General features: G+C 37.0%; 4 protein-coding genes and 1 pseudogene across 7 annotated transcripts in view; 3 read left to right on the top strand and 2 right to left on the bottom strand.

Annotated features, from left to right (window-relative positions):
- Positions 1-6,562: 6,562 nt before the first annotated feature.
- Positions 6,563-21,669, top strand: DEPDC1 (DEP domain containing 1). The gene is made up of 12 exons (XM_014065974.2): positions 6,563-6,656; positions 7,358-7,623; positions 8,073-8,223; positions 10,597-10,706; positions 11,703-11,833; positions 12,341-12,388; positions 13,194-13,334; positions 13,710-14,570; positions 15,220-15,392; positions 16,678-16,854; positions 18,162-18,347; positions 20,511-21,669. The coding sequence occupies exons 1-12, from the start codon at positions 6,609-6,611 to the stop codon at positions 20,649-20,651; spliced, it is 2,433 nt and encodes an 810-aa protein (XP_013921449.2). The 5' UTR covers positions 6,563-6,608; the 3' UTR covers positions 20,652-21,669.
- Positions 21,670-26,643: 4,974 nt separating this feature from the next.
- Positions 26,644-40,480, top strand: RPE65 (retinoid isomerohydrolase RPE65). The gene is made up of 14 exons (XM_014061340.2): positions 26,644-26,775; positions 27,556-27,638; positions 29,979-30,129; positions 31,151-31,258; positions 31,363-31,504; positions 32,547-32,694; positions 32,986-33,067; positions 34,365-34,497; positions 35,030-35,169; positions 36,239-36,368; positions 36,758-36,872; positions 36,957-37,051; positions 39,989-40,100; positions 40,329-40,480. The coding sequence occupies exons 1-14, from the start codon at positions 26,765-26,767 to the stop codon at positions 40,478-40,480; spliced, it is 1,602 nt and encodes a 533-aa protein (XP_013916815.2). The 5' UTR covers positions 26,644-26,764.
- Positions 37,988-73,058, bottom strand: LOC106544933 (methylcrotonoyl-CoA carboxylase beta chain, mitochondrial). Of its 3 annotated transcripts, none has more exons than XM_087719487.1 (14): positions 72,984-73,058; positions 70,096-70,355; positions 65,457-65,653; positions 63,835-64,013; positions 57,214-57,294; positions 56,415-56,593; positions 54,158-54,350; positions 53,329-53,420; positions 48,385-48,541; positions 46,483-46,605; positions 45,560-45,708; positions 44,852-44,933; positions 42,741-42,834; positions 37,988-42,564 (listed from the first exon to the last, which is right to left on the bottom strand). In XM_087719487.1, the coding sequence occupies exons 2-13, from the start codon at positions 70,314-70,316 to the stop codon at positions 42,745-42,747; spliced, it is 1,743 nt and encodes a 580-aa protein (XP_087575613.1). In that variant the 5' UTR covers positions 70,317-70,355; positions 72,984-73,058; the 3' UTR covers positions 37,988-42,564; positions 42,741-42,744. The 3 variants fall into 3 exon arrangements, with proteins under 3 accessions (XP_087575613.1, XP_087575612.1, XP_087575611.1); XM_087719486.1 differs by having other exon boundaries at positions 42,749-42,834; positions 72,860-73,002; XM_087719485.1 differs by having other exon boundaries at positions 72,860-73,002.
- A 28,518-nt stretch (positions 73,059-101,576) lies between these two features.
- WLS (Wnt ligand secretion mediator) overlaps positions 101,577-144,179 on the top strand; it is a 42,966-nt gene continuing 363 nt past the window's right edge. Inside the window, exons 1-12 of one of the 2 annotated variants that reach the window (XM_087719489.1) lie at positions 101,577-101,886; positions 112,948-113,220; positions 129,969-130,093; positions 131,048-131,209; positions 133,723-133,859; positions 134,897-135,065; positions 135,717-135,814; positions 136,542-136,605; positions 139,201-139,344; positions 142,032-142,115; positions 142,496-142,649; positions 143,539-144,179. The exon at positions 143,539-144,179 is cut by the window's right edge and continues 363 nt beyond it. In XM_087719489.1, the coding sequence (XP_087575615.1) occupies positions 101,781-101,886; positions 112,948-113,220; positions 129,969-130,093; positions 131,048-131,209; positions 133,723-133,859; positions 134,897-135,065; positions 135,717-135,814; positions 136,542-136,605; positions 139,201-139,344; positions 142,032-142,115; positions 142,496-142,649; positions 143,539-143,648 (1,626 nt within the window). In that variant the 5' untranslated portion in view covers positions 101,577-101,780 and the 3' untranslated portion in view covers positions 143,649-144,179. Of the gene's footprint in view, positions 101,887-102,068; positions 102,187-112,947; positions 113,221-129,968; positions 130,094-131,047; positions 131,210-133,722; positions 133,860-134,896; positions 135,066-135,716; positions 135,815-136,541; positions 136,606-139,200; positions 139,345-142,031; positions 142,116-142,495; positions 142,650-143,538 lie in introns of those variants that run through there. The other variant, XM_087719490.1, reaches the window with a different exon arrangement.
- On the bottom strand, positions 123,323-124,410 carry LOC148044567 (uncharacterized; annotated as a pseudogene).

Consider the following 144,179-nt stretch of genomic DNA (forward strand, 5'->3'; position numbering starts at 1 on the left):
ATTGAGCTTCCTTCTAGAAATGAAAATGAAAATTACAGTATTGCTGTATTTTTCGGAGTATAAGGCACTCCGAAGTATAAAGCGCACCTAGCTTTTGGGTTCCACCACAAAAGCGCGTAGGACAAAATCGCGCTCGACAAAAGCGCGCTGTGACGTCATCACAGCGCGACGAAAAAGATCGAAAAAATGTAAAAATAAAGCTAAAACCTTCCCCTAACCCCCCCAAACCTAACCCTAAACCTAACCCTAACCCTAACTCTTAACCTAACCCTAAACCTAACCCTAAACCTAACCGTTAAAGTAACGAAAAACGTAACGCTAACCCTTATCCTAACCCTAACGCTAACGCTAACGCTCTAAAGCTAACCCTAACCCTTACCCTTACCCTAACCCTAACCCTAACCCTAACCCTTACCTTTATGTGAATCGGCTTGCTTTAATTTAATTTTTATTAATTTTTATTTGAATTTTTCGATCTTTTTCGTCGCGCTGTGATGACGTCAAAGGCGCGATTTTGTCGATCGCGCTTTTGTCGTCCGCGCTTTTGACGGGTCACGAGCTTTTGGGGAGGAAAACAAGGGGAAACAAATCTATCTCTGCCTCCCAGCAATTTTCCTCCTTGCAGCAAACAGCAAACAGTACAGACAATATATAGTTTGTGGTGGTGCATTTCAGACTATACTTGTACAGATGCTGTTAAAATTGATCTGGCTTCTGGAAGTATACGTTATCCTCTGCTATTTAAAAGAAGATACAATAGCACGGGGCCGCTTCAGATCAAGCATTTATTTTAAAAAGCTTCATTTTGTTAAGTTGTCTAGAAAAATAATAAAGCAATCTTTAAAAAATAAGTCTAATGATTTGAACATTCTATAGGCATTTATAGTTATTGTATTACCTCCTTGCAGCTAACAGCTTGTTTCAGTTTAATCTGATTAGAAGGGGGGGGGATCTGCCTCTGTCTCCCAACAATTTGACTCCTTGCAGCAAACAGCCTGTTTCACTTTCAATTTCAGTTTCAGCACAGGCCTCCCAATGATCAGCTGCTTCAGGCTGCAGGGATTGCCTAGCCTATTGCCGCCTCCATAAGCCCCATTTTGCTGTTTGCTGGTAAATTGCTGGGAGGCAGAGGCCAAAGGAGGGGGGCAGTTGGTGGGCGGAATTACATTCAGTGTATAAGATGCACCCAAATGTTCACCTCTTTTAGGGGGGGAAGTGCATCTTATACTCTGAAAAATATGGTAATTAACCCCAGGCTTTGTCTATTCATTTTACTGAGTTTTTTTATGTTAATGGACAAGATAAAACCTTGTGACACTCCATAAGCTACTTATCATGAGGTGCAGCACAAGTCCTCAAACATCAACTTCTGAAAAAATATTCATCCAGGAAAACTATCCAAAGGATTATGTAGTTAATGCTCTTTAAAGCCTCTGAGCAGCAAAATCAAGGACATACTCCATAAACTAATCCCATCTACCAGAGTTATTAAAATTGCTACTTTCACAAAGCCAAGCGTGACGCTGGACTGAAATGGATCCAGGTAATCAGCACTATCACATTCAGTATACTGTATACCAGCAAAAATCTCAAGCAAGATCTTACTCTTCCAATGTAAATATTACATTGTCAGCTATTGCTGAGTATAAAGTATAAAAAATAATGCCTGAAAACTTGTGAATTATTTTAGGATCTGCCCTCCCCAAAACTGCTTCTGCAATAAAAGATATAATGAATTTTATGTATTTTTTTTTTTAAAAAACTGTTCAATTATTTGCAAACAGGACTCACTGACCAAAGTAGAAAATGTCTCTGCTCAATTGTCTGCATAATAAACAGGGGTATTATAAAACCATAAAATCTACATGCACAGAATTTCATGGGCTCATTTCTCTGCCTATATATGGACCCTTCATATGTCTAAGAAAGAAAAGAAATTTTACAACAATTTAGATACATATACATATAGTTTAAGTCAATGTTGATTCCTGGAAACTGCCTAGGTAATTTCCTGCAGCTTTCTTGGTCACATTTTAAAACATTGCCATTGCCTGCTTCCTGGGGCTGAGAGAGAGGGACTGGCCCAAGATCACCAGCTGACTTTGTGCCTAAGATAGGACTAGAATTCAGTCTCTCAGTTACTAGTCTAGTGACTTCACTGCTACACCAAACTGGCTCTCTTTATCTACAATAGGCTCACATAATTGGGTGCACTTAAAATCAACATACAAAGTTTATAAATATTAATTTTATTCAATGCATTCTTAAAATTTAAATACCCATTGAAATATTTATAGAAATCCCAGAGAAAGGTCAATAGCTACCAAGATTATCCAGCAATGAATGATCACTAGAAGATACTGCCTTCGGAAACTGAGGAAGGAAGCATTACTATTCTGGATAAGCAGGAAAAGACATTTGCATTCAGACCACAACTCGCAAAGTCATTCCTATTTAAAATTGGGGCAATGTGTTAAGAGAACTGCTCTTTTGTAATTGCACAGTGAAAGCAACACCATCTGGCTACCAGAAAGGTAAAATATTTTTTATTTCCCTTTTCTTGAAAAGGGAAATAAAAGCTTTTTTTTTTCATTTGAAAAATTGAAACATCCAGTTAAGGGATGGCTCAGAATATAGTATACTAAACTTTTCTTTATTGCAGAGCTTGAAGAACACTTTGTTTTATTTAGCTAGTTGTGATAACAATATTTTAAACATTTATAGCATACAGTACACAAAGTTATGTACATGTACATATTGTTTTATATACTTATATATTTTATGAACTTAGAGAGAGTTGATCACACTGTATAACTTAAACGAGTCGTCTACTCCAAAGCCCAAGCACATCCTGTGATCTTTTCTGAAGTTCTTGCTGCTGTCAGAAATGAGTATAAACTCACCTACTTTCAGGATTTCTAATTTTGTGTGTATAATTATGTTACTTCTCTTTCTCGCCAAACCAATTTGGAAATATATAATCTATATTGTTGGATGGATACATGCAGGGGTGGGTTTCAAAAATTGTTCGAACCTACTCTGTGGGCGTGGCCTCCTTTGTGGGAGTGGCTTGCTGCCCATGTGACCGGATGGGAGTGGCTTGCCACCCATGTGACCGGGTGGGAGTGGCCTGCCACCCATGTGACCTGGTGGGAGTGGCCAAGACGATGTTATTACTAGATATTACTAATTACTAGATATTATTAATATTACTAGATCATTATTAATGCATAGATAACTGTGGGACATTACACACCCACCCACACCCACAAACTATGACAGTGCTAGGAAAACAGCCAAAAAATAAAAATCCCCCCCCCCCCAAAAAAAGACTGCCAATGAAACCAGGTTTTTTTCCCTAAGCCTAAGAACAGGAAAGACAAAGTCACTGGAATAAAAACCATCAAGGTAATGTGGAAAATTATAAAGGACAGGCACTCACAGAACCATCAACCACCTCAGAATTACCTAAACGAGGGTGAAACACACTGCCTTGCAACAAACCTGGCCTGCCCATAGAAAAGCAGCCACTTTGAGACACATAAACCTGGTCTAAACACTTAAAAGCAACATATTGCATCACAAATAAAACATTTGCAAAAAGGAATAACATTTCTTGTAATAAACATTCTATAAACAATAAATAAATAAAAATTCCCTAAACTAATTAAAAACCACCACGTTCAGAGAACACCAAAGGACCCCACAGTCCTCTCCCTCCTTATCTTTTTCTTTTTTGTCCTAACTTTCTCCTCCTCCCCACTCCCTTCTAGCACTGATGATGTTACCAAAGAGGAGCTCTCACAGGGCAAAGAGCTTCCCGCTACAGGCACAATCTATCTGCAGCAATAAATGACTGCAAGCAGCAGCTTCAGTCACCTGCTCGCATCTGACAGTTGCGTTTGGGAGCGGAGGTGGTGGCAGCAGAAGTGAGCACAGATGGGATGTCCCCGCTTGCTGAGTAGAACGAGGCGGCGGGGATGCGTTGTTTCAGGGTGCCCCAAGCGCCGGCTCCTCTGAGTGTAGCCCATTCCCCCTCCCAAGAAGACCATTTTCTTTTTAAAAACTCCTCTGCAGACGATCTTGAAAACCTGCGAGGGATTCCCCCCCCCCATTCCTGATTGCCTGTAGCCTTGGAAGCTTCCGAAACTTAACAGTAAAAGCAATTAAGAACTTCTCTCGCGCGTGAGATTTTCTTTATTATGCAAACGCTTGCTTTAAGGCTGCAGGCACCCAGGGAGGGGGGCAGGGGGAATCTGCCTATCTGTCCCCTTCTAAAGCAACCTTGCAGGATTTCAAGATCATCCGGAGAGGCTTTTTTTAAAAAGAAAATCCTGAAAAGCCACAAGATTTGGAGAGATGGGAAGCTGGTCTTTTGGGGGGGGAATACCAGAACCAGGAGCGCAGCCCATTCCCCCTCCCAAGAAGACCCTTTTCTTTTTAAAAATGCCTCTGCAGACGATCTTGAAAACCTGCGAGGGATTCCCCCCCCCCATTCCTGATTGCCTGTAGCCTTGGAAGCTTCCGAAACTTAACAGTAAAAGCAATTAAGAACTTCTCTCGCGCGTGAGATTTTCTTTATTGTGCAAACGCTTGCTTTAAGGCTGCAGGCACCCAGGGAGGGGGGCAGGGGGAATCTGCCTATCTGTCCCCTTCCAAAGCAACCTTGCAGGATTTCAAGATCATCCAGAGAGGCGTTTTTTAAAAAGAAAAACCCCGCAGGCACCCAGCGACAGGGGCTAGGAGTTAGGAACCCGGAAGTTAATTACTTCCGGGTTCACTGACGAACAGGTTCGCAAGAACCGGTGCGAACCGGGAGGAACCCACCCCTGGATACATGTCAAGATATAGCAATCAGCTGGTGTTGATCTCCTGCTCCACATGCACTCTTTGTTTATCCAGACACTATCACAGGATTGTTACTGTAAAGATAAAATTGGAGAAGATACTTATGAGCTTTTGCAACAAAAGCAGGAAATAGACCTAACAAATACATTTCTTTCCAAATGTATTCTAGAGTTTCAAAGGTTTTTTTTTAACCTTTCTAATTCAACACTCAAATGGCCAAATTAATTCTCAATTGAGGGTTTTTATAAGGGGAAACAAAACATACACAAGCACACCCCTTCAGAGTATTTTACAGAAAAGAATGAATAGCTCCATAAAAATAGATTGTGCCAAATGTGAGTGCTCATTCTTACATGTCTGTTACCAAGAGACAGAAGGAAACCAGGCCTTGTGCCCCAAAGAGAGTCAGCCAGTTCCCTGCTAAAAAACAGTGATGTAGTCTGTTTATAATCTAGGTTTTGACAGGCAGAGAGAAGTTCAGTATGAGACAGGGCTGGCTGTTCTTGGAGAAGATGCATTTGATGCCATATACTGTTTTCCTCTTTGAGCCCTCTGGGATCACCCTAATGTTGGTCATGTGACCCTCTATGGCTATATATATATGTGTGTGTGTGTGTGTATTCAATTATATATTAATTACATATATATTATATATATATTAGATTTTTATCTATACTAGTCTCCCTTTATTTATTTATCAGCACAAATAAAAAATAAACACACACACACACACATATATTCAAAAACATCAGCTCAGTGCCCCCTACACACACACACACGAACACACACCCCACTATTAGCTAATTGGTGTGCAGATTTCCAGGGTCTATGAAGATTCTCAGCCATTCAGGTCACAGTTATATCAAAAGTGGTTTTTATTTCTGAAAAAGCAACTGGACTGATTTTTTTGAGGAAGACGTTTGGTTTCCTATCCTGGAGGCTTCATCAGTTGTATTGGATGGTGTGGGAGATGGAAGGACAGTTATTGACAGTTGAGCTTAGTTGGGAGAGGGGAGAAAGAGAACCACTTTTGATAGCTTTGAGAGCACTTTTGAGGGCATTCACCTCTTTCGACCAGAGAGGAAAAACTTGTAATAAACCTTCCGAAAATTCAAGTTGTAAGTATTTCACAAAATACTAAATACACACGACATACGCAGCATTGGCTGCACTGTGTTGTCTGTCTATAGCCATCCCGTAGGGCTAGTTCAGGCTTCAAACACTTCTTCTCTGATTAGTTGCTACTCAGCCCTGCTCTTCAACTATTTAATTTAATTTAATTTTGTCAAGCATGTATAAGATAACAGATATAAGTATAAACATGATTATGAATATAGGAAATGTATTCTATCCTGAGATTATTATATTATTATAAATGTATTATATCCTGAGAATATTATTATCCTGAGATTCTACACCCACTACACTCGATCTTAGCCAAAAGGCCGAGAATTGGTCAGCAAACGGCCGCAGGTTCCCACCCCGTTTCCCATGACGCGAGAATGTGAAGAAACCACCACTTTTCCTCCGCTTTCATAACCGCTCCCCATTTCCACGGGTCACGGAGAAAGACCCGTAGCTCGGGACACCTCCGAGCACGCGCACCTGGCTTCCGGTTTCTGTGTCACGCGGTCCCGCAACTCCACCAATCAGAAACTGCGGGGGGCAGTTCAAACTTCTAGGCAGCGGTTGCTCGCGTGGACGTTTTCGCAGCTACCGTTGTCCGTTGTGTTCGTTGGCTGCGCTATGTTGTAGCCGCGATGGAGAATCGGGTGGTCTCTCCCGGACCTTATCGCGCCACCAAGCTGGTAAAAAAAAAGCGGGGAGGGGGCTTTCTGGAGGGCCATTTTTTAATGGGAATTCATTGACTTCCCTTTCTTAGTTATTTCTCCCCAAGCAATGTCTATGTTGTATTGGGCGCATCTGCGCCTGTCTTTACGTGCGAGCCGAACATTAAGGTGTTTTCATGTAGTAGAGCGCAGTCCGCGAAAATTTGCAAATTTAATCCTAATCCTAATCCACGGGCCAATCTGGAGAGATGCTCCGAATATGTGGTTTGTTCATGTTTTAATTCACGTTGGCCTCAGTGACACGAGTGTCACTGGATGATGATCAGTCAAATATCTATTTAAGATTCAGATTCAGCCGAATTTCTTTTGCTCTACTTGAGAATCCACGTTTCAGAGTACCTCTAAATGGTCTTGTGGATGAACCTTCAGGTGTCTTTTCATGCTCTGTAGCTTGGCCCGATGTCATCAGGTTTGACAGCTGAAGTGAAGATGTTACTCTATATTAGTAGTCTTTGTTGCAGCACAAGAGTGTCAAATATAATAAACTCTTTTGTAAAAAAAAAATTAACAAGATAAAGACCACTGTATGTACTTTTTGCACTATATAACTTGAAAACATAAAGTGGCTTATCATAAATTTGATATATAAATAAATACCAGTATGTACTTTATTTCTCTGTGTCATCTCCATTTGCAATTTCATTTTTCTTGACTTACAGTGGAATGAAGTTACTAAATGCTTTCGTGCACAAATGCCACAAAAGAAACACAGACAACACTTTAGAAAATATGGAAATTGTTTTACTGGAGCTGAAGCAGTCGACTGGCTTCATGAATTACTCAGAAATAATATTAATTTTGGTCCAGAAGTTACTAGGCAGCAAACGATTCAACTCCTAAGGAAATTTCTTAAAAATCATGTGATTGAGGACATAAAAGGAAGATGGGGTTCAGAAAATCTGGATGACAATCATAACTTGTACAGGTAATTTATAGAATTATTGACAGAATCTGTAAAAAAAAAATATATATTGAATGTAAATGTTTGACTGGTTTCCTTATTTTGTAGCTTACTGGAACAGAGATACTTGGACATTTTACCCATACATAGAATATGGAATTTTAAAAAGTCTGTTTCAAAAGATCAAATTTAGAAACCCAATATAATAAATTCTTTGTTTGTACCAAGAGTGCTGTATCTTGTAACATGCCACAATCTATATTGTAGTACCAAAAAGTGATGGACATACCTATTTTTCTAATGAAAATTATTTATTTGGCGTATTGAAAATGTTTGTTCTTTTCCATATATTTTTTATATTCAAATAGGGATATTAGATCTAGCTTGCAAAAAGACAAATTCTCTCTGAGGAGTTTTGTTACAAAACTCTTAAATTAAATTGCTACATTGATATTTTCTGTGTCAAATTATAGATTTCCTTCAGCTTCCCCTGTTAAAATTTTGCCACGACGATATCCATTGAAAGAAACCCTGCATAATGTATCCAAAAAACCAGAAAGCATATTTAAATTACCTCAGTACTCCAAGAGAACTCCTAAAAAACATGACCGTCAGGAATGTCAGGTAATCTATTATTGATTAATTGTGTTTACAGTTTAATGTCTAAACAGCTGGAACTGAACCTTATCAAGGTGAAGTATTTATATGGAATATCATTCCTTTCATGTTTGGATGGTCCTGAAGATGTAGAGGTTCTTCTGGGTAGACCTTGTAATCTTTTAAAAAATAATTATTATTGAACTTAACAAGTATGGATCATTTTTAAAAGGTCTATGTAATAATTGATCTTGATTAGGCTCTTGTTTCTGTTTTGGCCAACCAAAAGTAAGCTTTATTTGCCAATTTTATTTGCAAGTATGTCCAATTGTTGTGCACAAAGAATGAATTTGAGTCATTTAGGGTCCAGTGACGTGCAGTCAGGAGAGGCAGGGCCTCACCACTGTCATCATGAAAAGAAAAAAAAATTAAAAGGAAAAAGGCTGAGGTAGTTGCTACCAGAGTCACAGTGGATGACTCTGCTTAGTGCTTAACTGTTTAAAAAAGACTCTTAAAAAAGTGCCCTCTGCAGGAGGAGGCGAGAGAACCACGTGCCTCATTTAGTCTATCTTTATGATCACTTGAGCAGAAAAATTCCTTATGTAAATGAGGCATGTGGTTCTCTTGCCTCCTCCTGTAGAGGACAATTTTTTTAGAGGCTTTTTTTAAACAGTTAAGCAGAGTCATCCATTGGGGACTCTGGCAGCAGCTAACCCAGCCTGATGTCAGCAGCTCTTGCCTTTTTCTTTTTACATTTTTTACATTTTCATCATGGCAGACAAGAGCAGAGTTGAAATCCTCTGTGACACAGCTGGAAAAGGTATGTGGGTCGGAGGGAGGGGGTAGGAATTCAAAATTATTGTAATTTGTCAGTAATTTTTTATTGTAAGTAAGTGTCCGTGTGTTTGTTTCTTCACTTCACTCAAACAAACTCAATTTGAGAGAGTTTGTTTGAGAAGAGGGGAGCAGCCTTGTTTGAGAAGAGAGGGGCAGCCTGCCAGCAGAGGCGGGTCTTTTACCCACCTCTGCTGGCGGGCTGGCGCTTTCTTTTGCCTGCTGTGCCCCCTTCCCTTTCTTCTCTCCCCCCACCGGGAGCCCCATCCTGCTACCCCCCTTTCCTCCTCCTTCTCCTCTCCCCTTTCTTCATCGGCTGCAAATGAGCGAAGAGGCACCGTGGGGCCAGGCCCCTTGCACTCGCATCCAGCCCGCTGGAGCTCGCCACGCCGGGGGAGGAATGAGACCCCGTTGTCCCACGGAATCCACCGCCGCTTGAGCGGGGAGGAGGAGAAGAGCAGTGAGGCCTTGTGCAGCCAGCCAGGCAGGGAGTCGGGCGGGAGGGGGCTGGCTGGCTGGGGGGGTTAATGGCCGCTCAGGTGGCCGCCGCCGCCGCCAGCAGCTTGGGTGTCCCGCAGAGTCCAAGCTGAAGAAAGCGGAGGCGCAGCAGTGGGATTGTTCGTCGGCGGAGGTGGCGGAGCGCAGAAACAGTCGGAAAGTGGAGGTCCGAATGGACGCCCTGACACCGTGTCCGTCATACAGCGGGATGCGTCCCGCTCTATGGCGGACATGGCACCGGGACTTTAAAGCCCTACCGCCGTGTCCACCATACAGCGGGATGTGTCCCGCTCTGGGGCCCTGCCACCGTGTCTACCATAGAGCGGGACACATCCCGCCTGTATAGCGGACACAGCCCTGGCGCTGGCAGACATAGGGCAGCTTTTGCCCGCTTGCCTCACTGGCCATAAACTTCACCGCACATCACTGTTAGGGTCATATAAGGTTTCTATTTGTTTTACATAAATTACATATTACAGATAATCCTCGACTAACAACAGTTCATTTAGTGACCATTCGAGGTTACAACAGCACTGAAAAAAGTGACTTGCAACCATTTTTCACACAACTTAGCATGCTTTTATGACAATTGCAGAGCCCCAGGAATCACGATCAGCTTTTGCAGCCTTCTGACAAGCAAAGTCAATGGGGAAACCAGATTAACTTAACAGCTATACTACTAACTTAACAACTACAACTATTCACTTAAGAACTGTGGCAAGAAAGGTCATAAAATGAGGCAAAACTCACTTGTCTTACTTAGCAATGGAAATTTTGGGCTCAATTGTGGTAGTTAATCGAGAGCTATCTATACCTTTCTGCTAAAAACGATGGCAAGTAATGGTTTCTACTTTCCAAAGTTTACTGCTGTGTTTTGAAATAAATATTGTAAAGGTCATCTGATCAATAAGCAAGTGTCAGTGTGACTGCTGGCAGTTTCCTGCTAGTTTCCAAATTAGTTGAGTCAAGAAAAAATGGGTTATAACTAGGTAGCTAAAATTATTCTCTGCTGAATTTTGAATAAAAGTCTCATGCTTTTACAACATGCTTGTAATTCTGTATTTTCAGAACAACAAAGAAAATGTGCAATGTGAAGACGATAAAGAATGGGAAGCAACTGGCAGACAAATAACTCAAGCAGATATAGAAGAAGTTTGGCGAAACATTATTATGATACAGTAAGTAACAAATGTATTTCTTTTCTCCCAGAGATTTTAGAAATAAGAATAACAATTTCTGTGAAAACAATTATTCTAGTGTCCCAGTCATCTTTTTAAAGAAGTACTCTTCAAGGCAATTTCTTGATATATAAACTTACATTATATGTACTTGCTCTCCCACAATATTTTGAAAATCAAAATTATGACAACGTACATACCAAACTGATGAAAAAAGCTTGTGTTCCTACTGTATTATAAAAAAATCTTTATTTAGGATTTTATCTTTATCTTAAATAAGGAGGTAAAGGAAATCATTTTATCAATTGAGGAAGTTGTAGAGTTGATATCAAATTGCTATTGGACTTAAAATGGCAGTTTGTTAGCTTTCAGTCTTTTTTATGTGATCTTACTAATGCTCTTATTCATTATCCCTAGGGTGCTTTAAGTAATACAGGGAATTCTATAATTGTGTACAAAACTTTTCAAAAATGCGACATTCTATGCAACACAGGAATATCCTTTTTTTCTCAAACCACATCAATCCAGCCTTTCTACATTATCAGTTTTAGATCTTCCAGAATAGAAAGTAGTTTGTAGTATTTCAGATTTACAAACAACTGCCTCTCCAAAAACATTTACTTTGAGAAAACTATTCACTTATGTCCAAAACAGATGGATCAGCATTATTTGTTATTCCCCAGAATATTTCATATTTAGAGTAATAAATTTTGCACATTTCTAGAATTTAGACTAGTCCTTTTAATGAAAGCTAAGGAAGAACAAGATAATAATTCTTCTGCTATATTAAATGTTTATCTCTTATGGTCACCCCATGATTAAGTCAACATCTTATATATGGCATATAATTTGGCTTGACTATGTAAAATGTAATTCTTAACCACTTTTGGGTTACCTGAATCCAGATATATTGAATTTTTACAAGCCTATTTCCTTGAGAATTGCTGAAAAAGTTTCATTAGGTTTCTGAATTGATTGCATTTTTCCTCTTCATAGTTTGCAAACTATTTTAGGTATACCATCTTTAGAACACATCTTGAATCCAGCACAAATTATTCCTCGTTACATAATATATAACATGACTAATACAACTAAACATGGAGTTGTTCTTCCACAAGATAAATCAGGCAAGTGCTCTATTGTAATTTTTAAAGTTCTTTCCAACTTAAACATGAGCAAAAGTGTGATGTATGAGGAGATGTAGGCGGCTGTATTAAACATAAAAGCTTGATCTGCATTCATTTACAGGAAAACTATGTCATAAATTGCTCTAGGTAAATAGCTTATAGCATTTTGGTCTAATAGATATTTTAATTTTAAATGCAGTTTCAGATTATGAGTAAAATTTTAAAAAGTTGACCTATTAAGTGTGTTCCAGTTCTCAATTTGCTATTTGTATCTATATCATTAAAAATCAGTGTTGGGACTGGGTAAGTTAAATTCAGATTCCCATTCAGTCACAAAAAGAGTAGCCATGAGTGAATTGTGGTGTAGTAAATATGAAGTTTATGCTTTTTAAGTTTTTTTCTATATGTGCTGATGTAGTCCTTGGAATATATACAAATATAACAAACATGTTTCAGTAGTTTGGGTATAAAAGCTGGTAAATCTTTTTTTCTCCCTTTTTCTTGCAGAAGACTTCCCTCACTGGGTATTGTCAGCTATGAAGTGTTTGGCAAACTGTAAGTTAGAAGTATATAAGGAAAACACAATGCAAAAAGAAGGAATGTGAACAGAATGTGAACACTATACTTACTTGTAGCAGGGTCCAATCTGGATTGGTCACTGGGACTGGAGCTTTAGTCTTCAGAGCTTTTGGGCTATTGTATGTGTAATACTTATGTGATGCCTAGTTGTATGTGGGCTTTTTAGTTGTTGATTAGGATGTTAAGGGCTGATTACTAAGTCATGGGCTGTTGTTTCCTTGTGCTGCCAAGTCCTTGACTCCTAAGTACCTGATAAACTAGTGATAAACCAGGGCCCAATTCCCAGACTTCAATCATTTCCCTGGGTATCTTTGTACCTGCTCAGCCAGCAATCTTAGTAGCTGTGAAATTGAATGCATAACCTTGTTCGCTACCAATGAATTGAGGTCTCCTCATCTGACCTGACTATACTTGTAGATTCTATTAAATTATTTTGCTCTAAATGCTACATTATCTGAATTTAGAAGTTGAATGTGAAATAAAGTGCCAATAAAAAGAATATAATATATAGAATAATGAAAAGCATGCATCAGAAATGATGCATGTATCAATTAACCTGTTCTTTATAACAGGTTCATTATAAGAAACAGGTTTTAGTGATTTTGCTATATCATGTATACATAGATAAGATCTTATATTCAGTAGTATCCGATTTAGTTTCATAATTATTTCATCTGATGAATTATTAATATAGGATGTTAAAAAAGCAGTGCTCTGCTATTCCTAGGACTTGAAATATCATGGAGATCAGTATTGAGATTTATTTCCTCTTGCATTTCAGGGCCTAGATGTAATGACCCGAGTCAGCCAACATACACGGGTTTTGAGCGAGATGTATTCAAAACAGTTGCTGATTATTTTCTTAGTCTGTCTGAACCTTTGCTTACTTTTCAGTATTATGAATTATTTGTGAAGATCTTAGGTATGTACCCATTCATATCAGGGTGGTATAGAATCCTAGTATATAGTTGAGAAGATCTAAGATGCCACAACCGTATACTAGTTTTGGAAAGAAGTATGTCTAGTTTCACAGAATAAGTTATCAAGTATAGATTGTAATTACTGCATATAATATAAACTTAGCTTTTGTGCAGACTGCTAATCATAATATGATTTGTTATGTATACTTGCATATGTGAGCTATCCTTTGCATGTGTGTTTCTGAATACCTTCTGACTGAACATAGTCTTTCAGCACCACTAACCTTTAAACATTAATCTCTATTTTAATTTTTCTGATTATGTTACTTGTGCTTCTAAATTGCCTGCATTTGAATTTATATTTCATTTTCTGATAGTTTTGTGTGGCTACATCACAATCCCAAACAGATCCAGTGGAAATGTTGATATCCAGAATAATTTGGTATGTTCAAAACCTTGTCATTTAAACTCGTTCAAGTCAACCGAATGTCTTCTGCTAAGTTTGCTTCCGCGTGACACTGACAAAGAAGATGAATCTGAGACTTCTGATAACGGTTGTAAAAGGCTTACAAATGAAGTAGGATGCAGTTTGAATTTTCAGCACCGTAACATGACTTGTAAAGGTGGTACTGTTCATGTACAAAAAGGTGGCAGTTGTCAGAATCTTTCACAACTGAAAAATGAACAAGCTCTGCCTCTGAGGCTTAAGGCAAGATGTCACTCTTTGGAGGGAATTGCAGAGACAACCTCAAGCAATTGTAGTAAGGATGAATTTAAACAATTTTCTCGATTTGGAATTCCTATTGTGCCATTGACAAGTAATGAGAACACACTATTGCACTCTGAGAATAAACCAATCTCTTCATTGGATCTATGTTTGGATAACATTAGTGAAAAACAGACTCATGGCTTCAAGGAAGTTCCTGCATCAAGTGTTCCTGACCAAGAGAAATCTACTGGTAACCTGGAATCAAAACAACTTTGCCAGTCTCAAAATCTATGTGGAATTAAAACCTCCAGTTGGTGTGGCATACACGCTCCAGTTGCAGAGATCACTGTAAAACCACATCCAGTAAATCTTGGTCTCAAAACTCAAAGCACTAGCCAACTGGCTCTTAAAACAGGAAGCAAATATGTGGGTTCTGGTATGGCCATCAATAAAAGATTCCACAAAAGTGCAACACAGCTTTCAGAATACATGTTTTCTCCCAGCTTCTTTATGCTGACTGGCAGATCACGTAAGATTGCTTTGTGGAGCATGTCTGTATGCATTTGTACTAACTAGCTTGCTTGTGTGCTTTTTTTTAAAGGGGGGTGATTGCCAATCCCAATATTTTAACTGTTTCAACAAAATTTGTTAAGAAATTCATTCACCCGTGAAGTTAAATAATTTTTAAGCTAATACTATCTGTTCTGCAAGCATCAGTTTTTTCTAGAACGCATGTTAATGCAAAATGTATGTTCTTTTGCCCATGCTAGAATTTCTATGACTCAAATTATATTAAGTAACTTGAATCTTTTGCATTGTGATTTTAAATGACTAATCATTTAGCGCCTAAAAAGATGGAAAACAATAGGAGAGGCTGTGTGCAGTAGTGGTTAAAGTGTTGGACCTATGGAGACCTAACTTCAATTCCTGCGCAGCCATGGAAAATAATTTTGGGCTACTAGTTTTCTCAACCCAATTTACCTCACAGAATTAATGTGGGTATAAAATTAAGATTCCCCATGTAAGTTACCTTATGCTTCTAGAGAAAAGTTTAGAATACCAACAGATAAATAAATAACATGCAGATTAATCAGACTTTATTTGCATTAATGATATAAAAGTGAATATTTCTAGGAAAGTTGTAAAAGTAATGTCTCTCTGATTTAATAATTTTCTAGATTTGTTGCAACCTCATTCAGAAAGAGTTGCAATTGAAGCTTTGCAAATTTGCTGCCTATTGCTTCCACCACCAAATCGCAGAAAACTCCAACTTTTGATGCGCATGATCTCTCGGATGAGTGAAAATGTTGATATGCCACGACTTCATGATTCAATAGGCACCAGATCTTTGGTATGATTATTTCCCATAATGGTTTTTAAGCAGGTATTCTAGTTGCCTCGTTGACAAATGTATTCAAGCCTTCCTGCCTTGTCTTGCATGCCTGATCAACGTTTTGATGACCTTCTATAGACTAGCAAGGAAGGGCCCAAGCATTTAATTGTTAAATTTAAGGCAAAAAAATAAATTCTGTTGTCGTACCTTGCTTGGCTTTCTCATTTCAAAAGTGGCTTTAGGAGGCCTGAAAGAAGATGCAGCAGCAGAAGGCTTCTCTTACTATTCTCCTCCAGCAGCTGGCTCTGATTCTGAAGACTAAAGGTAGCCATCGTGATTAGTTGTCATGATGCAATCTTCCATGCTCAGAATCTGTTGAACCAATCTAAGTTAGTGTCTTTATAGCTTGTAATAAAAAGATTCATAGGTAAACTATTTCTATGTTGAGGACAAAACATCTTGGAGAGTGCAGAGTTAAGCAACAGAATGATTTGCCAAGTGAAATGGGCAGCATATAAATTTAATAAATAAATCTCTATAATAGGTAATGACCCAAAGAAGTGAGATTTCCTTTAGCACAGTTCACTTTCAGAAGAGAGGAAATATTTCACCTGACTTCCCCCAGTCTGTTTATTAGGTAAAGGTTCCCCTCACACATATGTGCTAGTCGTTACTGACTTTAGGGGGCAGTGCTCATTTCCGTTTCAAAGCCAAAGAACCAGCGCTGTCTAAAGAAGTCTCCGTGGTCATGTGGCACTGAAGGCGCATGGAATGCTGTTACCTTCCCACCAAAGTGGTCCCTATTTTAATACTTGCATTTTTTACATGCTTTCAAACAGCTAGGTTGACAGAAACTGGAACAAATAACAGGGCTCACTCCATTACGCGGCGCTAGGGATTCGAACTGCCGACCATTCTGATTGACAAGCTCAGTGTCTTGTTCCTTGTTGTTTGTAACATCCAAATAAGCACTAAAAATGCAAAGTTGGATGTGATGCAGCCCGCCCCCCAAACAAAAAATACTTGAATGAAGTTTTAGAGACACTTCCAAGTTTGCCATCTAATGTATATGTATAATAGAAAGAGATATTAAACATATGGGGATTAATTAAGTAAACAATATTGAACATAATTTATTAACTGGTGTTGCCCTATTCTGTCCTATTTGCTTTTTTTTTTTTTTTTTTTTTGGCATACTAAAAATCAGATATGGTCTTTAGTCTCCAAACTGTTGGAAACATTATCTAGAAAAAAGTTATTTTAATACTTGGTGTTTTAAAACTGCACATTTAAATGCTTCCAGATGATACAGACATTTTCTCGTTGTATACTGTGCTGTGAGGAAGAAACGGATCTAGATGAGTGGCTTGCCATAAAATTAGTTTCCTTTCTAATGGATCACCAACAGGAAATTTTAGAAGTCCCTATACATTTACAAGTTGCAGTTCAAGATCACATTGAAACATTAAAAACTACTCAGGTGAGGAAAACAGTTAAATTATATCTATTAACTTCTTTTGAATTAGATTTACATAAATGATTTGCTTTAAAAGCCATGGTCTTGGAATTGTTTCTTCCCACTTATCTGACCATTACTGTTACTTTTCAAATTTAAATAACATGCTTTACATTAAAAACTGACATTTTATAGTCCATGTTACTGGTATATATTTCTTCATATTGAGGCTTTGTTCTGAATAGATTATTGTATGCCCACCAGATATGATTTATATGGTCTGGCATTTCTATTACTTTCCCTAGCCAGTTTGCAATGTAATACATGAGTAAACTTCTGTTCATTACTATCTTGAACTTTTGAAGAATTTTAAGAAAAAAATTAATAATTGCAGTAATTTACATCATGACCACCAAGATTCAAATAAACCATAAGACACTATTCACACTTAGCAGGCATTGATAAAATGTTTATGTGAGTATATAAACCATTATTAAATGTATAGTAATACTATAGATTGCTAGAGTTCACTTATAAGTTAGTTCCTAATGAAGGTTTTGTGGAAATAACATATTCATCATTCAGTTTGGTTTTCAATAAATTTGGAATCTAACTGATTATGAGCAGAATCAGTACCAGGGGTTTTAATTTTCTGTAATTTTAACCAAACTACACTCAGATGCACACAGCAGTTCAGTAACTCATAATTGGGCCCATTGAATTGTTCAGATGCTATCTCAAAAGCAGAGGAGTTTTTGAAAATTTTCTTAGCTTATTCTCTGAAGCTGCGGTGGCATCTGTATATATAAGAATATGCTTCAGATAATATCTTAAGTTTTATGTTTTTTCCCTTTAAAAATATGTAGCAATCAAGGTTTAAAGAACCTTACTTGTGAAGTGTGATCTTGGAATGAAGTCATCTGAAGTGCTTTTTGTCCAGTTGATATTGACTTTCCAGTTTTTTTTAATGTCATCAGGGGAATTTAATGAAGTTGTATTTCTGCATACTAATGAATTGAAGGCTAAGAATTGCAACTACAGGTTCCTATATTAAAATAAAATTATTCTAGTTGTGGAAATCATTTCATATCATTTTCTTAGTTATCGTATTCTCCTGAGATGTTTCAGTTGCTATAAGCATGTTCATTTTAATCTTGTATTAAATTGTGTGAGAGAATTCTGGCTTATCAGAGATCTTCTCACTGACCACTGTTTTAAATCAGATTGGTGCTTCAGAATTGAAGCTCCTGCTCTTAGCCAGAATTGGTGGTGTCATCCATTTGATAAAATGTCTGTCCTAGTTCTTTTTGTTTGCTTTTGCTTGCTTGCAGATGGAATGTCTTGAAGAAGAACTAAGCACCATATTTCCAAGTTATTCCTATTGCATGAGGATTACATCTCAGGAATTTGACGAACAGAAGATTTCTGTTTCTCAGGCAGCAGTAGCTGAACTTTTGGAAAATATTATTAAGGATAGAAAATTATCTCTGAAAGAGAAGAAGAAAAAACTTAAACAGGTAATGAGATTGGTGAACTGTTTAGACATCATTACTTGGCAAGAAAGCCTCAAGTAATTTTGGGAGATTGATTTATTTTTGAAAGATCTTGATAACAAAACTATTTTTTCTGGAAATAAATGTGTTCTGTGGAAAACATGGGGCTGCATCCCTTTAGCTAGACTATTTTTGAAAGCTTTCTACAGTCCCATTTTATATCACCACTCTAACTATTGTGGTGCAGAAAGGACTTAGATTGCAATAGCAAAAGTGGTGTTTTAAGAATCTTTACCTTTTGTCAAGAATAACAATTTTGACCTAAAGCGTTGCTTTAGATTTGTCATTATAGCAGATGTGAAGGATTTCCACTATCTACTAGAACCTTTAACAAGCTATTATACTGGATCAGGCTTATATTTCTGTTAAAGATATGAAGTGATATCAGCACATTTTACGATGATGAAATAATTATTAGTGCTGTCTTTTTATATCCTTGGATGAGGACAACATGGAGGGATTTTCTAGAATGGCAGGATGATAGTTCCTATCCCTAGCCCAAACAGTTGTGTTAAAACCCATAATGGCTAAACACAACATCCTTGTTTCCAGAGCTGCAATCTGGAAAACAACACATAGGGTCAGACTAAATGACAAAGCATTTTGAAAACTAGCTTTGCTGCCACATTGTGTGTTACATTAGGAACAGACAATCATTGGCATTTCAGATATCTTACCACAGGCAATGCTTCCTCAAGGATGATTTATAATTGAGCAGTTACTTGAAGTGCCACAGATTGCCTGTTATTACTCTTAAAAGCAAATTAGAGATTAGAAATATTAGAGATTACCACTGGAGATTGGAGAAATGTTCTTTAGTTTCGGGATTACACGTTCCCTTAATCCAGTTTGTGTGTTGGATTGTTACATTGTGTTTTGCACTTAGCCTCATCTCTGACATTATTAATACTCTTAAAATAAATATATTATGAAAACTTGCATATGATACTAAAGAATTGTTTTCTAAATATTTACTTGATTTATTCAAGTTCACCTGATACAGTTTATTGTAATCTGCTTTGTGGCAAAGTAGAACATCTATGGCAGAGCTTAATACGGAGGGATTTTTTTTCTGAACAAATTGCTTCATAGAATTATACTTGTCCTAGAATGTATTAAACAAGTCTCATGACTGAAGTCGGGCTTTAAATTACCAGAGTTTAAGCCATTGCATTGAAGTTACTGTTCTTTATTTTTCCCTCTTACGTTCTTTGTGAAGATTGAAAAAATTTGGGGAAAAAAAGTTGAAAAAACTTGAAATTATTTTCTTTAAAAGTCCATGATAGTGTTTTATAAGATAGCTAGACTTTAAAGTTGACATCTGTTATAGTAGCAGCATGTCTTTTAAATGTATTGGATTACAATTCACAAGATTCCGAATTAGTATGACTGTAGGAATTTCACTCCAGTATATTTAAAGGGCAGCTTTAGATATGTACACATTCCATTTAAGAGGAACAACAATGAGTCCTGATTCTCATATGAAAATGTTGGTACTCACAATCATGAAATGCATCTGCTGTTATGCAATTTTAAGTGTAAAGATACATAAGTGAACAAAATGTATCCCTTATTAGACAAGCAATCATTGTTTCTGTTCCAAATTCTGGCAGAACACACAACATATCCATACACATACACCATCGCTTTCTGATCTTTGACTACTTTTAAATTTAGAGTTGCTTGAATAAGAATTTATTGGTTGCTGATAAAAGACCCAACAATTTTCTGATTCCAGTTTTCTAGCTGTGTTTAGTTTCTCAACTAGAAAACCACTGCAAATGACTGCCCAAATCTTTTATAAAACCTATCTTTGTTTTGACACAGAAGGTTAGGGGTTAGGAGTTATATATAAACAATGAACTTTTAAATAAGTTATTCTTTAACCTTTGAAACAGGTTGTAGGCCCATAGAATATCAGACACTTCCTACAATGTGATTTTTTTATGTAAGTGTATGACGAGAAGTAGGAATTTACATTGTATATTTAAGGGTACTTGTGACTTAGGAATAAATATTTGCAAGAATTGTTAGTTGATTTGGCTAAAAATATTGTAAAGTGCATGTGGTAACCCGGTTTTTGGAAAATATATACATATATTGATGATTTACTGTTTTAATTTACAGTTCCAGAAGGAATATCCAGAGATTTATCGGAGCAGATTTCCAACTTCAGAAAGTGAAGCCATCTTGTTTGATCACAAGCCTACAATTAAGCAGCCAATGCTTAGCTTGCGAAAATCCAAACTTGTTAGCATGAAACGTTAATCTGTACCTCAGTTATATATTTATAAAGAAACTTTTTGAAAGTGAACATTAGAAATCTTTCAGTAAGCACATTCATGCAAGTATGCATTTTCTGAACATTTCTTCATGAATCCTGAAGTGTATTTTATGAATGCCATTGTTTACAAAATAATTCCAAAATTGTAAATAGTTCCATTTTTTTCATGCTTAATGATATACAGATGAAGAACATATTAAATATATCAATAGCAAACAAATATAGTAGTAACAATTATAAATACAAACAACATGTGTTGTAACTCTTTGCACTGTTTTTAAAAGAAGCATACTGTGTTCTGAATACCACAATACTGTGTTAATGTTGAACTGTTATGTAATCTATTTATATATTGTATGTGTTAATGCTGAGTTAAATAACATAGCTGAGAACAGTGAGCATGGAAATCAGGTAATGATTGCCTCCTTCACTTTTATTGCAGAAATTGAACTCTTGGTTAGAAAAAGTGAACAATATTGCTTATACAGCCATAAAGCAATAATTCATTCTAATGGTGTGAAATGGTAATTAATGGTCCTCTATTGTCTATATGTTCTCACATCTTTGTTATGCTTAAGTTCGTTGTGGCTCATTTTTTTATGTTGCTTTAGTAGAATTAGATTGCTCAGACTATTTTCCCCATCTTACTCTTGTTTGTGTTTTCCTTCTAAGTATTTTCTATTTATGATATATATTTGCAAATATCAGATTGTTAAGAATCGCTGAAGAGATTGTTTAATGAAACCTATCTAAATGCTGATAACTCAGCTATGTGTATAAAAAATGTTTTAGAAAACACATTACTGTACATAGGCAGACCTGAACTTTTAATGGAAGAATTTAAAGGACATTGTTTCATTCCCTTTCTATGTTCCACTATGTGAACCATTTCTAATGTAAACAAGTTTTTCCAGTAAACCTTGAGTCTTCTGAAAGGAGCAGAAATTTTATATTCTGTTATCTAACTATGAGAATAAAAAAAGGAGCTTGTATAATGGGGAATTTTTATTTTCTTATGTGTTTTATTCATTTTTTATGGCTGCCCATCTCACAGGAGATGGATCTGAATGCATATTATAAAAATCAAGAGTTTACAAAAACTAGTTAATACAAATATAAATTAAAAAGATAAAAGCAGACATATTAGAATAAAATTCAGGATGCAGCCAACGCATTTTAATTAGCAAATTAAAATGTTTTAACCATTATCTATGTTAGTTTAACAGGCTAAGTAAATAGAAACACTTAGTAGATATTGGTTAAGTAGCTGAATTGTTGCTGAATTTTATATAATTGTCATATACATTAATAAATGTCATATAAATCAAATTACATTTAAATGAGTTAAATATGAATTCTATCTTTATAGACTAAATAAAACCTGATGCCTGTAACAATCTTACTGCCTGGCTAGTCAAAGCAATATATATGCATTTAACTGTGCCATTTGTGACTAAGATTTTGTTGATTTTAAGTCATGCTGCAGTAGCAACAAGGAAACGAAATATTTTTGTTCCTTTGACTTATTTAAGCGCAATTTTTACATCAGATTTTTATTCAAATGCTGACTGTAAATATATACATAAGTCCCCTAATTTCAGTTGAAAAGTGATTCAATAACATCTTTAAGAACATCTATTTGTAAGCCAGCCTTCCAGATCCTAGCCAAAGCCAGCTGATAACTTTTTGACTTGATGCTGACATAGCATTTTTCTCAAAGCAAGTCTGTTTAACATTTGTGTTGCTTCAGCAGCAATGGTAGCAGGGATGTAGTTGAGCTGGATCTGTCCTCCTACTGACTGATGGCAGTTCTTGTGTACATATGCAGTTTTCTCTATTACCACTGACTTTCCATAACTATTGTGGTTTGTGTTGCCGAATTGACATGACACTAACTGCAGAACCCAGATTAAACCAGATTGCTAAAGCAGCTTGCCTCTCTGAAACCTGTGTACAGATAGTCTTTAGCAACTGTCTTGTTAAGTGACCATTTGCAAATACAACTAGTAAATGGTAATAAGAAAAAACATTTCTGACCAATGTCCGCAGTTATACCCACAATTCTGGGCATGGCAATAACATGCTGGAGTGTAACACTGGTTTTTCTGCATGAGAGAACTTTTAAGTGAAACAGCTGCAACTAGCAATCTGCAGCATGTCACTCATGTGGTTTACTTAGCGACCATTTTGCTGGAACTATTTGTGGTTGCTAAACAAAGATTATCTGCATACACTAAAGCCCAAGCAATGGCCTCTAGGGCCTTCAATGCCTTTTGTGGTAGCTGTTGTCGGGCTTCCCTCCTTGAGTTCTGGACAAAAAAGTTAATTGAAGGAATAAGAATTCAGGTGACTATTAGAAGACAAGTTTTTAAAACAATACCAGCAACTATCTTACTTTCAAAGGAAGCAACTTAGGCAATTTATGGTAGCAAAACACGTCTCTGTTTCTTCCTGCTTTTTTGATACTAAAGATTGGAATCTTGTCTTTTTAGCAAAAGCAGATTTTTCTGTGTCTTCACTGTTAAATAGCTATATTTTTAGGTTTGGCACTCTGCAGCAACAGAGCATATTATGCCAGAAATCTTTGTCTCCAGACCTGGAGAAATATATCGCCTTTTTCCCTCAAAAAAGAGGGTGAAAATCTGGGTGCATCTTTTACATGGATACAGCATTTTTGGCCTCCTGAAATCCCACTCCCATTTGCAAAATGACCGTGTAGAGCCTTTAGGAGGCTTCTAGAGTGCTCCAGGGGGCTGGGGTGGGCAGAAATGAGCGAAAAATGAGCCGGTTTTTGCTCATCTCCCCCCCCCACCGCCTCCAGGAGCACTTTACAAGCCTAAAGGCTATGCATGCCCTTTTTTTGACAAAAAATGGGCCCGTTTTCATGAAAAACTGGCGATTTTTGGGAGGTCTGCAGAGTGCAAAAACTTTTTTTTTTAATTTGCCTCTTCAAAATCTTGTTGCGTTTTATACTCCGGTGTGTCATATACTCCAAAAATTATGGTATATCAAATCAGTTGTTTGGATATGCCCTCACTCTCATTCTCTTTGGGTAGTCAAGGTCTTGAATGGCCTTGCCAACATTCTACCTGAGAGGCCGCCTCCTGCCAATTACCTCCCTAAGACCGATTAGATCGCACAGACTAGGCCTTCTCCGGATTCCATCTGCCAGCCAATGTCGGCTGGCGACACCCCGGGGGAGGTCCTTCTCTATTGCAGCTCCGGCCCTTTGGAACGAGCTCCCCGTCGAGATCCAGACCCTTACTATCCTTCCGGCCTTCCGCAAAGCGACTAAGACCTGGCTGTTCTGGCAGGCCTGGGGCTGTTGAGTTGTCCAGCCCCACTTTAGGTTTGTGACTGTTGTGCAATTTTTAAACTATTTATTTATTTTTTTATATCCCCCTCCCCTTCTACTGTAAGCCGCCCTGAGTCTCTTTGAGAGTGGGCGGCATACAAAATTTAATAAATAATAATAAAATAATAATTCCTCTCATCATTCATAATTTCTTACTCAATTTGTATTTGCCTTTGCTGTTCTTTGAAATTTCTTTGAACCTCTTTTTTAATATGATATCCTTTTTTGCTCTTAGTTTTTTTCTTTAAGTTTCTATCTGCCTTTTCCTTTTTTTTAGGCTCTTCATGTTTCTTCTACTAAACTAACGTTGATCCAGCCTTCTAGCCCATTGGTTTCTAATTATGTCTTTCTGATACAATCTGGGTTTCCTTTGTGGAAAATCAGTATTCTAGCCAAACCAAAAATATTCCCCTTCCAACAGAAACTGGACTGCTGTTACTCAGACAACAAAGAAGTTAATATACAAGTCATCCAATAGAGATGTTTCATTGCCATATGTACAATAACAATTAATTTAGTATTCCTGGCCTCAAATGGTTTGCTATGACGCAGAATTAAAAGTAAAATTGAAATAAAGAAGGGGATTATAAATTCTAATTTATTCACTTCCTCTATAATTTCCAGTCATAACTTTGTATGTTTATATATCATATAAAAATATATACTGGTATTTGAATTAGTATGTATACTTGAATCATCAAACTTTCTTTGTTGGGCTTGTATGCTATTTAATTGCTGGCAACTCTGAGCACCCATAAATTAGGTTGAAAAATAAAGATATAATATGTTCAAATCCATCCATCCATAGACAAACTGACTGGGTTTATCCATAAGGTCCCTGAGAAAATCAACGAATGCTGCTGTGCAATTCCAAAGAAAAACTACATATTTATGTATCCTAAAATAAATAAGCAAAAGTTTCATACTAGACTTGAGAAAAGAAACCAAGAAATATTAAGAGGGCACAAAATCACAAAAAAATACCTTACTACTAAAACCAATATAGCTAGTCCTTGGCTTATGACCACAACCAAGTCAAAAATTTCCACTGCTATAAGCAAGACAGTTACCGTATATACTCGAGTATAGGCCGACCCGAATATAAGCCAAGGCACCTAATTTTACCACAAAAAACTGGAAAAGTTATTGACTCGAGTATAAGCCTAGGGTGGGAAATGCAGCAGCTACCAGTAATGATGTCCCGTGCAGCCGCGGGAGCGATGTCCCGCCTCCTATGACACATGGCACAGTGATTCCTATCATTGGATCACTGTACCAGAGGAGGTGGGACATCGCTATGTGGCTGCTTGCCATAACAAGGAGGAGGTGGGACATTGTTGCAGAGCGGCAGGAGGGGGAGGAAGGGGAATCGTAAGACAGCCCTGCATTACATTAGAACGTGAGGAGGGGGGATGGTGCGGTGCGCGCTGCGCGGCAAACTGACACAGAGGGAGGGGAAACTCACAGGGGCGCCGGGCCATTCACGAGCGTCACCCAGCGGCATGGCCCCGCCCCTTTTTCTCCTCCATTTCGGGCAAATTTTTCACTGACTCGAGTATAAGCCGAGGCGGCTTTTTTCAGCCCAAAAAGTGGGCTGAAAAACTCGGCTTATACTTGAGTATATACGGTAAATAAGTTTTGCCCCATAGTCTTGCCACAGTTGTTTAGTGAATCAGTCATAAAGCAAATGTGGCTATCCCCATTGCTTGTTGAAAGCTGACTAGGAAGGTGATCACATGATCCCAGGACAGTGCAGCTATCCTAAATACATGCCAATTTCCAAGCATCCAAATACTGATCATGTGGCCATGGGGATGCTGCAATGATCGTAAGTATGAAAACCAGTCATAAGCGTAACTTTGAAAGGTCAATAAATGAATTATTGAAAGACCTATCTGTATGGCTCTACATTAGAAGGGTGAAGCTTCCATCAGTATGAAAGCATTATTAGGCTTTGCACAACGTGTCAAAACCACACCACAAATGACCAGGACCACGATGCATTTGGACAATACTTGAAGATCTTAAGTGGAGGTTAAAATATTTCATTTAACTTAACCCATTCTTCTTTTATCCTTTGTGCATTCTTTTAATATAAAAACAAGAAGTTCAGGAAACAACAAAAGGAATGTTGGCAGGTCATATTTTAGTGCTGTGTCCTTAATAGATGAGGATGATGAGGATGAGTGGAAGGTTGCTCTTTTAAAATATATTGAAAAGTCTGTACAGGTTACCTGATTCAAAGTAATTCTGTATTCACTGCTGTAATCTTTTGTTTGTTATGCTTATCTGAGACCTCCTACTGAATAGGGTAACCACTGAATCTGTGGTGCATTAGAAGACTACTTTTTCCCCCCTTGAAATTGGAGTTAGCAGTATGCCAGTGTCTCTAAGCTGGAAGTTTGGAAATAGGGCAAAGTGCTGGTGCCAAGAAGAGCATGTTACAGACTGTGTGACTATAGCTTTCTTTGTTTCCTCTTGTTGTTTCTTCCTAATCCATTTCTGCTATGGGGATTTAGGTCCCTGGAAAATATGCAAACCACAGCAGGACAAAATCTCCAGCAGAATTTGAGCTCTGAAAGATGCTTCTGTTTCTTGGGGCCAAGCTGATTGGCTCATAGGTTTCCTTAGGTAATTGCTTCCATCAGTAAGACAATGTTCATATAAATATCCAGCACAAATCTCTTACTTCGGTGCTCCGTCTTTGGCTCAGGAAAATCTCTATTCTTTCCTGAGGAAAAAATGTCCAGTCAGTAAGTATCGTCTAGGATTTTCTATGAATAGAAATTTAATGTTGACCAAATAAGTGTAGTCCTGATACTAGATAGCCTATTTCTAAAAGCAGGAGGGACAATCTTGAGTGCTGTCAAATATTGTGCTAAAAATGTGAGGGACTTTATGGAAGAAAACAAGTAAAAATCCTATTGATGGTGAGAAAACTGAACATTTAGAAGCAGTTATTTCTGTACTTTTAACTATTGAAATTGAACTTACTGTATAAAACTCTATTGAATTAAACTTCCATTTAATAATAAAATCATACTTTGGTTATTTTTAGATGTAATAATTTATTTTTCTCCTTTGAAGAGCCAAGATGCATACCACATTTCATTTATTAATCTTTCAGGTTTTCTGACTTATGGAGAACTGTTGCTATTCAAAATTATATATATCCAGAGTTTCACTAGGCAAGCATAACTGAAAACCTGATTTTCTGGGATGCAGCAAAAAGGCTTAGGATGAGATTACAGAAAATAATGCTACTGAAGGGTTAAGGTGTATGCAAGATTGCAGGAATAGGAAAATAGTTGGCACATGGAAGTATATAATTTCATCTACTGAAGGAATTTCATATTGTTAAGACTATTATACCAGCTGCTGAAAATATCCATTTATTTCAGAGTAGGTATCTAGAAACACAACAAATATGCAATAAAAAGATGTTTTCAAATTACTTTTTTCATCCAATTATTGGGAAAACTATTAAAGAAAATGCTGAATCAATCACCTTTGACTTTCTTAACATCTTGCAGATTTGAGCATCCAGCTGGTGGATACAAGAAGCTTTTTGAGACTGCAGAAGAACTGTCTTCACCAATAACTACTCATGTTACAGGTTTGTGTCTTGCAAGCAAAGCACAGTCAATCCCAATTAGCACATAGATAGGAGTCCGGTGTTACAGCCTGGGAAAAAGAAATGGGAAATCATTTTTGTACAATTGTCAAGAAAGCTATGGAAGTAGTCCTCATGAGCTGAGCATACATTGGTGGCGTCTTTACCTTTCTACAGCTTCTGCAGCTTTCTTTTGCCTTCATGAAAATGAAACCATTTCAAGTTGTAGATAACTAAAATGAATAGGTAGAATTTATTATAGAAAGCCAAGCCCAGTTCACATAATTAAAGACCAGATAGATTTGTATTTTCTAGGTATTTAGAATTGCCATTGCTATAGTACTTGGACATGCTGGTTGGGGTTGATGGGATTTGAAGTACAAAATTTCAGATTGACATCCGATTGAGCGCACAACACTAAACTGTAATGTGGGGGTTTTTTTCTCTTTTTGCTGATATCTCAATAGGATATTACAGAACATAAGGACCTATTTGAAAACAATGGTTTCACACTATAGTTTGTGCTAATGCAACTTTGTTAAAGTGGGAATCGTTTTAAGGAATGAAAGTAGATAATCCTAAACTACATTTTATTTGCAATATTAATTTAATTACAGTAGATGTAAAATTGAATTTTTGAATCTCTTATTTCTACAAATGAAGAACTTGGTGTATACCTTGTTCTAACTATAAATTCTGCAGCAATTCAAGCTGAAATCATTGTGTATCAGTCGGCTACAGTCATACAGTAGTTAAACTAGCAAAGGGACTAATGTTAAAAAGCAATGAATTCCAGATGGTATCAAAGTTTCTGTTTTACCCAAGATCAGAAATTAACCATCTTTGTACCTACCCCCCATAAATGAATATTTAGATCTAGGGCTTTTCTAAACACTTACTTTGTGAGGGTATGGTATAAAGTTGTATGCTAAAAAGAATCTTATTTGTTTCAGAGATCCCAGCTGTTCTCACAGGTGGCCATAGGTCTATAATTGTTAATCTTGCTAGTGTTGAAAGACCACACAAGCATTCTGGAATATGAGCTGCTCATGTCCAAGATATTTACATCTTAAGAGAAAGTTTAGAGGTGAAGGAATGGTTTGACAGTTATAGAGGAAGTCCTTGACTTATGACCACAATTAAGGCCAAAACGTCTGTTGCTAAGCAAGACAGTTATTAAGGGAGTTGAACCCCATTTTACAATCTTTTTGCCACATTTGTTATGCGAGTCACTGCAGTGGTTAAATGAACTATGGTGTTGTTTAGTGAAACTGGCTTCTCCCATTGACTTTGTTTGTTGGAAACCAGCTGGGAAGGTTACCAATGGTAATCACATGGCCCTGGGACAATGCAACTGTGATAAATCCATGCTGCTTGCCAAGGGCTTGAATTTTGATCATGTGATTGTGGGGATACTGCAACAGTCATAAGTGTGAAAAACAGTCATAACTTAATTTTTTCAGTGCTGTTGTAACTTCAAACAGTCACTAAATGGATGGTTATAAGTCAAGGACTACCTCTATATTCTATTTAAGATTGCTCAAATTTTTTCTTGGTGTAATCTTCCTTTCATTAGTTGTGTGCAACCAGAGGCTGAGCAGCAATTTGTTGGCAGTACTTAAATTAAATTTAATGTATTAAGTAGGATTTTGACCTAAATTATCCCTTCTCATTCTCTGATACTATAAAATAGGGGTGTCAAACTCGCCGTCTTTGAGCCAGATGTGTCACATGCTGGCCATGCCCAACCCTGTTTTAGCAAAGGGGGGAAAGTCACAATATGTCACGTGATGATGCGACGACGCAAGTTTGACACCCCAGCTATAAAAGCAGCTTCGTACAGAATATAGTATAGCGGTCCTGTCTGGAAGCTTATAGTCTAGATAACCAAAGCAAGATAACAATCTCTCACAAGCCATTTAACACTGAATCCAAGAGAACTCCTAATTGTGCTTTGAAAAAGTTTATACCTATCTCAGACCTGCTATAACCTTCTATTCTTACTATAAGTAACTCTCCATTGTCTAAAATATGTTGCAGAAAGATGTGGAATGGAGGTTTGTGGGGTAGGCAGATAATTAGGGAAATACCCACCCTTGCAATCCCAGAGGTGGTCAATCCTGCATTTCCAGCCACCATAACCAATTCTGAGTGAGAGATTCTGGAAATTCAGTATTGTACAGCTTTAGTTATTTCACTAAGAAGAAAGCTGAACCCAACACTACTCTGGAGTCTCAAATCTGTAATAATATATATAATAGGTATCTTTACTCCAGACAGTGAAATCACAATAGGACCTTAATTTCTCAACCTTTTTAGTATTTTTTTGCTTGTTTGCAACAGGTAAGGTTCCAGTTTGGCTTAAAGGCAGTCTGCTCAGATGTGGGCCTGGTTTATTTGAAGTTGGATCAGAACCGTTTTATCATTTGTTTGATGGCCAAGCACTTCTTCACAAGTTTGACTTCAAGGAAGGCCACGTGACTTATTACAGGAGGTAAGTTTCACTTCCTGCCTGCTTTCTCCATCCTACAGTCCAGCAACTCATCCACTCTTACCAATTCATTAAAATCCAATTTACATTAAAAGGTGATTCTGTTCCAAAAACAGAATATGAATTTTTGACTGTAAAATGAAAATCTGTTTCAGAAATATATGGAGGAAATATGAGCACATAAACAATGAATCTTACTACTCCAATAGTCCATGGCTTATGACCAATTGCTTAGTAAACATCTGGCAATCGGTCACCCCTGGGAACCCTATGACAATAGTTTGCATACTTGGCAACCTGTCCACATTGGACTACTGGTCCAACATGGCCATTTGTTGTATTCCATCATCACATGACAGCCTTTTACGCCATTTTTACCAAAAACCATGCTGATAGCAAGCCAAATATTAACAACTGTAGATTCACTTAAGGACCATGGTGATTTGTTTCACAACCATCATATAAAAGGTGATGAAATAGGTTTGCTCACATGTCCAACCTGCTTTACGATTTTCACAAGTTATGACCGTGATGGGCAGTCTCCATTACAGTCATAACTTGAGGACTACCTGTACAATTCTATTTATATATCTTTATCCAACTCAATGTTTCCTTTCAGAGTATCTCTGTTCAGACAACATTTAAACCAGTATTTCTTTAAAGAGCTCTCTATTGCCATATTAAGTCCGAAGAAAGTAGGGCAGCTGTGTCATGAATGAATCCAGTGTCTTTATACAGATTATGTTTCTATTTGTTTGTCTTCATCAATTCCAAAAGTCTTTCCTGGAACATTGCAACACTTTCTCCAAGATTATTGGGTGGAAATAAAAGCGGAAAAAATTCTACTCATCCACTTTCTGCTTCTTAGATGTTAGAATGGAATATTTAATAGTCTTGTTTACAAACCTAGGATTGGTTTCATCCCAGAGATGGCTCTGGAATACATTAATAGTAGTGAGAAGTGACCTGGTGAGATGTAAGTGGAATGGAACATAATACATAATCTTGCCTTATTTCTTCATAGGTTTGTTCGAAGTGATGCCTATGTTAGAGCAATGACTGAGAAGAGAATAGTAATCACAGAATTTGGAACTTATGCTTACCCAGATCCATGCAAAAATATATTTTCCAGGTGAAAAAAAAAATAAAGGTATAATTATGTAAAGTCTGAAACACATTGTTGTATTATGCAGCAATCTAGAAATAATCTACTTTCTTTGTGGTTGTGTCCGGCAGATTTTTTTCATACTTCCAAGGTGTGGAGATCACTGACAATGCCCTGGTGAATGTGTATCCTGTAGGAGACGATTTTTATGCCTGTACTGAGACAAACTTCATAACAAAAATCAACACAGAAAATCTGGAAACAATTAAAAAGGTCTTTTTTATATAGATTAAAGATAGAGATGAGTTAAAATTGGAAATGAGTGTTGATGGCATACATAATGCATCACTTACAGAACACCTAAAATGGGGAAAGTAATTGAAGAAGTATTTATAGAACGTTTTATTGAAATGTAGTCTTCTACAGAGCTGTATATTCTATCTGCTGATTAGAATCTTATTCAATCCTATTCTCATTTAGTACAAGAAGAAATTACCAGAAAGCACTATTAGAAATAAAAATAAGACTGTTTAGAATTAGTGCTAGATCCACATAAGATTTTGTAATTTAACAATGGATGCAGAAGTGATGTTGTAACTAAGGGTTTTTTTTCCCCTTAGTAACCATAGCTCAGCAATTGAATTGTACATCCTATTTGTGGCCAGTAAGTGAAAGGGATTTCACTTTCAACTGAATGCTATGAGCTAAATACAGATGAATGCAATTGGACCCCTGTAATAATATTCTATGATCCCTTATATCCATCCCATCAAACCCAAAGAAAGTTTGGAATGGTATAGGATCTCCTGCTATGGCAAAAGAGTTGGACTAGAAGACCTGCAAGGTCCCTTTCAATCCTATTAGTCTATGTTGTATGAATCTTGTTTGTTTACATTCTGAAAGAATATAGTTCTTCTGAGCTAGATAGAGAATTATGGCCTTCTCTAAATTCACAAAAGTTGCACCTGTAGTTGTTCAAAAACTCATTTCCATTGCTATTCCACAAAGCATTTACAGATACTGTATTTTTGAGCACAACAAGGGCTCAGTTTTGTAACAACATAAGATTAAGAATTCTGTTAAACTGCCTTCTAGGATACACTTTCTATTCCTAACTAATTGATCAATCTACTGTAGTATGCTTTATTTAAAAATCACAAAATACTAATTTTTAAGGATAAGCAAATTACTATGTCTACTTTATTTAAAATCATAAAATGTATTCACCACAATGTAATGTACTTATAATGAATGCATTTTGTTGGTGACCAATGCATGGATTTCCCCAAAATTACCTTTCTGTTATATTCTTCAGGTGGATATCAGCAAATATGTTACAGTCAACGGGGTCACAGCACACCCTCATATTGAAAATGATGGAACAGTTTATAATATTGGGAACTGCTTTGGAAAAAATTTATCCTTTGCCTATAATATCGTAAGGATACCTCCTCTTCAAGCAGGTCTGTCCGCTTTCAAGCAGCAGCTGCTAAAATCAGAGTATTTCTCCCTTCCAGTGCAAATTAAACCAACTTGATATAGATTTTTATAGCTAAACCTTTAGAATATTTTTACTTCTGGAAAAAAAGGCTTTTCTTAATATTCAGAGAATCAAGACTTGTATTTAAATTCTGAATGCCTATTTATTCACTAGAATTTTCTTTTTTTTGTAAGAATTTTTATTAATTAGCCTTTGCAACTAAGCACAGATAAATGCATTGATCCTTGTATTGCCACCTCCTTGTCTTTCTCAGATAAGAAAGATCCAATGACAAAATGTGAAGTGGTGGTTCAGTTTCCCTGCAGTGACAGATTCAAGCCATCTTATGTGCACAGGTAAAAGGCAACTCCTCAAAAAGATGTATTTAAATACTTAGACATAGCTTTATGAAATATTTATTTCTTTTATTTATCATTTTACTTATTTCAGTTTTAAAACCATCTAATAGCCAAATTATTATAATAAACACCCTAAAGAATACAATCCAAGTTAAAACATATACAATCAAATCAAATACAAATAAAATATTCCTCTAAGTGGGCAGGAGCAAGACAATCATTGAAAAACAAATAATACGCATTAAAACACTATTGTGTATCTGTAAGATTCTTAACTAAAATCTTTGTCTCATCCCTATTTATTTTCAGTCCTGCTACTTCCCCATATTCTTCTATTTTTCTAATTAGCTTCTAAAGGGTCTTCTAGTATAAAGACCAAGTCATCTGCAAATGCCTGTAGTTTCTATTTCTTTTTTTTTATTTCCATTCCTTTTATTTCTTCATCTTGCCGAATGTTCGTGGTTAACACTTTCAAAGTCAATATAAATAACATAGGGACAGTGGACATCCCTGCCTAGTGCCTTTTTGATATCAAAGTTCTCTGTCATGTCCCCATTTATTATCACTTTGGCTGATTGTTTACAGTACGTTGCTTTAGTCATATTGATAAATATCTCCCCAAAGTCCATATATTTTAGTTGTGCTAACATGAATTGCCAATTAACATTATTAAATGTTTTCTGTGCATCTAAAAAACATCAATGCCATTTGTTTTCCAGAGTGTATTTCATAATACTCCAATATATTTAAGATCATTCTCATGTTATTTTGGATCTGTCTCTGTGGCAGAAGTCCATTCTGATCTAAATGTACAAATTCATTTAAATATTTTTTAATCTCTCTGCTATTATTGGAGCATATATTTTATAGTCCATGTTCAATAAGGATATTGCCCTATAATCTTCCGGTATAAGAGTAATATTTGCTTCCATCCATGTATTTGGTATTTGGTATTTTTGCTTCTAGTAATACTTCATTATAAACTTCCAACATCACTAGACTTGATATTTGGTATTTGGTATTTTTGCTTCTAGTAATACTTCATTATAAACTTCCAACATCACTAGACTTCCAACATCACTAGACATCACTAGTTCTTCATCATCCAGCATTCATGTCATATGTATATAACAGTGTTTATTGAGGTCAAATTTGACACTGATACATTTAGCCTAACGAAGCAAAAAAGAAACTATTGGCATTTGAATAATGAATAGCTACATTTTGAATCTCATGTACATATGCAAAATGCTATGCCATCTCATATACAATTGTTGACTGTCTTTCCTAACAGTTTTGGGCTAACTCCGAATTACATCGTGTTTGTGGAAACTCCAGTGAAAATTAATTTGTTCAAGTTTCTTTCTTCCTGGAGTCTTTGGGGAACCAACTACATGGACTGTTTTGAGTCAAATGAAAAGATGGGGGTAAGTTTTTTTTTTAATTCATTAGTCCCTTTGCCATGCTCTCTATGTGTATGTGTGTGTGTGTGTGCATATGTAATTGTGTGAATGCATGCATGTGTAATTTCTGTGTGTATGTATATATATCAGCTGAAACTGATGAAAAGGTACTCTCCATCATTAAAGCTATTTACACATACACACAATTACACATGTATACCAGAGGTGATATTCAGCCAGTTCTGACAGGTTCTGGAGAACCACTAGTGGAAATTTTGAGTAGTTCGGAGAACTGGCAAATAGGCTGGCCCTGCTCCCGCTGCCTCCCAGTCTATCTTCTTTTGTTGCCCTGAACAGGAGAACGGAGCTGGAAAGCAGGTTAATGGGGAGGGAATGAGGATTTTGCAATAACCTTCCCCCAGGAGTGGGGGTGGGTGGGAATTTTGCAGTATGCTTCCCCTGCCACGCCCACAGAACCAGTATACTCATACACACAATGACACAAGAATATAGTTTTATTATTTAACTAAGTTTTAATCTTATTTAATTTTTAAAGGTATGGATGCATGTTGCTGACAAGAAAAAAGGGGAGTACCTCAACATCAAATACAGAACTTCACCTTTTAATCTTTTCCATCATATTAATACTTACGAGGATAATGGATTTCTTGTTGTGGATTTATGTACATGGAAAGGGTAGGTACTGAAAAACCTATGTGTACAGAGAATGATACAACTTTAATTAAAAGCAATCTTCCTAGCCCAGTTAATGGACTCCAGGTGCCATATTCTTTTAGCGGAGGTTATTTTTGAAGAACGTCAGTTCAAAGCCACTGGCTTTGGAATGACTTCTATATATTAATTTGTTTTCAATTATCCTTTCTTCAAATATTTGCAGTATAACAGATTGCTTTCAGGGATTATTACATTAGTTTATTATTCTGTTCAAATGAGTAAACAATAACACAATAAAATCAAGAGGTAGTTAATTTAGTGGCATACATAAAAATAGAAGAAAAAACAAGGAAGCACACGGAATACAGGACTACCATCAATCTGCCTTTGGCAACCACTGTAAGGAACTGATTGAATAGAAGGTAAAATTTATTCTTAACAGTACAAGTGACATTTGTTAAAGGTCAGTTTTTCTTTTTAAGGGTAATAAACAAAGTAGACTGTTTGTCAGCATATAGAGAATAATGCTGTGATGACAAAGAATTTAACAAAATATATGTTACTTTTCATAAGATACTTCAGGGTATTGAAAAGGTCCTGATTTGGCTAGTACTAATAGTTTTATTAATTTTCTTGTGGTTACTTTCTGTTTTATTTATATGCCACCTTTCTTATTTTTAATAATATCCATATCCAACACACATATCCAAAACATTTTTCCCCTATTTCCCCCACAAGAACAACCCAGTGAGGTTGGTTGGACTGAGAGTGAGTGCCTGACCCAAAGTCACCCATTTGGCTTGGATAGCTAAGGAGGGATGTGGACTCATGATCTCCTGCTTTCTAGCCTGGTGCCTTAACCACTAGATCAAACTCTTTCTATATTTTGTTTGTAGCTCTACTTGATTTGGGTGCCATTAACTAGAAAAATATAAATACAGTGATAAATATAATATATATGCAGTGATATTTTTGACATATACATTTCAGTGACCCAGAAATTATTATTCTGCCATGGTCAAATAGGTAGCTGTTAGGCTAGAGTCCATGACCTGTTCATTGAGAGCTGGTGCCTTTTATTCCTGTATAGGTATGAATTCATTTACAATTACTTATACTTAGCCAATTTACGAGAAAATTGGGAAGAAGTAAAGAAAAATGCACAAAAAGCTCCTCAACCTGAAGTTCGACGGTATGTCCTTCCCTTAAATATTGAGAAGGTAAGAATTAAATATTATATATCAGAAAGAAAACCAATATTTTGCACATGTAATGTGTACAGATATATTTGCCAGCAAGGACTTCATAGAGAATGCAATGTACATTTGGCTGGTTGGGTGTGTGATAACGTTCAGACGTTCTTTGCATTATTTTCAAGCGTAATATTTTGTATTTTCCCAAAGAACAAGAGGCATTTACATAGAGGAACAAAAAAGGATATTTTGAGAGAACATGATTGAATTAGTGTTTCAGTTTTCTCTCCTAAAACCAAGACTTAAAAGTGTTTATGAGACCTTTTACTTATATTGTTGGAAAAATAGGTGGAATGTTGAAAAATGGGGCACAGTACAGAATGCTTCTTACTTTATTTCTGTGGGGGATGTTCTAGGCTGATACAGGAAAAAATCTAATCACATTACCTAATACAACAGCAACAGCAATTCTGAACAGTGATGATACCATATGGCTGGATCCAGAAGTTATTTTTTCAGGACCACGACAAGGTAAGACTAAGCTCAGCAAAAAGCAAAAAAGACCATCCTAGCAAATACAAGAAACTAATTAAATGTGTTTGTTTTGCTTTATAGCTTTTGAATTTCCACAAATAAACTATGCAAAATATTCTGGGAAACCTTATACATATGCATATGGTCTTGGACTGAATCATTTTGTTCCAGACAGAGTAAGTATTACATAATAATAGACTATACTTCTTATTGCAAAAAGGCAAAGAAAAGTCCAAGTCCAAACTATTTTATGTGGCTCATAGGAATATACAAGATAGGTGCATCATTTTGAACTTCTTTTGCTGTTCAGGTTATTACTACATTTACTTTTAAGTCTATTTCCAATTTAACAGGAAAAAATATCATTGTTGAAAAGAGGGAATGCTCCATTTTGTTTTCTGGGACAAATCTGACTTGTATTTGAACAAAATACAAAATGTATTCTTTTTAAGCACTAAAATAATATATATTTTGTTATGCTGTTCTACAAAAGATTAATTATGTACAGGGCGGGGCATAACCTTTTCCTAGGGGGTCACAGCAACACTTGTAATAACAACACAAATAATTCATACACCATTCGAAAGCCCATCAAAAACTGAGTTTATTGACACGATTTAATAGTCAGTATGACCACCATTAGCCCTTCGAACAGCATTCAAACGAGGTGGATAAGAACACAACAAATCTTCAAACAGTTCCGTTCGATTTTCCAGATTTTCCAGAGGGCGGGGCATAACCTTTTCCTAGGGGGTCACAGCAAGATCGACAGCAGTTTACAACTTCCGCGACACCTCATTTTAAAGCCCATTAAAAACTGAATTGAATGAGCTATTAAATGTTAAATTTGTTTCGGTTGAAACTTTGAGAATGAATTTGGAAACTGTGTTGAAAAATCTGGAAAATCGAACGGAACTGTTTGAAGATTTGTTGTGTTCTTATCCACCTCGTTTGAATGCTGTTCGAAGGGCTAATGGTGGTCATACTGACTATTAAATCGTGTCAATAAACTCAGTTTTTGATGGGCTTTCGAATGGTGTATGAATTATTTGTGTTGTTATTACAAGTGTTGCTGTGACCCCCTAGGAAAAGGTTATGCCCCGCCCTGTAAGACTGAATTTTCACTTTCAATATAGGGTGATCAAATCGAAGTGACAGCTCCCTATCTCTTGATTATATTGTTGTGGTTTCATCCTATACCTCATTTTATTCCATTTATAAGTTGTTCAAGTCCATTGTGGCTCAGAGTCACATACAATATACAAAAGTTAAATCTTAAAATTTGCAATAAAACAATACTTTGTTTTACTTACAAAAATATTGTCCAAAGAAATTGACCATCATTTCAGATCAGACAACCCACAAAGGACTAGCTGTTGTCTCTAGCCCAAAGTCTGTGGAAAAAGCCAGTCTGAGGGACTCATCTAAATATGGCTGGGGTGAGATCCATAAGAATATTGGGGGAAAGTTATTGCAGTAGGCAGACACTGCAATACAAAAGATGACATTACTTCATTGATGGGACTGAGAACTCGTCAATTCTGCTAGACTATATAAGGCACAGGTATCAAGCTCACAGCATCACATTGCTGCCATGTGGCATTTCGTGACATTTTTCCCATTCACAGAGCTGAGGTCGGCGTGGCCTGCATGTGATGCATCTGGCCTGTGGCCTGTTTGACACCCATAATATAATGTGAGCAGCAATTATGGACCATAGGTGGCCCCTCAAATAACCAAGTGCTATGCCATGAAGGGTTTTATAGATGACATCACCATGAATTGCACCTGGAAGCCTGCTAGTAAGCAGTGCAAACCCTATGTTGCCTGACATAATTAAACAGTCATACCAAGAACCTGAAATAATTATATGGGCATGCCAGAGCCTGAGGTATCACATGGGCCTACTAAGGCATCATCATCTGTAGCTTGCAGATGATCTTCAAGGGCAGCCCCAGGTATAGTGCATTGCAATAATCCAAACATAAGATAACTAATGCACAAACTATTGTCTTAGCTTGTAAGTCCAGCTATGGGCACAACTGGTACATCAATTGAATCTGTGCAAAGGCCAACATGGCCCCGGCTGCCATCTCTTCAAGCAGGAATTGTGAGTCCAAAAGATCCCTAGGTGAAGCCCCAACCTCAGCGGGCATAGTTAGTACAATCCCATTCAGAACTAAAGATGAGCTATCTCTAGATCAGGGTGTTCCAAATAAAATCTTAACCAAAAGAGTTTCATTTTAATCTTCACTTTTTAAAATGCAGTTCATTTAAATTCACTATAGCAGCAAGACGCAACAAAATGCAGAGCAGACCAAAGCTTAAACAACCAACCTTAGCAGGATTATCAATACAAATGTGAAGTACAATGTAGTCTCAAGTTACATCCTTTCATTGAATGATCATTTGAAGTTACAAAGGCACTGAAAAAAGTGACTTATGACCATTTTTGACATGACCATTGCAACATCCCTGTGGTCACGTGATGAAAATTCGGACAATTGGCATATATTTATGAGTTGCAGTCTTCGGAGGTCACCTTTTATGACCTTCTGACAAGCAAAGTCAATGGGGAAGCCAGATTCACTTAACAACCATGTTACTAGCTTAATAGTTGCAGTGAGTCACTTAACAACTGTGGCAAGGACATAAAATGGGGCAAAAATCACTTAACAACTATCTTGTTTAGCAACAATTTTGTGGCTCAATTGTGGTTGTAAGTTGAGGGCTATCTAAATGTGCACTGACAGAATGAAACAACTTGCAGCGACCATGGCTATCTCGCTGTAGATGGCCAACTCGCTGCAGCCATCTCACTGTGGCTAATTCACTGCAGCCATCTTGCTATGGCCAACTTGCCACAAGAAAACTCACCCCAGGACAATCCACATGGGGTAACTCCATGCAATAAATATTATCTGTCACTATTTCTTTAACATTATCTCCATTGACAAAAATGGAATTGATGTGCAAAACATTCAAAATTGCCATTTTAAGACTGGAAGGATTAGAAACCAGATGATTTTGCACATCTTAGTAATGTATTAACTGCTTTACCAGCCTTTTTTGAAAAATGCATTTTTTAAAAATGAAAATCTTTTTTTTTTCAGCTTTGCAAAATGAATGTTAAAACTAAAGAGACTTGGGTATGGCAAGAACCAGATACATATCCCTCTGAACCAATCTTTGTTCCTCACCCAGAAGCTATAGAAGAGGATGATGGTAATGTTATGACATTTTGATTAAAGTTTAGAAAAAGGCTTTATCCAAATTTGGCTCTATACATATGAAAAGGACTTAATAAATATACTTAATTTATACCCACTAAATATTCCCTTAGGGGAATAATGCAAAAATTAGTATGTTTCTGAATTACTATATTTTTAAATATTATCTGTACTAAAGTTTTTATGCTTTTTGTTTAAGTAATTTGCATTTATTTTAATACAGGTATTATCCTGAGCATAGTCATCAGCCCTGGCTGTGGACCAAAGCCTGCCTACCTCTTGATCCTGAGTGCAAAGAATCTGAGTGAGGTTGCCAGGGCACAAGTGGACATAAATATCCCAGTTACTTTCCATGGACTCTTCAAAAAAGCATGATATCTGTCTTGAATATATCTCAATCTTTCTTTTTAATACAATGTGCAGAACAACATAAAGCATTCTTCTAATTATCTGCCAGTGATTTGCAAAATTAGTTTAACATTAACCATTTCCTGTGCTGAGGCCCAATTTTAATATTTTAATACTTAAGGAAATATCCATTTTTAAGAATGCTTTCCTAACTGTAATGTACCACAAATAAGGATAATTAAATGTTGTTAGTACTGTACATTCTGATGAACAGCATCAGCATTATAATCTCAGTAAACTTTAGATAAACATAAACAATTTAAAATTGTTAAAATTGTTTGGTAATAGAACCTGGGTGAAACACAACAAATACTGTATTTTTTGGAGTACAAGACACACCTTTTTCTCTCAAAAAAAGGGCTGAAAATCTGGGTGCGTCATATACACTGAATACAGTATTTTTTTGCCTCCCGAAACCACGCCTCATTCACCAAAATGTCCGTGCATAGCTTTTAGAAGGCTTTCAGAGAGCTCCTGGGGGCTGGGAGGGCAGAAATGAGCAAAAGAGAGGAGCACTCTATAAGCCTCCTAATGGCTGTCCATGCCCTTTTTTTTTGACAAAAAAAACATTTTTGGGAGGTTTGCAGAGTGCAAAAACTTTTTTTTAAAAATGCTTTAAAACCTTGGTGCATCTTATACTCCTGTGTGTCTTATACTCTGAAAAATACGGTAACCTTGAACTGTGGCACATTAAGTAGTGAATAATTATAAATAAATATCTAGCAAATTATTAGTTTGGAAACAACATTAGATTTCTGCTTGTAGTTTTAATATTTGAACATACACATTTTTAAAAATTAAAATGAAGTATTTCATCTTTGTCACTTATCAGAGAAAATGATATTTTGAATTTGATCTCTCTGATACCTTAAACATCTTTATTTTACAAATGATGATTTGTCTAATAAAAATATGTAAAATGTGAATTTTTTTTAAAAAATAATCATAGCTTCTCATCTTCAACTGTACGATGGGTAATCCTCAACAGTTCATTTAATGATAGTTCAAAGTTACAACAGCATTGAAAAAAGTGACATAACCATTTTTCACACTTATAACCATTGTAGCATCCCCATCGTTACATGATCAAAACTCAGATGCTTGGCAATTGACTCAAATTTATGATGGTTGCAGTCTCCTGTGGTCATGTGATCACCTTCTGTGACTTTCCAACAATCAAAGTCAATGGGAAAGCCATATTCATTTACAACCTTTTTCTAACTTGATAACTGCAGTGATTTACTTAATAACCATATTAAAAGTCATAAAATGGGCAAAATTCACTAAACAAATGTTTCATTTAGTAACAGATATGTTGGGCTGTATTGTGGTCATAGGTTGAGAGCTACCTGTATTTATATCTTCAGATTTGAACACCTATATATTCACATTCTCTCTGGGGAGAGAAAACCTGTATAGCTAGAAAAACGGTTTTGATATAGAAGGTGGTGCAGTGGTTAAAGTGTACTACTGCAGGCTACTTCTGCTGATCACCAGATGCCAGCAGTTTGGCAGTTTGAATCTCACCAGGCTCAAGGTCGACTCAGCCTTCCATCCTTCCGAGGTCAATAAAATGAGGACCCAGATTGTTGGGAATAATATGCTGACTCTGTAAACCGCTTAGAGAGGGCTGTAAAGCACTGTGAAGTGGTATATAAGTCTAAATGCTATATGTTGGTGAAAAGATATGAGAAGATCCCTTAAAAAGTATATTCCTTTACTTCTGGCACATATATACATTTTGAACTTCAGGATTAATCTCTTATAAGGATTGAGGTGCTGGTTGCTAGTCTTTGGCATTTTTGAAGTGTTTTCCAAAGTTGAAAAATTTAGTGTCATTTGCTTTAAATTTTTGAGACTTTAAAAATAATTTTCTGATTATATAAATTCTACATAATAGTATTCTAACATTGGAGTTACATTGGGAAGTAAAAAGTACATTTTGGAAGAAAGTCAGTAGCTTTTCTTTTATATTGTTGCCAAGATCATAGATGGATGTGTCATAGTGGGTAGAGGAGTCAAGGTTGACTTGAGAGTGTCTGTACTTTTACCTATATCATATAGATAAGAAAAACACATGATTAAATGGCAACATAAATATTTTTTACATCTAGGTACTTTTTATATAGTGATGCCATAATGGTATTTTACTGACAACTTTAATATATTATTATTTGGAATCAGTCCAATCTGATACACAAACTCAGTTATTTATATGCCAACTTACTTGCTTACATTCTCATGATAGGAAAAGAAGATTGTTGCATGGACACTATCCGGTTTCTTTGTTGCTTCATAATTCTTAAACATAGTCCAATAACCTGTCAAAAGATAAAAATTAGTATCAGTGATAATAAGTTGAATTCAGATCAGGAGAGAAAAAGTAGGATAATATACACATTTCCATGTGCATTATCAAAGCTACGTGCCAGTGAGAAAGAATGGATATCTCAGGAAAGAAACAATATAGGACATGTTGAAATTAGTGAAAAAATGCTGCATTTTATTCACAGATTAACATATATATTTAATACATATTAATATGAAAAGATCATATACATTTCTCTGTGGTCAATACCAGTAGCACAAACATTAGAAATATGAAATCGGATGCATGATAATTATTTGGATGATAACATAAGTACGGTATACATTTGCTATTATTTATAGAGGAAAACACATTTTTTCAATTTTTTAATAGGAACCAAATCAATATTCAATTTTAACAGAGAATTTTAGGATCATATGAAGTTAAGATAATCCTATAATTCTGTATTACAGAATATACTATTAATGTCTTAAAGAACCTTTTCCCAAAATTCAGATATTTGGAACAACTTTTGGTTTGTACAAATAGAACAGTCCTAGACAATTTTTGTCTAGGGTTTTCACATTACTGATTATTACATTCTCTGAAACACTAATGTTTCTCACCATGACACCAACATGAGCCATATTTTTTCACAGAAAAATATCCATTACATTTTAATATTGCATAAACAAATGGCACTATCTTCTGATATTCCATTATAAAAATGTACTCCATTAAATGTAGTTTTAAAACAGAAGAAAAGTCATGATGGATACACTACTGCCATACTGTTCTTTCCTTCAAGGATAACCCATCACTACCTGGATCCAATAATGGCTTATCTTTTCAAAAATCTTGATCAACTAGAAGGGATGTAGATCTAAAACCTAGTTGGCTGTGCTTACAGCTACGGGGACATTGTATACCTCTTCAGTCTATATAACCAAGTCCATATAACTAATCTCCGAGCCCAGGTACCATTGATATTGTTACTTTGACTCCAACTAAAAATGAAACCAAGTAACTTTAACTAATAGATGCTTTAAATAACCTATGCATAGCGGGATTGAGGGATTGAGTTACCTCAAACAGAATTGCTGACTTTCTGCAGACATGATAAGAAAACTATTTGTTTTGTCACTTTTATTATTATAAAGTAATTCTTAACAAAGCATTATTTACTTGTGTATGTGTTTTGATTTTTGTTTTGCTCTTTGGATACTTTGCTATCCATTTTGCCTGAGTGAACCTAAAGGATTTTATTGTTTTAAAAGAATGTTTCATTATAATCTTCATCATATGAAAGATTATTGCACAGTTATATCTTGTGATTTCAGGTTTTCACAAGATTTTCAGAATTCCTGCTTTTCTGGGTTTGGAACAAGAAAATCCAAAAAAGGACACATATTTGTCTTTCCTTAGAACAGTAGTAAAGGTACTTTGATAGAAGGGATAAATGTTCCAGCTGTACAAACTAGGAACATAAGGAGGATTAGTCTGATTACTGATAGTCTACTAATCTACTCTACAGAAGCTTTTTTTTTCAAACTGGGCAATCTTTTGAAACTTTTTATCAACAAAGTAAAATCATCATCTCTACCAAGCTTATAACATTGATTAATAATAAAATAAAGAAGGAAACATACTATAAATTAGACTTTTCAAACCACAATGCTTCCTGAAAGTATAGGTATCCATTTCCAAACCTTCTACAGACATGGCCATAGATCAGATAATAAGAATTAAGACTAACATATCCAAAGGATGTCCAAATTAAGATAGATTTCACGATCTCCATATTGTTTTTAAATCTAAGAAAGCAACTGATGGTAAGATTTGTCTGTAAAAAGAAGCATTGTGAATACTGCTCAATGTACAGCAATGGATAAGTTAGTCTGGTAAGATTAACAAACTAAAATGACACAGATGATTTTAAAAGGAAAAATAAACTGCAATTTTAAAAATGAGCTTTTGGAGATAAATTAACAAAAAGAAAGAAACGTCCTTAACACACATTTAGTGCATACCTTCCTTGAATTCTGGGGCAAGATTACTCCATCATCCCAGATCCTGGCAGAAGAGTAAAATGCATTACTTTCCTTTTGCAGCCTGGAAATATAAGAATTTTTGAAAGAGATACATAGTTATATCTTCAGATTCATATAAATAAAGGTTCTGTATGGAATTATTATGTGCTTAATGAACAAATGACAACATACAGGGTTTTTTTCAAGAATGAGAAGCAAAGATTGATCTTAAGATATGTGCAAAACCCGCTGTTGTGGAAATGTATCGTTCTGGAGAATTTTGAAATATTCTATTTCTCTTCTACACCACATTGATTCTGGTAACATATGGTGGTTTTTGAAAGTTAACTTTACGAGTTAAAAACAGTCTGTGCTATTTTAGAATATATAGACCGAACCAGATCTGTTTCTGTCTAGGTCACCATGAAATGACAAATCCACCATAAACAGTTATTTTGCACCGAGTTCTTTGGGTCATCAGTTCCTCAATCCATAAATGCTCTCCAAAATACAACTAAAAATGTGTCCTTCACTGCCGAAATCTGTCCATCTGTAATATAGTCACTTTGCCAAAGCATTTTCGGCACAAAAGATGCAGTAAAGACAGTTCAAATGATTAAAGTTTAGAAGTTTCACATTAAAATGCAAATAGAAATGTAGCATTAATAAATTTGTAATGGCAATGCTTTAATGTTTTAATACACTTACTTTTCTTTTAATACTTTTAAGTCTATTTCTGGTTCTGAATTGTTATTGTTCCATAGCTGTTTGAATGTGAAACTACGTCTTGAATCCACAAGAGCAATTCTTGCATTCGGCCAAAGAAACAGAAAGTTTGGATCAAACGATCTTCCACACTGAAAAGGTTAATAATATAAAAGCAATGAATTCAGAACAAAGCTCATTTTAAGTTAGCTGAACAAACTGATGACTTATGGATAACAAAGTCACAGAAAGACTGGGAAACATAATGGCAGCACATGGCTCAAATATTAAGTAGGATCAGGGTTGGCAGTACATGGATGGAAGATATCCAAGAATAGCAAGGATGCAAGACCTATTGGTAAATCAAAAACATTCTGAAAGAAGGAAATGGCAAACCACTTCCATATTACTGCTTAAGGATATTAAATGGATACATCCATTTCATCACCATCTTAATTTCAGAAATGTAATTTTTATCTTAATAATTGCATGAAAATACTTAACAGGTTCTACATTACAGACCTAAAATGACTGCAAAAACTATAGCATTAATTAATTGTATATTTTATGAAAAAGTATCATGAAGCTCTTAAAAAAAAAGGAGAGAGCTCATGTCAAATCTCACTTTTGTTTCTAAGTTATTAACTGTTGCAAAGCTACTGAAAACCAACATATCAGTTATTTTACATTATTTTTATTGTTTGATAGAGACTATTTGTTAATTTAGTAAAAAGTGCTGTGCTGTGACTGTTTGGAATTGGTGATTAGGACAGGCAAGCTGATTCTCACACATAATATCCTGACAACCTAAAATATCATCAGGTCTGAAGAATACTTTTAATCAAAGGACTTCTAACCAAAGGGCAAGAAACCTCAGATCAGCACCCCTTCCCCCCCAAAAAAAACCAGGATGTCCAGCATCTTACCATAGCATAACTTTCACTTCCTAAACAGCCACCAATCACAAATGTTATCTTTGGTACAGAGGCACAGGCAACTGCAGCCATCATGGAGGCCTGTGCCTTTAACCTGTTAGCTTGATCTTCTGCCTAATTGAAAATGCAAACAATTGAGAGTTATTTTATTTTTACACAGGGAGGTTCTATTTATTCCTTTTAATTATAAGTTCACTTGATTACACTGCTCAATTAGTTCTGATTTGGAATAGACTAATAAGTTGCAAACAAATAAAAATAAAATGCCAGAAAATGTCTCTCTCCTACCATCCTGTTAATATTTCCCGTTAATATCTAATCATTCATCAGTTTATTTGTTTCTAGCATGCATACATCTACATGCACAAATACAAGAAATAAAAAGGTATGACTTTTCAAAACAAATCCAAGCCATATTCCTGGTGAATAATCACTAGAGATAAATATATAATTTCTTATGTTTCCAGCTTGGCACTACAATTTTCATCTTAGAAACATAAATTGTGTTTACTATTCATGCATCCTTCTTTTTCTATAAAGTGCTGTTAAATCAATGGAAGGGAATGTCGAAGGTGCTTTTTCTAGAGCCAACTGGACTTTCTGATTTTTCTTTGAAGACCTTTTGCTTCTCATCCAAGAAGCTTCTTCAACTCATTCTTTGATGAGAAGTGAAACGTCTTCAAAGTAAAAACCAGAAAGTCCAGTTACTTCCTGAATAAGCACCTTTGGCCCAACCATGACCTGGATGACTGAGAATCTTCATAGACAATGGAATGGAAAAAAGTGAGCACCCAGGCTAAACATGGACAAAGCATTGCAAGATCAGTTGAGAAAAAGAATAAGATCACTGATGTTGGTTTCTTGGGTCATGGGCAAGAATATCCCTTGTTATTTATATATGTATGGTTATGTAAAAGAAACTTACAGTGATCAAGTGACTGAGATGCATACAAACGAAATAAATAGTTATTTTAATAGAAAATCCAGCAGTAATGAATTAGAGCTCCACAGGAGAGACATGATGTAGTATCTCAGGATAATTAAATGTGAAGCTCCTTCTGTTGTTCCCTTCATTTCTCTTAGAAATTACAACTATCAAAAGTGACAACCAGTTTGCTAAAAGTTATAAAGAAATGTATTGATTTAACACTAGTTACAAACCACTTGTCTCTCCTAGCCAAATAACATCCTGTCAAATATTTCACAATAATATCTCACCATTCCTCAGTTCGTCAAGTAAAAATAGCCTAGGTTTTCGTTTTCAGATTTAGATTTTGAGAGAAATGCCAACATACAAAGAATTCCTGCCTGTTGCAATTATATATAGCTATACTAAAAGAAAAAATAGAAACTGTGAACATGGTCTTGAAAATAAATCCATAACGTCCACCTTAACTAGATGTACCTAGGTGTACCTAATTAGGCAGTACCTAATTGACCTTAACTGACTTATACATGTAAAGAAAGATTGACCTGGTTAGTACTAGGATGGTGAGAGGTATGCTAGAGCTGTAGGACAAATTAGAAAAAGAAAAAAACATTCTCAAAGGCAGTGGAAAAACCATTTCCATACTGCTCCCAAGAAATCCATAGGAACACATGTGTGAAATCACAGTGAGAAGCTAAGCTTTACCTTTTTTATATTCTTCTTGAAGGAAACCTGATCAGTATTGAGCCAAAGTTTGCTTGGAACTTAGTTTAAAAGATCCTAGGTCTCTTTCTCTTACTCCTACTTGTCATAATAGATATTAACTTTTTCTCAACTACTTGGGGCAGTGGTGATCTAGAATGGTTGTTAAGATTGTTGCTCTTCACTATCAAGACTCTGATCTTTTGAACTAATAAAGCTTCCACGTTAGAGCCATCTGAATGCATTCTATATTAGTTACTTACCTGTATGGGATTGGTTGCCTCTGCAGTACATGGAACAGTATTCATGAGAAACAGAATAGGAATGTTTCTTTGGCTACAAAGCTGTATGAAGTGGCAACCTTTCAGAGAAGCATTGTGTGTCAGCTCACCATTGTTAGCCACTATTCCAATTAGTTCACTAAAAAAAAACCATAAAATACAGTCTGTACTGTAAGGACACTGACCATCCTGAAGTCAGAACAGCAAATGTTCTCTAAACATTTAATAAAATTACCTTTTAACAGTCATTTTAAAAGCCATTTAAAGAAAATGTTATGCATTTCTTTCATTTCACATCAACCCTACTTTTATTTATTTTTAAAAAAAATACCTTTTGTGGAGCTAAGCCAAAGGACCTTGTAATTTTTTAAAGCTAGACCTGCATTTATTTCAATGTTATAGAATTAAGCAAAATATAACAAGCAAAGGCAGCTGAAACATTAGAAAAGGCAATGACATGAAATACTAAAGGGGAAAAAACTAGATTCTTAAAAAATCCCTCAATGTGTTTTAAGATAAGACTATTTCTTGGAAGAAATTATGAAGTACAAGCAATTACAATTGTTAAATATTAAAGTAATAACATAACATGTACATTTTAATATATCCTTTAATAAAAATATAATTGTAAAATAAGGATGAAAAATATTATTTAGACTACTTGGCTAAAAGGTCTAAATAATTTAACCATTAACTAAAACTTCTGAAAATATGTCTGATCTGCCCACAAATTAGTTTGGGGGCTAACAATGCAGTGGGCTATATTTTTGCAAAGTTGTTTATTCAGTAAACACTACATAGTTCATCAAAGGATGAATACATAAAAGAAACACAAGTATCTACTGGTGTGATGTTTATACAAAAAAATACAGACAAGCCAGTTTCAAGTACCGATACAGGAAATAATTAAATGTGTTTGCTACAGGATTTCAAGCTCTTGGTGCATTTTTAGCAACAAGTATTGCCCTAACTTATTTTTATGCTGAACCATTTAAAAAATATCTTAATAATTACCGTATTTTTCAGAGTATAAGATGCAATTTTTTCCCTCCTAAAACAGGCTGAAAATTTGGATGCGTATTATACTCCATTTGGAAGCTTTTTTTCAGCCTTAATGAGGTGCTAACGATTTACTGCAGCATACTGTTGGAAAAATTTCCAGGTTCCTTCCAGCTGGAAGAATCCCATGAGGAAAGATTTGAAGACTGCCTTAAGGTACTTCTTTTGTCCAGTTTCTATTTTTGGGAAATAATCCTCTCAAGGGCAAGGCAGAGAGTTTCTGTGACTAGATTTCTATTCTTTTGGGGATAATTCCTTTAAGGGCAAGGTAGGGATTTTTCCTATCAGCTATTTGAGTTTTCTAAAGGGTTTCCTTCAGGCAAATGCTGGACTGGTTTTTTGATTCAGCTTTGTTGCATAGGTGTGAAGTGCTTTTGGCTGCATGCCCAGACTCTAGTTAAGCTTATTTAGAGTTTCTGGGCCTGCCTGGGGAAAGAAAAAAAGTGGCAAAAAGTGTTTATTATTCTATTGTGTTTGCTTGCTTTTCTGATGTTATGGGTATAAAAATGAATACTTGGTAGGCAGAATTTTTTCCATTTTCCTCCGAAAAAACTAAGGTGTGTCTTATACTCCAGTGTATCTTATACTCCGAAAAATATGGTACATTTTCACCACTGGGGAAATCAAGGAACTTAAATTTGCAGTATGCTTTATTAATCCTGATAAAATAATTTACTTTCTAGCCCTATTTCAAAATCAGGTTAATATTATCAGAAAGTATTAAGATCTAAAAAAAACTCTTTCAGAAACTAAATTAAATTTAAATATTTATTTAAAGGTTTGGAGGGCTTATGAGAATAGCCTTATTAACACTTCTAAAGAAATAAAACGTTGCTTGGGACAAGTTTAATTTTTACAATGTATTTGTACTGGGAGAATTTCTTTAGGTTGTTTTCATGTTACATTATAAATACATACTGGTCTAAACTCACCTTAAACAGCTGGTTTTATAGACTGGGTTTTCTGCACAAGAAACTGTACTTTACAGTATTACATAAGAATACAGTATCACTAAATTGCTAAAATAGGAGTAGCCCAATATCATCTACATGATTTATTTACCCGAATGGACTAAAACAGAGATGAACAAAACATCACTACACTTAGAAAAAAAATCCAGCTTTCTCCAATACTATATTTCATTCTAAAGAGGCTGTATATGTAAGAATACTGAAGAATACTGTAAGAATGAATGTTATGAAAGACTTACAAAGCTGCAATGTTATGTAGTTATAAAGAGCTGATGTGATTCCCATCTTCATAAAAGGAAAAAAAAATAGATCCAGGAAACTACAGACCTACACAGCCTGACCTCAATACCAGGAAAGATTCTGGAAAAGATAATCAAGCAGCGAATTAGCGAACACCTAGAAGTAAACAAAGTAATAACAAAAAGCCAACATGGGTTTGTCAAAAACAGATCATGCCAGACTAACCTTATTGCATTCTTTTGACAAAATGACAAAATTAGTGGACCAGAAGAATGCCATCAATATAGTTTACTTGGACTTCAGTAAGGCATTTGATAAGGTAGACCATAACCTACTACTAGATAAAGTAGAAGAATGTGGATTAGACAGCATTACTACTAGATGGATTCATAACTGGCTGACCAACCGCACTCAACGTGTAGTCCTCAATGGAACTGCATCTACATGGAGGGAAGCATGCAGTAGAGTACCCCAAGGCTCTGTTTTAAGCCCAGTACTCTTCAACATCTTCATCAATGATTTGGATGAGGGAATAAATGGGGAACTCATCAAAATTGCAGATGACACCAAGCTGGCAGGAATAGCCAACACTCCAGAAGACAGGCTTAAGATACAGAAGGATCTTGAAAAACCTGAACATTGGGCACTATCTAATAAAATAAAATTCAATGGTGAAAAGAGTAAGGTTCTATTGCACAGGTACACTATAGGTGATACTTTGCTCAACAGTAGTAACTGTGAAAGGGATCTTGGAGTCCTAGTGGACAAACATTTAAATATGAGCCAGCAGTGTGCAGCAGCTGCCAAACACAGTTCTAGGCTACATAAACAGAGGGATAGAATCAAGATCACGTGAAGTGTTAATACCACTTTATAATGCCTTGGTAAGACCACACTTGGAATACTGCATTCAGTTTTGGTCACCACAATGTAGAAAAGATGTGGAGACTCTAGAAAGAGTGCAGAGAAGAGTAACAAAGTTGATTAGGGGACTGGAGACTAAAACATATGAAGAACGGTTGCAGGAACTGGGTATGTCTAGTTTAATGAAAAGGAGGACTAGGGGAGACATGATAGCAGTGTTCCAATATTTCAGGGGTTGCCACAAAAAAGAGGGAGTCAAGCTATTCTGCAGGCACCTGAGGGTAGAACAAGAAGCAATGGATAGAAACTAATCAAGGAGAGAAGCAACTTAGAACTGAGGAGAAATTTCCTGACAGTTAGAACAATTAATCAGTGGAACAGCTTGCCTCCAGAAGTTGTGAATGCCTCAACACTTGAAGTCTTTAAGATGTTGGATAGCCATTTGTCTGAAACGGTATAGGGTTTCCTTCCTAGGCAGGGGGTTGGACTAGAAGACCTCCAAGGTCCCTTCCAACTCTGCTATTGTATTGTATTGTATTGTATTGTATTGTATGCAGAAAAAATCTTACTAGTATTTGTCAAGATCCTTCTTTACTCAGTAATTTAAGGCTAGATGAATACTCATAATCAAGCAGCACTGAAGAATACAGTGAGGAAGAATACTTTTTTCACACAAAATACTTCAAAAAACAAATTGAGCTTTTAAGGGAGAAAGAGTGGAAGAGGACTTTGTTATGCATTATTAGTACTGTGGTATCTAATGCAAACACACAGCATCCATGATAGTCTACTTAACACTCACATACCATTAAAAAAAAACTTTCCCTTTTTACAACCCTGTAATCCCTTAATTCGGGGTAGTCAGGCTGCCTGGATGGAGCTGAGCATTTTCTGGCCAGATGCCCAGAATTCACATATTATATGCAATAAACATATTGTTGTAGGGAAGATGAAAAAGCAGATTTCTCTAGGAATTAAAACAACAATAATACACAGAGGACTGCAACTACCCAATGATTTTAACCCTAACCCTAACTCTAAAACTGTGTTTTTCAATCTGTATTCAGAAGAATCCTTTAGATATATTGGAACTTGATTAAGATCCATGAAAAACTAAGGACAAAAATAAAAGGTCACTTCAGCTGAGTGAATTTTCTATCACGAGATCTTTATTCTCTCCCTGTTTTCAAACTAACGGGTTCTCCAGTTTGAAAAACTATAAACACCTCTGATCTAAGAAAGCTTATAGGGCTTCAGTTCAGAAAATATTCATTTTTGAAGATGATTTTCGGATGCTGCAAGTAATTTGCAGCACATAAGCTTCCAATTTTTTTAAAAAATAAAATATTAATTAAGAAGGTTTTAAATGTTGGAAGGGGCAAGGAGCTTAGTGTGCATCAAGAAAGGTCTTGCAGCCTAAAAAAGTATAAACGAAATAACACTTGGCAGCAATTAAAATTAAGATAATAATAAAAGTGGAATATATATGATTTTTACAGACACATGTTTTCACAAAGATAAAGTACATCTGATTCTTATTCAGTAGAATTATTTTCAGTGCAATTCTATAAACTTAATTCAGAAGTAAATCCTGCAAAGTTCAAAGATGATTACCTCAGTATAAGCATGCTTAGGATTTCAGCATCTGAAATATGCACATATTACAATACTGGGGTTATCTGAGTAAAAGGATTCAATTATGGTTAATAAAATAAAATCATTTATTTTGAACAATGCATTCATAAAAATTGTTAAAATAACCCGGCCAGCTATTTCAAATTTTTCCTCTCACCCTTCTATGTAGGCAAATCCTGTTACCAAAGTTATACCATAATTAGCTTTGAATTCTTGGAATCTGCTGCCATCTATTATCCGACTCAGAATCTGTAAAATATTGTTAAAGAAATGAAAAATCAGCATGAAGTCACTTTTCTTCAATTAAAAAAAATACTGGCTCATTTTCAATTTTTTTTGATAGGAAAATCAAATCAAATACATAATTACTTATAACTTTTTAATTTGATGCTTAGGCATCAAATGTATACTCAGAATTTTATTTTATTTTCAGTCCTGAATATCCTTCTTTTAATTAATTAAATCACCTCTCAACAGAATATCTACACTTAATGTAGAGTCATCTTTGAGGGATATGGGTGTTTTAAAAATCTTGAAAAATTAATTAACTAAAATATAATTGCCATTAATGATAATGGCACTAGTCTGTTACATCAAAATTAATAGAAATTCTAATAAGTCCCTAAACACTTTTTTTAAAGTATAACATCGCTGGAATCTTAGCCAGCTTTTTGAGATATATACTATAACCATCACTGAAAAGTAAACGTATATGTGAAAATATAGGTTTCCACTTCATATATGAAATAGACTCTGACCCACAAAAAATATACTATAATAAAACTTGTTAAGATTTTAAAATGCTCTAGCTATTGTTATTGTTTTCAGCAATAAAATACCTTCCATAAATGATCTAAGCAGGTTAAGGATCTTAAGACTTCTGTTTTAATCACTGATTTAGATGCCCAAATAGGTTGCTCAGTCTTTCTATATCAGAATGAGGTAAATCAATTTAACTGTGTTCAGACCTGCAACTGGATTCTTACCAATTTTATATGTAATGTGTAACTATAATCTTGTGGTGCAAGTCCTAGGAGGTCATCATCACCATACAAGGGATTATCAAATTCTAGAATCTCTTCTATGGGAATTACATAATTCAGTGTTGAAATAGCATTTTTAATATATTCAAATGCTTCTTTTTCAGAAGATGCAAAATGATCAACACAGCCACTGACCCTAAAAGAGAGATTTCCGTTATATATAACTAGTATAAAATACAACATTCAGGCTAAACCATTAAAATATTAGTATCAATAATGAAAGCATGAAAAATGAAGATCTGATTTAAGTAACAGCTAGAATCATAAAAATATTAAATATTACTTTTCATTATGCTACTTCAAAATGCACATTTGAAAATATTACCAGTATATAAAAGCTTATATGAAATACAGTAATTTGAATAGATATGCCTATTTTCAAGGCAACTTGCCAGTCACTCTTCCTAAGTCACATGGCTTCTCATGTATGACTCAGTTATGGGCAATACAGCATACAAATAAGGCGATGGAGCAATCTGGATTTGAAAGACAAAATGTGATTTGGCTTGCATTTAAGTAGCTATTATTTAAATGCTTATAGAACCTTAAAAGCAGCTGCATCTTTTATCCAGCTCCATCAGCGATCTTCACTGGTGATGTATTATTATGGGAAAGATGTATTTGGTTACAGGCATTCTCAACACACAAAGCGAATATGCCAATGCATCCTCCAAATCACATTTTGCATCTATATTGTTGCACAAATACTATTACCATTATTACAGCATTCACAAAAGTTAGAAATTTTTTCAAAGCAAGTAATGGGACTGAGGCCTTCATGCATTTGAATCAAATTAATTCTGTATTGGCAAAGCTTAGTTTGGACTTTAAGAAGTTCTTCATTCTCATGATGTGTTCATTCACATGAATGGAAGCAGTTAAGAAAAGGAGGGGGGAAAGGGAATGGATGATGTTGGGAATATTGGAAATAATTGGGGATGGGGTGATTTTATTATATTATACTATATTAATTTATTTGATTCTTTTTTATTAGTTTTATTGTTTTAAATATGATTTATTTTCTGTAAGCCACCTTGAGTCGACATGGGTGAATAGGTGGCAATATAAATTAAACAAACAAACAAACAAGACAGTATAATGTGCCAGGCTGGAAATCTGTTCCTTTCTATAGTACTGAGACCATCATAATAAAGTACAGAAGCTCAAAGCAGTAAATCCCTTGGAGAAGCAATGGAAGGAAGGAAGAACAAGTTGGAAAGATAGTGATAGGTTGCCCAATATTCAGGCTATATAGAGGAGTGTAAAGAAGAAAATGTGGGCTAACTTTACCTACTCCACCTGCAGAGCTGTCTATATATTATTTGTGTCAAAACTTTGAACGAGACCCACCAATATATCCTGGCTTTGTTTCTGCACTACTATGGCTGATCCAAAGTGGTTTAGCATATCACTCACTGAGGCACTTTTTTTCAGATTAGACAAAATGATGCAGGATATGTTATGTAGGGGCCATCTAATGGGACCAAGAAGGGCCCCTCTCTCTCTCTCTCCCTCCCTCCACCCCTCTCTCCCTCTCCCTCCCTCCCTCTCTCTCTCATCATCCATTTAGAGATAGCAATAGCGATAGTACTTAGATATATGCTGTTTCAGATTGCTTTACAGCCCTATCGAAACGAGTCAGCCCCCAACAATCTGGATCCTCATTTTACTGACCTCAGAAGGATGGAAGGCTGAGTCAACCTTGAGCTGGTGAGAATCAAACTGCCAAATTGCAGGCAGCCAGTAGTCAGCACAAATAGCCTGCAGTACTGCATTCTAACCACTGCACCACCACGGCTCATAAAATTGGCTCCTACCTTGATTTTATTTCAAAAAGCCCTGAAGACAGGAGGATATGGAGCCCATTGAGTGGTTTTTTTTATTGCTTTCATGGGCGGGGGTATCCACTGGGTTTTGTATCTGGGGTTTTAGTTCTGTTAAGTAGCTTAGGGTCACCAGAGTTACCAGAGTTGACCATATCATTATATTATCATTTTGTACAAACCCCTATTCATGCTATTTTGTTAATTTTTCCTCTGGACATGTTCCAGTTTGGCAATTTCTTTTTACACTGGCTTTGAAATATGCTTTTCAATACCGGTTGTTTGAGTATATTTCAGGCAAACCTTCATTATAGAAAACTACCTATGACTGAATATACAATTCAATCAGTATTAAGAGCTGAGAAACTAATGTTTACTTAGCATGCAAACTGGCTCCTCCTAATTCCTCAGGATTAGTATCTTCTCCTGTGGCTGCTTTAACTAAAGGGGGACCACCGAGAAACACTGTCCCAATTTTATCTACAATGGATGTTTCTTCTGACATCACAGGAGTATAAGCACCTCCAGCAGTACAAGAGCCACATACAACTGACACCTAGAAGACACAAGATAGCTGTGTAAGAAAAAAATAAATGAAATTTAATTTAATTTTCTAAGTAACTTCAAAAGGCATGCTGTCTTTGTAACATATTCTGGAGAAGCAGCATTTAGTGATTTCAGAAAACCCCAGAGTACAAGAATAAAGATTTTTATTTTAGGATACAGAACCAAAACTCCCTTCTAAATTTTACACTACAGCAAAAATAGCTAACATATAAGCAGTATATTAACAAAAAAAAAACACGTAACTCTGGTAATGATGGGAAATCTGTACTTGGTTTGATCTAATACCCCAAATTACACATAGACTATTAGAATTTTGAAATGACTTGTGTTTTTCTGAATTGTATATGAACCACTTACTATGCCCCAATAATTCATTACAGAGAACAAGATAAAGAAGCTAATATAAGTGTTTAATACCTTCATTAACTCATTAACCAGAGAGCTATCTACAAAACATTTTCTCAATCATAACAGAATTCCAGCACATGAAAAACAATAGCTCCTACATGTCCCTTCTGAAATTAAGTGCTATGCTCAACAGTTGTTTATTTTTCTGCTTATTTTGCTGAAAATACATTTTGAAATGTACTGTCCAGTATAATATTATACCTGAGGGATTTTCAGTGCAGACATTACAGCCTGATTATAGAACATTCGGCCGCCATGGAATTTGTCAGCAAACAGCTCAGCCTAACAATTCAGCGGCAAAAAAGTGCAAAGAAAAATAAGCGTCAGCTTATTTAAATTTCAAGTCTATACATAGCATAATTTTGCATTTTAACCAAAGTCATATTACATTTGTATATATTTCCTTCACTCAGTTTTAGAAAAGCAATATAATACAGGTATTCTTGACTTACAACCATTTGTTTAGTGACCATTCAAAGTTACAATGACTCTGAAAACATGACTTATGACTGATTTTCATATTTATGACCACTGCAGCATGTCTGTGTTCAACATGATTAAAATTTGGATGCTTGGCAACTGTCATGTATTTCTGATGGTTGCAGTGTCCCTGAGTCATGTGATCACCTTTTGCAACCTTATGACAAGCAAAATTAACAGGGAAGCCAGTTTCATTTAACAACTATGCTATTAATATGTGCAGTGATTCACTTAACAACTATGGTAAGAAAAGTTACAAAATGTGGCAGAATTCGCTTAAGAGCTGACTTGCTTAGCAGCAGAAATTTTGGGCTCAATTGTTGCCCTAAGTTAAGGACTACCTGTACAGTGTTAGCTTTCAAAGATTTTATTTGTTCTTTTTTCATGAAGTAACTGAATAAAACTAAAGTTTTCTTATGTAATGCCAACATTTACAAATCCTAGGTCTGGCTAGAGGAAAATGCCTTTAAAATGCCGAAAAAAAGTTTGTGAATATACATTATTATCTTTTATTTTATTACAGTACAGTACTTTCAATATATAGAGCCTTAGTGGGTAAAATGGTTAGAGTGAAGTACTGTAGGGTACTTTTGCTGACTGCAGGCTACCTGCAATTTGGCAATTCAAATCCCACCAGGCTCAAGGTTGACTCAGCCTTCCATCCTTCTGAGGTAGGTAAAATGAAGACCCAAATTATTGGGGGCAATATAGCAATAGCAGTTAGACTTATATACCACTTCATAGGCCCTCTCTAAGCGGTTTACAGAGTCAGCATATTGCCCCCAACAATCCGGGTCCTCATTTTACCCACCTTGGAAGGATGGAAGGCTGAGTCAACCCTGAGCCGGTGAGATTTGAACAGCCGAACTGCAGAACTGCAGTTAGCTGAAGTAGCCTGCAGTGCTGCATTTAACCACTGCGTCACCTTGGCTGACTCCGTAATGGAGTGAGCTCCTGTTACTTGTCCCAGCTTCTGCCAACCTAGCAGTTCGAAAGCAAGTAAAAATGCAAGTAGAAAAATAGGGAGCATTTTGGTAGTATGGTAACAATGTTCCGTGCGCCTTTAGCGTTTAGTCATGCCAGCGATATGACCAGGCAGACATTTTTGGACAGCGCTGGCTCTTTGACTTAGAAACAGATGAGCACCACCCCCTAGAGTCAGGAATGACTAGCACTTATGTGCGAGGGGAGCCTTTACCTTTACCTTACTTTCAATATATTTACATAGTGTTGCATTTTATCAGTGGAGTTTTGTTTGGCTGATTTTTTTTAAAGCAATTATAATCTCTTACATTAACCCTTTAGAGAACAAAAATAAAATTATGTGGTAAAAACTTCTCCATTAATTTGCTTGTTTCCAAACTAAAGCAAAAGGATCAGATGCTACCACAAAATGAATACAGAGTGTGCCTTCCTATGCAATTAAATAAAAATAATTTATAAGGCATTGTGTTGGGAGCCCAATCTATTTTATGACACTGGTAAAGATTTTGAGGGTATAACCCCTCTCTCTCAAGAAAAAAGCAATGGAAAGGGAAAAAAAACCTGTTTCCTAATTGTTGTAGAAAATCTGCATTCAATTTTCAGTTCTTATAAGACTGCACACAATATCAAAAACATTCCTGTCTGCTGTTGGCAAAAATGTAACATGTAATTTTTGAACTGAATGTTGTGACTTTCTCTGGAAAACAATATTTGCCTTACAGCAAGACATAACTCTTCTGTATATACGCATACTCACATATGCAAACAAAAGCATGCATCATGAAGCTATGAGAAATCTGCGATTACTGCAATAATAATACTGTACTTCATTTTGTATTTATAATTTGAATCATGTACAACATTTAAGCAAATTCCATTATACAATGGCAATTTCTGTGCCTAAGCAATGTGGTTGTAAAATGTGATATTCCATGACCACATTGCTTAGTGACAGCAATCTCTCTAGTCCCCACCGCCAGCTCTTTCCCAACTTTGGTGTTTAGGAACAAAAGACCTTCAACTCCATTTGTAGCAAAAGATATACTTTTACTAAAGTCAAGTGATTACAATGTAAGCATAGCCAGATCTGAATATTCCTTTGTAAACCCAGTGATTCTTTTCCCCTTCTCCCAGGCCCTCCACCCCTTGGTCATCTTAATGTCCAATGTTAATGTCCAATGGTATTCAAATTATTAATGTCTATTAGTATTCAAATTAGGTGTTTTGGTAACAGTTCTCAGATTTGGTACCTCTGGTGCATGTTTGCATTCCATTCTCATGCCTGGGTCCTTGGATCTTTCAACTGCTGTCTGGTTGGCACTTTTGCACTTCTGATTCTTGTCATCCCCTCTCCCTATATTTTCCCCATTCCCCCCCCCCTTTTATAGCAGGAGGCCATCAAAGTGAAGCAAGGGTGAAGCTGTGATTACAGATCTGACACCCTCATTGCTATTGTTAAGTAAGGATTGTGGGTCATCAAGTAAGCACCTCCTTGTAACTTCCTACCAACTTCTGACAACCAAAGTTAGTGGGGAAACCAGAAAGAAACTGGAAGTCCCAGGTGGTTTGCAAGCAGGCTGGCACACAGATAAGTGGCTTCTGCTAGGGAGTATGGGAATATGCAGGGGCTGAGAAGGTCATAGCACAAGCAGGACAGGGTGGGCATGGCTGCCAGGTGGGAGAGTGTGTGCCAGGTTGCACAAATGGTGGGGAGGTGGAGGAGTGGCAAAAGAGACACAGCGTGATTACAGTGGGGCTGTTGGGATGGTTATTGCCAGTGGGAGAGGGTGCACAAGTGGTGATGGTATGTGTGATTGCAGCAAGACTCAGAGAGACTGTATGGGTTACAGGGAGGCAAAGCACAGATGGGATGGGGATGGGGTGGCCACTGCCAGGTGGGAGGTGTGCATGAGGGAGACTTACCCAAGCACATCATCACCTTCCCTGTGAGCTTCCCCATTTATTTTGCTTGTGAGAAGCCAGTATGAAAGGTCACTAATTGTTATCCCATGATGGGGAATATAACATGCTATTTGATGACAGTTCATTATGGTCTATGTTTGCTTAATTTAGATCTATTCATTACAGATATTTTTAATGTGTAATTTGCTGACTTAATTTTTTAGTAACAAACTTAAAAGCTTAGTCATAAGGAGGCAGGCAGGCAGGCAGGCAGGCAGACAGACAGACAGATAATGTATATTTGATTGGCTCTTGTGATTTGAGTTTGTATTCTACTAATATATTCTTGGACCCAGGAAGGGAAACTAACCACACCAGAAGCTGAAAAGAATATTTTTAAAGTAGATTACAAAAACAGAATATAATGTGTACTGTATGTATTTGTGAATAAGTCAAAAAAATTAGGCGTCAAAATATATCTTTAAAATTGGGTGTGGCTTATCCACGGATAGGCTTGTTCAGAAGTACATAAGACTTTTTTTTAACTACAGGTAGTACTTGATTTAAATGACCAGTAACAGTGATTGTTCAAAATTACAATAGATTCTCCAAAAGGTAGTTGTGGCCTGGTTCTAAAATTCTCAAAGCCAGTTTCCATCACCCCTGTCTCATGGTGACCAGCCTGCGTTTACAATCATTTGTAACATCCTGCAGTCACGAGATTACAATTTACGTTTTGCCAAACCTATAATTTACTTCCAATTTTATCACATGTGCAAAATTACACCCACATGGAGAAGTTCCAGATTACTGATTTATTATTAAAGCATGTGCAAAGGAATCTTCTCAGACTAACAGTTAGCACCTGATTAAAATAAGGGTCAACATCATTCAAGGGGATTGAATTTAGTTCATTTGTAGCTATCAGTACGTAACAATTCTAAACTGATGCTTCTTTTAACTCCTTCCCCTGGTTCTGCTAGTCCTCCTATAGGTTTTTGATACAAAAATTCCATAATGAACAAAGAATTCCCTTAATGACCACAGCATTCACAATGACTGCTGCATAAAAAGACAGTAAAACTGGATGATCACATATGTGAAAACAATAAAGAAAAAAGACATCATATGAAACCAACATGGTTCCCCAAAAAACTCTCTGGCAAATTGAGGAACAAATATAAAAAAAATGAAAAGAGGGCCACATGACTAAAACAGAATACCAGCAAATAGCCTGAATCTGCAAGGAAATAGTCAGGAAAGCTAAGGCTCAATTTCAGTTAATACTGAGAATTAATGCTATACACACACACACACACACACACACACACACACACACACACATACACATACAGTATATAATGAAGAAGTTTCTTTCAATATATAAGAAACAAGAAGAAAGTCAAGGAAACAGCTTGAGATCAATACTCGGGAAAATCTTGGAAAAAATAATCAAGTAGATCTGTGAGCACTTAGAAACACACAAGATGATTTCTATAAGCTAGCATGGATTTTTTTAAAACAGATCATACCAGACAAACTTTATTGCATTCTTGATATTCGTGACTAAATTAGCGAACCAGTGAAATACTGTGAACATAGTATATTTGGACTTTAGTAAAGTATTTTGACAAAGTAGACCATAGCCTACCTATGAAGAAACATATGAAGAATGGCTGCAGGATTTGTGTTTGGCTAGTCTAAAGGAAAGAAGAATTAGGGGTGACATGATAGCAGTATTCCAGTACTTGAGGGGCAAAGTACTGGACAAAGAAGAGGGGGTCAAATTATTCACCAAAGCACCAGAGGGCAGGACAAGAAACAATAGTTGGAAACTAATCAAAGAGAGAAGCAACCTGGAATTAAGGAGAAACGTCCTAACAGTGAGGATATAATTAACCAGTGGAACAGCTTGCCTTCAGAAATCATGGGTGCTCCATCACTGGATGTTTTTAAGAAGAGTCTAGACAGTCACTTATCTGAAATAGTATAGGTTCTCCTGTTTGAGCAGGGGGCTGGACTAGTAGAACTCCACAGTCCCTTTCAGCTCATTCCATTCCATTCATAATAACACAGAACAATGTGGACAGTACCATCACCAGACGGATTCGCAATTTGCTAGCGAACCAGATCTACCATGTAATTCTCAATGGAACACTTCACCATCTTCATAAATGATTTAGACAAGAAGGGGAAATCATCAAATATGCAGATGACCCCAAGCTGGGGATAGTTGGAAAATACACTCAAGAGTCAGAAGGCTCTTGACAAACTTGACCACTGAATCCTAATCCAAGAAGAAGTAAGTCAGTGGTGAGAAAAGTAAGGTCCTGCACTTAGGCAGGAAAAATAAAATTAATAGGTACAGAATATGAGTTATCTAGATCAACAATAGTAACTATAAGAGAGATCTAAGTGGACTAGTGGACCAACACTTAATTATGAACCAGCAATGTATTGCAGTTGCCAAACAAGCCAATGCAGTCCTTGGCTGCATCAAAAGAGGGATAGCATCAAGATCATGAAAAGGGATAATATTGCTTTATATTGCATTATTGAGGTCACACTTGGAATCTTGAGGACAGTTCTGGTCACTATAATAAAAAAAAAGATGGTAAGACGCTAGAAAGTATGCAGAGAAGAACAATAAAGTTGAAAAAGGGCCCAGAGGCTAAATTGTATGACAAATGATTGAGGGAGCTAGGCATGTCTAGCCCATTGAAGAGAAAGATTAGGGGGATCTTGAAAACTGTCTTCCAGTACTTGAGGGGATGTTACAAAAGGAGACTTATTCATTCTTCAAAACACTGAAGGTCAAGACAAAAAGTAATTGGGTAGAAGCTTGTTAAAGAGAGATCCAACCTGAGAGTAAGGAGAAATTTTTTGACAGTGAGAACGATTAATCAATGGAATAGATTCCATTGTGGGTGCTCTATGACTGAAAGTTTTCAAAAATAAACTGGGTAATCATTTGGCTGGGATGGTATAAGGTCTCCTGTTTTAAGGAGGTGGTTGGACTAGAAGATCTTCTTGTCTTTTCCATATATTTGTTCTATAGTCCACTTTACAATTGGTAAGACTTATGACTGCAACTGGCAGGCTCCATTACAGTCATAAATCAAAGACTACCTGTACCTGTATATCCTGCATATACTCAACATATATGAATGAAATGCTCATATGAGATGACCTTCAAATTTTTAATCAAAATACTGTGAGAAATGGATAATCTGTGAATTACCCGGAGATAGACCAATTGTGGAAATTAAAACAAATAAAAATTGGAGAAATGGCTTATTGAAGGTGGCACATTTTTCACAGTACTTTGGTTAAAAATGTGACAGATAGGCTTATACACCTACCCATCCTATAAGCCTTATATGCCTAAGTGTATGCAGTATTATATACAATAATATAGCATTGTATTATAACTTATTTGTTATATTATTGTTTTACCTGAAGTGGCAAGAATGCTCCCCCACTGTCTACTAAGTAGACAAATGGAAGTTTATTTTTAATTGCTATTTCTTGACATCTTAGTATTTTCTTCAAGGTAACAGGATAAATGGTTCCACCTTTTATTGATGAATCATTTGCCATGAAAGAACACCAGATTCCAGATATTCTTCCAATTCCTTCAACAAGAGTGAAAAGAATTATAATGAGAGAAACATTAGCAAGTTTTCTACAAATGTAAATAATTTATAATTGTATACAACTTTAAGGCATAGTACAAAATATTCCAGATAGTTTTTGATAACTTTTGTAACTGAGCTATCAAGGAGATAGCTTGAGTTTCAATATTTGCTACATCACTGTGATGATAGGGTTGAAATATACTGAACAAAACAGAGACAAAACAAATAACACTTTTTTCAAAATCCCCAAATATATTAAAACCAAATTATCAAAGCATCTTGAAAACTCAGTTTGTACCCCAATTTTATTTTGCTTTCCTTTTAGTTATTACCTTTGTCTTAAATATAATTACTTCTATCAACTTGAACTATTTAATTCATTAATAATTTGGTTTTCAACTGCTCACTCAATAATTTATATTTATTTCTGAATTAATTGATACAATTTTGGAGTTGCTTTTCATTTTAAATTTCCAATATTTATTTATTCATTGATTTATTCCAGGTTATTCTATTTATATCTATGTTCAATCTACTTGCTGCTCGTATTGTTATAATATGACTACCAGATGTTTAGCATTTAGAGGGTTAACTTGCTGCTGTTGTTGACAGCAAGCCCAATTCCTACCATTGGTTGAGCTTTGGACATGCAGATGTTGCTGTCATTTATAGGTAAAGCTTGATTTATAACTTTTCATTTAGCGACCATTCAAAATTGCAATGGCACTAAAAAGAGTGACTTATGACCATTGTGACATCCCCACAGTCACATATTCAAAGTATGGGTGTTTGACAACCAACATGTCTTTACAATGGTTGCAATATCCAGGGTCATGTAATCACCTTCCCAGTTCACTTCTGACAAGGAAAGTCAATGGCGGAAGCTGGATTTGCTTAATGATCACATAACTCAGTTAACTACAGGGATTCAATTTTAAAAAGTAGTAAAAAAGATCATAAAATCAGGCACTACTCATTTAACAATTGCCTTGCTTTGCAACAGAAATTCTGGCCCCGGTTGTGGTTGTAAATCAAGGACTACTTCAGTGGTGGGATACAACCGGTATGCCCTGGTACGGGCATACCTGTGCCTGCTGGGAGCACCAGGTACCATTCCGGTACGGTGCTCTGGAGGGCCCGCCCACCCACCCGTTCTCCTTACTGCTATTTGAGCCAATCGGGGCTTTCACGCACGCAGACAGAGCATACAGCGTCTGCACAATGCTCCGCTGAGCAGCTGGAGCATCACGGGCAGTAAGTAGGCATGCGTTCATGTGGTGGACGCCGAGCCCTGTTGCAGCGTACCGGAACTCACCATTGGACTACTTGTACATTGAATTTCCCCTTATACTGAGAGTGGGCAACTTTGGAAACTTTACAACCTATGGACTTCAATTCCCAGAATTCCTGGGCCAGCCATGTAAGTTATACAAAACTTACCAGTGATACATCCCCCAGCAGGAACATCACCATATGGCATATTAAGCCCTGCAAGAGGAGAAAGCTCAAGAAAAGATTCATCATCAAGAAGCAATTTTAAGCGTTCGTGAACAAGCAATTTCTTTGTCCTCTGTGTATGAATCAATATTGCACTTTTTGTTCTGCTTTTGCTGATCTTCTCAGAAAGCTCTGAATATCTAATATGAAAAAAAAATAGTCACGAGATCAGAAATGTTTTCCAAATCTCCTTATCAATGTTCTCATAGATCCTAAACAGCTGTAGGTATATTATTTTGCTATCATACAAGTATGGATAGGGAAATAATGAGATTGTATATAGTTAGAAGGAAATTCCACAAAGTTGCTAGTTACAAGTATTTTTATTATTTGGAATGTAAAGAAAGATAAATTTACATGAGAGTCTTGTAGAAACAATAAAACAGCCTGCATTAGCATGCTTGATTGTTCATGGTAAGACTCAGCAAGACTGGCTGCTTCCTGAGATATAAGCATGCCATTCTTGACTTAGATGTGATTACCAGTATGTTTGATCTGTTCTATTATAAAGTCACTAAGGAATATTTTGCCATGGTAGGGAATATCCCAGATCTTAAAAGAAATTTTAAATTACTCCATCCTCTGATTCTTGGATTTTTGCTTCTTCAAAAAGATTATCTGCAAATTAAGCTGTAAGAATGTATTAAAAGTTTTGCCTTTGTCTTCATGTTACTCTTTCAGTTCTTGTTAATGATTTCTATGCTTTTATCTGTGGAACATGATTAACTAATGTAAACAGCCATTCATTTAGTGGGATTTTACAAAATATTGAGTAATTGCAATATAAATATGTTACATTCAAGTTAAAACTTGAGACAACCTTTCAATAATATAGAAGAGGTATTATTTGTATTTATTAAAAATATCTAGTTTTGATTACTTTCTTAGCTTTGTATAGCTGCTAGAAAGAGAGCTGCTGAACATTTATTTGCCTCTGAAGGAAGACATTTAAGGAGGAGAATTACCTTACATTTATAAATAGCAATAGAAGGCCCTTTCTGTAATACCTTTATAAGAATAGAATGTGTTTTAATCCTTCATAATATTGATACTTATGATCCTATACACTATTTAAAGATGTAGTGATCCTTTATATTTGCCTGTTAAGTAACTCTTCATTCCAAATACTTTTTTTAAATAAAGTTTTTTATTTTTTGCTCTCTATATATACATTCACATAATTATTCTTTTTTTTTACATTCATAATTCTAATACATTTGTCATTCTATTTATAGAATTGTAATATTCCATTCGGGTTGTTTTGTTTACCATCCCTCACCTATTTTGACACCACCTTCTTCTCTTTTCCTTTTCTCTTTCCCTCCCTTCTCTACTTCCTTCCTTCCTCCTTTCCCTTTCTTCTTCACTTACCTCTCCCCTCCTCCTCTCTTCCTCTTCCCCTTCCTACCTTCTCTCCTTCTCCCTTCCATCTTCCTCTCCTTCTCTCTATCTTCCTTCCCTCCTCTTTCTCTCATCTCCTCTCCTCTCTTCCTTTCTCTCCCTCCCTTCTCTACTTTCTTCTTTCCTACTCTCCTTTCCCTTCCTTCTTCCCTTACCTCTCCTCTCCTTCTCTATACCTCTTACCCTTCTTACCCTCTCTCCTTCTCACCTTTCTCCTTCCATCTTCCTCTCCTTACCTTCTCTCTTCCTTCCCTCCTTTTCCTCTCATTTCTTCTCTTCCTCTCTTTCTTTCTTTTTCTATTGCTGCAGGAGTCTCTTCCAGCTCTTAATTTCTATTTTCTTAGGGTGGTATTTCCGCAAACCCAAAAATCTTTGTATGTCATTTCTTGTTTAAAAAAAAAGAATATTTTTCTTTTTTAGTCAGACAAAGACAGACAATACATAAAACACAGAACCTTCTTCAATCACGTACAGCATGTCATTTGGTTGTAAAGTTTTTGTTCATCCCTTCCATCGCCCTCACTTTCAAATGTATATAAAATCACAAATTATCAACTCATTTCAAACAAATTCTCATATCATCAATCCAGAACATTATATAAAAATTATTATAATTATTAAACATTCATTTGACTATAAATTGCTTTTACATCCTTTTGTATGAAATATCCTAAGTTTGAAGTAAAACTATATAATAGCATTCCATTAAATCCTCCTAAAATGATCCAACAATATTTCATCTTTCTAACATATTCTAAATAAAAATTGATTATATTTAATAACAAATACTTTTAAATCTCCTCTCATAGTCCTCATTTGCAGTTTGTATAAAATTTCATATCCTCAAACTAGTACTTATATATGTATTATTATCATTATTACTCATTTATATGGCTATATATAAATTTAACTAAGTTTGACTTAATTTTTATTGTAAACTTTCACTACATCAACCTGTATCTTTCCATAGTAATGCAGTTTTATATCTTGTGTCATTTGTGGAATTAATATTCTGGTTGTTTTCTTAGTAGGTCTTTTATAGACTTTTTTTCGCAGCTTGTTGCTCATTGTATATCTTATGAGCACTCGAAACCCTCTATCTGTTCCTTTCATCAACTTATCTTTGGTTATCATTGCTGTTTCAGTCAAGATTTTTCTCCTTACTTCCATCAAATTTTCTCTTTTTTCTTCTTCTGTACTTTGAGGTCTGAGGTAAAGTTCTGGTCCACCTATCTTCCCTTTCCATAGTCCACTCTTATTATTTCCAACCACGCTGGGTATGCTCTCAGTATCAACAATTTTCTTATCTCTTTGTTCCTTTTTCCCTTCAATTTTTTGGAACTCTGTCCTCAACTTTCTTCCTTTGATAAATGTCTTCACTTTTTCCATCTCTTTTTGCTGCTCTTTGTTCTGCATCATCCATTCTCATCTCAATTTTTTCTGTAATTACTAATATTTTATGAATTTTAAACATAATCATTTGCAATATTAATGTTTCTTTTTCATGTTGCACCATCCTTCCAATTTATAAACACTGCCAGTATAGCATTCAAGGCTTTTATTGTATTCCAACAAATTCATTATAGTTTTCAGGTCAAAGCTTTATCTTCACTGCAGTCCAGCTACTAATAAAAACTCCAAAAGAGTACCTGTGTAAACAATCTGTGCTCTTTCCACATGCTCTTTCCACTATCGCTCTCAATAAACTAACAGAAAGGCTTTGAAGTGTAACTCCAATGATCAAAGAGAAGAAAGAAAAAACAATGTTTCCAAGCCTCCAGCCTTAAAGTGGCAGTGTTATTTTTTTCTCTCTCTGCTGTTACAGCCCTCTTTAAATAGCAGACTTACTGAGAAAAATTCTTAATAAAAAAAAATCCAATCAAACTTTGTAAAAAAAACAAAAAAGAAAATTTCAATCCACAAGTATATATAGAAAAAATAAAGAATAAAAAGTAGAAGAAGGAAAAATAAGCCTTCTAATAAGAAACATTTGCAGAACTTCCATTTGTAAAAAGAGAAATAAAAAAAAGGATAACACACTAAGTCTAATGTAGTTTAATTTCGCTGCTTGTTTTCTTTTGTCTTCAATTTTAATTGAGTTTGAATTTTCTTTGGGTAGTCTCTTTTCTAATAATAAAATTTCCTCATCAATGCGACACACTTTCTTTTCCATTTTCTTTCTGTTCCGGAGCTGACCCAACTTCAGCAGCTTCAAGGCTGGGTTTCTATCATCGGAAAAAAGAGCTTCTCCTAGATCAATAAGGGACTTTGCAGTGTCCCTAAGATCAGCAGGATGTACTCTTCTCTATCATTGTCTCTTCAAGACAGTTTAGGTCCAAAAGGACCATCCAGTGGCAGAAATATCGACTGCGATCTTGGAGCTCCAAAATAGCACAACATATCATGTCAGCTCCCCTTTCATTCCAAATACTTTGAATCAGATTATTGATTTTAAATATTACAACTTGGTACTATATTCTTGATGATGTTTTTGAGATGACAATACATCCAAAAATGATCCTAAAAATGTGCATAACCTATGGTTAAAGAATAAATACATTTGTATCTTTATCCATCTAGCTTCCATCCTTAATAAACAACGGAAACCTTTTGAATGCAGTGTATGTGAGATGCTTGTGGAGACATCTCTTCTCAATGATTTCTGCTCACCCCACCATATTGGACAGAATCAGCATGTACTGACTGGGTTTTATTGGTGAAGGAGTATCTGGGTCCAGGGTACTAATGAACTTCTGATGTATATGCAATTGTATCTCTTACATTGTTTGTTTTTCTTAAGTATTTGATTGTGATTCTGGATTTTCTTTATCTAGAGTGCCCATAGTATCTTTGATAGAGTGCTGCTATAAATAAGCCAAATAATATAAATGTTTTAAAAAATAAATTATTGATTATATTTAACTTTCATTATGTGCTGACAAGTTAAATGAATCTGCAATCTCAGCTAAAGCATACAAAATTACTTCCAATACTAATATAATGCATTTTGTTTGTTATTGTTACATTTTTTAAAGTCCTGTTTGCTGCCCAAAATTGCAGTTGTGAAATGAGCAGTATATAAAGCAATACAGTAAATAAATGCATATACAAATATATTACTTCAAACTGATGATGAAGTGAAAGATGAAAATGGTAGGAATATTGCGAACAAGAGAATTACCTTTGAATACATGTTTCACTGTTCTTCATATTTCCCTCAAATATATGTCTACAGAATGATGGGATTTCACCTTCCAATACTGGAAAATTTCTCATATCCTGACACTTATTTTTTAGGTTAAAAATCACAGGTGTAGAATGCATCATGTTCTGTGGAACTTTAATGATCGATTTTATTGTAGACTTGCAATTCAGCAAGTTCCATATTTGTTGTTTGCCCATGTCAATTTTCTGCCACTGCCTCTTGGTGTTTAGAATAATCTGAAGTAGGATATAAACAGAGAGCACTGTGAATTACTGGAGAATGGAATAAAGGAAATACAGTTCTACATCATTCTGGATTGATTAAAAAAAAACATTTATTAATGGAGGAAAACCCATAATTACAAAATCACATAATCTAACAGAAATCTTTCCCCAATTTTGTGGTCTCCAAATAGGTTGAGCTATACCACCACAATTTTCTAGGTTATTTGACCAATAACATTACAAGTTATGATTTCCTGTAATTGAGGTTTATTCTCCATTTGAAGTATATAAAGTTGGGGAACATTGTGCTTATCTATAACTACATTTGGTCAAACATTTAATTCAGTATCACATGAAATTATGTGAAACTGTTTTAATAAAGTACATACCTCTTGTCATTTTCAATCCATTTCAATAAATAAGATATCATCTTAATAGGAAGAGAAGACTCCTAAACATAGCGATCTTTACACAATATTCTATTATCCATTAAAGTCGACGGTATCCAAATCCTACCTCTTGTCATTTTCAATCCATTTCAATAAATAAGATATCATCTTAATAGGAAGAGAAGACTCCTAAACATAGTGATCTTTACGCAATATTCTATTATCTATTAAAGTTGATGGTATCCAAATCATTCCAAAAGCAAAATTGCAAAAAGCAATAAGAAAAAAGCTTCTCCAGTTATACCTACCAGTAGTAATTTTCTTATATCAAACATAATATTGCTTCTAGTGATACCTGTAAATTAATTCTAAATAACGATAAATTCAAAAATTAGCATCGTTCAATTAAATTATGCTATTCTTATATTAGGAAGGATCAAATGCTTCTCTTAATAAATCATGTATAATTCATATACAGATAGTTCTCAACTTACAACTCCAATTGAGCCCCAAATGTCTGTTGCTAAGCAAGACAGTTAAGTGATTTTTGCCCCATTGTATGACCTTTGTTACCCCAGTTGTTAAGTGAATCACTGCAGTTATTAAGGTAGCAATGTAGCTGTTAAGTGAATCTCACTTCCCCATTGACTCAGGAAGCTCAAACTGCCCAAGGAGCTGCTGATACAGCTCTATAGAGGAATTATTGAGTCTGTCATCTGCACCTCTATAACTGTCTGATTTGGTTCTGCAACCCAACAAGACAGACACAGACTTCAGAGGACAATTAGAACTGCAGAAAAAACAATTACTACCAACCTGCCTTCCATTGAAGACCTGTATACCACACGAGTCAAAAAGAGGGCTGTGAAAATATTTATAGACCCCTCACATCCTGGACATAAATTGTTTCAACTCATACCCTCAAAACAAGGCTATAGAGCACTGCACATCAGAACTAGACACAAGAACAGTTTTCCCCCGAATGTCATCACTCTATAAATAATTCCCCCAACACTGTCAAACTATTCACTAAGTCTGCATTAATCTTCTCATCATTCCTATCACCCATCTCCTCCCACTTATGACTGTAACTTGTTGCTTATATCCTTACAATTTATATTGATGGTTTCCTAGTGTGATTTGATTGCTTATTTGTACCCTATGACTATCATTAAGCGTTGTACCTTATGATTCTTGATGAATGCACCAAAGACAAATTCCTTGTGTGTCCAACCACACTTGGCCAATAAAAAATTCTATTCTATTCTATTCTATTCTTGTCAGAAGATCACAAAAGACAATCACATCACTGCAACCGGCATAAGTGCATGCCAGTTGCCAAGCATCTGAATTTTGATCACATGGAATGGGGGTACTACAATGATTGTAAGTGTTAAAAATGTTCATAAGTCACTTTTTTCACTGCAGTTGTTAACTTTGACCACTAAACTGATGGTTTTAAGTTGAGGACTATCTGTACAGTTATCTATTTGTCATATTTTTTATCCTAATTCAAGATGAGATTTTCCTTTTAGGTAAAATGTACCAGCCTATTGTCAGATTCTGAATCAGGGCAGTCACATCTGAGATGTGAAAGTAGAGAACAGTGAAGATACTGTTGGAAGAATAATAAGTAGCAACTAGTAATTGGGTATCAAAACTTCAGTATTATTTGAAAACAGTTACTAATAAGTTATTTTTAGTAACTATTTTCTAATAATACTCAAGCTTTAGTATCCAGTTCCAGGGATTTTTCAGAATTGGGCATAGCTCTTCTAGATGAAAATGAAGAATTTCCCAAACGTTTTGAAGCCTGAACAAGTTCAGAAATGAGTAGATAGTCTTGCAGATAATAAGATTGCAAATACTTGGGGGATCATAACTACCAGTTGGAATCATATGTAAAATAAAAGTAGAAATCAGCTTCTAGGGGTTTTTTTTGCCATCAGTGCAAAAGTCCACTGACCTTCCCAACCCCTTTTTGAAAACATTCTGAACTCAGAAAGTTTTGCAATAGTGACTGAGATATAGTCACAGCATAAAATGCATTTGATACATATATCCTTCCCTTAGTTGCGCAAATGCACTTCGACTGCGCCCAAAACCTGAATATCCAAATCCACTCACCTGATTTTGCAACTGTTGCATACTGACACAGTGTAGCTAGGTATTAGTCAATAAAGGTGGTCCCCGATGCCTACAACAATCCTATAATTCCGTAACCAAAAAGCAAACAATAAAAATAAAATACCCGAAGCAGGCCCAGAACCCTTCAGACTGTTGACAATTTTGGAGTGTGTGCTGCCTCAGCAGTATACAGCTAGTGTAGGAATTAAGAACTGTCTCCTTTAAGAAACTAATTCATGGGAAATGTAGGCAGAGACTGCCTTATGGGAAATGTAGTTCCATGACATGTGATCACATCGCTGTTTCTGATTGGCCACTGGGGCATTCTGCTTGCGTGCAAAGTTTATAGCCGGGCAGCTTAAATGCTTTTGTGAACCTGAGTAGTATTATCTGTATCTCTTCTCAACACGGGAATGAAATCATCATCTTTTTACACCATGTGATGGAACAGATTATGGAAAGTCAGAAGTATCTTAACATTGAACTGTAAGTTTTGCTATTAAGAATGCCTGATAATAAACTTGATTCTGAATGACATTCCTAAGCTTGGAGTTAACTGCATGCCCACCCCCCACCCCCCAGCAAGCCTACAATGAGGCAGAACAGTAAAAAGATGGTGTTATTTTGAGCTTTCCTCCAGTAATATTGAAGTTGAATCCCAACCTCTGTTTGCATTTTAACTGAGAACAGCTGCAGGGATTTCCCCCACCCCCTCTTGGAGCAAAGATAAACATCCCGTTTCAGTGAGAAAGGCTGATTAACTCTCCTGAGATGAAGGACTTTGTTGTGATTAAGAAAATGTGCTAAAAGGGGGCCAAGAGTTTCATGAGAAAAGCAGCCTCTACATCCTAGCTGGCTCAATCTGCTCTGAAAAGCCTGTTTTTGTTTGTCGAAGAATGCTTACAGGCTAGACTCTTTGTTTCTCCTCTGATATACTGAGAAAGCAGATCCTGCAGAATTAGAAAAACATGTTTCCTCTCTTTCCTTGTTTGAAAGCAAGATAGACTTTGTTTCTGTTTAATTGAGCTCCAGGGGAGGGGACCACAGGAATCACATAATAAAACAGCCCCCTTCCCAACCTATCCAGTCCAATCTGCTGCTGTTAAGGCCAAACGCATGGGGCTTGGAAGCAAGCAGCAGCTAGGAAAGAAAGAAAAACCTGTTTCAGTAAATCAAAGCAAATTTCAAGCCTTACTCCTTAAGTGGTTGTAAAAGCCTCATGGAAAGGTCTCCATGGCAACGGAATTTGAATAAGTAAGAGGTCAGCTAGCCCAGATCCTACCTCCCAAGTCCTTTGAACTTTATTGATAAGTTGTCCTGGCAACAAGGGGCAATCAAGAGGCCCAACCAACCCAGCATTAGCTTACTTTGTGTGGGCAGAGCCGTCTGAAAGTCAAGTGGCCACGAGGCAAATGCAGTCCAGCTGCAAGATATGGGCAGGCTGTTTATGAAATATTGGAAAAAGACAAATTCCTTAGGAGGTACCAAGCTAGCAGGGTCCATGATGGGTTCCGAGTCCGGGTAAAGACCCTTAGGAATTCCAAAACTAGAGAGTTAGCTTGACAGCCCTCAACAAGGAAAAAATACCATTACCAGTTACAAAAAGCATCCTCTGGTGGCTCCTCTACAAACTGCAGTCCAGTATTGCAAGCCAACATATGCAACATACCCTAGCGGTCAAAAGATGAACTGCACCTGCATCTACAGTTTTGCATTGCACCCTAGTGGCCCACAAGTGAACCCTGCCTGCATCTACAAAGTTTTGCAACGCAGCCTAGTGGTCTACAAGTGAAGTGCACCCGCATCTACAAAGTTTTGCAATGCGCCCTAGTGGCCGACAAGTGAAGTGCGCCTGCATCTACAAAGTTTTGCAATGCACCCTAGTAGCCAACAAATGAACTGCACCTGTATCTACAAAGTTTCGCAATGCACCCTAGTGAAAAAATAAAGCTAGAGGTTACACTGGAGCGCTGAATAATTTGTGAGGTGGGGGACCTGACGGTCCATAAAATGGGTCAAAACTCACTTAACAACTGTCTTGCTTAGCAGCAGAAATTTTGGACTTGGTTGTGGTTGATTGGGGACTGTGATGCTACATCCCACTCCTCATGATTGCTTGATGGGATTTTAAAAGTGTTTGTTTTTCAACAGAAGCTTTCAAACCATTTGGATTGTGCAAACTCCTGGGAGAGTCTTGGGGGGGGGTCCCTCAGTGGTCCTAGGACAACAATTGAAAAAATACCGCCTACTTCGGTTTTTTTAATATGTAGAAAGTTAGCACCCACCTCTCTCTTAGAAGAATGAAATATTTTGTGAAATATTAAAAAAGGCAGAATATTAAAGGGGAAAACATGCTCTTGGAAAGCAGTCTCTACCTTCCTTAATAGCCCAGCAAGACTAGACCAGCCTATCTACAAGACAAAATACCTTAAAGTCCAGATTGATAGGATTAAGATATGGCCCCTCAGGACATAATAGGATTAGCCTTCCACTATCTAGCGGCAAAGCTCACCACATGGCACAACAAGCCCTTTCATTGCATCACCCAGCAAGCTTCAACCAAGCCTGGGACCCAGACAGCCTACAAAATTAGCAGTGACCCCTACAGCAACCAATAGAATACATGCTCTTGCTACAGGAACAGGAAACTCAAGGTCAAGGCCCATAAATAACCCTCACTCTCTACTCCATGTGGTCAGCTGCCCAGAACCTCAAACCCATGTGGTCCTATCCATCAATAAACTATATTTCCAATCAGCCTCCATATTTCCAGTGTCTTTCTCCCCACTTGGAACTGAACCAGATGGATATTTCTTTCAACAAATATATGAACTGTCAAGGGAAGAGGATATAGGTAGTCCTCAACCTATGACCACAATTAAGCCCAAAATTTATGTTGATAAGCAAGGCAATTCTTGAGTTTTGCTTGATTTTATGACTTTTTTGCCACAGTTATTATGTAAATCATGGCAATTGTTATGTTGGTAACACTGTTGTAGCTGCTTCCCCATTGACTTTGCTGGTCAGAAGGTCACAAAAGATGATCACATGACCCCAGGGCATTGCAACTGTCATATGAATCAGTTGCAAGCACCTGAATTTTGATCACATGACCTTGGGGATGGTGCATCGATCATTAGTGTGAACAATGGTCATGTCACTTTTTTCAGTGCTGTTGTAACTTTGAACAATCACTAAATGAACTGTGGTAAATCGAGGACTAAATAATCTTAAACATGATTTGTGTCATATAGTATTTAAACAGGATTCAATTTTGTGTGCTTGTTAAGACTTCATCCTAATGTTATCTGGATTATATGGACAGGGTTTTTATGCATAGATACTTTGTTCATAGACATGGATAGTTATTTTTATTTTTCTTCCATGTAGGGCATTTACATTTGTACTCCTTCTAAGAAGTACCAATTGGTAATTTAATGTAAATGAATTTAAATTTTTTACTTTAAAATTTATATCAGCAAATATTTGATGTTATACAAACTTGTTTATTCACATGTTACACAAGACAGTGCTTCCTTTTACTATTCCACTTCCAACACCAACAGTCCCACTTCCCACTGCTTCTGGAGCTGGTTTGAATGGACAGGGGCTAAATTGCTAATAGAATTAACCACTAATTTCAACCCATTTGAAACAAAAAGGTAATTTCCCTTTTTTCCAGTTAGGGTTACTATGTAATCATGTGTACTGTACAGCGTTTTAAATTCAATTGGAGTAAAAGCCCTTTGGAGCATGTGGGATGGCTCATGTTTTTAACAGCTGCAGTTTTATTGTATTACATGGCTGCCCTTCTCAGCTGTGATGTGATCCCAGGAAAAGATATGTTTGGTTTATGGAGTTGCTTCAAATCTGAAGTGCTGCTTAGCCTCTGCTGAATAAAGGACATTTAATTAGCAGTTGCAAAAATGTTTTCACTCGGGAAGATTTTCATGTAGACTAAATCTAAAGTCCAGATATTGATATAGTTGGCAGTTCTTCCTCCTGAATATAAATTTATGGGTTGGCACCAAGTTATCTCCAGGACCACATACATTTACTACAACAGTGTAATCAATTTGAACTTGCTGGCAAAAGAGCTGGTGGATCCTCACTTTTAGGAATTTTAAGCCTGGAGGCACTGCTTTTCAGTTGTAATACTGGCCTTCTAGTCCAGGAAGTTAAAAAAACATTCTGGAATAAAGAAATGACAAATATTTTCTGAACTTTGCCAAGAAAATAATATGGCTAAGTTTATCATCAATCATCAATATTTGACCTCAATCTGAAGAAGACTTCATCAGTTTTGTCACATGAAAGAAGAAAGTAGTAGTTGCTGAATGAAAGTATAAAGAGTATTTAGTCCCATAGAACAATAATGGCAACATCTAATGTTTCAACCAGAGACAGATAAAGTGACCTGAAAGGAACATTGTGTTTCAGATTAACAGAGTTGGAAAGGTCATCTACCTCCTGCCCAAGTAGGAGACCTCTACCTAGGATCAAACTTATAACCTCCTGATTGTGAGGTGAGAGCTCCACCTCTAGGCCACAGCAGTCCATCCTTTTTCTTAATCATCCAGTAAATGAGAGATTTGAAGAAATTGGTATATTTGTATAACATAACCAGCAGATAATTTTATGTTTAGAAGAGTAATTCTCAAAAGTCTCAGGGTCATCTATGTTAAAGTCATTGCTTTTCCCCTGGATCACTAATCCTTAAAATGTTCATATATAAACTTGTTAAAGATATTAACATCTCACTTTGTCTGACATCCATCTGTTCAAGATTGGAAACATTCCTTCAGAGTTACTCACTGGCATATTTTTATTTAATTAACATGGTGTCTCAATGTTCAGCATCACTGGTAGCAAGCTGTCATAATTCTCTGAGGAAGAGGGAACATTTGCTGATGAAGTAACAGAGAAGAATGCAGAATTGGCAATTAAAATTCTATTTTCATGTGACTTTTCCCCACTGCTTGCTTCTTTATCCAGAATCTTTTCAAGGCAGGAGTGTAGAACTGTGTTTTCCAGTCAGTGATGAAATAAAATTCCCAGCAGCCTGTTAGCTTGACAAATAGCGATGTCTGCTGAGAGGTGCAATTCAGTAATATCCACAAAACTTCATTTTCTCATTTTTTGCCTAGAGATGTATATATGTTTTTTTTTAATTTCTATCCTACCTTTATTTCTCTACAAATTCAGGCAGCACACATAATGCTCCTGCTTACTTCCCCCACTGCAACAATTTCTATGAGGTGAGTTGGGCTGAGAGAGTATTATTGACCCAAAATCAACCAGATTACTTTCATATCTAAGGAAGGACTAGACCTCACCATATCTTGGTGTCTTAATTCAACATCTTTACTACTATATACCTTTTCAATATCTCTTCAATTTTTCGGATTTTTGAAAGAATTTCAGGTAAACTTAGAGCAGTGATGGAGAACCTTTTCGGCACCGAGTGCTCAAATCGGAACATGCATGCATGCACATGCATGTGGGTGCGCCAGAGCACCAGAAATCCACAGACCAGCTGGCTGGCACGCACATGCCTGTTTTTTGGGCAGTTTTGGGTGCTTTTCGAGCTGTTTTCAGGCCATTTTCAGGCTGTTTTCCGGGCTGTTTTGAGGCTGTTTTTAGGGCAATTTCCGAAAAACAGCCTGAAAATGGCCTAAAAACGATGTGAAAATGCCCCCAAAACGGCCTGTTTTCAGGCCATTTTCCAGCACCCCGGCACCTGTGAAGACTGGCCAGCCTGCACATGCGTGCTGGAAACCAGAAGAATAGCTGGCAATGACCTGCGTGCCCATGGAGAAGGCTCTGCATGTCACCTCTGGCACGTGTGCCATAGGTTTGCCATCACGGGCTGTTTTTAAGAGTGATATGCAATATAACACAGTCATGATCTTTAGTGTAATGATTGACTTTTTATTTATGAGTACATCCGTATATCAGTATAGCAAACATACTTTCTTGTACTATCAGAGCTAAGAATTGATGAAGTAAATATATTGTCAGAGTTAAATGTCTCCTAGACATTTATGGCCCATGCTATTTCTTATTTAGACATTCAACAATGAAGCCTACATGTACTAAATTATGACCATTCTGTGTTTGAATTAGAATTACAAGAGCCAGAAATTATAATAATTTGAAATGCATGTAAAGGGATCCCCTCTAGAAAAACACATGAATATTTTTGCTGATTTGAATACATATGAGTTATTATCAGGTGGTAGTGAAACACTTTTGAGCACTTATTTTAAAAATTTGATTGTTCCACAAAGAGAAAAGTAGCTGCAGATGGAACAATTTAGCCTGTAGATGGAACAGTTTAACCATATCTTGTCATTTCACTTTCAGTTTAGTATGTATTCTTAAATAGCTTCTATGCTCTTATAAGTTAACGAAGATAAATGTATTATCTGTGTATGAATGTGTGGGTGATACGTATCATATGCCTGCATTTCATGTGCTCTGGAAATGCTATGCACAATTGTGGACAAGACCAGTGGTGTTTTAATATTAGCTTTCGATATGGGTTGTCCATGATTTCAATTAGATTGTTTGGCTAAAATGAAATAAGAAAAAACAATTTGGCAGTGGTTCTGAATGTACATGAATAGCTAACTTTGCATTTGCTTCTATTGATTGAATGGCTTGGTTTTCTCTATTATGTCCCACTGCTTTCCATTATGTTTTCCATGCTGTTTAATACTTATTGAAACATCAAGATTATTCATATATTTTAAAAAAATTACATTGAAACATTTGTAATATCTAACTACATTTTCCATCTCATTCCAGAGCAATCTCAATATCTTGAATCCTTTAGTAAGAATGTGGGTTAAGAAGCTTATATCTATATCAATATATCTATAAAATCATTCAAGTGTACGATCGCTCAGGATTTTTCTTGAGATGGCAGCTTTCTTCTCTTATATGAGCCTTGTTCTTGTACATTTATTTAAAAATGCTCTCTGAATTACTGAAGCCATGCAGATCTTTTTAAGGAATAAGCAACCAACTAGCGTTACCTGGTATGAGTATCATATATGTGTCTTTCTGATTTGTTTTTTAGCCCTTTAGGTGAAGTTTCTTTGTTCATTTTTTCAGATTTATTTGATTAGTACTCCTAACTAAACTTAAATTCAGCTTCTTATGAACAGGTTTAAGTTCTAGCAAATTTTACAGCACAATGCCTGGCAATTTGATCCAAATACGTCTTGCTTTGTTTTTTACCTGTAGAGATTCTGAATAAAAAGTACCTGGGCACTGATTCCCAAAGCCTCTATGTTCATTAAGATTTCTTAAGGAATATGGAAAATGTTATGATGCAAATAAATGTGGTTTTTATTTCAGGGCTACAACATTTCTTTCCTGCTGCCTTTATAGAATTAGTAAGTTGAAACGAGCCATTTAGTCAAAGTCCAATCACTTGCAGGAGTACAGGAGTCCCAGTTCAAGCATCCCAGATGGATTCATCTCATTTGAACAAATCCAGTGAAGAGGAATCTACTATCTATGGATCGTCTATCAAATATCTCTTGCCAGAATATGTTTTTGTTTAAATTTATTTTTCTGGGTCCTACACTCTGAAACAAGGTAGATCAGATTTTAATCTTTTGTGCAATGTCCTTTCAGATACTTGATCTTTTCTCAGTGATTATTATAGTGAAATATTTTATTATAAGGCTTAGTTTGTAATCATTTGATGATTCCATTTGCCCGATTCTGAATCTGTTCTATTTTTATGAATCCTTCTGTAGGAAGAAAACTTATCCACCTTCCAACTGGATCACCCCTTTAAATAGGCAAAAACCTCTTCTAATCCACAAAGTTACAGAAGATACTTAACCTTTCATTTTATGGAAGGCTACAGATGACAAAAGGTCGTCTTCCAAGGAAGCCAGCCAGGAAGCAAAATCACTTCAAGATAAGGAAATCTCCTAAATCACAATACTATATCAGATCCCTCATAATATTCCACATCTAGGAAGATATATATCTAATGCACTCTTTACAAACAAAGCCCATTTTGGACTTCACATGTCCTCAGAGCAAGAGCATCTCATAACCTACCTTTTGACTGGTGTACTCCATATTATACTGTCTGAATAAACTTTCCTCTGTGTGTTCTATGTATTCTATGACAATCTGGCTAGATTCAAACCCAGGCATTTTTTCCAACACTTCCTAAGTTTGCATGCTCAGAACAAGATACAGTAGACTGAGGTGGGGTGTCTAATTAATGCAAAATAATGTGCAGTTATTAGTTTCTGTGATTTTGATATTATTTCTGTTGATGAAACCTATAATTTTTTGCAGCGACATCAGGTTGCTGGCTTATATTTATTCATTTTGCAATAAATTTTTATTCCAGTATTTTTCCACAAGCACCACCATCAAGACAGGTATTCTAAATCATATAGCTATGAATTAGATTTTTTTCTAAATTAAACATGTTTCTGCACTTATGAAAAAATTTTAATTCTTGAAAAACTACATTTTTCAGTAATTTAATTCTATAGTATTTTCTTCCACTTGTATCATCCGGTTTCTGCCTTATGTCTTTGGAAAAATTACAATTTCCTGAACAATAATGTAATGTACATTATCCCCAATGTAGTTCTCTCCCCCCCCCCTACAAACCATAAAAGTGTTTATTGCTTTCCCTTGGTGATGGATGAAGCTGTTTTTTTTAATGTGCATCATCAAAAGTCTCCAAGGTTATATCATTTAATCAGAAATTAAAACATTTTTCAGCCTATAAAATAAAAATAGAAAGGTTATTGTCAACTTTCTATACATCTGTTGAACAAGGAAACTAGAATCCATTCATATCAGTGGCTCAGAATTGGTACTCTGAAGATGACTTATCAGGATCACATGTACTCCTTCTCACCAGTTGATGTCAGGTATCTGCTTTTCCCCCTTCCATTCACTTGTATCTGATTCTCAGAGATTTACTGGAGAAGTCCCTACAGCTTTTTTGGAAAGGTTTTTCAGAAATGGTTGCCATTGTCTCCTTACTAGGGCTGAAAGAAAGTGACTGGCCCAAGGTCATCCAGCTTCCTTTGTGCCTAATGTGGGACTAGAACTCATGGTCTCACAGTAACCTGATCAGAGGTGGGTTGCTGCCCGTTCAGCCCAGTTCAGCTGAACTGGTAGTGGAATTCAGGCCTGGGTTGCAGAACTGGCAATGACCCAGGCCTGCCACGCCCCCCAAACCGGTTTCCTCACTACCACTTGGCCACCGCCATTTTGGATTTTAGTGACTGCACATGCACAGTTCACTGTAAATTGTTCTGCCCATGCACACAAAACAATTTGCATTGAACTATGCATGTGCACGTTGTACCTGGGTTGCAAACCGGCAATAACGCTGGCAGCAACCCATTCCTGAACTTGATACCTTAATCCAGTGTTTCTCAACCTTGGCAACTTGAAGATGTCCAGACTTCAATTCCCAAAATTCCCCAGCCAGCATTCACTGGCTGGGGAATTCTGGGAGTTGAAGTCCGGACATCTTCAAGTTGCCAAGGTTGAGAAACACTGCCTTAATCACTATACCAAATGGCACTGTTGCTTCTAGAAATCTACATATCCAGGAATTCTGTGGAAAGAACAGGAGAAAGGAGTATTAGGTACAGTATGTTTGCTGTCTTGAGTTATTAATAAAAATAAAGGTGGAATAAAAATTCTAAAATCAAACTTTCCATTTCAAACAGCGCTGATCTGTGAGCCTGTGACAATAGACAATAGCACTATTTTTTTAAAAAAAAATGGTATGTAACTGAGGGGTCCTTGGTGCTCTCCGAGGTAGCACTAATGATGTTACCTAATTTGGGTAATAAAATGTCTGAAAGAAAACAGCCAAGCTCAGAGAGCACCAAGGACTCTTCATTTCAACCTTGAACTACACATATTGTCCTTTATTGGTATGTAACTGTTGATGCATTCTCATCTAAAACGAATACCAGAAAAGATCAGACTACCATTAGTTTTCAGAACAGACATGTACTTATTTGTGTTCAGCGGTGGTATTCAGCCAGTTTGGACTGGTTCAAGTGAACTAGTAGTGGGGACCTGTGGATGGGCCCGTGCGCAACCACAGTTTTGGTATGCGGCGACCCTGTGGTAAACTTATGTGAAACCCACCTCTGTTTGTGTTATGTGTGGCATAAATACGTGTGTATCATTTGAATCATCTTCACATAAATTTCACAGTAGGAAATATAAGAGAACCATTTGTTCATTATTCATGTCAGTTAATTCTGCAGGGAGCCTGCTAATTGAAAGGAATGTTTTTTTAAAAAGAAAAGAATTGAAAACTGAGTAAGGTAGCTCTTAAAATGTTTCTATTACTAAAACTTGCCACATAGAAATGTTAAGTTTGAACTATTTTTGAATAAGGGTCACCTGTGGTTTCTTTGCAGAACTTTTGTTCAGTCACAAGGATTTTCATATTGAAGGTTCTTCCTTACTGCCTTTTTCTGTGATTTTATAATCTGACAGTGTGTCAGCCAGATCTTTAGTTTAGCGAAAGAATAATTTAAAAGTGTTAACAGTGACAGTAGTGAAACAACTGAGATCATTTGTAAAATTTAATTCTTCTACCTCATATTTATAGTTTCTGTAAGAAATTTATTCAACTTTGTATCCTGAGTATGTGTCAATATATTACATAAGGTAGTCCTTGACGTTTGACTGTTCATTTATCAATGGTTTGGAGCTATGATGGCCTCGGAAAAACTGACTTATCACCTGTCCTCAAAGTTGCAATTCTTGCACCTTCCCCATGGTGACAATCACTTTGCAACTGTCTTGCATTTACGATGATTGCAACATCCTGTGATCACATGATGGTGATTTACAACCTTCCCAGACAGCTCTCAACAGGGTAAATTGGGAAATCTAGATTTATTTAATGACTACATAATTCATTTAACTGAGATTTAATGACCATAGTGGTTCGCTTAACAACTGTGGTAAAAATGGTTGCAAAATCAGATCTGGTCATGTACTAACTCATCTAACCACATCCCTAAATGATCACTTAGCAATCGAAATTACAATTCCAACTGTCATAAGTCGAGGATTACTTGTATACTTTTGAGCTAATGTGATATTAGCAACAGAACACTGGCTTTGCAAGACACATTAGACATTTTATCTTGCATAAAATATTGTGCATATGCTTGAGTTAACTCTAGACTTGGTTTTGCTTTTTTTTAGGTTTGCTTTTCTGACATACTGATCGGAATGTTCCAAAATTGAGAAATATTATCATTGACAGACATCTTCTCTAAACATCTTCTCTATATTATTCAAAAACATTTTATAAAATCCTCAATTGATCAAAAGTTTAATGAGCAGCAGAGAACAATATGTACAAGCCCATCTGATGAAAACCATGATATATCGTTGGTAAATTGGAATGTAAAAAGAGTTATTACTCTGTACCTTACAGATAGTCCTCATTTAGTGATCATTTGCAGACGGTGACAAAATGTGAGTTTGCAAGCAATCCTCACATTTATGATCTTTGCAAGCCTGCAAAGCAAAAAAAAATGAAGTAAAATCATAAGCACAGACTCAGTTTCACTTAGTGACTGCTTTGCTTAACAATCTATTTGCCAGTGTCAACTAGAATCACCAAGCAGAATACTTGTATCATAAAAAGTAAAACACGACTGAAGCCACGTACCCAGCAGCAGTGAAGGATGAAGACGCTTGAGAAAAATATCAGGATTTAAATTGCTATTTTTTCTGATGCGTAGCTTGATTGCTGAAAGATAAATAACTATTCATTATATTACATTTTTCAATATACATTTTTAAAAGTATAATTGCCTTGTGAGTTTTGAAATTCATCAAGCCTATGTAAATATCCTTATATCTAAAACATTTTAATGCGCATATTTGCAGCAGCAATTGATATGTTTATATTGTGATAATGATGACTCAAATGAGCAGGGGATCGTGGTCCAAAATGAAGAACTTACTTCGGAAAGGCAAGATGGGAAAGCAGGTATCACACATCAGTCGCACAAGAAGAGCAAGGTCTGCAAAAAAAGAAGTCACCTTCTGGTTGGTGATTCAATCATAAGGGATGTAAATTTAGGAAAGGATATGGAGGTTTTAAAAGAGGTCAGGTGTCTGCCAGGTGCTACTTCCAGCAGAGACAAGAGGTGTATTCTTAAGATAGTCAAGAATGCAAGTAAAGACTGTGATGTTGATGCTATTATACATCTTGGCACAAATGGTCTGTCCCAAAAAGATGTACTTTCTGTGAAGAATAATTTCCAGAGCTTGGGGTATGAACTTAGTAGTATAGATTGTAGGCTTATCCTTTCAGAGGTTTTACCAGTATATAAGGAACAAAAAGGGAAGAGCCAGTGTGTAGCAGAGTTTAATATGTGGCTAAAGAAATGGTGTAAAAGGGAAGGCTTTGGTTTTATTAGTCATGATGTCTGCAGCTGGTCCAAAGAAAAACTGTACAAAAGAGATGGTTTGCACCCATTCAAGAAAGGGACTGAGTTACTTGGCATTAAATTCACAGATTTTCTGGATAAACATTTAAACTGAACAGCGGGAACAGAGAATTAATTGATACAGAACATTTCTGTCCCCAGCAATCTAAAATTCATAGGGTTATCAGTGCATGTAACACAGATGTTTGTGCGGGTAAGATTATCACTCCCGCTGTCAAGCAAAACCAAGCATTTAATAGTGAGTGCCATACCATGTGCAGGAATCATACAAGTGGCAAGAAAATAGGGGCAGTCAGGCATAACATAGGTTATGTAGATAGTAAACACAGTGTCAATTAAAATGGACTCAAGTGTCTATACACCAATGGACAGAGTATGAGGAATAAACAGGGCAAATTAGAAATTCAAGTAAAAGAGGGCAGATACGATATTTTTGCCATTACAGAAACTTGGTGGGATGAAACCGACAAATGGAACATACAGCTAGAAGGATTTAAATTATTTAAAAGAAATAGACCAAATAAAAGAGGAGGTGGAGTTGTACTATATATAAGAAATAATTACCTCTCTACAGAAATAGAGCACAACAATGATGAGAATTATCAGGCCACCCAACCAAGCAGAGGAAGTAGATGAACTTTTTGCTAGTCAACTAACTAAGGTATGTAGGAAGCACACCACAATAGTAGTGGGGGATTTTAACTACCCTGACATTAACTGGGAAACAAACTCTGCACCAAGTGGAAGATCCAACAGGTTCCTAACAAAGCTAGCAGACAACTTTGTTTCCCAAAAAGTAGAGAAGGGAACAAGGGGATCAGCCATATTGGACTTAATTCTCACTAACAGAGAGGAAATGATAGAAGGTGTTGAAGCCACAGGAACTAGGGGGGGCAAGTGACCATGCAATATTGGAATTCAACATTATGCAAACACAAGTAGTAGAACAAAGTGAAACTAGAGTCTTGGACTTTAAGAGAGCTAATTTCAATAAACTTAGAGCTTGGGAAAAATTCCATGGATGAGAATCCTCAAGGGGAAAACAACTCAAGAAGTTTTGGAAATGTTGAAAAATGAGATTACAAAAGCCCAGTCTAGCACAATACCAATGAAGAAGAAAAATAACAGCTCCCCAAAGAAACCAGCATGGCTGCATAAAGAACTATCTGACAAATTGAAAGACAAAAAAGATAAGTATAAAAAGTGGAAAGGGGGGAGAACATAACTAAGACAGAATATCAACAAATAGCCCGAGCATGTAAAGATGAAGTGAGGAAAGCTAAGGCTCACAATGAAGAAAGGCTTGCCACAAAAGTAAAAAATAACAAAAAAGCTTCTTCCAACATGTTAAAAACAAGAAAAAGGTTAAGGAAACAATTGGTCCATTGCTGGGAGAAAGTGGCAAGAAGGTGACAAGCAACAGGGAGAAAGCAGAACTATTTAACTCATGTTTTGCATCTGTCTTTACACAAAGGGATAAAACAGTCCAACCTATCAAAAACAGCACCACAAAAATCAAATTAGGAAGAAAAGTTGAAATAGGGAAGAAAATGGTAAGTGGGCACCTGTCTACCCTAGACGAGGACCAGATGGATTACACCGCAGGGTTCTGAAGAAACTGGCAGACGAGATCTCCGAACAAATGAACTATATCTTTCAGAGATCCTGGAGCACCGGGGAACTACCAAAGGATTGGAAAAGAGCTGATGTGGTTCCCATCTTCAAAAAACGGGGGGGGGGGGAAACAGATCCAAGAAACTACACACCTATCAGCCTGACCTCAATACTAGGAAAGATTCTGGAAAAGATAATCAAGCAACAACTTAGCGAACACCTAGAAGCAAACAAAGTAATAGCGAAAAGCCAACATCGGTTTGTCAAAAACAGATCATGCCAGACTAATCTTATTGCATTCTTTGATAATGTGACAAAATTAGTGGACCAGAGGAATGCCGTCGATATAGTTTACTTGGACTTCAGTAAGGCAATTGATAAGGTAGACCATAACCTACTACTAGATAAAGTAGAAGAATGTGAGTTAGACTGCATCACCACCAGTTGGATTCGTAACTGGCTGACCAACCATACTCAACGTGTAGTCCTCAATGGAACTGCATCTTCATGGAGGGAAGTATGGAGTGGAGTACCCCAAGGCTCTGTTTTGGGCCCAGTACTCTTCAACATCTTCATCAATGATTTGGATGAGGGAATAAATGGGGAACTCATCAAATTTACAGATAACACCAAGCTGGCAGGAATAGCCAACACTCCAGAAGATAAGCTAAAGATACAGGAGGATCTTGACAAACTTGAACATTGGGCACTATCTAATAAAATGAAATTCAATGGTTAAAAGAGTAAAGTTCTACATTTAGGCAACAAAAACAAAATGCACAGGTACAGTATAGGTGGTACCTTGCTCAACAGTAGTAACTGTGAAAGGGATCTTGGAATCCTAGTGGACAACCACTTAAATATGAGCCAGCAGTGTGCAGCAGCTGCCAAAAAAGCCAACACAGTTCTAGGCTGCATAAACAGAGGGATAGAATCAAGATCACGTGAAGTGTTAATATCACTTCATAATGCCTTGATAAGGCCACACTTGGAATACTGCATTCAGTTTTGGTCGCCACAATGTAGAAAAGATGTGGAGACTCTAGAAAGAGTGCAGAGAAGAGCAACAAAGATGATTAGGGGACTGGAGACTAAAATATATGAAGAACGGTTGCAGGAACTGGGTATGTCTAGTTTAATAGAAAGAAGGACTAGGGGAGACATGAAAGCAGTGTTCCAATATCTCAGGTGTTGCCACAAAGAAGAGGAAGTCAAACTATTCTCCAAAACACCTGAGTGTAGAACAAGAAGAAATGGGTGGAAACTAATCAAGGAGAGAAGCAACTTAAAACTGAGGAAAAATTTCCTGACAGAACAATTAATCAGTGGAACAGCTTGCTTCCAGAAGTTGTGAATGCCCCAATACTGGAAGTCTTTAAGAAGATGTTGGATAGCCATTTGTCTGAAATGGTATAGGGTTTCCTGCCTAGGCAGGGGGTTGGACTAGAAGACCTCCGAAGTCCCTTCCAACTCTGCTATTGTATTGTATTGTATATCACATTTCTTTTTTACTAATAGTTGTATTGTAATGACAATGGAAAACTTTTATTAATGCTTGGCCAAGATCTATCAGCCATTATTTGAATATTCTGTTTCCCATTTTTGCCTCTCTTCTGAACTGTAAAATATTGTAATTTTATTTTACTGTGAATCAATCCAAAGTTATTATGATTTGTAATCAAGTAATGGATCTGGGGTCTTCAAAACTAAATAATTCAGTTATATACAAGTGCCTAAGTACTTTAATCATTTACTTCCTGAAAGCTAGAGTTTATAACGAGACTTTTCGTTACATCTACATCATTTAATACTATAAATGTTCTATTTTCACTTTCCTTTTTTAAAACTTTAAATGCATCTATTTTATGAGAGAATGGCAGTATTCTAAAAGATCGTGGTTGAGTACCTTATAAATTGTTAAATGCCTTATGAATAATGTAATCAAATAAAGCTTTTATTGAATTTCCTGGGAGTATATTATCCTTTAAAAATGCAACTACGTGGTTAATTACATTTGTTTTGTTGCATATTTTAAAGGCAAATCTTTGAATTAACTGTTAGATGGAATGACTTGTTTGTGTAAAGTAAGTTAAATACTATATGCCACATTTTATTTATATTTAAAACAGGTATTTTTTCTTATAAAAAGCTAGAACTCTACTCAGGTAACTACTTAAAGAACAACCTATTTTAGGAGACTAGAAATATATTTTTATTAACATTATATAGGAAAAATATTGCAGCCTAAAGTAACTCCAGCAGAGTATGCCCATAAATTTAGTTTTGAAAAGCAACATAGAGTTATTCCTAAGTAATTTATGTAGAATTTTAGCCCTATATAGAAGTATCTAATTCTACTATCTGCGCTTAACTCCTTAGTGTGTGAAATGTCAGGCTTTGGTCTAGATATTTTTAATACATTTTTAGACCTATAAAAGAGGTCTAATTATATTATTATTATTACACAATTGTATCACAGCGGCCAGTTGTTTCGCCGGATTTGGCATTGGTTACTAGTCGGGCCCCACCCAGGGGCCTAGGACGTCGTAACGTATTTTCGTAATATGCGTGCAGATCCAAGCAGTGCGGCTTTTTGCATTTGACTGATGGTGATTTTGTCAATTTTTAACTGTTTTAAATGTAGTTCCAGTGCTTTTGGAATAGCACCCAGTGTGCCAATTACCACTGGAATTACCACTGCTGGTTTGTGCCATAGTCGTTGAATTTCGATAATAATTATATTATTATTATTATATTATTATTATAGTATTATTATCAGGATGAAGGGACAGAATTATAAATATATGTTTAAAATACCAGCATAAAACTTTATTAAAGTGCAGATTTTTCTGCAACCAATCGGTTCTTTCCTTGCCCTGTTGGCCTTGGGTTTAGCTTGTTCTGCTGGGTCTTCACTTCCCAACATCCAGGATTGTTCTCCTCTCCACAAATAGGAACTGATAGTGGCCCTGTATGCTACATCCTCAAATACCTCTCCAGCCTTTTCTGTCTAGCTTCTCCAGATTCCCTCCGGCTACAAACTTAGTCTGCTTGCTTTCTCTCTAGTGTACATTTTCTCTCTAAATTTTAGACTCGCAACATGTTCCACAGTGTCTGAGGAAGTTGGGTTTTAGTCTCCAATACCTATAAACCTCACTAGCACCAGTGGAACTGCTGATTCAAAATCTCTTCACACCAGCCCCAACTAGAAGACAAGTCAGATCATGACGGACCAGCTACTCTTCAAGGCTGTTTTTTCTCCTTTTCCTCCCTCCATAGCTGGTTCATGCCAGCAGAAAAGCAATTGGGCCAAGATACAAAATTCATAGGCCACACTTAAATAGCAAGAAATATGGAGAAGGGGTGGGGGGCTAATATGATTCAAGATTGCTGATATGTTGCAAAGCTTTTCGAGACTCCTTGTGAAATTAAAAGTGAAAAAGTATAGTTTCTCATCCTCTCAATGTTTCTCCATGAACCCGATAGAACTGTGGACAATGAAATGTATCTCATTACTGTCAGTTTAATTATTCACTGAATATATGTTTCTCTATTATAGAGGGAATATGGAATATAGATTACTAAATGTGTTTGTAAGAAAAAAAAGGCTCTTTATTTTGCAAAATAATTAAGATGATTATTTGGCTCTACTCTCTAAAGCAGGAGTATCAAACCCACCTCCGTTTTAGCAAAGGAAAAAGTGATAATATGTCACGTGATGACAACATGACAATGCGAGTTTGACACTCCTGCTCTAAAGCTTTTTTGGACTAAAGATGTTCAAAAGACATTTATGGCATTTAATTAAATAGTAATTTCTTTATGTAATCATGTCTAGCCTAACAAAAAACACAGTTTCTGGCTTCAGGCATAAGATTGTCTTTATTATTAGGCACAATTTCATTTGTTACTCTTTCCATCTGTTGATTACAGAGACAGAACTTGATCTTCAGTTTAAATATCCCAGATGTGGGAATTTCAGAGATGAAGCAAAAGAGAATAAAACTGCTGAGAAATATTAATTGCCACAATGAAAACTGAATGCAAAATAGGCCAAATTCACTATCTTGAGTTGACCAAAATATATATTAAAAAGGCAGGATAAAAATATAACATAAATTGCTAACATAATTCACACCATTTTCCACTATTGGTGAGAAGGGCAGAATAGTCAGCATTTCATATAAGAATTAATGTTCATTAGCGATTGGAACTTTATAATAGTTAACACAAGGAAGTATTTCTATGATAATAAAAATAAATTAATTGAAATCGTAATATGTAACCAACTTGTTTATTTCTCATTAGCTAAATACATAATTTGTTGTTCAGTTTAGTTCTCTAAATTCTGTTCATAGGCCCAAATTATTTCCTAATGATTAATTTCCTTTCTGATCTTTTCTCTTATTTTTTTTCCACAACTCCCCCCCCCAAAAAAGTACATAAATCTGTTTTCAAAGTACAGAAATCCTCTTCTTCCTAATTTCTTTTTTTCTCCAGAATTCCCAACTCTTTTAAACTGTTGTATCACAACTGTTTTTCCCTTCAGGATGTTCATCCATGGAAATCCTTTCTCCTTTTCCTGGTCACTCTCCCCTAATGATCCTACCACTTTTTACTTTTTTAACCATTTATTTTTTTGTTAGTAACTACGTCCAATATAATTGATCTTCTGGTTGCCTTTTCCAGTTTTTGGATAATGAAGTTTTCTGCCTGCTTGTATTAGAATTTGATTCCTAGCTGATTTCAGGGAAGTTGAAAACAAATGTGTTTCCTGAATATCTTGACTACTTGGTTTGCAAAGATTTAATATGTAGCTTCTGCTTGGTTTGGAGTGGTATCTCAGTACTCATTGTTAATTGTTTCTGGGAGGCTCAATGAGCACCAAAAATGATGAGTACCATAATTTCCCTATAAGGAATATGGTGAGCCACAAAAGCAGCTGATACCAACAAGTTCTAGCTTGTATGTTGAACAAAATTTTCATGTCAAAATGTGTTGAATACCAAATTCAATGAATTTCAAAGTAGTTGAGTACGAAGGTACCACCGTATATATCCACAACAATGGTATTTTGGTTCTTTTTCCCTTAATATTCACTCAAGACACCTTTAACGGGATTTTCATTCTTGTAAGGCAAATTCCCACACAGATGTAATCATTCTTTACACATAATATGACTCCACTTTCCCTCTTGTCAGATCTGTTTCATTTGAATAAAGTCTATCCTTCCAATACTATGTTCCATCATGAGATCTCTCCCACAGATTAGGATTCTGCATAGCAAAAGCTGAAAAGCCCCTGAAAAATTTGGGTACAACTCTTTTGTACCTCTTCAAACGTTGCCTCTGAATTGTAATGTTCCATATGACAAGAGAAAATAATTAAATACATGTGGGGAAAAAACTACAGTAATTCATTCACTTTAATTTTAAATAAGCATAAATAATTATGGTTTTGTTTGGCCTTTTGTTTTTAGATTGCAGCTCTGGTCATGTCAAAAAGTGTAACTGGTCTATGAAAGTTAGAAAAAAGTTGCAGTAATCTGCTACATGGAATGATTGCAATTGTTCTGTCCATTCACGGCACCTCTAGCAGTATAACAGAAATAAGGATGGAGATTATCTATCTATCTATCTATCTATCTATCTATCTATCTATCTATCTATCTAATCAGTGGTGGGTTTCAAAAATTGTTGGAACCTACTTTGTGGGTGTGGCCTCCTTTGTGGGAGTGGCTTGCCACCCATGTGACCGGATGGGAGTGGCTTGCCGCCCATGTGACCGGATATGAAATTATGAATTAGGTCGGTCCAAGTAGCTATTCAGAAACTCTGGCATTGAAGCATGCAAGTCTTAAAGCTGTCAAGTTACAAGATCCTTGCACCCCTAACCCTTTAGGAAAAAAACCCAGGGGTTTTCAAACCTGACAGCTTTAGGACTTATGGACTTCAACTCCCAGAATTCCTCCTCCAGTCATGTTGGCTCAGAAACTCTGGCATTGAAGCATGCAAGTCTTAAAGCTGTCAAGTTACAAGATCCTTGCACCCCTAACCCTTTAGGAATAAAAACCCAGGGGTCTTCAAACCTGACAGCTTTAAGACTTGTGGACTTCAACTCCCAGAATTCCTCCTCCAGTCATGTTGCGGCGACGTCATCTGCGCAGATCTGCTCCATCTTTGGTTTTTTCACAGGGGGGAGGGCTGCCGCTGAAGATGCCGACGAGCCCCCGCCACCACCATAATAACTGCTGCTGCTGCCTCCTCCTCCTCCTCCAACAGCACCACCACATTTGCTGCCCAGTGCTGCAGCTGAGGTGAAGCCACCAAAGCTCCCGCTGTTGGGTGGCAAATCCAGCAGTGCTGTTGGAGGAGGATGTGGCAGCAGATATTCTGGTGGCGGCGGGGGCTTTGGGGGTTCACTTCAGCTGCAGCGGGGCACAAGTGACTAGGATTGGCCGCCCACAAAGGACCTCCCCGGGCTTGCTTTGCAGAAAACGGGATGACTGGCACTAGTTTGAGCGGCCGCGGCTGGCACAAACTACCATCAGTCAGCAGTGCTCAACAAAACAAGTCTGGGGAGGTCCTTTGCAGGTGGCCAGTTCTAGCCGCACCTTAGAGGGAATATTGCCAGCGTTCCCAGAAGTTAATTACTTCCGGGTTCACCAACCAACCGGTCTGCAAGGACCGGCAAGGACCGGTAGGAACCCACCCCTGATCGATCGATCTATCGATCTATCTATCTATCTATCTATCTATCTATCTATCTATCTATCTATCTATCTATCTATCTATCTATCTCTATCTCTATCTCTATCTCTATCTCTATCTCTATATCTATCTATCTCTATCTCTATCTATCTATCTATCTATCTATCTATCTATCTATATATATATATGCAAGTTTTAAAACCTATTGCTGCTGTTCTTTGTTAAAGGGAGGGGACGTGCAGTTTAAACATTCCCTTCTGCACGAAATCCACTAATCCAGTGTAACAGAGAAAGTTGGATAAGCAACAATCAGCACATTCCCCTCCAGAAAAACTGGAAAAACTGAGTTGTGCATCTACTAAAGTTCCAATCCTAAACATGTTTAGTGAAGTGTATGTCCCATTTACCCCGAAGGAATGGGAACTTAATTTTCAGCAAACAAGTTTTGAACTGTGGCATGAGACAAACCTCAGAAATATATATATGAAACAATAGACAGTTCTGAGCAATATATGGAAGTCTGTGGCAGTGAATGCTATTTTTTTCATTCTGTGCTTCACTTCTCTTTGGTCAGGCTCAATTGAAGCAGTGTCTAAATAATCCAGCATGTAGGAACTTGGGAGAGAGATAACTGTCTGTAGCTTAATTGAGGCAAAAGTGAGATAATGTTTCTGTCTTGGAGAAATCTGTGAAAAGAGGTAGAAAGGCAAATCCATATTGGCAGTGCAGATAGAGCAAAATGCACAAAGCCTTGAAATGGATGATTCATATTCTTACTTAGCAGTAGGGGGTGTTCATGTTATTATCCTTCTAGACTGCCTCTCACAGGGCATTCCTTCACAGAGCATTTATTTCTTGGCAGCAGAGCAATGTATTTCAAACCATGCCAAAGAAATGCATGCCCACACTGTGAAATCCTGTAACACTTCCTGATATGCGCTCTCTTAAGACTGTATTTATCAGTCCTGTGGGGGTGGGGGGAGAGTTTGAAAACTCATTTCCCTGCATTTTTGTTGTGCCAGGAAAGGTCAAAGAATGTCAAGGAAGAAGACGGTAGTTTTGTCTCGCATGCTTCATTTAGTCTGTGAATTAAGTTATGACTTATGCTTTCAGTTTTACCATATAAATTGGCTGTTCTGCAAAATTTAAAATGAATTTATTTCTCTTAATTAAAACAATACTTTTCTCTTTTGCAAGGAAATCATATTACTATGTGCATTATGATTTCTCTGTCTCTCTTCCCTTCCCTCTGATACTCCTCTCCCAAAACATGATTTGTTTTGACTTTTTTATATACCAATAATAGAACTGGGTGGGGGCATTTAATTATTGACTAGTCAAAAAAATCAAAATCTTTGTAGTTCAGTTGCAAGCTACTTGATAATTTATTAAGCTGTCCAGATAAATGTTAGTCATATTTAATTTCTTCAATGTATTGGGCTCTTTCTAAAAAAAATGAAAGTCTAGATATTTACTTTTTTTAAAAAAAGAGGAAAATGTTGAACTTGGATTGAACTTTGACTTTTATCATAGGTTCAGCAAGTAAGTGAAGTAGGTATAGAGTTCTTTGAGCTTGCCTGATGCTTATTCTGAAAATTGATTTTTTTCCTCTTCTTGCCCTCTTTCAGTTATCTGCTATTAGCTGCAATGAAGCAAAATTTATACAGCAGATAATAAAGATAGTGAATGAGGAAACAAGAGATACGTTCCAAATTTTATGGCTATTGAACATTTTTTTATTCCAGGATGTTTAATATAGGAGAGAGGGGGGAGAGGATTATCTGTGCAGCAAGGGGCCACACCACACTTTGTTTACTATGATCAACTTAGAAGAGTACCCACAACCCAGCTGATAAGATTAGATCCCCACCCCCAAGTTAGGAACAGTCGGTAAACTGTGTTGAGTTGGGTGGGTTTTTTAAATATTTGGGCCAGCTATAAAGTATGGTTTACATAACCCAGTAAGCTGTAATATGCTTTGTTGATGTTAGTTAGCATAAAGTAAAAATCTAGCCATTCTGATTTGCAGAATGTGGTTTAGGGTTTAACTTGATATGTGAAATACAATGGTGAGACCTACTCAATGAAATCCAGTTTATATAAATTAGTTAAAGTTCAACCCGAGACCTATCTGTCATGCTGGCTGGGGAATTCTGGGAGTTGAAGTCCACAAGTCTTAAAGTTCCCAAGCTTGGACACCCCTGAGCTAAGACTAACCTTTCCTAATCTGTTCACTTTAAGATTTCCTTGATTATAACTCCCAGATTTCCAAGCCAGCAAGATCACATTTGCTGCCTGAAAATTTTGGAAGTTCTGCACAAGTAGATGACACCTGTTTGGGAAAAGCAGCTTATCTACCAAAGTGAGATCCTCCAGGCTCTTTTAATATTGGAAGAATATTATTTACTAAGCTAGCATGAAAATATTATTTGTAGATCTATAATATTGCCAGTATTTACTCCTAAAAATACAGCAATGCAAAAAATCACCATAGACACTCACATATAAACCAATCATTTTTGTGGATTTATTTTGGCATCTAAGATTCACAGGTTAATGGATATATATGTGTGTGTGTGTTTGTGTGTGTGTGTGTGTGTTGTATTTGTGCTGATAAATAAATAAAGAGAGACTAGTATAGATCTATTTCAAGCTATTTAGCTCTCATCAGCTAGCCATACCCTTACTGGGATTCGAACCTGGGCTGTATTACATATTAGTCAGATGTGTTAACCACTAAGCCACAAGGTTCTCCTCCTTTATCAGCTGAGCCAGGGAAATAGGTATGTATTTAGTGTCACAACCCCTGGTATGCCCAAATATGGGAGGAGGCAACCCCTGGTATGTATGTATATACATAAAATACATACATACACAAACACACACACACACACATATAGTATTTGATTGCTGAGATAGGCCTCAGTATCATACAAATTTAATGAATTATTATTCTATTCTTTACAAAAACTATAGTCAAGTTAACAGTAAGGCTGAACTACAAGTATCTGTTTACATATGCAGGAGAACTGATGCAGAATAAATCCTTTTGACTTTGCATAAACAATTTCTCAATGTTATCTATTAAACAGATCCTCTTTTTCCAGGCTTCCATGTAAATTGATTCTTGTCACAGAAACATTTGTCATGGTTCATATGGAAAACTGACAAAAAGGAGATTGCTTTAATGAGTAACAGAAATAAGCTATGTTGAGGGGTATACCCAGCCTTATATACAGTAGGTACCCAGTTATGTGGCAACAACTAAGCAGCCTTGATTTCAAAAAGTATAATCAGACCTAATTAATACTAGGATAGGAGACCACTAAGAAATCTGAAAGTTTTAGTCTAGACTGGAAGTCTAAAAATATCCTGAAAAGCTGTGGCAAATTAAGAAAAATTGCATCGGTATATCATGAAGTCACTAGTAATCAAGCTGGACTTGAGTGGGATTTTTTTCCCCTTCAATACATGTACATAACAAAATTACAATTTGTTTCTGGATCAGATCAACAAGCTAATTGTTTTGTTTAGCAACCATCCAGTTTTTTTTCCTGGAAATATTATAAATGAATGGCAGCATGGTTCTGGTTATAGCAGTTGCTTTTGTTAATATCTGACCACTACAAAAGTGTATTACCTCTGACAGTGTATGAAGAATGTGTCTTGGCTGCTAGCTAATGAAAGTACCATGCTTTACTAATTGTTCTAATTTTCATTTAATGTATTTTTAAAATAGGCAAAAAACTAGGGAATGCAATTCGGCTGCCTGTTGCAGAATAAAAATGTTTTTATTATGTCTAAGATAAAGATCTTAAACATTCAAATATGAATGTATATGGATTTCCTACAGTTTCCCAGATCATCACATAGGGTATATCAAGAACTATTGCTAAATGTGAAGTAGCCAGTAAATGTAACTTAATAATAGCCAACTTTTGTAGGTGGATTATGTTACATGAGTTCATTGCCCAGATAAACATTCGTTCTCCTTTTTCTCTGTGTCTGAATATAAGATCGTTGATGAAATCATCTTTCATTTTTAAAAGTCATTGTTTTGTTCAAAATATTGTGAAGATCGTTTAATAAGTCAGTGTCCTATGCAAACAATATGAAGGAGTAGGTGTTTATTTATTACACATGCATTTTGACTAGAAAAGGCTGCCTGCAAATTTCATCTAGACGAAACCAGGACAGATTCCACCCTCTACTCCAGTGGTTCCCAAAGTGGGTGGTACCGCCCCCTGGGGGCAGTGGGATGACTTAGGGGGGCGTTAAGAGGTAAGGGGGGAAGCAGGCGGGTGCTGAGAGGCAAGGGAGGTGGCCCCCTCGCAGGGCACAATTCTGCCTGGGGCACTGTTGGCCGCCAGTCAGTTGAGCACTTCTGGCAGGGGTGAAATTCAGCCGGTTCTGACTGTTCTCCTGAACCGTAGGACAAATTATGGGCAGTTCAGAGAACCGGTAAAATGCACCACTGACTGGCTCCGCCCTCACCTCCTGCCCCTCCCACTCACTCCTTTTCGTACCTCGCCTGCCTAGAGGCACAGGTGCTGCTGCTGCTGCTCTCTGGTTTCCTCACTTATCTCAACCACACAGCCCAGCAGATCTCTGCCCGGTGAGTCTTCCTTTGCTTCTATTCTAGCTACTTCCCCCATTCCCCAGCCAAGTTATTTATTCTTTTCCTAAGCTATTTCCCTCCGTCTGGGCTCTCCCTTGCAGAGCTGAGCCTAGAATTCAGTTTAAAATCCAGGGCAGAGGGGCAACAGAGCAGCCAGGAGGAGGGGAACAACTTTTTTTCTAAACTATTTCCCTCCATCTGGGCTCTCGCTTGCAGAGCTGAGCCTAGCATTCAGTTTACTGAACGTGGTGATTTAAGACTCCTTCTAAGTGACTTAAAACCTGACATTGGGAAACTGGTATCACTTCATCAAGCCCATCACATTAAGAATTTACTGAACAGTGTAGTTACTAAATTTACTGAGTTTACTCAATTACTAGTTACTAAGGTTCTTGATAAATGACGATCAGATTTTGAAAACCTGGTATTACTGAATCATGTTCAACAATTTTGTTGAATTAACATTAACTAAAAAGGTTTTTAAATTGGATTTTTTAATAAATGTGCAATTAATTGTTACAGTTTTGAATTTTACTGTTACTATCTTCCTTCCATCGTGCAAACCGCCCAGTCACATGACCCCCCACAGCCACACCAACCAAGCCACGCCCATAGAACCGGTAGTAAAAAAATTGAATTCCACCACTGGGTGGGGGGGGCACTGAGGATCAGTTTGTAGCACCAAGGGGGTGGTGGACTGAAAAAGTTTGGGAACCACTGCTCTAGTCCTATATCAATAACACATTTATAAGAGATTGTGCTTATCTTCCTACTCTGAGAATCTTCTGCTGACTTTTGGAGGTAAGTTACTAAGACAAGAAAAAGCATGTTGTATGCATTACGCCCTTCTATTTTACAGGTCACATTTTTGTTTAATGCAATGTATGCACTTGTCAATGTGCTTTATTCAACTGTAGCTAAAATTTTGTCTTACTATAATCTCTGAAGTTAGTACTTTTGTTTATTACCAAGTGTTGAACTAATGTGATCACTTTAAAAGAAACTAATTTTCTGGAGCTTTAATCAATTTATATTAACAATTAAATATACAGAAATTTTACTTTAGAGCGTCTGTACAAATTCAGAGGTTCTCTGAGAAGAAATGTTACCCCCAGTATGACCATATTTAAAAATAGTTGATACATAAGTACAGTTTGAGCAGAATGGTTGTCAAAATTAATATTTATTCTGCTTGATTAGGTCCCCATACATTTTAAGATTGTAAGCTTATCCATACTTCTCTGGATATCCAGTCCTCTTATATTAAGTGGGATATGCTTGTGTGGAAAATATGCTTATAAATTGTATTTCTAGTTCCAGGTAAGCATGCTTTTCCACACAAGCAAATAACATGCTTACCTGGAGCTATAAATACAATTTAAATTTGATTTTTTTAAATAAAACCCTTATGAATTCAGTAGAATTAAAATCACATACAGCACTGAGGAATAAAAACAATTCATGAAGTCGATATTGAAAGGTTTTGTACCCTGATTCATCCACCTTCTATTTGTATTCATGTTTAGATAGAGGGCTGGGTTCCAGTTACGTGATTCTTACTGCCCAAATGGAAGCTTCACAAATGAACAAAAGAGGAAAGTTGGCAGGGTGGGAGAAGTGACTAAGCCTAAAATTTATCTGTTAGATTTTGTAATTTCTTGAGTGTTTGGCATTATAACATTCCCAGTGATCAATTGAGTTTACTATACTAAGCATATATGTGACTGTTTACTCAGAAGCAAAACTGTAGTTTGTCAAATTTATTTACATGTAGAGCCAATTAGCTAGTTTAGCAAGATTTAGTATAACAGTAAAGAGGCACCAACGTTAGTTGACATAGTGTTAAAACTGTGTTAAATATATAAATCGATTTTACTTAAGTTTTTAAGAAGTGTGGGTTATATAAAAAAGGTGGAAACTGTTGCATGCATGCATGCATACATACATACATACATACATACATAAAAGCATTGCAGGATAAAATGATCCCATTTAAAATCAATAGTAACTGGATAAACTTAGGTTGTAGGCAGATTGCCTCTCAGCCCACACATCCCAAGGGAAGGAAGGAGTCAGACATATCCCTTTCCAGATCAAAAACCCTGGAATGGAATGGGCAAACTCGGAGTACATAAAAAGACCTACCCTATTGATCATAGAGCAAGCATTTTATGGAAAGATGAGAGAGAAACGGAAAAACTAGACAAGGTTTCTGAATCCTAGTTGTAATGCAACTGGGTTTCCAGAAATTACATCAATGAATAAGAATGTGTAAGACAAGGCAAAGAAATGCAAGAATGGACTCAAGATAGTTTTGGGCTGATTATATTAGAGACATTTCACTAAAGGGTGCTTATTCCCTGTTCCCCATTGGCTCAAAATTTCAAAAGAAAACTCACTTGCTGAAGTGAATGTAGATCTAATATTTATGTTGTAATGAAAACTAAACGTAGTATTAACCTGTATATTATAACTAGGTTACAATGCCCTTCAGATCACAATAATAATGTAACAATGATCATTTTTGCATTGAAGTAAAGTGTACCACCCACATTAACTCGACCCCCGGATTTTTTTTTTTAATCTGAAGGGCATTGTAAATATTTTTTAAATTGCCTCTCTTAATTTCCCAAAACCACATCTCAAATAAGTTTTTTTATATATATTAGAGACAAGCAGAAGTGATATAGAGGATGCCAGCACTGTAATCTGAGACTTTAGCCAAGCATTGTTGCCTCGTTATGCCGGATATGACATTGTCCAGCAAGTGCTTCCCAGACATTTAAATTTCTTATAGTTTAAGTGAATGAGTGGATATTAGTTTCATTCCCCACTCTTCAGGCTTCTAAATTGTAAATAGTTAACAGAAATGATTTTTGCCTTAACGCAAGCTTCTGAAAAACAGATCTTTAAAAAAGGAAATGAAAAGCAGTTGACCAGAGAGAAAAGTTTCAAAGTATTTCCCACCTCCAGCGCCTTAAAAATAAAATTTTAAAATCGCTTTCATCGTCCCTGCCTCTATTTTTACAAAATCTTTTAGATCTTTTCAACACGTTGTCTTATGACTATCATTCCAGAATTCACTAGATGAGGTCCTAGGGAAAAAATTGCGAGATCTTCTCGAGTTATGGGAATCCATCCCTCTCTCTTCAAGTTAATTTAAGCAACCTTTTTTTCGGCTTTCCCCCACTGCTATGTGAGACTGACACCAATTGCTGTTGAATAGCTCAGGGAGAGAGAAGGGGAGAGAGGAGGAGGGAGGTGGGTATCATGTGATTCGCTCTCCTGCTCCTTTAAAGCAGCCACATGCACTCGAGGGCCGGCTACAATCACAGCTCTCGGTACGGAGGGAGACAGGTCCGGGCTTTCCCGGGCAATCAGTGCTGAGGTTCCCCTCTTCCTTCCCATCCGTTTGCAGCTTTAACTTTTACAGCTGCCGCCGCCGCCGCCTAGAGTGCAGGAGAGAAAGCACTGCAAAAATGGCTGGGGCAATTATCGAGAACATGAGCACCAAAAAGCTCTGCATTGTTGGCGGGATCTTGCTGATTTTCCAAGTCGTCGCCTTTCTAGTCGGGGGTCTGATAGGTAAGTGTTTCAAAAGCAAACTTTTTTCTCTTCTTCCTCGCCTTTCTCCGACTCGGGCTTCACCCCTTATCTGTTTGGATACTTGTTACTGTATCCCTGGCTTGCTTCTATGATCTCATTTGCCCTGCTATTGTAGTTAAGAAAACAGCGCGCCACGGGCCTCTTTGTGACCACTGCGGTCTAGGGCCGCAAGCAAAGGAAGGCAGGGCGTCGTCGAAAAAGTTTAGGACAGAGGGAGGTTTGCCACGGCTTTAGGATCTGCTTCACGGAAACAAACGGCAGGATGACCCTCTAAGCATGGTGACTCAGTTGGTTAAACCCCTTGGTGTGGAAAAGTTGATCAGTCCCTTTATTTCTCGCGCGCGCGCGTGCCCCCCCCCCCCCCAAAAAAATCCGCCTTTACGCCAACTCGGCTGCAAGAAGGATCTTTAATTTCCTTCAAAGAAAAAATGGAACCGTTCCAACCCACGAAAGGCATGTTCCGGCATTGTATCCCACTTAATGGGTCTTTGCTTTCTTCCTTTTTTCTCTGGAGCACTGCGTGATTTTCCTTAGGCAGCCTCTCTTTAGATTGGATTTCAGAGTCTTAAGGGCGGGGAAGGGTTTAGCAGAATGGGAGGAGGAAGTGCAGGAGGAAAGAGTCAGGGATGCCTTCCCCCTCCAGGGAGAGAGAAGAGTTTTGCTTTTGACTTTTTTAAATTCCCCATCCCTTCCCACTGAAAGTCTTGTGGCTTCTTTTGATGTTGCCTGGACTTCCTCTGTGAGACTATTGAGGAGAAAGCTTCAGAAATGTACATTGTGATTTTGAGGTTAGTTTCTTTCTCCCTCTCAGCTACATAACCTACGCTGCTGGCTGCCTTAAACGAAAATAAAACATAAATCTTAATAGATTACCTCATGAGAATTAGGAATGTGAGAACACATCCTAAAGATACAGGAAAGGGTTTCTTAAGTCTCTTCTTTCAAACATGTAAAACCTTTTATTGCCCCAGTTTCAAGGCCCAGGTAGGTCTTAAAATTCCTCTATAGAAGTCCTAAAACAAATGAAATCTATGCTAGCCACAATGTTGACTATTTAATCCTTTTTTTGCAGTTTGGACTCAGAGCCACTATTTTGTCATCCACTTTCTAGTCTTAGACATGAATCATTCAATTCGGTATGTCATAGATAAAATAGCTACAGCACATATATGCTGGATGGGCTTCATTTGTTTCACAAATACTACGTCTCTGTTGGTTTTAAATTGAAAACCACTAGCCAAATATTCTCTGGAGAAACAGTGCCGGTTCATGGGAAAAGGAGAAATAGCTTCCCCAGGAAATCTGTTTCCTGAATATTCTCAGGGAAAATGGGAAACATTCTATTTTATGGTAACATTTAAATACATGGCCTTCAATTGAAAGGTTTTGTGATGTAAATGTTAAGGGTGACTTAAATCTGTTTTGGTATTGTTCTTTATCAGTGTGAAATTCTTTGCATGCTGCCAGGTCTTTGCATACTGCTAAGGTTTTTCTAAGACTAGACTGTGAGTTTGCCAGACACCAAACTAGCTGTAATGGGCAAACAGACATGTTGCAACACATTTCAGCCAGCTTTTTGTCTCAGACCAGACCAGCATGCTTGCACTGTGCATTTGATTGTGCAGTCATTTTACCTAGGCATAATTTAGGGATAGGGGAAAAATCTACTGTATCCTAATGCATTGTGTTACTTTGAAGCAAGAGTGTTGTTTTGATACTCAGATTTTGCATTTTTCTGAAATACATACAGATTGCATTTATTCATCTGCATGTTTGTGGTTCTTTTGAATATTGAGCTTTGCAGATAAAATGTCTTGGAGTATTAAGTTATGAGTCACTTTTAAAGCACTTCATTTTATACAACTGAATTTAATCTTTGAGAAAACAGTACAGTGCCTTAAAGAGATTCCTTGTGTTGGGGTGTGTGCGGAAGTGCACATTTCTTTTGTAAATATAATGGTTAGATATTTTTGAAAGAACTTCCAGTAGTGACTTCTATGTGTGTGTGTTTTTTTTAATGTGCAGATGTGCATGCCTTTTTTCTTTTCCCATGGTATAAATAAACTCAAAATCATATGGTATTCAGACTTCCTGCTGTGATGTCCCATAATGCATTGCAAAATCTGTATTGAGTGTTATATTCAAATCATGGAAGCTTTTACTATATACGGCTACAACACAGTCATAGCTGAAGCTTGAAAAAGCAATAGCTGTCTTTTCTGTGGTATATGGAGTCATCCAAAAAATGTGCTCCTGTTATTACATCATCTTTTTCAAAGTCAAGCTTGGTTCAATTAAGCATTTTAAATAGATGAAGTAGGTTTTTTTAAAGTTCTGTTTGCTTTCGTACTAAACAGGTTTTCATGGCCGTTTATGAATCAATATAGTCAAATTTAAAAGTAGTGAAAACTGTTAGGAAAGCATATTTTTCTGCAATTAAGTTTACAAAAATTGGCAGTTGATAAATGAAACAGCAGTTATCCACCCAGGCCCAGATCTTTGCAAATAAAAGAAAAACAGTGTTGATCTGTCTTCTAAAGAAGATGAGTGAGCAGATTTGGTAAGCCTTCCTTGGCAAGAAACTGTACAGTGAGGCTTCCATTACTGAAAAATCCATATTCATAATAGTCATCAATATGAAGATTTATTATATTTGCAACTCTCTGTGGAAAAAGGTAACCAATTAATCATTGATTTTTAGATCTGTCAATGATCAAATTACCTAACCTTATTACTTTATAGACCAGGATATAAATATCCCAAAGTAGCCATTGGGAATTCATGTTGCTGGTCAGTGTTGTAAATGTGATGTGGTATGGACAGCTATGGTTTTTTAAAAAATAATTATATTTTGAAGTAATGGATCCCATTATTTTGATGTGATTTCCAGAACTGATTAATTAAAATTGTTGGTCTTGCTTTTCTCTGTTTAACATGTATCTAAACCCTAATTCAGACATTCCATTTCTAATCCAGTTTCTTTTTTAAAGATCTGGCATGTACGTGGTACCCATATACTTCCAATGCAATGTGAAATTCCCTCACTTTTAAATTGCAGCTTATTATGATGATTAGTTAATGCTTATTTTCAGGGAACACTCAAACCACAGCTTACTATATCACAGTGTCGATGAAGACATCAGGAGTTGAGCTCAACTTGAAGAAGAATTCAGAGAAGCTAGGAAATCTCATATTAGTTGCAGAGGGAGAAGGACATACTTTTACATGGCACATTCCTAACCCAATAAGTCTGCCTTGCACAAGAAATATAGTTATTGAGCCAGCTATGTAGAATATTTGAAATGAATGACATTTTAATTCAATTTGCATCCTTACATGAATTGACACAAATGTATTTCTCTATTAATCTTTTCCTAGAGACACTTTTCAGAATCTGCAGTTATGGGACATTTCATGATACTACTCTATAACTTATTGGTGATCTTATATCCTAATGGTTATTTTATTAAATTTATTGATCCCACATCTTACTACAAGGTAACTCTGGGCAATTATCGCTATTAGATATGTGGTTTGCTCATAATTTAATGTAACAACATTTATTTACTGTGGAATAATTTATTGTGAAACATGCCACGAATGTGTTTAAGCTGTAGTGGTGAACAGGAATGTATTACATTTCAGATCTGAATATCATTTGGTGGCCTTGTATATTTAAAGATGGTGGTTGTGACATACAGTATATTTTGTCTGTCTAGCACCTGCTGATTTGTTAAACTTTAATAGCCATGACGGCCAGGCATTATGGGAATTGGCATCCAATATATCTGAAGAGCTTGGAAAATAACAGTAGAAATAGTTAACCACAGGAAGCAGCAGCTGTTTTCATAACTTCCAACCTTCTTGCTTTATTCCATTTCTACTAAGATTGAGCTGGGAACTTGGCATCTTATTTCTGGCTTCTTTGGGAGAAGTATCATAGTAAAAACATTATGAAAAGAATGTCCATAATTATTTAACCACTCCCATGGCTGGGAAAGCCAAAGAGAATCACTCGCTGGTATCAAATTCTAGCTCATCATGAAGGCAAATGTATTATAGATGTGGGATAGATTGCATTATACCCATATTATTTGAATTTGGTTTTGTCTTTTTGTTTACAGTCAGAAAGGGTGCACTTTCTGCAGTGAACTGCTTAATTTTTATGTGCAATCCTTCTCTTTGTAGTTGTCTAGAAATATGCATAAAGATTAGAAAAAAAAGATTCCTGAATTTGAACCTAAAATATTATTGCTACTTGTTTTTTAAAAAAAATTCCTGCTATGAAGATGTAGATTAAGATCTCACTAGAAAATTCCAGTGCTCAGAAACAGCTTGCAAATTTAGATTTAAAAACTTGCAGCTATAAGGCCTTTTACATGGCAGCTACATTAACTGATTAATCTCAAATACGTAATTGTCATGATAAAGAGGCTAGGAAGCCAAAATGATGATAACCATGTTGGAAAATAAATCTAAAGCAAATGTAAATACTGAGAACAATAACCTCATTTAAATTAAAGTTCTTTGCCTGGATTAAGGTTTATGATTAATTTAGGAGAGAAATAACTATCAAAGAATTCCTTTGGGCTTGTCTGAAACTAAAAATCTAACTTTTGTGATGTCTCTATTAAGATGAAAGCTTACATGCACATACCAGAGATGCTTTAGCATTCCTTCAAGGCATAAATGTGCAGACATCTGCCTCTGAGATGATAAATGCTTTCTATCTATAGAAATGGTTTCAATGTTCCAGTTGTTACCTGAAAATCAAACATTTTAAGCTCAGCTATAAAAATTGGCTTCTATTTCAGAGCTGGGCTCTCTTTGCTTTGAATACTATGGGCTCATCATTTTTATTTAGACCTATTTGTGAACTGATTTAATAGCCTGGCTGCAGTAGCAAGACACATGGCTTTTCAAAAGTAAACATTGACAAAAGAAAGGCTTAGGCAAGGTCCAAGCATGTTTTGCTGCAATGAGCCAATTAGCAAACTTTCCGCCTTTTGAAGGTCAGATAGTTACACTATGAAATTTAAATAATTGGTTTTCGGCTATAATCACTGGAGCAGTTAGTAATGGTAAACTTAATACCTAATCATATTTGTGACAGAGAATGATCAGCAGCACTTCCCTTGTGCTCTTTCAGAATGATTTTATCCTTATTGGGGTTTTAAAGAAATTGTGCTACCTCCTGATCCAAGGAAAGGATCACTGAAAGATTTTGTAGTATACTATAAAGATGCAAAAATGAGAAAATACTGATCCTCTTTTGATCCTACTAGTTAAGTAAAAACATTTTTTTAAAACTTCTTGAGTTCTATATCTCTTGGCATGAGTTATTTGAAGGATAGTTACTCTGTGTCTGGTATTGATTTTGCAACTGGCAAACCCAAGATACAGCATATCTGAATTCCACAAGAAAAGTTTTTAAAAATCTAGTTAAGAATGAAATTGTTCCTTAGCAGTACCATATTTCCAAAAGTGATAAAAAGTCAGCAAAACTATGTATGTTGCAGGTGGATATATTACCAGTATGTTAAAGGAAACAAAAGGTGAGGATGCAAACTTGAATGCAGTTGCCAGTTCTCCCAATGATCACAACTGATAGGCTTTTAAATTTCATATCTACATGTTAAATTTTATTTTATTTGCTAGCAAGAAATAAATAGGCTGCTGTTCTTTCTCTTTTTGTATTTATTTACTCCAAGCTACGTTTGTCTTGCTTAGAGAAATATGATTTTTCTGTGTCTCATTTTTATTAGAGGCTTACCTGCTCCTGTCTACCTTCTGTGCAACTACGCTTCTAAATCAAAGCCTACAAACTCTCCATTGCTAAGAAATGGACCATTTCAACTTGTCTCATTTCTTGTATTAATGCCTAGTTCTCTTGGTTGTATGTTTGTGTGTTTGTTTCCATTTATAGCCTGTTCTATTCTGCAGTAGCCTTAGCATGAGCAATACAAGGGACAATAAAATTATAAAGTAGCACCGAAGAAAGCGTAATCAAATCAGACCTTAATGGCTCTATCTTCCACTTTCCTGGTCTTTCTGTATTTTATATAACCTGGAATAGAACATACAGCCCTCAACGTTCATTAATGGGATTTTCTCTTCTGGGGGTGCTTCATAAACCATGAGGCCATGATTTTAGCGCCTTTGATCTTGAAGCAATAAAGAAGATGGTTGCTCTATTACCTTAGGAAAATAAGGCCCTCAATTATGCTGATGACTTGGCTTCGTTGAAATCTTCTGCCCTTGTTACCTGGATATTTTTGTTTTTGTTTCTGAATATCTAAAAAAAAAACCATTTGATAATGAGAAGCATATTAATTTGGACCACAATTTGATTCAGTTATGTACTTTATTTTAGTTATAGTCTTAAGATTCCATATCTTTCAAATCTGTTAACATAGGGATGAAGTTACAATCCTAGGTTTACTCAGATCTTTTGATTTCAGTGACATTTACACAAAAGAGTATATAGGCTTGAAGCCTTTGCTATACAAAATCTAGCAAAAAAACATCTGCTAACTTTCAGAATAAATAAAACTGGTTAGTCAGTAAAAAAATTCGAAAGACTGGGGATGATGGTGATGGTGTTATAATCCAATCCTTCTGAACGGCTTGGGGTTGGTTTAAATGCTACGAATTTAGCAAGCTTTATGTTCCTGGATAATTAAAATCAAGAAAGAAAAAAGTAAAGATGCTAGGCTTGTAAGATGAGAGAGGTAAAGATGATAAATTAGCTTGTTTATTCCTATCCTGCTGTTGAGTTAGTGTAATGAAGCAGAAGGCCTTTGTATGCACTCATTTGGTGGTGATAGCCTCTGCTCAGAAGGGGGTAATTGAATAGAAAAAGAGAATGCTGTTGGAGCATGGGAGCAGTTAACATCACATGAGGTCACTAGGCTTCAGACTTTAATCAGTGTAGACACCATGCAATTGAGATTTTTCTAAAGGATTTGTGGGAGTGTGAATAAGGATCAGAAAATAACACTGAAGGAGCTGAAGAAAATAATGGGCAAAACCTCCTGTAGATATGTTTTAATATCAGGTTGGATATAGCATAAATTTTGAAATGAGATCCTGAATATGTTTAGCTCCACTAATGCTTAATTAGATCACAGTAGTTGTGTCCCCCATGGTTTCCCACAGCTACTACTTATGCGTTGACTTGAAGGAAAATGGTTGAAACTAAGGTCTATTGCTGCATTTTGAATTTTGGAATAAACTGGTTGAAGAAGGCTATTTAGAAGAACCTCCTTTGAATCCATTCAAGAAATCTCCCTAAGCCTTCCCCAATTCCATATATTTATATTAACTCAATTTATATGGCCACGTATCTCAAGTTCATGACTCAGAATGGCTAACAATTAAAATAGCATAAAACAAACAATAAATAGCAACATGCGTATGATGATCCACGGCTGGAATAAAAACTCAATTTCCAATAACAATTCAACAATTGCAAGGACTAGGCCATATCTACAAATTCCCAGAGCTGGTGGCAATGCCTTGAAATAGATCAATGTGGCCAAGAGAACAGAAAATACTCTCATCCTGGGCCCCACCAAATGGCATAATTTCAGTCAGACCAAATGGATGGGTGGACAAAATCAGAGCGAGTCCTCAGCAGTCTTTCAAATAAACCAGCTCCATGCCATAAATGGGTAACCACTGCCTCTTTTAAGACTGCAGAACAACTCTCTTTTAAGAAAAAATTCCCCACCCAGAACCCAACAGTTTCTAAACTGAATGGGAATGGGAAGGAAGGGTGGAAGTCACCCCAGTTTCTAAAACAGCATTGGCTGTCAATTCAGTTTTATTTCAGTCAATAATCAGTGATCTGTCTTCACTCATGTTGTCAAAGTCAGGTGTAAAAAGTCAAACATCTTACTCTTAAGCATCTATAGCAGTGGTGGGTTGCAGGCGGTACGGCCTGGTACGGGCATATCAGAGCCTGCCCGGAGCACCGGGTACCGTTCCGGTATGGTGCCTGCCTGCACTCCTTACCTGTCTTTAAATTCTTTGGCGTTTACGTGCAGCTGGAGCATCGCAGAGGTGTTGCTGGATGGTAAGACACATCCGTGCGCTGCGAGCATTCATGGCAGTGACATGCAGGCAGGGGAGGCAGAGCCTCACCACTGTCATCATGAAAATGTAAAAGGAAAAAGGCTGAGCTAGTTGCTGCCAAGAGTCACAGTGGATGACTCTACTTAGTGCTTAACTGTTTAAAAAAGCCTCTAAAGTCTGACTTTATGATCACTCTAGCAGAATTAATCAAGGGTTAAAAGCCGAAAAATTCCTTATGTAGATGAGGCATGTGGTTCTCTTGCCTCTCCTGCAGAGGGCGTTTTATAGAGAATTTTTTAAACAGTTAAGCAGAGTCATCCATGGCGACTCTAGCAGCAACTAGCCCAGCCTGACCTCAGCTCTTGCCTTTTTCCTTTTACATTTTTACATTTTCATGATGGCAGGCAAGAACAGAGTTGAAATCCTCTGTGAAACAGCTGGAAAAGGTATATGGGTCAGAGGGAGGGGGAGGAATTCAAAATTAATCCTCCTGGTGCAACTTTGTGTGTGTGTATGTGTGTGTGTTTGTTTCTTCACTCACACAAACTCTCAGTTTGAGAGAGAGTGTGTTTGAGTGAAGAGAGGGAAGGGGGTAGGAGAGGCAGGAAGGGCAGCCTGCCAGCTCAGGTGGGCAAAAGTCACTTTATTTCGCCCACCTCTGTGTCTGTGGCAGCCCGCCAGCAGAGGCGGGTCTTTTGCCCACCTCTGCTGGCAGGCTGCCGCTTTCTTTTGCCTGCCTCTGTGTCCGTGGCAGCCTGCCAGCAGAGGCAGGTCTTTTGCTCACCTCTGCTGGCGGACTGCTACTTTCTTTTGCCCGCCTCTGGTTCTGCGGCAGCCCACTACAAAGGCGGGCAAAAGAAAGCAGCAGCCTGCTTGAGCTGCCCGCCTCTGTGTCCACGGCAGCCACGGACAGAGGTGGGCAAAAGAAAGCGGCAGGCACCCGGCATCCTCCACATGAATCAGTGATATACGGTGAGGTTTATGGCTGGTGAGGCAGTCCTCTCCCCCAACACCCCACTGTCTAAAGCACTTTCTTTCGCCCACCTGTCAGAACTCAGGCGGGCGAAAGAAAGAAAGCGCTTTAGACAGTGGGGTGTTGCGGGAGAGGACTGCCTCACCAGCCTAAACCTCACCGTACGTCACTGATTCATGTGGAGGATGCTGGGCGCCTGCCGCTTTCTTTTGCCCACCTCTGTGTCCGTGGCTGCCGATTGTTCATTCCATAGGGCTAGAGCAGCTACAGAGAAGGCCCTCCCCCTGTGGGTTGCCAGCCAACATTGACCGGCAGATGGAATCCGGAGGAGGCCTAGTCTGTGCGATCTAATAAGTCTCTGGGAGGTAACTGGCAGGAGGCGGTCTCTCAGGTAGCCAGGTCCGATACCATGTAGGGCTTTAAAAGTAACGACTGGCACCTTGAAGCGTGTCCGGAGACCAATGGGAAGCCAGTGCCGCTCGCGGAGGATAGGTGTAACATGGGTGTACCTAGGCGCACCCACAATCGCTCGCGCGGCTGGACTAGTTGAAGTCTTCGAACACTCTTCAGGGGCAGCCCCATGTAGAGCTTATTGAGCAGGGTTAAAAGACCAGCTAATTGAGTAGTGATACAAGTGTGTGCATAAGACAAAACAAAAAGCAGACTGTGTAGGAAATAATTGGCATTTTGAGAATCACATGGCTATTTTGTATGGCAAGCTACAACCTTATTCTGTTGTGTTATGTGATTCTGAAATTTTACCTGAATAGATTTAGCAGCAAATTAAATCACTTAGGACACACACACACACACACACACACACACACACACACACACACCCCATTATGTTGTATTGGATCCATAGGTTAGGGCTGTCTCACTCACCTTGATGCAACTAGATTGAATTCCAAGAATATCTGTCTAGGGAGCCTTTGGTGCTCTCTGAGCTTGGTGGTCTTCTTGCAGATGTTTTGCTGCCTAATTAGTGAACATCTTCATGCTAGATGAAAGCTAGGTTTGTTCTCTGTTTATATACAGTAGCTTGTCATGTCAGTGTTGTCGGGAGTGCCTCTATCAGTAGGAAAAAAAATGGCTTATAAGTTGTAGGATTGCAGGGTACTTCTAATAAATATTGCTTTATTAGCCTATTATTGCACTAGAAACTTTCATGGACACCAAAAGGAATAATAAACGGAGAAAGATGGAGTGTATATATATATATATATATATATATATATATATATATATATATATATATATATATATATATATATATATATATATATATATATATATATATATATATATATATATATATATATATATATATATAAAATATTTGTGTCATTGACAGTTTCTGGCTAAGCTTGGTCACTAATAATAGGTGATAGATATTTACAGTTCCCTTTTGCCTTTTCAGAACCTTCTAAGAGCAGAGACTTGCCTGTCAACATTTTTTGTAGCCTACTAGTCCAGGTCTTTGAGCCAAGTTTGCACTAAATCAAGATACTTTGAGGGGCTTGATGCTTTGTGTGAATTGAGCTATCTGTGCATTATTTAACAAATTATATTGAATGTACAAATTATGCTGACTATGGTATATTGACACCACTCATAGAAATAGAAAAGTCAAGAAATATTACCTAAGTGAGTGTGAAATTTCAGTCAGTGAATAGTTTGCTTATTTCATCCTGTAACATTGATGTTTTATATGAAACTTTTTTGGTAATTTGATACTTAAGAAATGCTATTTTGTAAACGGCCAAATTTATTTGATTTATTTCTTGTCTCATTCGGGAGCTCAGGGCAATTATCATGGTGCTCCTTCATTTTGTCCTGCATCCCCCCCCCCCACTTCCACAACAACCCTGTAAGTTATATTGGGCTGAGAGACAGTGGTTGATCAAATTCATCCAGTTAGCTTTTTTTTCTTATGTATTTTGTGAATGCTAAAATGCTTAATGTACGAATTTTGTTTGTTTGTTTTTCAGCTCCAGACCCTACTGCTGCTGTGCCTTATGTGGCAGCAAAGTGCATAGACTTACAGAAAGACCATCGTAAGACCAAATGGTTTATACCATGGGGACCTGAGCAATGTAATAAACTCAGAGACTTGGATGAAGCTGTGAACAGACAAATAGAAGCGAATAACATTGTGTTCGCCATTCACATACCACTTCCAAATAATGAGATGAGTCCCTGGTTCCAATTTATTCTCTGCATTTTGCATATGGACATTGCTTTCAAGAGTAACAATCAAATTAGTAAGTAGCAAAAGGCGTTTCTAAGTTAATGAAAGTTAATGGAATAACTGTAAAATAAATGGGATTGGAAATTAGTTAAGTGTCCAAAATTTCAATGAAGAGTGACTATATTTCTGCCAAGCACAGAAAATGAGGAGCCAAAATGATTCAAATGAATACAGGTTTATTGCTTGCTAACTAATTTTTTACAAGAAGGAATTGCTAACAGTCAAAATGAATTTGCAGTCATTTTGGACTCTTGATAAGAGTAAATGGAATTCAAGGTGGGCTGAACTTAGATCTCGAGGGCATGAAGGGACTGGAAAGTGATGACATGCTTGACCCCTCCCTTGAGCTCAGCCTGGTCATCTATAATTTCATTATAATGGTCATTATATATGATCTGTCTTTTCAATCTCTTAGAAATAAGGAGGATATGGTAAATCCATTCCTATTGTCTTAACCATCAGTATATACAGTAGTTAATAACATGGTTATCTGGTAATATCAAAATATTTGTCCAAGTCAGATTAATATATGTAAAGTAAATTTGAAATACATTTTTTCAGTAATCATAGTTTAAATCCATTGAATTTTTTTCATACATTATGATTATCTCTCACTGTATAATTAAAATGGGGATCTCCAGTTCTTTATTCCAGGCAATATTTGATATTTCCATATAGAATTAATTTATTGACAATAAGTATTTATAACAACTAATGGTGGGCTTTTAGTCTCATATCATTTAGTAATCATTTCTAATAAATACAGGTATTTATGACCTTGACTTATGAGCACAATTGAGCCCCAACTATATTTCTGTTGTTAAGCTAGACATTTGTTAATGGGTTCTGGCTCATTTTATGACTTTTCTTTCCACAGTTGTTAAATGAATTACTGAATTGTCAAGTTAGTAACCTGGTTGTTAAGTAAATCTGACTTCCCTGCAACTTTGCTTTACAGAAGGTCACAAAACATGACCCCGAGACACTGCAACAGTCATAAATATGAGTCAGTTGCCAAGCAGCTGCATTTAGATCATATGACCATAGGGATGCTGCAACAGTTATAAGTGTGAACAAGGGTGATAAATTACTTTATTAAGTGCTGTTGTAACTTTGAACAGTCACTAAATGAATTGTTATAAGTCAAGGATTACCTATAAGGTGTCTCTGCAATAGAAATGTCACTGATTCAAATCAATATGTGACAGAAATTGTAAAATATTGCCAGTTTTTAAAAAACGTATTTTTTCTATAACACAGAATGTAATAAAAATTGTCATGTCCTTTATGCTCTCTGAGCTTAGTTATTTGTTTGCAGATGTTACCTGATTTGATAGTATCATCAGCATCATTGACTTCACAGTTCAACCCTGTTACGTTCTCTTCAATTGGAGTAATATAATCTCATTATCATTCAATAAATCACAGTATCAATTCAAATGTTCCAAAAAACCAGACTTTTTATGAATTTTAATTGGCTTATCCCATAATATCAGTTTAACATAAGCAAATGGATAAAAATGGGTTTTCCACAAACAGTACTCTATAATCTTTGAATTGAAATAATGGTGTTAGAAGCTAATATTCTGTCCAATTAACTAAATATATAAATATTCCAAGTAAAGTTTATAGTAAATGAAGCCTTTTTAAGATTTAGTTCTAGTAAAACATTATACGTAGTGATTTAACTTAAGATCTACATACATACCATCTTTGTCTTAACAATTGCATTTTCCAGGAATATATGAAACATTAAAGAACTACACATGATAATATAGGTTAAAATTCAACAGCTACTTTAATTTCAAATTCAATCAGTCAGCAAGCATTGAGATGCTTGTGGGATTTCCTTTTAAAACTTGCAAGGAATATGTGGGTTCCAGAGAGATTAATTGGGGTGATAATTGTTTAAAAATTGATAGTTTGCAACTAATGCTGGCCAAAATAATCATAACTTCCAAATTCATTTGATATCAGAAGTTTTCCTTTGTGACTGTGATTTTGTTCTTGCAGTCAATAGCCATGAAGGTGAAAGTCATTTGAGATCATTCTTGGCTTGCTTTTCTTCTCTAATTTCCTCCCTAATATTTCTGCCTTGCCTTTGCCACCTCTAGATGGCAAATGAAAGTATCAGTTGGCCTGATTCCAAGCCAGTATTTATTCTTAAGAGCCTTTTTATTTTGTAGGCTTTAAGCATCATCCAATATGTTGCTTTTCCTAAGCCTTATCCCTTACTAATTTGCATTAACATTAGGTAATAACTGGCAGTGAGTTTGATTGTTTGAAAATGGCTTTAGCTTTTTATCTTAACTATAGAAATTTAACATTGTCTGTACTCAGTACTGGCCAGGAAATGCTTGGTTATTATGTAATTTCCATTCTTGAAGATGTACCATAGACCTTGACTGGCATTCACCAGCACATTTATAGAGCTATAGTAGAAAGGGGATTTGGACTTGATGTAAACCCTGGCTCCTGTATTATTAAGTAGCCCAACTGAAAAAAGTCTATGCTGACTGCTTGCAAAATACCCATATAGGGGATTTTTTAGGTCAGGCTTCCCCATCATAGGCGCTGTCTAAGGGCATATATCATTTTGAAGATTTAAGAGGATACCAAGTTGTGGCTTCAGGTTCTATTGTATTCATTTATTTATGAAATGTATATGCTGCTTCAGTCTTGAAGGACATATAAGCGGTACACAAGTCAACTGACACAACCAATATAAATAATACAAAATGCAGTAAGATCTAAGAAATTGTATCAATCCCTTTTGGCTATGACCTTCATCTGTTTTTTCACCAAGAGCTATGAATCAAGGAGGATATCCAAACTGTTGATCTATTCTCGGTGAGAAAACACAACCTAATTAAAATCCAAAGATCATATCATCCCAGAATCAGAAATCTTGCTTCATATGACCTTGTTTTTCCACTCTAGATCCTGACAGCTTTCAGGATAGGAATTCTACCACATTCCTATTTGGCCTGGATTGGAAATACATAACTAGGTTACAGAATAACAGAGTTAGAAGAGACCTTGGAGTTCTTCTAGTGATTAGAATCTAATCCAACCCCCTGCACAGGCAGGAAACCCTATACCATTTCAGACAACTGATTAATTGTTCTAACTGTCAGGAAACTTCTTAGTTCTAGGTTGCCTTTCTCCTTGATTAGTTTCCATCCATTGCTTCTTGTCCTGCCCGCAGGTGCTTTGGAGAATAGCTTGACTTTTCTCCAAAGCACCTGAAGAAGCAATGGAAGGAAACTATTCAAGGAGAGAAGCAATCTAGAGGACTAAGAATAAATTTCCTGGCAGAACAATTATTCAGTGGAACAACTTATCTCCAGAAGCTGTGGATGCTCCAACCCTGGAGGTTTTTAAGAAGAGATTGGACAACCATTTGTCTGAAATGGTATAGGGCAGAGATCTTCAAACTTGGCAACTTTAAGACTTGTGGACTTCAACTCCCAGAATTCTTCATAATTACAACTGAAATATGCTAATGTGTGAGTCAAGTTGAAAGTTGACAGATTTCCAAAGCAGAAATTTATTTGGATTTGTCATAGATTTTAAATTCTTCTAATCGTTAATTTTATATTTCTGATGTACTTTTGTTACCATGCTGTAATTTGGCTTGGGATGCATTATAAAAATATATAAAAGAAAAGTGTGCATATTTATGTAAATACTTAGTTTACATAACATGTATATAGGCTGCCTAATTTTGACTATGAGAACCAAAATTAAATGAGCTTTTTTTTTTTTTTTGGCCAAATTATCTACTGGAATGCTTTTAGGAAATAAATATTAAATACAATGTTTTTCTCTGATAGGATTAAAGTTTATGATCCAGGATAGTTGTATTAGCAATATTTGAGTTCACTTTTTCAAAAAAACATAATTCAGTAGTCTTCTAATTTTAGTAAGATTCAATGGGAGCCAGAGGAGTCATACAGATTCTATTATCTATAAGGCTGTACAACATTCTTTGCATTCCTGTATCTGCTTTTTCTCCCTAATCCTTTACTAATTTGACTTTCAATACATTCTCTCATTTTTTTTTCCTTTCTATTCTTAGGCAATGCAATCAGAAACCTAGTCCTAAAATATCTGCCATAATTTTTTGCTTCCAATTGTTTCCTGGTGGGCAGAGTTATTTTGGCATTTGACATTCGGATTTGGAGAGGGTGTGTATAGGAACATATAACATTCCTGGGGGACACCAATGGAATAAAAATGGGTTCACTGACTCACTTACGTGACTCAGTCCATTTGCTTTCTTCGGCCAATACCCCTGGGCTGATTTGAGTCACAAAATGAACATGATGGGAAACTGAAGTCACCAATCTACCTAAATTTAATTCCTGGGTTTTTGTTTATTTTGCACAGTGCTGAAATTCAGCAATGATGTGAGTAATAATGTTGAATTGTTATAAAATCATCATTTAATGAGCAGACGTTTTTTTGATGGTGGCCTAAAATCCAATTCTTGGTAGGATTTCTTCAAAAATATATTGGGATGGGTGGGTTGTTCCAGATAATGCAAATTCTAAAATACATCTTACAGATGTTTGTGACCTTGAGGAGTGCTGGGTTTTTCTTTCCCCTGGATATTATTTATTATGCAGGCTTATGGAAATTAAGTCTTTCTTCTGGCTGAATATTGTATTTCACTTAGCTACTGCTATGAATAAAATTAGTGTAATATTTAAATGCATGAATCAATTATCTTTGTGCAAGCATTAGATTGACACAAAGAAAAAGATTGTTCAGCAGAATATTCCCCCCCTCCTTTTTAAGTATTAAGCAGAAGAACGAACAACTTCTTGAAATGAAGCCAGCTCATTGTGAGAGCTTGTTCTGGCAAGGTCAGAAGCAAATTGCTTAAGACCCAGGTAGTCTGTTACAGTACTGTAATAAGACATAAATAGAAATTGTTCCTACTGCCCCAAAGTGGGAAGCTACACCTCATAAGCAGGAGAAAGAGGCCCTAGAATTGAACATTGATTTTACTATAAATATTGTATTTTAAATTTGGCAATCGCTTGAATCAATCCTTCCTTCCTTCCCTCCTTCCTTCCTTCCTTCCTTCCTTCCTTCCTTCCTTCCTTCCTTCCTTCCTTCCTTCCTTCCTTGGTGGTTGCCCAACTCACTCCAAATATTGTACATCGTTATCTCTTTGCAGTCTTTGTCAATATACTTTTTAAAAAAAACCTGGAGGAAACTACTTAACTCATAGAAGTGATTAACATCTAATTTTAAATAGTGGTAACAGTTGAACATTTGGAAGCCCCTTTTATTTTCTTATTTTGAGGTTGCCAAACTGAATTCAGTTTTTGTTCCAATGCAGCACCAAGTCACAATTTGCACAACTCCCATGAAAAAAAATACACTCTATGAAAAATATTGACTGTCTTCCAGCAATAATACAGCTGCTGAAAGAGCTTAGTCATCCAGGCAGCGGATGGAATTCTGAAAGGAAATACTTGTATGCAGGAACCTGACATTTGACTAGATGGGACCATGAAGCAGAACTAAACTGGGGAGAAGTGCTAGAGAGACTAAAGGGAGAATCCCAATTTTCTACAAAAGAAATCCCCTATTTGGGCATGGCTAAAAAAGGATAATTCCAAAACAAGATTGTAAAATATTTGGAAAGTTATCTTTTCAGGGAATAAAGACTTTAGTGTTCTTTTATTCATTATTCCCGTAATTGTATTTTCAGTTCCAATTTTCTTGCTCCAATAATTTAGACTAAATTCAGAGGGAAGTTTGCTATTTTACCTTAACAACATGGGGCTTGCTTTGTGAGAGTTGACTGTCGTGATTGTACATGTCTGGAATTGCAGAGTCACCTTTTGTTACTTGTTAACATCCCAGATTTCTATTATATTCTCTCAAATATTGTTTTTTTTAAAATTGAGAAGCTTTAATAAATTTTACAAATATTTCCCCTTCCCTCCCCCCACCCCAATCCTCCCTCCCCCCAACTTCCCAGAGCAAAATACAGGGTATAAGCATTTAACAATCATACACTAACATAAGCCAACTAACTATAGCATCTTACCTCCCTCTTGTATTTTAACTCCCCTTTTATTAAATTAAAATTAGATAAATTATAAATTATAACATTCCTTGTTCATTCATAAGTTAATTGAAATTTTCATAGTCCAATATTTATTTTGAATGTAATCAATCCATCTTCTCCATTCCAACTTATATTTCTCATCTGAATGGTCCTTCAAATATGCTGAGATTTTGGCCATCTCTGCTAAATTTACTACTTTTAACGTCCATTCTTGAATAGTGGGCAATTCTTCCTTCTTCCAGTACTGCGCCACCAACAATCTTGCTGTCGTTATTAAGTTCAGAATCAAATTAGTCTCTATAACTGTACAGTCTGTGAGTATACCTGCAAGAACAACTGAGGAATAAACTTTATCCTCTTTTTAAGAATATTTTGAATAATCCACCATATTTTTATCCAAAATGCTTTAACTTTTTTACAAGTCCACCATACATGATAATACGTAGCATCAACACAACCACATCTCCAACATTTGGGTTGTAAATTCGGGTACATACAAGCTTTTTGGGATCTAGATGCCATCTATAAAGCATCTTATAAAAATTCTCTCTCAAGTTTTGAGCTTGCCTAAATTTTACATTTCTTACCCAAATCTTTCCCCATGTTTCCATCATTATTTGTTCTTCAAAGTTTTGTGCCCATTTTATCATACAATCTTTAACTAACTCTGTTTCAGAATCTATTTCTATCAATATATTATACAACCTTTTTATATGCATTTGACTCTGGTCCCTAATTTGTTTTACCAAATTTTCCTCATTTTGTATGATACCAATTTTCTGGTCTTTTTTCCATCTAGCCTGTAACTGTCCATACTGAAACCAGATTTGAATTACCCTTTCCTCTTTTAATACATTCAAATGCTTTAACTGTAGTACACCTCTTTTTATGTTAAGAAGCTCTTTATATGTAACTGCATCCTGTTTTTCTTCTATACTTATATTTTCTATCGTGTGTCTGGGAACTACCCACATAGGTATCTTGTCATTTAATTTATATTGATATTTTTTCCAGGCACGCAATAGAGCATTCCTTAGTATGTGGCTTTTAAAATTCCTGTCCACCTTCTTATCATATACTAAATAAGCATGCCAACCATATACCAAATCATATCCCTCAATATTCTGTCCTGTGTTAAGTTAATCCAATCACTAATTGTTGATAAAACTAATGCTTCATAATATAATTTTAAGTTGGGCATTTTCAAACCTCCTCTTTTACATATATCTTGCATTATTTTAAGTTTTATTCTCGGTCTCTTCCCTGCCCAAACAAAGTTATTAATACCTTTCTGCCATTCTTCCAAATTTGCATTTTTTGAGTATTAGTATCATTTGGAAAAGAAATAAAAACTTAGGCAAAACGTTCATTTTTACTACTGCTATCCTTCCCAGCAAAGACAATTGTAATTTTTTTCCATTTATTCATCTCTGTCTGTATTTTGTACCATAATGGTTCATAATTATACTTATATAATTTCCCATTTGAAGTTGTGATATAAACTCCTAAATATTTAACCTTTTTTACTATCTCACATCTTGTTACTCTTTCTAATTCTTCTTTTTGATTTATAGTCATATTTTTAACTATCATCTTTGTTTTCCCTAGATTTATTTTAAACCCAGATGCTTGACCATATTGGTTAATTATGTTCATTAAACAAATAACTGATTTCCCCGGTTGGGTTAAAGTTACAACCAAGTCATCTGCAAATGTTCATACTCTGTATTCATAATGCCTAATCTTAATTCCCTGTACATCATCTGAATCACGTATTCTGTTCAGCAATAATTCCAAAGTTAAAATAAACAATGGAGACAGTCTTGTTCTTTTTTTGATTTTAAAAGATTCTGTTAAACTACCATTAACTATAATTTGTGCTGTTTGTTTCTGAAATATTGCCTTAATAGATTGTATAAAATACTCTCCAAACTGCATCTTTTGTATTATTTTCATTAGAAATTGCCAATTCACTTGATCAAATGCTTTCTCTGCATCCAAGAATATAAGCACTACAGGGGCTTGGTTATTCTTCCCCAAATACTCCAGTATATTAACAATTTGTCTTACATTAGTTTCATTTGTCTCCCCTCTATAAAACCAGATTGATCATTGTGAATCATTTGTTGCATAACTGACATTAACCTATTTGCTAGTATTTTAGCAAAGATTTTATAATCTGTATTAAGTAGTGATATGGGCCTATAGTTTTTTGGCTGACTATGATCTTGATCTTCTTTCGGAATCAGGGAAATAAAGACTGTTCTCCAAGATGGTGGTGCCCTTCCTCCCAATTGTATTTTACTAAATAGTTCCTTAAGAGGTTCTACCATTTCTAGTTGTAAATTTTTATAGTAAACAGCTGTCAATCCATCTGTACCAGGGGCCTTACCAACTTTTAACTGCTTAATTACCAGGAGAATTTCCTCCGTAGTTATCAGTTGATTCAATCTTTCCCTTTGCTCATCTATAACTATGGAGATATTCTCCTTCTCCAAATATCTATCTATATCTATACCTTGTATTTTATCACCAGCATACAGTCTTGTATAAAATTCTAAAAAGGCCTTTTTAATCATATTCTGTTGATACACTTCTTTACTTTTGTACTCTTATTTTCTCTATGGTACGAGACTTTTGTTTTTTCCTTAACATATATGCTAACCATCTACCTGGTTTATTTGCATTGCAAAAAGTATTGTGTTTAGCATATAGCAAGTTAGTTGCTACCTGGTCTGACATCAATACGTTAAATTGCCCTCGCAGTAAAGTAATTGCTTCTTTTGTCTTCTTATCATCTGAGTTAGATATTAATGCCTGCTCTTTCTTTTTTATCTCCTCTTCTAGTTCCCTCCACTTTTCCCCCTGTCTACGTCTGTGTAGGTTATTCAAATTTATTAGAACATGTCTCATATATGCTTTACTTGCATCCCAAACCATTTCCATGGGTGTTCCCTTATGCATGTTAAAAACAAAATATTCTTTCAATAGTTTTTTACATTCTATCACATTTCCCTCATATCTAAATAAACTTTCATTTAACCTCCAAGACCTCCTAGACCCCTCTCCATATTCCAGTTCCATCCACACAGGATTATGATCTGTTAGAGTTCTCGGGCATGTCTTCTGGAAAGAAAATCATTTGTAATTAATATAAAGTCAATTCTAGAAAAGAATTGGTGCCTATTGGAAAAATTGTAAAGTTTTGTTCTTTAAAATTCCGTTCACGCCAAATATCTCTCAGTTCCATATCATCCATCATGTCGAAAAAAGATTTAGGCAGTCTTACTTGTGTTTGAGTATTTTGCAAAAGTCCTTTCTTGTCTTTCATACTATCCAATACTCCATTCCAGTCACCCAATAATATACACGATCTATAATCCCATTGTATTAATTTAGTATGCAGCAACTTGTAAAATTTTTCTTTTTGTTGATTGGGAGCATATACTTCCGTTGAGAGTATTTTCTTTCCTTCTATTAATAATTCAATTGCAATAGATCTTCCTTGAGGATCTGCTTCAATTAATATAACCTTTAAGTCTTTCCTTAAATATATAACTATGCCATTTTTCTTCTCAGGAGCAGATGCCACAAAGTGTATTCCCAGTCTTGCATTTATCAAATATTTCTGGTCATTTGTTCTAATATGTGTTTCTTGCAAACAAATTACATCATTTTTGAATTGTTTCAAATAGTGAAATATTTTTTCCATTTTTCGTGATGAATTTGAGCCATTAACGTTCCAGGTTAAAATTTTAATTGTCATCTTTAGCCCCCTGAAGCTTTTTAAGAGCCGCCTGGAAATCCTGCTGGAATTTCTTTTTTGGTCTGGCTCCTCCCACAGCTTCTGTATTTATATTTATAGTTTCTTGGGTTGTTGTCTGAGCTTGTTGCATCTTTAATTCTTGTTCTTTATGTTTAGTTACCGCTCGAGTTTGTCTTTGTTCCATAACTCCTTCTATTTCCTCAAATAATTCCAAGGCTTGAACAGCACCTGAAAGTTGCATTAAATCTTCTTGTGTACTCAAGCACCTCCTTGGGCTTGTACCTGGGCAGCTTCCTTTCTAGCCTCCCCTTCTTCTTTCCTTCTTCTAGCTCCTGAAGATGGTGGGTATCCAGCCTTTAGTACATTACTGTAAAAATCTCTTGCCTTCCAAACTGAATTAAGATGATATCTTTCTCCTAAATAATTCAGCTGGAACCTCCCATCTATACTGTATCTGGCGATTTCTAAGTTCATCAACTAGGAATGCATAGTCCTTTCTGGATCTCAACATTTTAGGGGGAATTTCCTTCAGTGTTGCCACCTCCTGTCCTGCCACCTGTAGCTTGTTTTTATAAGTCGCTTGTAATATTCCATTCCTTGTTTTCCTGGTGACAAAATAGATTACAACATCTTGGTAGTTGTCTCTGTCTAGCAATCCATGAGTTAACACGATAGATTTTGTCAATCTGCCAATCATATTCTGCCTTTGGTTCACCAATTAACTCAGCAAAAGCTTCTGCAAAAATCTCTTTCAATTTTTCTTCCTTATTTTCTTTCAGGCCTCTTATTCTCAAAGCAAATTCCATCACTCTGTATTGTGTCATTGTAACTTCTGCCTCTGTCTTTTCATCTTGATTTGAGCCTCATCAACTTTGTTCTCCCAAGTTCACATTAGACTGATTAATTCCTTCCACCCTATCCTCCAGCGATGTTACATAACCAAGCAAGCCCTTAAATGCATCCACAATATCCTCTCTTATTTGTTGATTGCGGGTTTGGATTAAATCCTTAATTTCAGACATTTCGTCAGACACATCTTTAAAAGCAGTTGTAATTTTTTCTTGCAGAACAGAGGCTTGTGCCTTTAAGGCGCCTTGGAGGGCTTCAAGTGTCAGTGTTTGTGTATCTGCTGGGCGTAAGAAAGACTGCAGTTTAGATGGCTGAGCTGGGGAACTTCCAGCGCTCTTAGGAGCACCTATTTTTGTTTGCTTTGAAACCATTTCCAAATATTCAAATCTCACTTTCCAGCAGCCAAATTATTGAGTCCAAAAAGTCCACTTAATCCCCAAATTTGTTAAATCTTATAGTTTGTTAGTAAGCCAATGTTGTTTTCTTTAATCGTGAGCTCTTTGTTCTTTTAAAATTGAGTCCATTGATTAGAACAAGGTTAACGACGTTATCAAGCATGTAACAAGTACTTTCCTTATAAGTTTCACCTTCACCACACCCTTTAACTTTCAGGCGCCATCTTCATTTCCCTTTTGTTCCTCTCAATCTTCACAGAAGGGAGTAATACTGCATCAGAGTTAAAATTTGTACTTGCAATTATAATCACTCCTGTCTTTGCTCTGCCTGCTTCTTATTCAGATGTAGATTAAAGCGTTGTTTGCAGGGATGGTCGTGGCATTAAACCATGGCAACATCTAATGTTTGTGTAGTATTATGTTCAGCAGACTGTGTTTTCCTATTGTTGTGACTTAGATGATGTTCAGAGCACATTTTATGACCAATTCATGCAAAACTCCACGTAATCCCAAGGGGTTCACATACTTTTTCTTGCAACTCTTGCAACTCTGTGTGTGTGTGTGTGTGTGTGTGTGTGTGTGTGTGTGTGTGTGTGAGATTGTCTTGGCAACGTTTCGGCGAGGTGTCACTCGCCATCTTCAGGCTGGTGTTTTCGGCTTAAAGTCGTTGCCAAGACAATCTCAATCTTACATGGGAAAAGACCCGAATACAACAAGACCAGCAAATATATATATATATATAAATATATATATTTACATACATTTTCTAGAGCCAGGATGGCGAACCTATGGCACGGTTGGCACATGAGGTGGTGCCCTGTCAGCTGGCCAGCGCACATGTGCGCACTGGCCAGCTGAGTTCAGCCTTTTTTAAGGCCCTCCAGAGGCTTCAGGAGCTTCCCTGAAGCCTCTGGAGCGCAAAAAAACAGCCCTATGGGCAAACCAGAAGTTCAGCAATGGACTTCCAATTTGCTCGTAGGGTCGGTTTAAGCCCCCTGGAGGCTTCAGGGACCTTCTGGAGGACTAAAACTGCCCCTATAAGCAAACCGGAAGGCATTTCCGGTTTGCTTGTAGGGTCATTTTTAGTCCTCCAGAAGCTACAGGGAAGCCTCCTGAAGGTCCCTGGGGCCTCCTGTGGGGGAGGCTGTTTTTGCCCTCCCCAAGCTCCTATAAAGCCTCTGGAGCCATGGGGAGGGCGAATAAAGCATGCAAAAAAATGGGGGGGAGCACCTCTCATGCATGCATGCACACTGGGGGTTGCGCATTGCATTATGGGTGCAGCACACCCACGCACAACCCCCTTGCACTGCCCTCCCTTATGACACACGAGCCAAAAAAGGTTCGCCATTGCTGTTCTAGAGAGACTATTACTTATTTTGTAATATCAGGGGATAAGATGCCAGAATGTTTATCAGCAAAACTATTTAGAAACAAATATAGGAAGAGATTCCTGACAACACAGATATTTTCACATCTAACCAGGGGTGAGTTGCAACCAGTTTAACAATCCGTTCACTGATCGTGCTCTTTACGCGCACACACACCTAACACACTTGCGCACAGCGTTCAAAATACAGCAATTTGAAGTTCAGCTGCTTACCTTCTAAGGCAGCCCTGGTAAGTAGAACAGAGGAGGCACGGAAATCCAACTGTGCTGCGCAAATCAGCTGAGCCAGAAAGAAGGAAATATAGGACAGGATAAGGCGGGGGTGGGTGGGCGGGGCCAACTGATCGTCGGAACTACTGGTTTGCCCAAACTGGTCTAAACTGGCAGCAGCCCACCACTGCATCTAACAGAACCGATAGCTTCTTAACTTAGGTTTAAGCTGTGTCTGGATGGCCACTTCCCAGAAAGAGGGTTAGATTTTCTCTGCAGGGGAATTGATCAGATGATGTTTCAGATACCATCCAGATCTCTTTATTGTGTACTGATTTATGGGTAAGTTTTCTTTGCATTTAGAAGTTACATTTATGCAAAAATATTGAAAATTCAAAAGGGCTCACACACTTTTATGTGTCACTAAAAGTGTGCACAATAAAGCAAAATGGATGGACTTTAGTGTAGAAACTTGCATTTAATTTAACATTTAAATCTGAAATATACAGTTTGTGCTTATTGCAAAATAGAAAAGTAACTGGAAAAGGGTGGTGCGCCCATAGAAAAAAGAAACACCTTCAAGTACTTTATAAATAGCTGGTCTGAACCACAAAGCCCTTCCACGCCCGTTCCCAGCATTCTAGATGAGTGTCTCTTCATGTAATTCCAATACAATTATAACTCTGAAATGGTAACAGATGTGTAGAAAAGAAGAACTTCAGAGAAGTTCTTACTCAAATGTAGACTGGAAATAAACATTGTGAATGATATGACACCATTATTTTATGCTGTTTTTAGTGCATAAAAGTACCTAAGTGGAGCTGAGATTCTCAAGCAGAGAGAAATACAGAGATAACCTTGAAGAAGAAATTAAACCACCATAAAGCTTAGCCCTTGAAGACAGGAGGGAGTGAAAGTGAAAGTTGCTCTTACATCAGACACCCTTTGAGGGGAAGCCGAGGTGGCGCAGTGGTTAAATGCAGCACTGCAGGCTACTTCAGCTGACTGCAGTTCGGCTGTTCAAATCTCACCGGCTCAGGGTTGACTCAGCCTTCCATCCTTCCAAGGTGGGTAAAATGAGGACCCGGATTGTTGTTGGGGGCAATATGCTGACTCTGTAAACTTCTTAGAGAGGGCTGAAAGTCCTATGAAGCGGTATATAAGTCTAACTGCTATTGCTATTGCTAAGACAAAAAATCATCAGGCTTTAAAAATGTATTACTACACCCTTCAACAATAGGGTTCCAGTAGTTTTTGTGATGTCCAATCCCTGACCAAGCCTACCTTGAAGGGCACACATCAGTTTTCTCTATCCTTTATTTAGACAGGAATTAACCCACGCCTTTGATCATGGAGAGGGCATCAGATTCTTGAGCACCCCATCCTCTACAGAACAGTTTGCTCAAGCACTGTTGCTGTCAGTTTGGACATCTTCCATGGCAATAAAAAATATGTAACATTTGCTGCATTGACAATAATTGCCCAGCAAACCATTAGGCAACTAATTCCTTTTTTGGAAAGAACCACCTTGTAGCCTTACCACCTGTTTGCTGTGAACAGTTAGTACAACGTTTTGCCAATAAAGCCACTTGACATGAATTTTGATTCTACTTAGCAATAGCACTTAGACTTATATATCACTTCATAGTGCTTTACAGCCCTCTCTAAATGGTTTACAGAGTCAGCATATTTGGGCCCTCATTTTACCAACCTCGGAGTGTTGGAAGTTTGAGTTAACCTTAAGTCGGTGGATTCCTATGTGTGTCTTTAGACACTGGACACTGTCTAGGGTTTTGTTATTTTAACTATAATCTCTCAGGATGTACACATTGCAGAAGTCTAAGAGGGTAGTGATGGGGGTATTGTAGCAAGGTACCAGTAATCACATCCCAGTTAAGACTGCAAATGGCACCTTGCTGTCCTCCTCTGACTCCTCTGCAATCCTTTTCTTTTGGGAGGAATGAAACTCCATTCAAAGGAATTACTGGGACCATAGGAAAACCCTGATGTACAAATCAATGTTCTGCCTTGCTGGGATTCAGTTGAGGGCTATTCTGTCCCACCCAGATCCTTATAGCTTCCAGGCACTGGGACAAAACGTTTGACAGTATCTCCAGCACCATCCAAACTCATGATGTAAAACTCTTAACCAAATCCCATGCCCCAATTACCACCTGCTTAGCCTACTGCAGTCTATATATATATAAAAACGGCTGTGTGTCTGTATGTTCCAGCATAATTCTGGAACGCTTCGAGCAATTTCAACCAAACTTGTCTCTCTGGAGGCAAATACGGTGGGGGCAAGACACCCTAACACTCCTTGGGGTGTGTGTTCTGTTAAGATGCAGCCTGTTGTGTCTTTAAATGGTTTCTATTGTACAGCTCATTGGAGTTGCTATGGTAAAGGGCTCACAGTACTCCACAAGGGGGCTCCCTCTGGTAAGGGGGAAAATCCAACATTAGAAATTATGTTTGGTCCGGACATTTCTCCCCTATAAATAAATACCCCAGCAATGCCGGGTTATCGGCTAATGTGCTATACACAAAGAGATGTGTTTAAAAACCACCTGGAAGGGTAGATTGCAGTGATCTCAGCAGCAGTTCTCAAGTGGGATTGTATTATATCTGCATTGCAGGCCCTACACTGGCTGTCTAATACATTTGTGCTGTTTAAACACTGGATAAACACATGTCTTATAATCCGACAAAAATTTAAAAATAAATAAGTAATAAAATAAAAATAATGAAAAACAAATACAAATTTAAAAAATAATTAAAATGATAAATAAATTAATTAGAAAAACAACAAAGAAACAAAAACTCAAAGGCAGACTCAATGGGTCTTTTTCTGTCATCAGTTGTCTATTTTTCTGTCGTTAACCTGTAAAAAAGCTCTTTATAATTTTACTCCAAGTCACTTTCAGGACCGCATCTCTCCACTAGAGTCAGCCCTATAGATTCAGTCGTACTAAGTAAAAGAAACAGCTAGTAATTCTTGAATTTCAGAAGATCGGGCAGGTTGAAGCCTGGAAACCAGATCTTTAGAATCCTCCTCCTGTTGGAAGTTCAATAGACTCTGACATAATACACATTCTGGAAAAAGTTAAAAATAGGAATCTTCCAATGGGCATTTGAAGTGTGGTGTCATCTAATTGTAGTAATGGTTCTTTTATTTATGGTGATTTTTCTATTATAAATTTTGTGTGAAACGTTTATGCCAAGCTTCTGAGAGTCTGATTAGACTGCAGCAGGATATAAACTTGATAAATAATTTTATGAAGATCATTATTGATGGTATGGAGTAATGTTGGTCTTGCTTGAAAATGTATTTTGTTGGTTCCACCACAAAACCGCGGTCGACTAAAGCGCGCTCGACGAAACCGCGTACCTGACGTCATCACAGCGTGACGAAAAAAGCACGCTGTGAGCGGTAAAGCTAAAATTAACACGTAAACCTAAACCTAACCCCCCCAAACCTAACCCTAAACCTAACCCTAAACCTAATCCTTAACCTAACGCTAACCTTTAACCTAACCCTAAACCTAACCTTAACCTAACCCTAACCCTAAACCTTTATGTGAATCGGCTTGCTTTAAAAGCGCTTTTTAAAGCGCCCTTTTTTCTCCGCGGTCGTTGTCACGCTGCTGATGACGTCAACGACGTGCTTTAATCGGGAGCACTTTAGTGGACCGCGGTTTTGTCATGCCACGATTTTGTTAACCTAAATCCAAGCAGTACTGATTTTATATATAGATTGTCAGTGACACACTGTAATTTTAAGCAAAGCACAGGTGTTCATAAAGAAGTGCCACCCATGAAAAAGAAAAGCTGGAAAGTAAGTGAAGGTAGTCTGGTGGGATTTTTAGCTACACCAAGGAAGATGTAAACTATAATACAATGCACAAAAGGAATTGTCACACTACTCTTTGTCATGGCACGAGGAGCAAGGAACATCTGTTATCCAGTCAATCAGTATTTGGGGCAGCCAAAAGCAATTGCTCTGTTTTTGCCATAAAAATATTGTTTGACACATTTAACATGTTGTATCCTGTTGTTTTTGCAGGAGAAAATGCAAAAGTTAGTCTTGATGTGCACTTAGGATATCGTGATGATACAGTTGGTGAGTGGACAGAAATGGCACATGGGGTAGAGACTCGAAAGCTCAACTGTACATTTGGTGCTCCAAAAGTAAGTTCTTTGTGATTCTGTTCTGTTTTAATACACTTGTCCTAGTAAAATGCAAAATCTTTTGTTTGCTTTCAAATGCACTGAATTAATTCTGCCATGGATTACAGCATAGTTGGAGGCTACCCTAAGATTTCCAACTTTAATTAAAGTATCTTGAGAAGTTTAAGAACTTTAAATTATAAATATAAGTTTATACAGAAATATAAATAAATTGTAAGGAGGCTTGTTTCTGAAACTTTGTACTGTACTATTAACTTACTAGGACTAGTAAGTCTATATTAGCAATGGTTTTATTGATAACCCAGCACTGGAAAACTAATAAAACTTCTACTCCACCAGTGTTTTTCACAATCTCAACCAAGAATCAGATGTTCATACATTCCCCCACCCCTCTCCCTCGCCTACAAAAGTATTTCAGTATGTGGGCTATAGTATAGCATAGCTAGTGGAAAGCATTAACATTATGAATTATTTCACACTTCCAGGTTTGGCTGAACAAATGTTATAGTTTGGCTTTAATAAGATGTAAGATTCAGTGTCCTTTTTTATTTATTTATTTATTTATTTATTTATTTATTTATTTATTTATTTATGCTATTTTTAATTATACTTAGTTTGAACTTAATAATAGTCTTTAATTGACAACCAGTTTTGCTGGGAGAACTTATAACTGTAAAGTTGGGGTTAGAGTTAGAGGATAAAATGTTTGCTATTTCAGAAAATGTACGCATTTTTAAGTGAACTTGTTTCAGAAAGCTGAAAGTTCACATAAAGGAAAACTACACAATGGTTTATTTGTCCTTAGCTTGGCGTGAAGTACCAACCTATCCCAGGAAAGCAGTTATACTTTCCAAAATACAATGTATATGTTCATACATTATAAAGGAACAACAGTTTTATGAGTGGATATGTTCAATATTTATAGCACTGTTTTCTTGGCTGTTTTTTCAATAGACTATAGAGCACGAAGGGAAGTTTTACGATTGTGACTTTCTCCCATTCATGGAGATTGGAACCGTAGCTCACAAATACTATCTTCTCAACATTCGTCTTCCAGTGAATGAAAAGGCAGGTATTAATGTAGGAATTGGTGAAATAAAGGATATCCGTTTAGTGGTAAGTATCTGTTAATAGTTTTTTATACTAATTTCCTTTTCCATATAAGCATACACATAAGCTGCTAGCCTAACAGAATCCAAACAGCTGTATTTATTTCACATACTTGAGATATTCTGAAATTCTGAATATGGAATTAATTGCGCTTACTCTTTTATTCTATTTATTCTTTGTGGTTAGATTCCACCAGGAGAAAACCAGATTTAAAATGTGGACAATAGAATTTGTTTCAATAAGTTTGCCTGGAAAATGAGCATATGATGCTCCTTATCATTCCAAAGAAGCATTTGGAAACCCAATTTCCACAGTGTTTTAAAATCTTCTTAAATAATTTGACTAGTAGGTTTGGTAGCTAGGGAAGTAGAATCAGAACAGAATTGGCATGTAATTATTTGGGATGTTTTATATTGATTACAGGATCTTATGCAGCTGAGACACTGTGCTAACTATAAAGCAAACAAAAATAAAGGTTGTCTCCGACCTCCTATAATTACTTTTTAAAACACAGAATTAAGTGCATGTCCTTCGGGATGGGGGAAAAGAAGAACATATGATAATTCAGTGGTTGGAAATGTGGAATGCTGTCCCTATACATAGTTTCCAGGTTCCCTGCAGATTTTCCCCCTTTGATGCCTCTTCTGCCATTATGCTTCTTTGCACCCATGAAATTAACTAATTTTTCACTTGCTCTGCTGGTAATAGCTTCCTCGATGCCTCCAGGAGCAAGCAGCCATTTTGCTAGATTATCAGCACCTGTCTGTCACCTGACTTTGAATTACTTTTTGCAGACAGAGCAAGAGCAATTCTGCTTTCTTTTCTTCATCTTCCAAGAAGCTAAACTAAGAGAATATGGGATATGATAAAAGAGGCATACTTAGATTGCGTTTTTATTTATTTCTACCGTGTTTCCCCGAAAATACAACCTGTCCTGAAACTAAAGCCTTGCCACATTTTTTGTGTGGGCAAAAATATAAGCTCACCCCCGAAAATAAATCCTCTGGACAACCCCCCACCCGCCTCCGGTTAGGTAGAGCACCACTCACCAACATAGCAGTATCCTGAAGGTACCAAGCCACAGGAGAAAGCTGGGGGGGAATGCGCTCACATTGCTTGCCGCCTTCGGGATACGCTAGGTTGGGGAGTGGTGTTCTGCCTGGCCGGAGGCGGGAGTTGCCCAGCTCTCCCTGCAGCAGCAGCCGCTGCGCTCCAAGCATAACGTCTTCTCCAGTTCCAAACTCCCAAACTCAGCTGCAGAGTCTTCCAGCAGCGGCCGCTCTAGGAGGGCGATCTATGGTTGTGGGCTGGCTGCTGGAAAACTCTGTAAGAGAGTCTTCCGTACCAAGAGTCTTCCAGCAGCCAGCCCACAACCATAGAGTGCACTCCTAGAGCGGCCGCTGCTGGAAGACTCAGCAGCCGAGTTTGGGAGTTTGGAACCAGAGAAGACTTTATGCTCGGAGCGCGGCAGTGGTGGCAGCTGCTCCAGGGAGAGCTGGGCCCAGACATGTAGAGGTTAGGAGGCATGCCTGCTGGGGGCGGAACAGGCGCTCATGCAACACCCTTCTCCAGCCAGGCAGAGCTCCATGCACTGACCTAGGGGTATCCCGAATGTACCAAGCCGCAGGAGCTGGGGAGTGGGCAGAGCGCTACGTGACTTGGCACCTTAGGGATACTCCCTAGGTCAGTGAATGACACTATGCCCGGCTGGAGAGAGGGTTTGCTTGGCGTCTGCTCGTGAGCTTGGTCACCTCATGGCTGCTTTGCCCCTGAGGCTGTGCCTGGCTCTTCAGGAGCCAGTTCACAAGGGAGCAGTCGCCCGGCAACCCCAAAACAATAAGCCGTCCCCTATATGTAGCCCAAGGCCATATTTTGTAAGTAAAAAGAAAATAAGACCCTGTCATATTTTCGGTAAACACAGTATACACAAAATTACAAAAAGCAACTAGCTCATTTAAATCCAGATAGCAATTTATGTGGCTTTTTCTTTGAGGACAATTCAGAAGCTAGTGGAGAATACTAGTACTCTTCTGAAACCAAATAACATCAGACCTAAAAGAATTGCACTGAAATTTATTTGTTATTAATCAAATTTCAAACTTAGCACTTAAGGCCCTAATACTAAGACCCTCTAAGGGTGCCCTTAATATCCCACCTCTGGCAAAAGCTTTCTTGATTTCAGCACCCTACTTTTAGAATATCTTTTGCCTTGAGGTCCATTTGACATTCCAACATTACCAGCTTTTGGCACCAGATAAATGTTTGATTTTTTTTAACTCTTCTGTTCACAATATTCCCATGTCTTTTGTTCCCCAAGTACAATTCATCTCCTGCTACTGTGATTGTATAGTAAATATCTTAATATAAACAGTGGGTTTATATTATTTGTCTTTGTTATTTTAACCTGTTTTTTATAAGATCTTCTGGATAAGTGGGAAGGCTATGGTAGTTTAAACAAATTATGGATTGGTATTAGCAATGTGAAGAAAATCAGTACTGAAACTTAAGTTCACTTTCAGGGTATCCATCAAAATGGAGGCTTCACAAAAGTCTGGTTTGCCATGAAAACATTCCTGACACCCAGCATTTTCATCATCATGGTTTGGTATTGGAGACGGATCATGCAGATGACACGGTCTCCTGTGCTCCTAGAAAAGTAAGCAATGATCATGAAAGTCCTGTCTGTTTTTTGGAAGGGGAGACCAAATTTTGTGTAGTTGTTGGAATGGCAGTCATCGTTCCCCCTCGAGGAGCTCATGCTACCAGTTTATTCTACAGCTCTGTTAAATCAAGATTGGCTAATCTACAGTGTAACATATAATAAAATAGGTAGGGATAGTGTGGTGTCCTCTAGATGTCTTGGACTGTAAACTGTCTTAAGTTCTAATGGTAAAGAATTCTGGTGCTAATAATCTTAAGACATCGGGAAGACCCCTGTACCAAAGCATATTCTCCCTCGATTCACTTTGGCGGTACACAATTTTATCTGCATCTTGTAGAACAGCTAAAACAGCTTTCTCCCAACCTAATGATGATCCTTGTTTTCCTAACATACTGTATTTGAAAAATAACAAGAAATTTGTCTTATAGCATTCAAAATGTTATCACATTATATATTCATCTACTTGCCGTAACTATGGTTAATAACAAATTTACCAGCTGTGGACAGATGCACTGAGGCACTAATTTCTTTTTCAGGTAGACTTTACTAACTGAAGTTAAGGTGAACTTTGCATGTGAATTCAGAGAAATGTTTTAAAACAGGGCTGTCAAACTCGTGGCCTGCAAGCCAGATGTTTCATGTGCTGGCCACGCCCAGTTTAGTGAATGGGGGAAAGTCCTGATACATCACATGACGTCGCTGTGATGACACGAATTTGACACCCGTGTTTTAAAAACTGAGTCAACTTCATGCCATTGCTAGAATTGTCCTAGATACAGTAGGTAAACAGACAGACAAACATATAGAGTCAGGAAGAATATTGGATGTGTCTGTCCCATCCCTGGTACCTCTATATTTTGTGGTGGTGTGCAGCTTCCATCAGTGCAAGGTCTGTATTGGCCTTTGTAACATGTCAAGTAGGTGGAGCCAGGGATCATTTTAGGATGCGTTTTACCTGAATATTACATAAAGCTTATTGGAACAACTGATGAAAGTGGAAGAGTTTTTGAAAATGTTACTATTTGTTTCAGGATAATCTTTACCCTTGGAATCTCTATGACTTTCATAAACCTTCCAGTAGAGTGGTTTTCTATTGGTTTTGACTGGACTTGGATGCTGCTTTTTGGAGATATTCGTCAAGGGATCTTCTATGCTATGCTTTTGTCTTTTTGGATCATCTTCTGTGGAGAGCATATGATGGTAGGTGCTCTCACATGAGCATGTGAATATACTATTCTAGGATTTCCCCCCCCTCCCATTCTCCATTGTTATATATTTTAGAGTTTGTTTTCATTCTGCAAAGCAATTCCCCACTCTCTAGCACTCCCATTATTCTCAGAAAATAAGCCATAAATTGGAGCTGGGTGGGGATTATGAGAACCGTAGTCTATTACAGCTGGAAGTTATGAACATAGGAAGGGCTTTATTACCAAAATGAACATCAAATTAATAATTTCTTAGTGGAATAAGATTTTATATAAAAGAAAGTGCTGGAAAATGAGACTCAATATCCTATCATTTTTATACTGTTTGGATCAACCTTAGCTGTAATTTGCTAAAGCTGACAGAAAAGCTACATCCTTGCATTTTCTTCTAGGAATCAACATGTACAGGGTTGTTGGGGATGGGGAGTCATTCCATAGTCTTATTTAGCTTTACTAAAGCATGAGAGTTTACATTTTATGGTAAGACATGTCCATGTCTTGACCCTTGTTCTAATATAAAGTATTATTTCAGAATACAAATCCTTTGCTACAGTTCCCGTTCTAATTATACCTGCGAAATCAATATGTGTTACTTTTTTTCTCCTCTAATAATGATTTTATTATCTTCTTATTTAATCTGTTTTAGGATCAGAGTGAACGAAATCGTTTTGCAGCCTACTGGAAACAAGTGGGACCAATAGCTGTAGGTGCTTTCTGTTTGTTTGCCTTTGACATGTGCGAGAGGTAATTAGAATGCCTTCTTTTTCATCGCTTTTGTAACTTAGCTTTACTGTGGATATTGAATTTTTTTAAATTTTTTTACAGATAGTCCTCAAGATACCACTGTAATGGAGCTTGCCCATTACAGTCATAAAATATACATTTTGTTTCTTTCGTATAAAGAAAATTTTTGTAAAGAATAAAATACATACTTGTTGGATAGTACTAAAGTGAGTAGTACCCAGCCTAAAAATCTTTTTCTTCCCATAAGTAAATGTAAATATCATACTAACCTCCTCTTCTGTTGTAACACCAATAAGCTTTGAATAAGAGCAGAGAGGCACAGGATTGCATCCTGTCTCATCACACATTTTGCTACTGCAAGTTAGAGAAGAGAGGAAAAGGGTAGAGACTTACAATTATTATATTTTTCTGGTTCATTGTTTCTGGTATTATATAGTTCCTCTCCAGGTTGTTTCAAACAAATAAACAAAAAAAAGCAATTTGAATCAAGCTAATAATAAAACTCTTCTTTTATATTTATCTGCAATGTGAATAGCATGGAAATAGACAGTTGAGCATTTCTGGTTCTGTGTAGTGAAATATACTTTTTAAAGCAATTAAAAGAACATCACTCCTCCCTTTCATAAAACTCACAAGGGCTCTTTAGACATTGTTCCTCTAGTCTTCCCAAATAGTTATTTTTACACAGGCAGTTTGTATAATTTGATCTACTGATTTTCTTTTCCAGAGGAGTACAATTAAAAAATCCATTCTATAGTATCTGGGCTACAGATGTTGGCACAGAGTTGGCTGTATCCTTTGCATTTTATTTTATTCAGAACCATTTGTTATCTTCTGTGTTCTGCCCCAAAGCGTCTGAAATTTGGGAAGGTGATGCTAATAAACTGATAGGGTTTTTTTTCCATTTAAACTTCATGGAGAGTTTAAGCATCTTTTTAAATGTTTCATGAATTTAAGGTCATGCATACACATGAGGATGTTCTTCAAAGTTTACTTTCTGTGGATGTCATTAGAGCAAGTATGTGTAACATTTATTCAAGGCTGCATTACTTCTCCTCCCTTACCATCATGGCATAGGAATTACCTTGGGTTTATATTTGCCCATAGTCAAGTATACTTTTTGTTCATGAACTCCAAAGCCTTTTCAGATTCAGACATTAGGAAATGGAAGCTGAGATCACCCAACACCAAATGATGAAGGGTAGACTTCATAATCCAACAGAACACAAACATTTAAAGACCAATATCTCCCAGGTAGATGTCATGGCAATTCTACAGATCAGTGTTTCCACCTGCTGGTTGACATCAAGGTTGCTATAAGTCATGAAATTCAAAAGGATGGAATTTTATGAGGGTGACATCACCGCCCTTGTGCAACCAGGTTTTAGTAATGTAAGTTATCAGATCTGCTTCTTCAACCCCATTCAAGTTATCCATGAACAAGATCTTATCATAGATGAACCTGGAATTTTCTGTATCAAGCTGAGGCCACCAGAGATCCTACTTGGGAATGAGGCCACAGGGCAGAAACAGAAACTGGTACCAAATTACCCGTTCCCCTTCCAATGGAATGGCTTATTGCACCCTTCCTCATTTCCCCTGACCTTTAGTATTTGATAAGTTCACTTTCCCCATCAATATCAATATTACACCATGGAATATCGGGCTTAACCACAACCTCCTTTTATCCCCTTAAATGTGTTCCTCTCCTTGCTCAGAAGGTCAGCAGTCTGATAAACACACCCATCTAATTATCTATTTCCTAAATTCATACAATGGCAGGAGCCATCCCTGAATAATATCTCACTATAGATAGTCCTTGCTTAATAACTGCCATGTATAGCAACTGTTTGAAGTTATGCTATGATGGTGCTGAAAAAATAATTTTTTGACCAGTCCTCATACTTACTGCCTCAACATCACTGTGGTCCCATGATTGACATCCAAGCACTTTGCAGCCAGCAGGCATTATAATTTATCACTGTCCTCATGGTAACATAATCACATTTGCATGCTTTACAGCTGATCAAGTCAACAGAGAAGCCAGCAGTAAAATCACAAGTTGTGGTGTGATGTCTTGCTTAATGTCCTGCTTGACAACCACAGGAACTACCTGCAGTCTTAGAACAATATTTTCTCCGGCCAGTGTGGCTTATTCTTTCACTTAAACCAGGGCCATCCTCAAGCTCCCCATCTCTTATTCTGAATGGGATCCAAAGCCAGGTACATACTAGTACATGCAACCACAGATTTTATTCTCAAAGTGATATAACTGTTCTGGTTAGGACACTGGCACCCCAGAAGGTCCTTCTATATGACCTACCCTCTCACATATCAGGACTTAGCTGCCCATTCTTCCTTTCAATACCAGTGCCTCCCCAAATCTCACCACTCTTCTGTCAGCAGCTGGCCAGTTTCGTTCCTTCAATTCTCCATTGCCAATCTTAGTGAAGGAGAGCCCGAGATCTCCATTCAGCATCTCCTCCTCTTCTGAGTTTCTTTGCCATTAATGCTCAATGTGAAACATGAAATAATGCTAAGTTACAAAATCACGGCAGTTCAAACCTCTAACAAGTGTTTTCTGAGGTTTCAGGGTAGTTAGTTGCTTTTTTACCCAGGATATTTGTATGGAACACAAATGTTAGGACTCCTTGTTCTAGCCTATGTAGTTATTTATTTACATTTATTGGTTGCCCAACTCCAGGGAACCATGAGGGGTGTAGAAAACTAGGGGGGGGACAGAAAAACAGCTGAAAACATAGCTTCAGACAGATAGACCAGACTAAAATGACTCAATAAACAAGAAATTACACAACACAAAATAATGACCTTAAACAAATAACAAGCATCAATCCCAGGCCTGGGATCAATGGAAGGTTTCCAAAGTTTCTATCTTTATCTGGGGGAGGGACAACAGAGAAGAGACACTATCTAGGACAGGGATGGTCCTTTTCAGCACCGAATGGTGAAACTGGAGCATGCATGTGCTGAAACTCGGAAGAGAGCAGCTGGCAATGGTGCGCGTGCCCGCAAAGAAGCTTCTGCATGCCTCGTCTGGCATGGGTGCCAAGATTCGCCATCATGGACCTAGGACTTAAAAGATATTGCTTAATGGAGGGGGCCTGGAGCTCACCCACTCAGCTAGAATATACTGGGTGGGCAGAAATGATTGGAGACATTAATAACACAATGAGCTTTCTAAACAGCAGCATATTTGTTATGGGCTAACTTCCAAGTTTATTTTAGCAAGCATCAAGGGTGACAAATGCAACATTTCTTACCGTGCGTGTATTTAAGAGCAGAATAGGATTTTGCAAACAAGATGCCAAACGAACTACCTCCTGCTATTTCTGCCTTTACTGGTTCCCTTAACTTTACCACTTAAGATGGCATTTATTATTGTTGCCGGAATTTGCCTCTGCCTCTACTTCTTGTTCCTGTGTTTTATGGTATTTCAAGTGTTCAGAAATATCAGTGGCAAACAATCCAGCCTGCCATCAATGAGTAAAGCCCGCAGGCTTCATTATGAGGTAAGGAATCTGTAAGATGTTGGGGGAATTGTGTTTAAAAACAAAGTCAGTTTCTGCTGGGATTACAGAAAGACGATTATGTGGAACCTAATCCAGTTCAAGGGACAAATTATTCCTACTAACAAAATCTCGTAGGCTGGATTTACATTAGGAACCCTACAACATTGATTATATTAACGAAGGCTTTGTTAAACTGTAATTTTGCCCCTTGAGCTATGCTCCTTCCTAAAAGGTAAAGATAAAGGTTCCCCTCAAACATATGTGCTAGTTGTTCCTGACTCCAGGGGGTGGTCTTTATACCTGTTTCAAAGCCAAAGAGCCAGCAATGTCCAAAGATGTCTCCGTGGTCATGTGGCCGGCATGACTAAATGCTGAAGGCGCACAGAACGCTGTTACCTTCCCACCAAAGGTGGTTCCTATTTTTCTACTTACATTTTTACATGCTTTCAAACTGCTAGGTTGGCAGAAGCTGGGACAAGTAATGGGAGTTTACTCCGTTACGCAGTGCTAGGGATTTGAACTGGCGAACTGCCGACCTTTCTGATCGACAAGCTCAGTGTCTTAGCCACTGAGCCACCACTTCCCTATACCACCCCCCCAGGACTGTGTAAAAAGAAGCAGTCCTTTTTCTGTATGCAAGGGTAGAGAGAGTTGCTTTTCTCAAGGACCAGAACAGGTAGCAAACAGAGTCCCTTCTTATTGTCTGGCTCCTCCATACGAAATGGGTAACTAAACTAGTCCAAACACTATGAAATGTTTTTGTTTTGTTTTTTGCCACTACAGCTGCTAAAGATATTTAGGAATAATGGAGACTCTAGTAAGATGCGGTGTATCAAAGCCTTTCCATTTTGCTAATGCTTCTTGCCAAAGTGCCATACAGAGATAAGATAGGATTTGGATAAAGACTCCTGAAACCTTTCTTATTGTTACTTAGTGGTAAAGATAAAAGTTTCCCCTGTCCGAATGTAGGGGGGAAGTGCTCAGCTCTGTTTCTTAGTTGAGGAAGCCAGTATTGCTGAAGACATTTCCATGGTCATGTGGCCAGTATGACTATACTCCGGGATGCACAAAATGCTGTTACCTTCCCACTGAAATGGTACCTATTTATCTACTCACATTTGCATGCTTTCAAACTGCTAAGGGGGCAGAAGCTGGGACAAGTAACAGGCACTCATCCCAATGCACAGCGTTTAGGGTTTGAACTGGGCTGTCAACTATGCAGCCAACAAGCCTGCATACCCTTAACTATGTCTTAACTTAGTCTTAGCCACTGAGTCATCGTGCCCCATAGTTGTAAGATACATCTGCTTATATATTGTTTCCGATTCTGTCCATTGTAGTTCAGGTTGAACTCTAAGTGGATTGAACTTGTTTCCTAGATGGAATGCTTCAGCCTTGTATTCAATAAGCAACTGGAAAGCCCTTATACATGGACCAGACTGCAAATTAAGCAGCTTTTCAGAAGCTTTTAAAAGGTATCTTTTTAAAGCTCCTGCATAGAGGGTACATGTATCCTTGGGTATTAGCAATAGCAATAGCAGTTAGACTTATATACTGCTTCATAGGGCTTTCAGCCCTCTCTAAGCGGTTTACAGAGTCAGCATATTGCCCCCAACAACAATCCGGGTCCTCATTTTACCCACCTCGGAAGGATGGAAGGCTGAGTCAACCCTGAGCCGGTGAGATTTGAACAGCAGAACTGCAGTCAGCTGAAGTAGCCTGCAGTGCTGCATTTAACCACTGTGCCACCTCGGCTCCAACTCCGTAAATGTAGCAAGTGTTTTGTTGTGAAAAAGACTGAGCTGGATGGATCTATCTTCTCAGGTCACGCAGCAGAGCGGGGAATAGATTATCTTCCTGTTGCCCTCTATGCAAAAGGAAAAAAACCCTGCTATTAGAAAGGATACATTTAACTGGATAGTTTCCCAGATGACAAGAGTCCATTTCTTTTCCCTTTCAAACCCCACGATTCTCTAAGCACAAGCTAGCTTTGATAAAAGAGTAATAGAAAGTTACAGGTTGGTTTGTCTATTGCTTGCTTACTCTTCACTTCACCTACATTCAAGAGCACAAGACACTGTAGGTGGAGCTGTCTCACCTCCCTATTCTTAGTCCATCACCTTCATCATTACACTACATTTGCTGTTGACGGCTGTCAACAACCATTACTGACAATTGCTGTCAGTAACAGTCACCTAGTATTTGTTGTCCTCGTGCCTTTTATTTCAAGGCCCGCACTTGCATGTGTGCAACTGCATAGCACAACCAACCAGGGGATGGGATTTTCCCTCTCCCCTTACTCTGTCAGTTTCAACTCCTTTCACCACGTGATGGAGTCAGCTCCTGTCACTTGCCTTAGCTCCTGCCAACCTAGCCGTTTGAAAGCATGTAAATTGATAAATAGGCACCATTTTTATGGGGCAATAACAGCATCCAGTGTTTTATCATACACTTTGCACTGCCACATGATGTTGGTGCAGGCCATATAAGTGCAGAAATGTCTCCAGACAGCACTGGCTTAATGGCTTAAAGAACTAGAGATGAGAACCAGCCCTAAACCCTCCGGGACGTCTCCCCCTTCTATATAGGATTTCTTCTCCAGAATCTTCGATTTGGAATATTTCAATATTTTTTGTTGTTGTTTTTTTTTTTCTCTCCCCGATTAAATTTGCTTCTCTTTCTCACAGGGACTGATTTTTCGGTTCAAGTTCTTGATGCTGATCACATTAGCGTGTGCTGCCATGACAGTCATATTTTTCATTTTCAGTCAGGTGAGAAATCTAAAATGACTACGGAAAATTATTGCTCTCTAGTAGCAATGTGTTCTGCTACTTTGTTTTTTATATCCTGAAGCAACGTATCAACAAGGGATCTTTTCATCTCTTTATTTCATAACTGAGGGAAAAGAGGAAGCCTCATAGATTTCTTTCCCTGGTTTAACATTAAGCCCAGCTGTTTTTCTTGTTGTTGGCTCACTGCAGATAGGGAGAACATTGCGTTAAAGCCATGCAGTGGAGTGAAGGCCAGAAATAGATGTTTTGGAGGAGATGAAAGTCTCTCTACCAGAGATGAAAATCATTGACTTTTATTTGCTAAGTCTACACTTACGTCTTCACTGCTGGATTATATATCAACTTCTTATCCTGTTTAGGTGTCTGAAGGTCACTGGAAATGGGGCGACCTTACATTTCATTGGAACAGTGCCTTCTTCACAGGGATTTATGGAATGTGGAACCTATATGTCTTTGCCCTGATGTTCCTCTATGCACCTTCCCATAAAAATTACGGTGAAGATCAGTCAAATGGTGAGATGCACTTTCCTGTAGTTGTGATTCGGTTGTACTGCAGTGCAACTAATCAGCCAATTAGGACTTCGGCATGTTTAGAAGATCCCTAGCATTATATGCATAGCTCTGTTGATTATGGGTTATAACTGCTAATAAATACCCCAAGTTAGTGTGGTTATTTGATTTGATTGATACCCATTTGCATGGTCAGAGCAGCAAACAATATAACAATAAAAGTAATCATAAAAAAAGCAAAAAGTAACATAGGTTCAGCTAATCTCCTGACCCCAGGGCCTGGGAGAACAGTAAAGTCTTAAGGGCTTTTTGAAAGGGAAGCTTAGATTGTGGAAACACATACTAAGGAAAGAATAGAAAAGAGATTTCTGGATCTGAGAATTTATTTCGCCTCCCCATTTTGATTTCACATGGTGCAACCCATCCACAACAGCTTGTTGCACAATCCTTAATCAAAATAAATCTTGTACTAGAACCTGAATTAATTGAAAGATTATTTTCAGATTCTTTATATCCTGAGATTTATACACACTTATTAAATGGAAGTCCTACTGCACAATGTTTATTTTTAATAAAAATCTATTGTATGTTTATTTTTATTAAAAATAAACGTGAAATAAGACTTCCATTTGTGTGCTCCCCCCCCCCACTCAACCACAGCCCTGCTTGTTGTTAGAAAGAGGGACTGTTACTGAACAAATATGTAGATGTGTGTAGAATTGCACAAAGTGGAGAAATACACATTTCCCCCATTTTATTAATGGAAACTATGTCCATTCATGAAACTTCTCCATTGGAGTCTGCTTATTTCTTTCTGAATGCTAAGGTAATTTTGCGATTAAACTATCATTCCAGTTACGCATTCATCTCAAATGCAATTTTATGTTTTCAGGTGATTTGGGAGTTAATACTGGAGAAGAACTTCAGCTCACTACTACCATCACTCATGTGGATGGACCAACCCAGGTTTACAAATTGGCTCGCAAGGAGGCCCAGGAATAATCACTTCAGCACAATTTTACTTGTGCCTAAATACAAATTATACAGCATGATGGTTGTGTTTTCTTGCAAGGATTTGTTCGGAATCATCTGAAGGGGGTGCACTGCAGAAAATAATGACTATCTGGCAAGAACTGATGGGATGCTTATTATCCATGTATCTTTCCTGGGGAGAATATTTTGTCAAGTTTGAATTCTTTTAATTCTTCATCTTGATCAATATTCCCCAATCTCAAAATATGTTGGGTGTGCAATGCCCACAGCCAGCTAAGCTAACCAGTTTGGGAAAGACCAGTCTTGAGTATTAGCAGGAGTATTAGCAGGAATGAGGTGGGAGGAGTGGTTGCTCCACAAGTATTTCCTTCTTACCTTTGGGTGTATTTCACTACTTACCAACACTCCAGCTGTTGCTGCTGCTGCTATGGATGTTCTTGGGAAACTAATTGAAATACATTATATGCTTCCTAAGTCAAGGTTTTATACAACAGTCCCAGTGCATATGTCTGGAACCAATTTAGTTATTTGCATCATATG

Source organism: Thamnophis sirtalis, unplaced genomic scaffold (assembly GCF_051295495.1).
Source record: "Thamnophis sirtalis isolate CommonGarterSnake01/CBP01778 unplaced genomic scaffold, rThaSir2_p1.2 scaffold_7, whole genome shotgun sequence".
Classification (NCBI taxonomy): domain Eukaryota; kingdom Metazoa; phylum Chordata; class Lepidosauria; order Squamata; family Natricidae; genus Thamnophis; species Thamnophis sirtalis.

Coding starts and splice junctions, on each gene's coding strand:
- DEPDC1 (XM_014065974.2), top strand. CDS start 6,609: ATGGAGAATCGGGTGGTCTCTCCCGGACCTTATCGCGCCACCAAGCTG. Junction 8,224..10,596: donor ATGACCGTCAGGAATGTCAG/GTAATCTATTAT, acceptor CTGTATTTTCAG/AACAACAAAGAAAATGTGCA. Junction 18,348..20,510: donor AGAAGAAAAAACTTAAACAG/GTAATGAGATTG, acceptor TTTAATTTACAG/TTCCAGAAGGAATATCCAGA.
- RPE65 (XM_014061340.2), top strand. Junction 31,259..31,362: donor TGCAAAAATATATTTTCCAG/GTGAAAAAAAAA, acceptor TGTGTCCGGCAG/ATTTTTTTCATACTTCCAAG. Junction 37,052..39,988: donor ATCATTTTGTTCCAGACAGA/GTAAGTATTACA, acceptor TTTTTTTTTCAG/CTTTGCAAAATGAATGTTAA.
- LOC106544933 (XM_087719486.1), bottom strand. CDS start 72,880: ATGCAACAGTTGCAAAATCAG. Junction 57,295..63,834: donor GAGCATTCTTGCCACTTCAG/GTAAAACAATAA, acceptor CTGAATTGTTAG/GCTGAGCTGTTTGCTGACAA. Junction 54,351..56,414: donor GGAGCCAGTTTGCATGCTAA/GTAAACATTAGT, acceptor TCTCTCTTTTAG/GGTCAGTGGCTGTGTTGATC.